Source organism: Thamnophis sirtalis, unplaced genomic scaffold (assembly GCF_051295495.1).
Source record: "Thamnophis sirtalis isolate CommonGarterSnake01/CBP01778 unplaced genomic scaffold, rThaSir2_p1.2 scaffold_6, whole genome shotgun sequence".
Lineage (NCBI taxonomy): Eukaryota > Metazoa > Chordata > Lepidosauria > Squamata > Natricidae > Thamnophis > Thamnophis sirtalis.
The window spans coordinates 63,127,334-63,271,512 of NW_028261386.1; the positions used below are offsets into that span (position 1 = coordinate 63,127,334).

Here is a 144,179-nt window from a genome sequence, read left to right on the forward strand (position 1 = left end):
ACCAGAAGGAAAAACACCTTAAACATTGTAGCTTTTCTTGTGCTCTTTCTGAAGCAGGGTTAGAAATAGCACTGTTGGTAAGGGAGAGGAAATAAGATCAAATCTCCCTGAACAAATGAAAGTCCATTCATTTCATTTTCAATTTCATCCTTTATATTATTATTGTATTTGTTTTACCAATTGGCCATATCAGAAGCGGCAGTAATTTCCCCCAAATCTCAAATAGTTATCACTGCATTCCACTATGAAGCCATAAGAGGAGAGAGAGAAAACTGAGTTCAAGGCAGAGGGATCAAGTACAACATAACGAAGAATTGTTCCTTTGGGATCCAGGAATTTTCATCTTCCTTGGGAGATTAAGGAGGTTTCCTTGTTCATACAAGCTTTTGTTGCAGAACTTTATCTTTAAATTATTTCTCATGATGTGCTTATAATGAAGTCTTCAAAAAGAGGAAAGAATTGGAATATGTTGCTTGTGTGGAATATTGCACAATTTGCAGGAGTGATGCTGCCACTGGAACATATCTTGATCATGAAACTCTAGAGGAATGAAATTCTTCTCAAAGAGATCAGAAATTTAGATGTGGAATATTTCAAATCCAAATTCTTCCTTGTCTAAGCAAGCCAGTTCTATTATCAGGAATAGATACAATAGAAACAGCCACATACATGGATCATAGGCTGCAGTTGAAAGTTAATAACAAACTGATATTGCAGATATAAAAATGAAAGGCTCTGTTGCATATATACTTTCTTGACAGAAATCAGCACAACTGATCAATTCAGCGACATGAACTGACTTGATAGTTATATTGAAAAATAGTGGGGGGAAACTCTGAAGTAAATCAGCATTCATTAAGATATCATCATGGATGAAAACCTGCAGACATATTGGGCTTCTACCAATGAGAAAGATAATATTGACTTTACTGAAAGCCAAAGCAGAACACTTCAAACAGTGATGTTCTTTGTATATCTCATTCCAATGAATTTTAAAAAAAATATTTGGAGGATTTTCATTCTCTGTTTACAATATATTTATGGATAGCAATAGCACTTATATACCGCTTTACAGTGCTTTGCAGCCCTCTCTAAGCAGTTTACAGAGTCAGCATATTGCCCCCAACAGTCTGGCGCCTCATTTTACTGACCTCGGAAGGATGGAAGGCTGTTGACCTTGAGCCGATGAGACTCGAACTGCCAAACTGCTGGCAGCCAGCAGTCAGCAGAAGTAGCTGGCAGTATTGCATTCTAACCACTGTGTTACCATGGCTCCCTGTTTCATGGAATAACTCATGGAACTTCAGTGTTAGAAAAGACCACCGGAATCCAGATTAACAGAGTTAGAAGGGACCTTGTAGATCATCTAGTCCAAATCCCCACCAAAGCATTTCTGACAAATGGCAGTCCAATCTCTTCTTGGTGATGAGGTTCCCAAAACCTCCAAAAGCAAGCTATTCCATTGATTGATTGTTCTCACTGTCAAAAAGTTCTCCTTATTTTCATCCATTATTCCTTGTCTGGCCTTCAGGTGACTTGGAAAATAGCTTGACTCCCTCCTCTCTGTGACAGTCTCCCAAATATTGGAACACTGCTATCATGTCTCCCCTGGTCCTTCTCTTCACTAGACTAGCCATGCCCAGTTCCTGCAACTGTTCTTTCTAAGTTGTAGTCTCCAGTCCCCTAATGATCCTGGTTGCTCTTCTCTGCACTTTTTCTAGAGTCTCAACATCTTTTTTTAAAGTATGGTGACCAAAACTGGATGTAGTACTCTAGATGTAGTCTTACTAGGGCTTTATAGAATGCTATTAGTACTTCCCTTGATCTTGATTGTATCCCTCTATTAATGCAATTTAGGATTGTAGTGTTTTTGGCTGCTGCCACACACTACTGGCTCATATTTAACTGGTTGCCACTAAGACTCCAAGATCCCTCTCACATTTACTGCTATTAACCCTGGTTTCACCCAGTCTATATGTGTACTTTTGGTTTTTCTTGCCCAAGTGTAAGACTTTACTTTTCTCTACATTGAAATTCATTTTGTTAGATCCAGTCCAAGCCTGTTTATGTGTGGTAAAACATGAGGGAGGATTGTAAGATATGTGAGTGTTTTTTAAGGCATAAGAGATGCTCTATGTTGCTCTATGATGGAAATGCCCATAGGTTTCAAAAAATTGCTATATCTTTGCCAGCTAATGCTATTATCCATTTCTTTGAAGTAATTTAGGCCTTGAATATGGTCTAAGAACTTTGGACAAAGCAACCTTCCTGGAACCGTTTGCATCTAATGGGAATCTGTATGGAAGGCTTTTGGAATGCTACTCTTACCCACAGTTGTTCTACCATGTGTATTATGACAAAAGAAGAGGAAAGAAAAAACAAAGTTAATCAATGACCATGGTCAGTTAGCCAAAAAGTTTCTCACTGTCTCATTGACGATTACAATGTCCCATGAAAGCCTGCAATGATATACAAAATAAAGCATCTCCCACTGAAAATGCCAACTAGTTTAATTTGAACAGCTCTGCCCAATATATTCAATGAACCTGCAGCCAAATGATTAAACATTAGTGTTCATTTTCCAAAGCTGTCTAGTTAACAGTTTTAATTCATGTTAACTTGTAACAAGTAAACAGAAATTACCCTGGGGCATAAACAACACTTTGCAGAGTAAATTGGTATGAATAGGTATCCCTTTGAGTAAATTCAAGATTCACAAATAATATTTCAGCACTCTTCCCTCTTGACTATCGAAACATATTTGAGAAGTGTGAAATCTCACTTCTGCCATCTGTAATTGCTCTTTTCCCAAATAGCTGGCACTCTTTGCATTTTGAATTATTTACATTTCAGTATGATGCATACAGTATTTGTAAGGTGCACTAACCTCTTGTTTGTTGCTACTGGAATGGATTCACGGCTGAAGCTTCAGAGTCATGAATGCAGATACTTTCTGATCTATCCTAAAATTTGAAAAACATTTAAAAGATGCGACTATGATTTCAATTCATCTGTTAGAGTAATGTAAATAAATCCAATTGAACAAAATATATGTATTGTCCAGCAAAATGTTTTTCATGCCCTCTAAAAATAGTGAAATGACATTTTCTCCTTTTCAGAAAAGCAGAAATAGCTTTTCCAAGAATATGCTTGCCATAAGATCAAAACTCCATTATTATTTCTCAGTTGTGTTACTTCTATTAATGTCTGCAAAACTAATGAACTCTCGTGATTAAATAGCATAGTGGTAGTAAGTCCCTTTGAATAAAATAGAGTTTGCTTCCAGATAACTATGGACAGGAACAGAACCTTAGATTTCCAGAAACCCATTTTCAAATATTTTTTAACAAAAGGTATATAGTGATATCATTCTTCTATCGCTGAGAGATCACAAATTGCTTATTTGTTATTAAGTAATCAGTTCTCCTTGAAGCCCCTCATTTGCTATCAGAGAACTGAGCCTCAATATATTACAAATACTCTAGAGGAGGAAATAAGCTATTTGTGATCCTAATCCACACAGAATTGTGGGTTTAATTTTATGTGCCAATTTCAAGTTCATCTTCCAAAAGTGACCATTTAGATTTCTGAAAAAAGAAGTAACTTTTCTTTTGCCAGAAACCCACTAGATGGAGAAAAAGGGAGCAAGACGGAGTGATGAGGATGAGAGAAAGGGAATAAGAACAAAAATGGAACACAAAAAAAACCAATTGGCCTTCTCTTTGTATATCAAGGCTACCTTCCAAACATGAAGGAGAAAAAAATAGCACTAACAAATTTGATACTGGATTATGGCACTGATGATTGTCACAAACAATACACATATTGTGTTATAGAGTTAGGAGTCCTGAGGGAAGCTGAAGCATTAAACAGAGAAGTGCCTATGTGTGTATATGTATATGTATATATTAGTTATTATTTGACATTGTTATTGTTTTTGGAGTTTTTAAAATAAAATTTCATCTTATTGCTATTTTAATATCTGTGAATCATCTAGAGGACCGAGGTGGTTGGTAAATTGCACAAATAAAAGAAAAAAACTTTATGGGGGAAATAAAAAGGACCTGGAGTCACTGCAAAATAATGAGGGGCAGGCATACTTGCCTTCCCTCCAAATTTGTTTTAAATTATTTCATTATCTCACTTTTGTCTATGTGTTAGATAGGAGGCCACACTGTTCCTCTGATAGGGTGCTGTGACTGCAGGATCATCATTTAAGTTTATATAGTGCAATAGAATAATATTCTCTTCCTTGGGAGAAGGAAGATATGAAGAAAGAATCTGCAATCCATAGCAATTGACAGAGGATGTTTGCTTAAAGCGAAACACTGAGTGGACATTATTGTCACAAATAAATCAACTCATATACTTTCTGCCACTATCTTCAATAATAATATTTTGTTCAAACTTCACACCACCATCTCTTTGATGAAATGTGATGGTGCTTGAGTTTGAAGGATTAGTAATGCTGGAGGAAATAGACACAGCAGAATATTGGAAGCATAAATGCCAATCTCATTGCAACACATATATTCATCTGCTCTGAAGAAAACTGCAATTACTGTATTACTTCTTACTAAGTCAGAGCAAAAATCTTTTTGGAACAAAGAAATTGCTATTCAAGGGTGAGAGAATAAGACCGCAACTTTGGTTGAGCTTATTGGAATTATGTCCAGGAAGCATAATGGAACTTAGTCTTGAGTAGAATGAAATTAGCCCTTGTTAGATAACGCAGGCATTAGACATTAAATGGAGGATCTCAGGTGAGAAATAAAAGATAAGAATAAATAGAAAATAAAGGATACTCTTCTTCAATGCCGCTTTCTTTCAGCTTTCAGAGCCTTATATTATAAAACTAATTACTTAAGCAGTCAAAGGTATGGAATGACTAACTGAATATTTATAATTTTTATTCAGGTATAGAACTATTCTATAAGATTCAAGACAAACATTTATTCAGAAGTGATTGTGCCCAGTTATCATTTTCACATTTTTACATTGTTATTTCTATTCCTCTTTTAAGAGGAATAGTTCAGACCACCTCGGTCACTGAAGATATAGAATAATAGAGTTGGAAGGAACCTTGGAGGTCTTCTAGCCCAACCCCCTGCCTACACCACTTTAGACAAATGGATATCCAACATCTTCTTAAAAACGTTCAGTGTTGGAGCATTCACAACTTCTGGAGGCAAGTTGTTCCATTGATTAATTGTTCTGTCAGGAAATTTCTCCTTGGTTAAGTTGCTTCTCTCCTTGATTAGTTTTCATTCATTGCTTCTTGTTCTACCCTCAGGTGCTTTGGAGAATAGCTTCACTCCCTCTTCTTTGTGGCAGCCCATGAGATATTGGAACACTGCTATCATGTCTCCCCTAGTCCTTTTCATTAAACTAGGCATATCCAGTTCCTGCAACCGTTCTTCATTTGTTGGAACTGGGAACAGAAAAATAATTTTCTTTGCAGGCCTAAGCAAAATTCCCTTAAGCCAAAATTGCAAACAATTTTATCATTTCTGTGCCCGAAGGATCACATGTTAGTGAAAGGGTGAACCCCATGTTTCCAGTTCCCTCTGCAAATTCTGTGTCTACCCTTCTTCTACATTTCTCCAATTACATGAGTTGCTGTATCTTAAAATTGTTCACACATCATCCAATTTCCAATATTTAGATATGATTTCGGTTTATTAATATAATAATATAACAATAATAATAGCAATAACAGTAGACTTATATACCGCTTCATAGGGCTTTCAGCCCTCTCTAAGCGGTTTACAGAGTCAGCATATTGCCCCCAACAACAATCCGGGTCCTCATTTTACCCACCTCGGAAGGATGGAAGACTGAGTCAACCCTGAGCCGGTGAGATTTGAACCGCTGAACTGCTGATCTAGCAGTCAGCCTGCAGTGCTGCATTTAACCACTGCGCCACCTTGGCTCATATGATGTTTTTGTTTCCATTGTTCAAGAACTCATCCTTGGGAGTGGGGAGGGGAAATCATATTTAAACAGTTGGCAGACTCAGTTCCATATAGGTTTATGACAACAACATCTCAGAGAAATTCTCCGGATATGACAAGTGCCTCAAGTTTAATGACCAAACTAAATTCAAGCAAATTAAAGAACAATCATATAAGTCAATAAGATGACTTTATGTACACAAGTTCCTTACTGCAGATAACAGCTATGAAGTGTTCCATTAATCCCCTCATTGAATCAGAGCAGTCAATAGAAACCTTAAATACATTTTGCAGGAACAATAACAATTTTGTTACAGAGAATAAATTCTAATTGCTACTTTTCTAGCTGGAGGAAAGACCAATCCCTCTTGCTTTGCTTCCTGCAGAGAGAGAAAATCACGGGATATAGCTATATATTACGTAATGGTTGGGATTAGGCTGATAATATAATTTGGTTAGAGAAAGAAGTCTCAATATATACTTTTGAAGTTACTTTTAAATTTCTGTTCATCTCAAACTCTCTTATTTTCTCTTCTTTCCTGCCCATATTTGTGCTTTTTTTTGCCTCTTTCCTATTCTCTTCCTTACATTTAGATAGAAGCTGTGGGTGACAGCGTGCCAAGAAATTGTGAACCTTAGAATAATCCCTGTCCCCTATGACTCAAGCAGGCTTCTGATTTGGGATTTAAATTCAAGCTTTGAGATGAATCAGGAGACTCGGATCGCTTAAGGCAATTTGAGCCATTCTTGAATTAATGTATTCTGGTCTGACCCTAATCATGTGCTTAGTGCACAAACCCATATTGTTTTCCTAGATAAATATTTGACTTTAGGCTGAATTATCCCTGTTTAACTGTGAGGTATCTCTGGAACAATGATTTCATACTTCAGAGCCTTATTCAATTTCATTTTTATTTTACAGAGTTCAAGCATAGGCAACCACTTGTATTTATTCACCTATAACACTGGACTTTTTGCAAGAAAGCAAACTCCTTTTCCAAATTATCATGCCAATGACCCCTAAGGGAGGCATCAGATTGTGTGATCCATGTTTCATAATGCATCAAACACAATGTGTGCAAAGTTCTCAAATGATACGATAAATCATTTATTTATTTTTCCTCTCCAAGGACACTCCACCTCCTCCCCTTTTCTTTATTTTTTTTTCTGAAGAAGGTATACAAATAATATGCCACTGTCTTTTTTGTTCTTGAGACTAAGCAAATGTGATGGGATGAAGCAAACTATCATGACAAAATGATGCAAATTGCAAGGTACCTTCCATCAGGTTAATAGACAGATAACACAGTAAACTGCAAAACTATTCACTTAATACTTTTGGAGATTGTCAAGCACATGGCATCTTAAGCAGAACAACTTGACTGCTACTCCAATTAGAGATGTGACAAGCTTCAGCACTTTACAAGGTATGCAATTGTTCCTTGCAGGTTTAGCAACCTTTTCAATGTGTTGTTCTTTTTTTCAACGAAAAAAAAGTTTAATGGATCCAAAACAGGACTTGTTAATATGACACCACCACCACCCCCCCAAAAAAAAACCCAGAGAAGTCTTTGGACTACAATTATCAGAATTTCAAGTGGGCTTGGTCAATAGTTATGTGCAATGTTCACAGAATGTGGTCACATGCAATATACAGGGCACACATAACACACTCCAGTGTGGACTTGTTATTGGTGCATTTCTGGATACATTTCAAGGTACTGGTGGTTACCTTTAATGCCCTACATGACCTGGGATAATATACCTTAGGGATCTCCTTTCTTCAAGCGTTTCTAACCATCCAACTAAGTCAGGCAAAATGCAGGTCCCATCAGCCAAAGAATGTCGGCTATCAGGGACCTGAAGGTGAGCTTTTTCTACAATGGCCCCTGCTTTATGAAACATCCTTCCTTCAGAGACCAAAATGGCTCCAATCCTGTTAGACTTCATAAGGCTCTAAAAACCTGACTATGTTCCTGAGCTTGGGGGACTGAATGTGTCAAAATGATGAACGACATTGAAGAATATGATGAAGCGTTCTTCATATGAAGAACAGTTGCAAGAACCAGGCATGGCTAGCCTAGTGTAGAGAAAGACCAGGGGTCCAATATTTGAGGGGCTGCCACAGAGAAGAGGGGGACAATCTATTTTCCAAAGCACTCAAAGGCCAGACAAAGAACAATGGATGGAAACTGATCAAGAAAAAATTCAGCCTAGAAATAGGGAGAAGTTTTCTGACAGTGAGAAAAATCAACCAAAGGAACAGCTTGCTTTCAGAAGTTGTGGATGCTTCATCACTGGAAGCTTGTCACTTGTCAGAAATGGTATAGGGTCTCCTGCTTGAACTGGGCGGTTGGACTAGATGACCTACAATGTATCTTACAACTCTGTTATTCTGTTATTGTTAACTGGTCAATTATCTTGCTCCTATGTAAATTTAATTAGGTGTTTTAAGTGTTATTGGTTTTACTGTTTTAAAATGTTTTTAATATTTTAAATTTTTTATACCATTTGAATTGTGAACTGTCCAGAATTATTGACTGAGATGGGTAGCCGTAGAAATTGATTGAATTAATTAATTAATTAATTAATTAATTAATATCTTACCTTGTGCCATCTTTAAGGACATTCAGTTTAATTTGTGGTGACAGTTTTCTGATGTTATACTGAAATGTGGAGTATAGGTGTAGTGTTTTGAACTTTTCAAAACCTGCCAAAATTTCACAAACTGGAACAGCTAGTGCATTATATTTTCAGAAATGCAGACAGAATTTAATCTTGTCTTCTTGGCAACCCTGACTTATCTACTAACTTATTTCTCCTCCATTAATTTTTTTCCCAGGAAGTATTTTTCAACTTTCTTAAACAGCAGAGAATTAAAAGGCTTTGCTTGTTCAATTTCTTTAAAGGGGCTTTGAGAAAGAAGTTGTACAAAATAGATATTAGAATTAATGTTAATATGCAAAGGTTCATCTCTTTAATATGCTCCCTTCCAAACCTGCATGTCAAAAGGTTTTGTAGAAATTTGAAACTTACGTAGCAACGCCAAAGTTCTATCAAGGGGACAACAGAGCAGGGAATAAATATTGTATTTCTCTCACTATAAGACACACTTCCCCCCCCCAAAAAAAAAATGTCTGCGCATCTTATAGAGAGAATATTGTTGTGGGGGGGAAGTGTTGGTGCGGTACCAATGTTTGCCGCCGCCATCTGTCATTGCTGTTTGCCACCACCTGGGAATGCTGGAGCCTTCACTGCTGAGCAGCTGATTGGCAGTTGGATCAGCCTTCTGGAATAACGCTGATCAGCTGTTCTAGGTGGCAGCAATCGGTAATAGGCGGCTGTAGCAATAGACAGCAGTGGCAATTCCCGATGCCTAGAACAGCTTATCAGTGGTATTCTGGGAGGCCAATCGAACTGTCAATCAGCTGCTTGGCAGCAAGGTTCCAGCATTGAGCAGTGGTTCAGCAGCTCAGTTCAGTTGACTGGTAGTGGGCACAACAGAACGGAGCCCTGACGAGCTATGTGCTGGGGCTGCGATAACATGTTGAAGCTGAGCAGGCTGTTTGCTGTTTGCTGCAAGGATGCAAGCCAGATAAATACAGGATAGATGCTGGGAGACACAGGCAGATTTTTTTTTCTTGTTTTCCTCCTCTAAAGCTAATGTGCATCTTATGGAAATAGCAGTAGGATAAGAAGAATATAAGAAGAGCTGCGTCAGTTTAGCTCAAAGTCTTATTTGAGCTCATAGGATTCTTATGTCATTGCTATATTGTTGCTATGTACCACTGCTTCCCAATGTATCCTCAATATACTTGTTTTTTTTTCATGTTAGAAGAGTTTTAATTGTGATACTTTCATATAAACATTTTAAAAAAGGAAAAAAGCGGGGACCAGGAAAATCCCAGAAATTCCAGGAAATAAAGAAATCCAAAATAACAGCGCCAGCATCTATTTTTAAGACAACAGAAAAAATTGGAGAGGCTACAGATATTTATAAGTGGACAATGAATGAGATAAGATTGTTTACACCATGGGTGTCAAACTCGTGGCATCACGTTGCCGTCATGTAACATTTCATGGTGTTTTCCCTTTTGCAGAGCTGGGTTGGGTGTGGCCTGCACTTGACGCATCCAGCCCACAGTTTGATGCCCTGGTTTATAGCTTCCAAGTCCAGAATGATTGGAGATGGTTTTTAGGAGGAGATATTTTATACCACATAATAGCATACTTTTAAAAAAAGAAGGGAAAACAGTCTAAAAGAAGCCCTTTTAGACTGAATCCATTATTTGGCAAGAACTGGGATGTCCAAATCTTGATTCATAGCTCCTTGTCTATTTGCTATAGACATTTTAAATACATCCTTTAGCTTTGACAGAAAAAATAGGTTTAGATTCTGAGATTGAATACTTTACTATTAATAAGATATCAGGTATTTTGGAAGCTGTTAAGACATTAGGTCCATACTGAGATGTGAAAGCATATTTTACCTGGATTTTCTTCCATTTCTCATTGATGATGATTAAAATTTATGTTTGAACTTATTGAAAAGATTTAAAGCATCATTAAATAGTAATTTACCTAGTTTCATTATACTTTAGTTTTATTTTAGTGATTTTAAGAGTAAAGTTATGCCAGATAGTTAGATGTTAATGAGAGTCTGTATCAAAACTAAATCTACTTGTTAGGTAAGCTCCCTGTTGGGAGAGTGAGTACGTTCAGAGAAGGGTTGTTAGAGTTGTGTTGGAGGACACACAAACCAGCACACAGAGATACTGCAGTTTAAATAGGCTTTTACTTTCTTGGAAATAGAGGTATCAGAGTCCATCAAACAGTCCAAATCATACACTGATAAGACAGTCAGTCGTCAATGTCTTTCAGTTAAGGGATAATCCAAATAACATAGTCCAGTATCATATAATCAGTTCAGTACTCAAAGTTTGCTAACAGTTGCAAAATGTACAATAGCTCATGGCACTCAGATCAGCCCAGCATCTAACAAACAGAGAGCTAACAGTCATTCTGGCTCCCTCTTATGGCTGATTGAGGAAAACAGCAGCCAATCACATTTTACAGTATGATTTAAAGAAACAGGTATAGTATTGTTACATGATTTATATATTGCCAACCCAACCGTTAGAATTATATTCCTAACATTCTCCCCTTTGGGTAGGACAATATATAAATCTTACAATCTTAATCCGAATTCCTCACAACAACGTTTATGCTTTATATTACCTTGGACCTTGGTAAAGTGGTCTGCAATGTTATCTTCAGACATACAATACTCCAGTGAAACTAATTTACTATTCACACTTTGCCATACATTCAGATATTTTATATTTGACCTAGTTTTTACAGCAAGATTGGATGCCATCTGAACTGCTGCTTGAGTGTCCTCATAAACAACAATAGGCTCTCGTATGTCAATTCCCATACCAAGTAGGAGTTTTTATAGCAAACCAAATCCGTACATAATAATGACAGACATGAGAATTCAGCCTCCATAGTCGATAGACTTAAATATTTTTGTCTAATAGACCACCATCCAATTAGTGCCTTTCCCAGGAATACAACAAACCCAGATGTTGATTTCCGTGTAGACACATCTGTACCAAACTTGCATCAGCATATGCAGTTAAGCTCAGATCATTCTTAGGTTCTAAATACAATGCATAATGCATTGCTTGCTTAAGATATCTTAATATCCTCTTAGCAGCTTGCCAATGCCTTTCAGTAGGTTCAGCATTAAACCTGGCTAATTGATTTACACCATATGCTATGTTGGGCCTTGACCAATTACTCAAATACGATAAACTACCAATTAATGATTGATAAATATCTTTATCAAACATAGGGCTTTTTACATCATCATGGCTAAATTCCTGACCCATTAGAGTTTTAGCTGGTTTACATAGTTCCATCCTGAACGTTCTGAGTAGCTGGTTAATCTTCTCAGTTTGTGAAATTTTGTATCCTCCCCTAGTATTATCTATTTGTAAACCAAGATATTGCCTAATCTCACCGAGATATTTTATACAGAACTTCATCCTTAACAGTGTTATAATACTCATAGTTTCTTGCTCAATTTTAGTGATTAATGGTATGTCATCAGTGAACAATAGCAACAATGAAATCACACCATTACTTTCTTTCTTAAACAAACATGGATCTGCCATGCCAGCTTTAAAACCTATCTTAGTGCCTTTCACTATACATTGATTCCATCCATAGCCTGATTGCTTTTAGCTATGAAGACTCTTTTGTAACTTCCAGCAATCAGTGTTACCAGTGTTTAACCCTAAAGGCTTCTTTAAATATATAGTATGTTGCAACGGTGCATGGAGATATACCATCTCAACATCTAAATGATTCACTACATATCCATGCCTAGCTGCCCAAACTAATGATGCACATAATGTTGTAGCCTTTAGACTAGCTGCAAATACCTCATCATAGTCATTGGCTAACTGATCAAACCCTTGTGCTACCAATCTGGCTTTATGGGTAACAGTCTCATCTACACTTGTTTTAATCTTGTAGATTCCTTTACATCCTATGGCATGTTTACTTAGGGGTAACCTTACGTTTTCATACACCTCTAAGTTTTGTAAGGATTTCAGTTCCTTTTCCATTGCTGTTTTCCAAATAGCACCTAACAGGGCTCAATTACAGCTTATGGCTAGCATAGTTGGAAATACTAAATTAATCTTAATAAAATTTGTGCCAAAGTGCTGCCAAGATTTAAATGGGTGAGTGCAATACATTTCCAATTTAGCACATACTGACATTTTTTTTCAAAAAAAAAGTACCTTCCAATAAAATGTTGGTATTAACAATCTAAGCCCAATGATATTTCTGAAACTCTGGAAGGTTAAAACTGCCATCTGTCACAGACAAACATAATTTAGAAAGAGGGATTCTAGATGTTTTACTTTTCCAAATACACTGTCTCATATGCCTAGCAATTTGAGTAAAATGTTTTTTTTAAAATAAAAGATAGTATTGGTCTTAAAACATCTACAAGCTTGGAATTATATTCATTTTAATTAATTTTATTGCATCAAATCAAGGCTATCCCATTCCATCTATTAAAATTAAGTGTTCTAGCATAGTAGACATAATAACATGGACAAATTCTGAAATTGGTGGAAAAAGTTCTACAAGTCACTAGTGGACCAAAAGTAGACTAAGGGCCTTTGAACTGGTAAGGCAATGCTTCTGCCATCATGTTGATGCCTCACTACTCTGAACTCAAAGTATTAACCATGTTGTGTTTGTTTTTGCTCCACTATCCTCACTGGCACTCCACTATTTTTCAGAAAGAGGGGGATAGAGAAAATGTACTAATTTCAGCTCTAATGAATGATGACAATTCAGATAACTAAGGGCCATTATTCCACAAGCAACCTGGAATGTTAGTGAATAATCTTGAACTTCTTCCCAAGACCATACCAAGCTTCACACAGTGCTGAAAAGTGCTCACTTCTGAGCAAGTGTTTGTTTAGCAATTCTATTCCTCCTTTTGCTTAGACATAAACCACTTTGGTTTATACTACTTAGAGTGAAGACTGGCTCAGCAACAGTAAATGGAGAATTTTTCACATTGTGAAGGAGTAGACACCATATCCTCTAACACAGAGGCCACCTTTCCTTTTGTTGGAGAGAAGACATCCACTTTTACCGCAGATGGTAGGTCAGCCACAGCTACATTCTGGCAGCCCAAAGGACCCACACAGTAGTATCTCAAAATGCCCACTTTTTTATGCTACACATAGGGATCTCCAAGGAAGACATTGGCTGCATGCTTTGGAGATGTGTTCTTATCCTTAATAGTGAGTATGCAATAATCCTCTTGGCCTAAATTAGGCTGATAGAGCAATGTTCTCCTCACTGAGAATGGTATTGCCATTCTCTAGTGAGAATCATTTAAAACAGAGGTTAAAAAGCACCCATATCTAGGTATGAGATATCAATATCTTTACAATGTACAATGGAGGAAAAATAGTGAGACTAATGTGAATTCCACTCTGGAAATCTCTCCTCAAAATCCCTGATGTAGCCAACACTGTGGTCTTACAGGTCTTTTGCCCATCTGCATAGGACCTCAAGATAATAAGCTTGAATATCTTACATCTTTTTTCACTATTCAGTGCTTTAGCATGTGAAAACTGACAAACAGTTCTGTGGGCCATTCAAAGAAACCATATTAAAATATGCCGATATAATGATTCAATTAATGGATTTTTGTAAGAAATATTCTAGAAACTAATGTCCCCTGCTGACAAAAAATATTAAAACTGAAAACAGGTTGAGTATTTCAGTAAGACAACATGCTTAACCAGACTAGAGCTGGAAGAGACCTTTGAAGTCTTCTAGTCCAACCCCCTGCTGAAGCAGGAGACCCTACACCATTTCAGACAATTGACTGTCCAGTTTCTTCTTAAAAACTTCCAGTGATGAAGCATTCCCAACTTCTGATGGCAAGTTGTTCCACGTAACAATTAACTTAATAAGTTGTTAATTGTTCTCGCTGCTAGGAAGCTTCTCCTTAATTCCAGGTTGCTTCTCTCCTTGACTAGTTTCCATCCATTGTTTCTTGTCCTGCCCACTGGTGCTTTGAAAAATGAATTGACCCACTCCTCTTTGTGGCAGCCTCTCAATATACTAGAATACTGCTATAATGTGTGTGTCCCCCAATCCTTTTTTTCACTAAACTAGTCAAACCCAAATCCTGCAACCATTCTTCATATGTTTTTGTCTCCAGGCAAATCATCGTAGTTGCTCTTCTTTGCACTTTTTCCAAAGTCTCAACATCTTTTTTACTATATTGACCAAAACTAGATGCGGCCAGGTGTGACCTTAATAAGGCATTATAAAGCGGTACTAATACTTCACATGATTTTGATTCTATGTCTCCATTTATACAACCAAGGAATTGGCTTTTGGCTTTTGTGGCTGTCGCCGGACCCTGCTGACTCATGTTTAAGTGATTGTCCAATGCCTGAAGAGCTCTATAATTCCTACACCTGAGTATTATTTGTAACTATTATCTCAAACTTGTAGTGCATACAAGAAGACCAAAGAATATTCTGAGTTAGGAGAGTTCTGCAAGGAAGAATGGGGAAAACATTTAAAATTATAGTTGATGCTATCTGGCTATAGGAAGTATTTGAAAGCTATTAATTCTGTCAAGGGAGATGTTACAAAGTTAACTAGAAGATTCTCTTTCTTTTTTTTTAATCTGTAAACAATTATAGAAAGAATATGCAATAATTTGAAGAATGAACATGTTTAACTTCATACAAGAAGTAGAGAAAGTGTCAGACATTCACTGAAACCTTCAACATGATGGCCAGCTTTTGTATATAATTGCCAGTGCTTCCTCAAGCCAATTCCTCTTTCTTGATAGTTTCATGAGAGTGAAACTACTGCTTCCATGAGTAATTTTCAACTTTCCAGTCTAGCTTACTGATGATCTCCCAAGCCAGTGCTAAATACTCAGCCTAATTTTTTCCAAGCTCAACTAAGGTTTGCTAGGTGCTGCCACCTGCTGTGACCCTATAAATGTGAACATGCCTGATGATGGCACTTAAAATCATATACATCTTTTTGTAATCTTATTTATCCAGTTTTCATTCATTCGCAGCAGTAGAAAGCAGGCTCTTCTTCAATGCACTAATTGACTTGAGAGATTGTGGGCCACCCTACAAATGGCTGACTTACAAATTAGCTGTACAAAATAAAGTTCAGTAACAATTCCAGACTTGTCATGGTAATAAAAAAATAGTATTCTGATTAACATTGTGAGTTAATGTTCAGGCTGGAATAAGGCCCTGGAGATGTCCAGTAATTATGAAAGTTCAGCCTATTGTTACTGAGAGCATGAAAAGTGCAGTAGTCAGTCATCCAAAGGGTAGGATAAAGAGAAACAACTGAACATCTGATACACAAAGGACAGGCAGAAAGTTAATGAGGTTTCGCTAGTGTCATCCATTATGTAAAGTTCATACGATAATGAGAGAAGTCAAACTAGGAGGGTCATTAAAAAAAAAGACGAAGGGATGTTGATGTTGTTTAGCTGCCAAGAATTTGGGGTTAGCTGATGCTATAGCTGTGGGGAAAAAGAGTTTACACCTCTTCCCAAATTACAGATCTGCATGGCATTAGAAGAAAGGAAAAAAGCACTGACAGTTCATTTTAAGCTGCACAACAATTGCAATAAGCATCCCGCACACCTGTCCAAAAGTCATAAGAATGTGTTCCTTTTCCATGACTCATCAGCAGTGGGTAAAAAAAAGATTCTTGTAAACATCATAAAGCAGAGTTTTATTTTGCTCCAAACTACTCACCGGGGAGCTGAGTGGACGGCTGCTAAACTTCTTCAACCAGCAGTCTGGAAAACAATGCTAACAAACAGCCTGTCTTTGTTTCCTGATGTGTCTGTGGTATTCAACCATAAGTTACAGCAGGCTGAGCATCCGTGGCTTATCAGAGGTGCTTGTAATGCACGACAAGGGCCAACGCAAGCAGCCAAGTACCTTCATCCATCCAGAAAAAACACCTGCGCTTACTAAAGCACTAAACCAATTGCTATAATTGCATGGCTCATAAACTCAAATTTCTGAAGTGATTTTTAAAAAGAAAAAAAAAACCTCTAAAGAGAGAAGGCAAGTTATACTACGGTAGGAATTGTTCTAGAGAAATAGGTGGAAAAAGTGATAATAAATCCATTGAGCATGCCACTTTCAGCATTAAAAAAAGGTTTTCAGCACCACAATAAGTATGCAATCTGTCTCCTGCAGAGTCTCCTGCAAAGTTTTCAACTTTTATCAGCTCCAACTCCACAAGCGTGGGCAGGGGCAAGGAACTGTGCCCTCAAATTTCAGAATATCAGAAGAGGATCAGATTGCCTGTATGAGATAGAAAGGATCTTCCAATTCATCTTCAATTAACAGGGTGGGTTTTTTTTTCAATTTTTCTACCATTTACATAGGTAGGATCTACAGAAAACTTAAAATTTATGTTTCCTTTTTCTTAGAAGAGGATCACTTTAGTTGTCCACAGATATCTAATAAAATGAAATCAATGGTGAAAAGAGTAAGGTTCTACATTTAGACAAGAAAAATGAAATGCACAGGTACAGTATAGGTGGTACCTTGCTCAACAGTAGTAACTGTGAGAGGGATCTTGGAGTCCTAGTGGACAACCATTTAAATATGAGCCAGCAGTGTGCAGCAGCTGCCAAAAAAGCCAACACAGTTCTAGGCTGCATAAATAGAGGGATAGAATCAAGATCACGTGAAGTGTTAATATCACTTTATAATGCCTTGGTAAGGCCACACTTGGAATACTGCATTCAGTTTTGGTCGCCACGATGTAGAAAAGATGTGGAGACTCTAGAAAGAGTGCAGAGAAGAACAACAAAGATGATTAGGGAACTGGAGACTAAAACATATGAAGAACGGTTGCAGGAACAGGGTATGGTTAGTTTAATGAAAAGAAGGACTAGGGGAGACATGATAGCGGTGTTCCAATATCTCAGGGGTTGCCACAAAGAAGAGGGAGTCAAACTATTCTCCAAGGCACCTGAGTGTAGAACAAGAAGCAATGGGTGGAAACTAATCAAGGAGAAAAGCAACTTAGAACTGAGGAGAAATTTCCTGACAGTTAGAACAATTAATCAATGGAACAGCTTGCCTCCAGAAGTTGTGAATGCCCCAACACTGGAAGTCTTCAAGAAGATATTAGATAGCCATTTGTCTGAAACGGTATAAGGTTTCTTGCCTAGGTAGGGGGTTGGACTAGAAGACCTCCAAAGTCCCCTCCAACTCTGCTATTGTACTGTATTGTATTATATTGTATATTATGTGGGGAGGAAAATGTAATAAATTCAGGGTTTTTTTTTCCTATTTTGTCACAATTAGCTTATTTCTATCTTTGACTTGGAGGGATGCAATGGCTCAGTGGCTCAGTGGCTAAGACCCTGAGCTTGTTGATCAGAAAGGTCGGCAGTTCAGCGGTTCGAATCCCTATTAACAGAGTGAGCTCCCATTACTTGTCCCAGCTTCCACCAACCTAGCAGTTCAAAAGCACATAAAAATGCAAGTATAAAAATAGAAACCACCTTTTGTGGGAAGGTAACAGCGTTCTGTGCGCCTTCAGTGTTTAGTCATGCCAGCCACATGACCACAGAGACATTTTCAGACAGTGCTGTCTCTTCGGCTTTGAAACAGAGATGAGCACCACCCACTAGAGTTGTGAATGACTAGCACATATATGCGAGGGGAACCTTTACCTTATCTTTGATTTACAATATGCAAATAAGAATGCGGTTAGATTAGCTTGCACAGAAATAGATGGAAGGAAAGAAAATATAGAAAAGGGGGGGAAATACATGAACTCACCCACTAAATCCAGGATAACAAAGCAACCTTCTTTATCTTTATAAATTCAGCACAAAGATTTAAATGTGGTTCAAGGTCTCACCTTAATGAGGATTTCCAAATGTTAGTGGTCCAAACATTCTTGAGATTCTCCATCTTTTCCTTTCCAGGGGAGAGAAGGTAATGGAACAACTGCTATGACAAGATTGCAGCGGGGGGGGGGGGGCAACTTTGAAACATTAAGTTAAGCCAGGATGGTAATGAAATAAAAATCTCATTGGGAAGTTTCTTGGAAACCTGTTAAACCTGAATTCTCTTGAAAATCCTCATCTTCATCATCTAATTAATTAATTAAATTTGTAAGCCACTAAATCATTCTGACCTTTGGCCATCAGATAATCACAAGAATTGGACACGGACACAAGTTCAAGAATGGAACTATCGTCAGCCACCTCCTCTACTTGGATGATGTGAAGCTGTATTCTGAGAGTGAACATGACATTGACTTGCTGATCCACTTGACACAGATCTACAGTGAAGATATTATGGTATCCTTCATATAGAAGAAATGTGGCCAGATGATGATCCAAAGAGGGAAGGTAATTAAGACTGAAGATAATTAGTACTACCAGTGGGCAAAGTATCAGACACACAGACCAGCTACAAGTACCTTAGTATCCCACAGCCATACCAGAACAACAATGAGGAGGCAAGGAAAACAGCCACATTCAAGTGCCACCAAAGGATAATACAGCCACTTGAAAAGTCAATAAATAGGAAGGATAAGATCCATGCCTTCAATATGTACACCCTGCAAGTTACACTGCCAGTATAATATGCTGAGCAAAGAAGGCCCTCACAATTATTATCTTTGCTTTGAGGAAATGAACCACGGATTGGGAAGCAGGGTCAGTCTTTTCTTTCAAAGCAAGTGTTAGGATTCCAGGTAAGAGACCATAGCAAGCAAAACTCCGAGGCAGATGGATTCCTCAAAGAATAGCTTTATTGGATATTCATATTGGCACAGATCTGGTGAAAACTGACTCTGAAGTTTCCCATGGTTTTCACCTAATCAAAAGTAAAAGTTTCCCCCAACCCAAAACAATCAGTCACATGTCCAATCAAGACTCTGTCTGGTTGCCTGGTGACCTCACTCCTCCTTCCTTGGACCAGGTGTGGAAATGTCCTTGGTTCCCAAAAGAAAGTATATTATTTTGGCTACAAAACCCCAGTTATCTCTAATCCCCCCCCCTCCCTATCGCTCAGCTCCAGTGTGGCAACACTGAAGCTCCAAGATGGCTTCAGTCAAGTCAGCTTCAGGATTGACGGAAAGAAAGAAATGAGGATCACCCACTCCTTCTGTTGCTGGAACCATTGAGATTTATGGAGTCCTATACAAAGATGATGAAAATATAGCAGGATAGTGTGCTTGTGCTACCCTTCCTCCAGTAATTTCAATGTCATGGGAGGTCACCCTAAGAAATTAACAGGTACTGAAGGGTCTCCACAATACTAAGATTTAACGGTGGGGTGACAAACCAGTAGCCAAAGGCAAAACAGTGGAGCTAAAGAACAGTTTGTTCATATTCATCAAGTAAGAAAAGTACAGTGACAAGAAATAATAAAAGCACAATCAGCTAATATTGATCACATCAGAAGCCATGAAATGACTTCCTTCCAAGTATAAACCTGAGTATGGTGTATCTAGCATATTTAATAGGGCCCATATTAAAAAAAGATTCATTTTGTCAGTTGAGTCGTAAACCTGGCTAATTATCCTGCATCTGATTTATGAGTAACTAGCTGTACCCGGCCACACGTTTCTGTGACCCGGTCTGGTTAAATGGAAAAGAAAGAAAAGAGAAAGCGCAAGTTTGTAATATGTTTAATTTCACAATGCTTGTGGTTATACAATATTTTTGTTGTTCCATTGTCTGTGCAGATATAGAGATTGTCTGGTTAGCCGACTCTAGAACACGCAACATATAATTGTCCATGTGAGAAACAATTTTCAATTGCTGGAAAGACGTTGGACCAGGTACATTTACCAACAGCATGCGAAGAAAGAAACATTCCCAGGGTGGTTCCCTCCGGGCAGGGTCATGCCGTTGCCAGCAGTGGCAAGGTTTGTGAGGGTCTTGCACACCTGGCGAGCCTGCCACTCACTGGACTTGCCACGGCTCCCCCGGCAGAGGCGGCCCCCCATGGAAGTGAGCCATGGTGGTCCCTGCAAGAGCCGCCACGGAGGACACTCCTGCAGGCCCCAGCCTGGGGCCCTCCAAGCTCCCCGCGACGGGCAGCCTCTGGAACAACAGGCTGGATGGGGCCCTTACAGACATGGGTGGGGGGACCCCAGCATGGGAGGGAGGCTGGGGGTGTCCCCCATGGGTGTAGTGGGGCAGCAGGTGGGCACTGCCATTGGTCAGGCCTCGGGGCTGCTGGGCTGGGCAAGGCTGGTTGGGGGAGATGGCGCCGGGGCTTTTCGCCCCGTGGAAGTTGTTGAGCGTCTCCTCAGAGGAGTTGTGCTCGGGCTCCCCCAAGTCAGTGGCCCGGGAGAGTCCAGGATCTTGGAGGAGGAGAAGTCCTCAGTGTGCAACTCATCCAGGTCATCGTAGCTCTCTGTGTCTTTGGTGATGCTGTTGTTGGAGCTGAGGCTGGCCAAGATCTGCACCGGGAGAATGCTGGTGATCTGGAAGCTGGTCTTCTTCTTCAACTGAGTGCCCGCCGGATCCCCGATGCCTCCTGCTCCCTGCGAGAGCAGTGCGGGCTGTGCCATCTTCTTCCTCTCCTACGTCTCTGCCTCTGAGTCAGGCTGCTGGTGCTGTGGCTGCAGCTGCATTGGGGCTGGCAGAAGGAAGGCCTGACGATGTCATTGACGATGACGCTCCCTCAGATGCTGGCCAGGCCAGGCTGAGGAGGAGAGGAGGAGGAGGAGGCCAGCGTCCCCTTAGGAGCAGGAGGAGGAGGAGGAGAAGGAGGAAGGAGCCGTACCTGGCGACGCGGACACAAGGCAGTCCCTGCTGGCTGCAACCCCATCCAGAGACACTACCGCCACTGCAGCTGCTGCCTCACGGGGCACCCAGCGGCCGCCCCAGGCCTGCTGCACCTCAGGCTGACACTGCCGCCGCTGCCCCATCGGAGCCGCCTTGGCGAGGCTGTAACTGGCTCGCTCTGAGGGGGGGTGGAGAGCAAGCGTGGCCAGCAGGGCTGAGGAGACGCTCCGCCTCTGCCTCATCTGGAACTCCGCTGCCCTGGGTGGGTGGAGGCTGGCTTAAGGGCAGGGTGAGGCTGCCGAGGGATGGCACAGGCCTCTTTATCCTCTTTAGCATTGGTACATCTCTCACCAAAATAGAAGAAATATATTTGTTGCACTTATACATACATCCTAGTCTTATAAACCTTATCAACAGGCTCACTCCTAAATTTGTCGCTTTGAAGATAATAATGCTTAGCATTTCAAAAGCTTAAAAGCACTTTACAAACAATAGTGTTGGTAAAGTGCTTGAATCACTTAAAATGTGCAGTTATCCATTTGTTGAAGTAATCTTTACAAAGACCCTGTAAAGAAGACTAGTATTATTCTTCCTCTAGGGCATTGATAATAATGTTTACCTAGTGAGTTGTACACTACAGTGGCTTTTCATATCTCCCCCTCTTGCTTTCATCATTCCTGACATGCTGTAGACATGTTGGCTACAGCATCCAAGATTTGGATATTTCCTTAAGACACTTGCCAAAGTTTATTTCTATTTTTAAGAGGGGCATTGGAGACAAACCATGAGTGTTGTGCAGCCATTCAATAGAGTTCCTAAAACACCATGGTTATATTCACTCAAGTCCTTTTGCCATAATTTTATGTTAGTATAATGCAATTTTATATAACAAATCATACATTTTATGTCAGTGTCTAGGCAATAATATTACCGTATTTCCCCGGAAAAAAAGACTTAACCAGAAAATAAGCCCTAGCATGCTTTTTAGAATGTGATATAAGCCCTACCCCAAAAGTAAGCCCCAATGCATCATTTGGAGCAAAAATTATTATAAGACCAGGTCTTATTTTGGGGAAAGCATGGGTAACAGCTATTAATATGTGTGAAGCCATTGGCAAATAGATATAATTTACATTTTGTTTGGGGAAAGTGGTTTAGTGATAGAATTATTCACAGTACTAATCAGTATCAATGTATTGCATTTTATTTAAAATAAGGCAATCTGTTTATGCCTACAAAGCCACCATCAAAATTAAATTAGTCAGGAAAAGGTCTATAGATTCAGACCGCTAGAAATTGCACCAAACTGAATAGACCTTGGTTCCCTATATTTGAGATAAATAATGAGTTGCTATATTTCCATTAGTAATTGCAATTCATTCAAAGGTGTACCCATATTCATTTCCTGTCAGGTGAAAGAAACCAACATGAAATTGACTTAGAATGAAGGAATTGGTCAATAGATCTGCAACATGAGACATATCAACATACTATATTTCAAACATGAGATAGATATTTGGTGTTATTTTATTAGGAATCCCCACAAAGTATATCAAAGAGGGAAACAGTACAAAATTTGAGGTTTTGGATGTAAAAGTAACTTCAAATTAACATAGTCTCTGGCAAAAGTTTAGAGGAGATGCCACATCTCATGGCATAACTCATTGACCCTGTCAATTATCCAGTTGTGTGATCAAGTTATCATCCAACTCTTTACATAGTCAAGAGGTATGGACCATGATCCTTCTATGTGATTTCCTTATTTTATTTATGCTCCTTTAATGCTGATGTTCTGATGCTCTGCTATGGGCTATTAAGGACAATTAAAATTGACTGCAAAATACATTAATGTAATATAACAGATTCATAACGGTGAAGTCCTCCCAGATAATTGGATTTGGGATGTATCCTGTGGCTTATTTAGCATACTGGCTAATTTGGTTCTAGAGAGGATACTGACAATGTTCTTATAAGAGACGCGCATGAGTTTGGATAATGAAATAGAAACAGAGCCCGAGGACAACCTAGATTGAAAAAAGCTCTGTTGCTTGTGAGTTTGAGAGCCTAGCTGTTTTCTATTTTAAAAAAATACTAAAATGCTTCTCTGTGTGCTTTACTGACATTTAGTTTTAGCTTCTGCTCTTATCCCATTGTCGCTCAGGGCCATGAGTCACATTGTGAGGTACAGAAAAGTTGCTATCCTTAAACTTCCTAAATGATCCAAACAACTAGAAATAATAGGTTAAATTTTAAAATGTTATGGGGGATGGAATAAGAGAGTATTAACACTGGAATAAGGATAAAGTTAAAAAACTGAACATTGAAGGGAAGTAAAAGCATAAGAAAAAAGAGAGAGATTTTGGTGTAGTGGTTAAGGCATTACAATAGGGGTCGATGGTAACTCACCAGAGCCAACTCGCCATGGCCCACTCACCACAGCCAATTTATCACAGCTAATTTTTTGTGGCCAACTCACCTCAGGCCAACATGACATGTGACAAAGATTACATTAATGTCAAAGAAATAGTGGAATAGAATTTTGAAGGAAAGGGTGCCAAAGTAGGGACAAAATGAAAAGGTAACAACAAAAATTAAAATATTTTTAAATTATTTTACATAATTAAACTGAATTCTTGAATTGTCCTGCAGCAAGTTGTCCCATGGCAAGTTAGCCATGATGAGTCCCACAGGGAGTTGGCTATGGAAAGTTGGCTGTGACAAATTGGCTGTGGTGAGTTGTTCTATTTCATTAGGATAGAAACCAGGAAACTGTGAGTTTTAGTTCCCTCTTAAGCACAAAGCCATCTAAGTGATCTTGGACCTATCACTTTGAACCACTTCTGAAAAATCTTGCCATGAAAACAGCAGGGAAAACAGCAGGCAGTCTCTAAGAATCAGAGATGATTGACCAGAAGGGAAAAAATGAAACAAAACATAAGAACATCAGTAGTGGATTATCAAAGTCTGATATAATCCAGCATTATCTCCCTATAGTTGCCAACCAAGTGTTTCTAAGCAGCAAAGTAGTAGGACTAAAGTAGTCGTTCTTTTCTGACACTGTATCTCCCCAGACATAAAGTTTCTGAATCTGAATCTTCTATATTACCATCATGATTAAAAGACCATGGCAGCCCATCTCCATCATAGAACAGCAGTGATCAGGGAGCAATGTGCTCCCCGATGAAAACCAAGTCAGAAGCTAGAAAAATAGAGCTAAAGACAGTGGTCCTGATCTGTTATCATTTCACCAGTCCATGAGGAGCATGATTTGTTTTGTTGTGATATATAGCCATTGAGCATCTGTTTCTCTATCCACAGCAAAGCAAAGCCATTCAGAAATTTTTCTCTGTCATGTCTAAAGTAACACCAAGTTTCATAATTCTAGAAAAAGCCTCTTGGACCACAATTGCATCCCTCAGGCACCTGGTAGTAGCACTCTTTTTCACATGTAGAGATGCCATTTTAGTAGGAAAGCAAGAATATTTCCATTAGTGGAAGCTGTTAAGAAAGTCTAAATATTCAAATGTGGTAATGGGGTAATGGGTAATGGGATAAATTAAGAGTTAGGGCTAGAGGAAGGGCCATCTGCTTGCCGGAGGCTGCATCAGGAGTTATGACTCATTGCTATACAATGATTCATTGTTAAGGTGGCTTCGTGAAGATAGAGGCTAAAGACTTCTGTTGAGTTTATATTAAAATAAGCAGGGTAATTGTTATCCAGGAATTGTTTTTCAAGGAAGCCACAGGACATCCTGAGTTCTATTATATGGATGGGCTGCTTATGATGTAGCATCACAGTACTAGCTATCTGTCTTTTGATTTCAACAAGTCCTCTGCAAGTGATCAGTTCAGACATTGGGGAGGGGGAGGGGGAGGGAGGGAGAGAGAGAGAGAGACTTGTCCTTCAACTCTAACCGTATTCATTCATTCCTTTTATATAGCTGCCCATTTTATAATGAAGTCTGGCTGGTTCTCAATCAACATATCCCATGCTGTGTATGTAACTCCACAACACCACACTATATTCTGAAAGAATATGATACAGAAAAATGATAACCCACCTAGGCTGTCTTACAAAACTGAGTTGTTTGTTGTTGCTATCGCTCTTGTTATTCTTGATCCCATGCCTATTAGATCCCTAGATTGCAACTTCTCAATATGGTAGGGAATGCATACAGGGCATATTTTCAAGAAATGTTTGTTTGTTTGCCTGCCTGCCTGCCTGCCTGCCTGCCTGCCTGCCTGCCTGCCTGCCTGCCTGCCTGCCTGCCTGCCTGCCTGCCTGCTTTTAATAGCAGCTTCATTTTGGGACACATAATGGGAAGGAAGATGGACGGGGATGTGGTTCAAGGAATCAGCAGGATTTTAAGTCCTGCCTGACTACTTAAGAATACATTGCATTGGGGGGAGAGGGGCCTTTTGGAATTTTTTTTTAAATACATAATTCCTCATTTACAGTAGTCCTCAATTTACAACCATCACTGAGCCCAAAATCTCTGTTGCTAAGTGAGACTTGCCCTATTTTATGACCTTTTTTGCCACAGTTGTAAAGTGAATCACTGCAGTTGAAGTTAGTAATACAGTTATTAAGCAGGTTACTATATACAGTTCTTAAGTTGATCTGGTTTTCCTATTCACTTTGCTTGTCAGGAGGTAGCAAAAGATGATCATATGAACTTGGCACGCTGCAACTTTCATAAGTATGAGTCAATTGCCAAGTGTCTGAATTTTGATCATGTGACCATGGGGATACCGCAACAGTCATAAAGTGTGAAAAATGATTATAAGTCACTTTTTTCTGTGCCGTTGCAACTTTGAACAGTCACTAAATGAAGTAAGTCAAGGGATACCTGTATTTTCAAACTCAATTTTTCCATTTTCTGGCTTCTCTCTCCATACCAAATTTGGTCCTGTGCTGTTCAATTTTCAGAGAGCTATCCTGTTGGAAGACAGATGGTCAGCCAGACAAGAGTATTGAAACCTTTTACATAATTTATTTCCAACACGTCTTTGAGCCAGAAAGAATGAAAAATAAACTGATTGCCTCAGCCAGTAATGGCACATACCACCTGTAAGTCTGGATCACTGAAATGGAGCCGATGGATTTCTTAAATCAAAAGCTACAGGGATCATATATACTGAAATATTGTTTGCCATCCTGCACTTAAGAGCATGATTGCGAAGTGTACATTTATTAATTTTATTTGTTTAGGATATTTATGTGACCACTCAACTTAAACAGCATGAGTCTGGATGATATACAGAATGATTAAACAAAAATACAAAAGAAAAACAACACATTAACTCTAAAGCAAAGCAAACCAATTAAATGACAATCAAGATGAAAAATATATAACCTACCAACTGGAAACTATTACTCTGATCAAAGTACGCAGGGAAAATTCTCAGTCTTAACTGCCTTTCCCAAAGCCTGCCAGGTTGAAGCTAAGCAAGTTTCAGGAGAAGGGAGAAAAAAATTGTTCTAAAAAGCAGGGACTGCCACTAAGAGACATCTCAGAGGTCCCAGAAGATGACTTTGTTTCAAAGAAGAACCTGGAGTGTGCCCATGTTTGAGGACAAGGGAGAGCAGACCAGTATGGTTGGAACGGGCCCGTCGGTGTCCACATAGACGTGTGCAGCGCGCACATGCTTCTTACCACTTCCATGAACCTCCGCAATGCTCCAGCTGCTCAGCGGAGCGTCACGCAGGCACTGTATGTACCATGCACGTGCGCAGAAGCGCCAAGTACTTAAAAGACCAGTAAGGAGCTCGGGCAGGTGGGTGGGCCCTCCAGGGCACCATACCGGAACAGAATCCAGTGCTCTGGGCAGGCTCCAGTACGCCCGTCCCCGGGCATAATGCTTGCAACCCACCACTGGAGCAGACACTCCTAGAAGAAGACACTCATGCAAATAACCCAGCCCTACATGTCCTATGGTATTTAGGGTTTTATGCAGTGGTGGGTTCTTACTAGTTCAGCCCAGTTCAGCTGAACCAGTAGGGGTATGCCGGCCTGGGTCGCAAAACGGGCAGCGACCCAGGCTGGCCACACCTCTGAATTGGTTCTCCAGTTGCTGAAGTCACCACTGCAAACTTTGTTTGGGAGTTCTGCACATGCAGAGCTCATGTTGGGAAAAGAGCCTACATATAAAGAGTGATTGATGATGAGTCTTCAAGTCAGCATCACTTCAAATTGATCTTTAACTTATTCTAATCTAGGCACTGATTCTTTTCTTGGGGAAGCTTGCTCCATTTTCCTAAGCTCAATTGTAAAAGAAATTAAAGGAATCTACCATATCCAGTTTAACTTTATTTTTATTTTCTTTATGTCATTGGTGTTTTTTTTTAAAGACAGAGAAAATTTTGAAGGGAAAAATCTCTTCTAAGTCACTGTAATGTTCTGCAATATTAATTCCCATTATACTAAAAGTACTATTCTGAATAATTCTACTGGTACTGATGTTGGTGTGCTTTGCTTCCTAGAAAACCAAACAGCAAGTTCATTCATTCCTGTCAGTGACCAATTACAACAAAGTTTTGCTAATGCAGTTTAAGCTTTTGTGCCCTCTTAAAGTTTTCATGCTGAGAATATCATATGTTTGGGAAAGTTTGCAATATGTAATTTTGCACTGCTGGAAACGCCAAGGCTATGATTTTCCCACAAAGAACCACACAGGAGACCTTGCTTCAGAAATTCACCTGCTGAGATTTGGATAACAGTGCTCTGATAAAGGACAATCTCTAATGCTATCATGCCAGAAGTTTCTTCTGTATGTTTGTTCTAATGGAACCAAAATGGGACTCTTCAGTTTATCTTTGCTGGATGGCACTTCAGTATTGGTCCTCATTTTGATTTCCCCTATTAGAACAACATCATCCAGGTTTTTATGGGCCCTATTCAGTATGCCGTCGTTCAACTGATCGGCCTGAATTCAAAGCACAATACACAAGCATTGTACATTTGTGTTAAAGCCAGATAGATTTATGTAAGGAGACTTTTGTGCATTTGCTTTTTGCCTTGCCTTTTAAAAGTATTTCCCACTTGGCTTTCTGAAAAAGAAATTCAACAAAGTTCCATTAATAAAATGCATCTTCCACTAATCCAAATCACTGACATGTTCTAAGGCAGGGGTGTCAAACTCAAGGCCCGCTGGCCAAATCCTCCCCGCAGGATGCTTAGATCTGGCCTGCAGGGCTGCCCTGGAAACAGCGAAGGGCCTCTGCCAGAAAAAACAGAGTTTAGGAGGGCCACGCATATCTCTCCCAAGCTCCATTTTCAGCCACAACAGCCTCCTGCAGCCCTTTGCCAGTGAAAATGGAGCTTTAGCCACCCTGGCCATGCCCCCGACCCACCCAATCCCAAGGTAAAACACAACTCTGATGCGGCTCTCAGTGAATTGAGTTTGACAGCCCTGTTCTAAGGTATCCTCAGACAAGACCTTAATAAAATGAGGGAGGGAGGAAATAGAAGATACCAATGAGATAAGATGCACCACAATTCTGGTAAGAATTCCAGTTAGAAAAAATGATGTAGAAGAGGCAGCAATTGCATACTTGTCCATTTGTTTCTTTGTTTGGCCATATAAAACATTGCAAGCACACCATGATATAGAAGTTATGAGGGCAAGCAAAACATCAAGAGTACTGCTAATTCATATCCTGATCTATAACCCTTACCAAGAATTGTCTTTGTCTTCATATGTAAACAAATTGAAATGTTCAACAAATTGAACATGAAAAGCATTGACCATTCCTATCCTGATCTACAACCCCTTACCCAGAGGTAATTCCTTGTCTGCAGATGTAAACAAATTAAGCAACATACTATTGTGCCATCTTTTTTTGATACAAAGTAGGGCTGACAGAACTCCAATACATCTCCCCCTTAATGCTATTTTGTAATGCAATGTGACCTCCTGGCTTCCAAAAGCAAAACAAAGTTCAGTTTACAGTGCCTCCCAATTTTCTCCTATAGTGTTCACACCTTGGAGAAAGCTAATAAGAGCTTTGTTCCTCCAATGCTGACAAAAGTGCTGCCAGGACAGATGGCTTTAGCAAATGCTGCAGAATTATCTGCAATCACCTGAATGTTTTGAACAGGACAGAGGTAGCCAAGCTGGAATACCATCAGAATGCGCTAAAGACCTTCTATACTGACTAGATTGGCAGTATTTCCTTTTCCTTCTTACAGTGAAATATGCCACCATTGTCTTGACCTTCCAAAAGGGTCTCAAAACCTGAGTGTGCCAATTGGCTTGGGTGGTTAAAAGACTAAGAAGAAGATCCACTTCCACCCAGTTTGTGTATTGCTCCTCATTTACCATTTTTTAATATCTTAGTGTTTTCAATACTTAAATCTTTTTATATTCTTGTTTTGTGAAGTTGTAAGCTATTCACAGTTACTCAGCAGTGAGATAGGTGGCATATACATTTAATTACTAAATAACTAAATGAGGACATAACAACAACTACCTACCACAAATGTTTTATAGAAATGAAGGGAGCAACGTGTTATTTTTCCTTCTCCTATACAATGATTTCACAAGTCTGCGACTAAAAAGCTGTTTGATTATTTTCATCTAATTTTCATGTATTTTGGAGTGCTGAACACAAATAAAATATTGAAAAAATTCCTAGACATCATGATTTGCCACAACATGCAAAATTGTCTTCAAATTTATCAATTTTTTTAAATTTTTGGTATTTTTTATATTATGGGTTTTTAACCAAATTTAAAGTCCAAATTACTATTAATTAATTCACCTAAGTGCATTTAAGATATAAAATGCCAAAAAAACCTTAAAGGGTTTGTCCGAGCTATGTAAAAAAAAAAATAGCACTGTAAATCTGATGGTCAGCAATATATACATAAGCTAAGCAAGTTTCAAGTCTGTGCTTCTAATGGTAGAAGGGGTTAATCTTTCCTGAAGAATCCAGTGGGAGCAAGACACAGGGCAGATAGCAGCATTTCCAGTCAGTGCAGGGGGCATGGCCAGCACTGTGACATCTCGTGTTCAGACACAGAGCTGCTCTCTCCTGCATGCCACACTTGTGCATGAACCATCATCAGGTTCTTGGTTCTAGGCTGTTCACACTTTTTCATCGCAATTCATGGTAGTTCGTCATTCTTCAACCGTTATGTTATGGCTCCGCAAAAGTGTATTAATTCGCCAGACAGTTTCTGTTTCATCTGTGTTGAAGCAACAGCAGAATATTACAGACTTTGTGAAAAAAGTATACTTTGCATATTTTGGACTAAAAATTGGAGAGCAAGATAAAGTTTGGACACCTCATAAAGTGTGCAAGCGGTGTGTTGAGGACCTCCAAAACTGGTTCAAGGTTAAGAAAAAATCTTTCCATTATGGGATTCCTATGGTATGGTGAGAGCAAAAGAACCATAGTGATGACTGTTACTTTTGTTCCTGCGATCTGAAAGGGTTTAATTCCAAATGGAAGCATTCCGTGTCATACCCCAATCTTCACTCAGCAATTAGTCCCATCCCCCTTGGCACAGATATACCAGTACCAAAGCCCCCTGCTACCTTGGAAGAGATACCTAGCTCCGATGAAGGTGAAATCATACCTAAACCAGATGACGAATCAAGTTCTGACTTTGAAGATGGTACAAGACCAAAATTGTTTTCTCAGGAGGAGATGAATGATTTGGTAAGAGACTTGAATCTTCCCAAAGATGCCGCTGAGTTACTCGGATCAAGGCTGAAAAGCAGGAATTTATTGTTGCCAGGAGTGTCATCTTCATGGTTCAGACATCGTGAAAAGGAGTTCATTCCTTACTTCGCCCATGAAGACAAGTTTGTTTATTGCATCGATGTCGAAGGTCTGATGGGTCAATTTAAAATTCAATATGATTCAGAGCAATGCCGTCTTTTTATAGTTTCTTCAAAAAGAAGTCTCAAAGCAGTTTTACTCCACAACGGTTTTTACGCTTCCATACCTGTAGATCATTCCGTACACTTGAAGGAAACCTATGAGAACTTGGAATTGGTTCTTCGTAAACTTAAATATGAAGACCATGGTTGGCAAGTGTGTGGGGACCTGAAGGTCTTGTGCATGCTGCTCGGGCAACAAGCTGGGTATACCAAATACCCTTGTTTTCTGTCTCTATGGGACAGTCAAGACTGACAAAATCACTGGACCAAGAGTTGGCAGCCAAGGGTGCTAACAGTCGGTGAAAAAAATGTCCTCCGAGAAACTTTGGTACCTTCCCATAAAGTTCTTCTTCCACCTCTCCACATAAAATTGGGATTGATGAAGCAATTTGTAAAATCACTTCCAAGAGATGGAGAATGCTTCAAATACTTGGTCACCAAGTTTCCATGCCTATTGGAGGCAAAATTGAAGGAAGGTGTGTTCGTCGGACCAGACATTAGAAGGCTTACAGTTGATCAAGAGTTTGTCAGTACCATGACAGATCCTCAAAAAGAAGGGTGGATTGCATTTAAAGACGTCATACAGAAATTTTTAGGCAATAACAAAGTTTCTCACTACAAAAAGATCATCGGAAGAATGCTGAAAGCATTTCAAGCTTTAGGTTGCCTGATGAGTTTGAAAGTGCTTTTCCTCCAGTCCCACCTTGACTACTTTCCTGAAAATTTGGGAGCTGTTAGTGAGGAACAAGGTGAACGATTTCACCAAGACATTAAAGAGATGGAGGGAAAATGGAGCATTACAATGATGGCAGACTACTGTTGGATGCTTCAGAGAGACATTCCAGATGCTACTCACAAATGTAAATGCACCAAGAGGAGCCTCACAAGGAAGAAGAATCTTGTTTAGTGTGTGTAGGTAAGCTCATTTCAGTTCAAAAAATGAATTTCATGAAAATATTGTAATAAAACTTTAATTTTATAAGTCTATTTCCATTTATTTTGAGGTATTGTCTTATTTAACATAGTTACCTAAATTGTCAGGAAACGTGATGTCCTATGACAAAATGGATTTTTTGGATTCAGTGCACCAAAAAACATAAAGATTACATGGAATAACCAAAACAGCTCTCAAAAAAAAATTTTTTTGCAGACCTATGAAATTTTCAGCAGATTTTCTCCTTGTGTTGAAAGTTCTATCATAGTTCATATCTCAGAAGCAGCGCAGAATTACAACACACATTCTGTGAGTTATTTGTAATATATATATATATATATATATATATATATATATATATATATATATATATATATATATATATATATATATATATATATATATAATGAAGTTAGATATTCTTTTTTTTTAATTGGATACTTTGCAATATTGACTCTGAAGATGAGTATAGTTCCTTAAAATGAAACTACCATTTATTGTGGCTTTTAAAATCAATATACTGGTAGTCACTTGAATTTGTGGAGTAGTCAGTGCTGCCTTAAAGGAAGATCATTTACTAAGAGTATTGAATGAAGCTGGCGCAATTGCTTGAACAACCCTTTGATCCTTCAGTTGTATATATCTGTCAATCATTTTCAAATATACTTTTCCTAGACAAAGAGTTTGAAGAAGTGATGGCCACTTCAGGAGCTTTTGGATTAAACATTATCTACCTCCAGAGTATACAACATTATATCCTTGATATGTTTTGAATGAATAAAAGAATTATTAACAAAAAGTAACCATGCATTTAATACCTTGCATATTCATCAGTTTTTGAGGAAGAAAAAGGGATATCTCTCTCTTCAGTGATAGTTCTCCTTTGGGTATATCAAAAGCTGGATGAACAATGCAACCATTCATCAAAATGACTATGTCTACAATATGTCCAGAGCACCAACCTTCAATATTTATCAGAAGACCTTCTAGCTAAAACTGAATATTAGAAGACGTGTCAGCTCCGACCAGCCCAGAGGCCTGGAGCTGCCATTCAGGTGAGAAACCTGGGCCCACTGCCAAGACTTACCAGGCTTCACTCGTACACAAACAGCTGAGTAAATCTACAAAGCTAGTGATAACTGACCGACAACAATCCACGATTAATTGCCACCTCACCATATCGTGGGTCCGACAAACTGTCAGGTTCCAAAGGGTTAATGAAAACAGCCAAACACAGAAAAGGTTTGAAATGCAGTTTGTATTCTTCCTTTGGCACAAACTGACCAACAAAGCACTAAGGTAATGAATAAATTGTCAGAGCTTCCACCTGGTGCTCCCCACCACCTTTTATAGTTACTTAGTAATTAGGATAACCTGCACCCAGTGCGTGCACACACCCATCCCCTCGTAACCCAAAAAAACAACCTTATATTTTTGCCTTATCTGATTCTTTCCAAGGAAACTTCCTATTTTAGATCAATGCTTTAAACATGGACAAATATAAAGGACTATGGGATTTGGCCTTGAGGGCTTTATCTCCAAATATTATGACATCCTAATAATCGAGTTTCGTTGAAATAAGTACTTTTGTATATTATATGGCCAACTAATTGGTCACTTTGGGACTGGCTTTCCTTCCATAATGTTTTGTATTCCATGTAGCTCAGTAATGGATATAGGAAAGTAAAGAAATTATCTGAACGTTACATCACAGACTCAGTTTTATCTTGGTGCATTAATTTTAAATAGAATTGGAAAGGAATTAAAATTAGATAATTGAACCCTTTACTTGAGTGTGGCAATTCCCATTTTCCCCATCCACAATTCTTGAGTTAGAAAAAAAGAAAATCCTCATATTTAATTATACATTACTAACCTACAGAAGCATTATGAGAGCAATCCATTGTGTCGAAGACCTACAGTGGCGCAGTGGTTAGAGTGCAGTACTGCAGGCTACCTCTGCTGACTGTCGGCTGCCTGCAATTTGGCAGTTCGAATCTCACCAGGCTGAAGGTTGACTCAGCCTTCCATCCTTCCGATCTGGGTAAAATGAGGACCCAGATTCTTGCATGGAATATGTTGACTCTGGAAACCGCTTAGAGAGGGCTGTAAAGGTAACCATCTATATAATATTTCTTCGTGTGTGTGTGTGTGTGTGTGTGTGTGTGTGTGTGTAGTTGAAAGTTTTGAAGCTTTGTTTTGACAATGCTTTACATGAAGCATTCCTTTAAAAATTACTTTACAAAGCAAGACAATCTTCCTCTTCCTTGTTAAATGAAGCTGCCACATTGATTACTGTGTGGCATTCTGATCATCTCCTTCATCATTTCACATTACAGATTAACAGAGTTGGAAGGGACCTTTTAGGTCATCTAGTCCAACCCCTCCCCCCACCCAAGCAGGAGACCCTACACCATTCTGACAAGTGGCAGGCCAAACTCTTCATGAAAGCCTCCAGTGATGAAGCTCCCACAACTTCTGAAGGCAACTTCTGTTCCATTGGTTGATTGTTCTCACTGTGGGAAAATATCTCCTTATTTCTAGGTTGAATATCTCCTTGATAGGTTTCCATCCATTATTCCTGTGCCATAAAGAAACTTCTTTGGATATCATGCCAAGAAGAATTTTCCAACTAGTGGAAATGCCAAAGAAGACATCAGAGTGACACAAAATGCCCTAGTGTCATAAATCACATAATTGCTGTGCCCCTATAAGACTAATAAGATAGCCTTGGTTTCACAAGGAACCTGAACACAGGCAGTCCTCATGTAACAACAGTAGTCAGGACTGGAATTTCTGTTGCTATGTGACACAGTTGTAAAGCACAATGCTGTGTAACTGTGCTGCTTAATGAAGGCAGTCCCAACAGTGCCCAATTACTATTGTTAAGCGAGGAGCTCACATGATTGTGACTTCCAACTTCCTACTGTTAGGAAAGGTGAAAAATAGTCATCATGTGACTGCACGATGTTACAATGATCAGAAATCTGGGGCAGTTGCCCAGCATCTTAATCATGATCATGTGACCAAGGGAGCACTGCAACACCCAGAACTCTAAAAACCACTCATTCAGTGCAGTCAGAAAGCCTCAGAATTTATTCAAGCTCACTTTGCTTTTTACTACTCAGATTCCCAAATTTCAACCTTAATTGATTCAGTCTTGTACTATAACTAACATTTATGCATGTGGATTCTGAGCCATTTCTGATTCTCACCTGCCAGCTTCCTTATTCATTTTCATAAAACTGTTTAATTCAGCCTTTGTATAAATCCATGGTCCACCTTTTTTCCATCAAAAAATAATTATGCAGGTTTTGTGCAATTATGGAATAGAATATTGGTCCTTTAAAACAAGAATTTTATAATGGAAATAAAACAGAAGAGAACAAATGTAATGTTTAGCAAATGGCTCAAAACTGAGCATATGGGGTACAGACAAGGATATATATCTTTTAGATTACTTGGTGTATCTACAGATAAATGTATAAGATTCACTTGTGATAAAGAAGGGTGTTGGTTGGGGACAATGAATAAGTATGTAATTTTGCATAGTGTAAGAACAGTACTCTGTTCTTAACTGAGAACTCAAATGATTTGCATTAAATGTTAGTTTATTTGATGACACAAGGAATATGGACTTGAATGTTAATGTACTAAAGAACAAGATAATTGTGTTTGACAGGGAAAGGACAATTACAAGTTACATAAAATGGTGAAAATTAGAGCAAGATCAATTTGTGCATATAGTGGAAAGTATATTAATGATAAGGAAATGATGGGATGAATATTAAAATAAAGCATATGCTGGCAGGCAGTGGTGGGATTCAAAATTTTTTACTGCCGGTTCTATGGGTGTGGCTTTGTGAGTGTGACTTTGTGGATGTGGCAGGGGAAGGATACTGAAAAATCCCCATTCCCTCCCTACCCCACTAACCTGCTTTCCAGCTCCGTTATCCTGTTCAGGGCAATAAAAGAAGATCGGCTGGGAGGCAGCGGGGAGCAGGGCCAGCCTATTTGCCGGTTCTCTGGACTACTCAAACTTTCCACTACCGATTCTCCAGAACCTATCAGAACTGGCTGAATACCACCTCTGCTGGTAGGAAATTTCAGGACAGTTTGTAGTCTATTTTGAGGGGTGAATGTTTGCTAAAAGAAGCAATAATAGCTAAATAAGGTTCTGCCCATTTTGTTATACAGAAATGAGACACAGGCATGTCATGAGAAACAAATGCTAAATTGGATTCAGTGGGGAATGGTTACTTAAAAAGTAACACAAAGAAATGAAGGAATGGGTACTGAAGGAATGTGGAATGAACACAAAAGTGAGTAACCAATACAAAAGAAGTATATTGAGATGCTTTGGTTGAATAGGGAAAAAAGAATGGGATGTAATTGCAAAACAAATACAGTGCATTCAGAAAATATTCAGACTTCCATCAAAGATAGGTATTGTGGGTGGTGTTGGTATAAGCTATATTTAGTTATATATCTCCTTTTCTTTCTTTCTTTTTTCTCTGACACCTTTAATTTCTTTGTTTTACTATTTCTTACTCATTTTCAGCTTATTCCTTCTTGCTTTCTCTGGAAGGAAGCAGTGTAGTTATAAGTATGTGTGGTACATTTTGTTAAAAATTCTCTGGAAGCTTAGTACATTATTCTGAGGAAGGAATTTTCTGTCTTGTGTTACTTCCATTCTGCATGAGATTTCTATAAAGAAAAAAAATGTCTGTTAACCATTCCTTGATAGGTTTGGGCATAAGTCAATTAAAGAAGGGCCTTGAAGCAAGAAATAAATGGATAACAGTCATGGTACATTGATACCTAATTCTTTGAGGTTGGAAAATCACAAGTCTTTGTGTCTTAAAACCACTAATCCAGAATTCTAAATTTCAAAAATGCCTACTTTAAACATAGAAAATGAATGTGAGAACTTCTGCTGAAATCAGAATTAGTTATATATGTTGCTCAAATACAAAGAGGTGTATGCATAATTTAGATATGAATTTACTTGTTAATTACATTTTGAAAATTAATGTCATACTTTGGATGAGTTTTGCAGTTAAAACTACAATAAATTGGTTCCAAAGATTCTTTCTCAGATTTCTCTCTGTAAGTTTGGATGGTAAATATTCTCTGTAATGTATTTGCCCATTCCAAAATTCATCACATATTTTATTATTTTTATAATTAAGTACAATGTGTCATCCAATGATTTTGCAACAATGTTCAACAATTTGCAACAATGTTCAACAATTGGTGTGTAACAGCAATCAATATCAAAATCAGTTATTTTATTTTTAATATCTGAAACTACACTAATCAATATTTAACATCATCTGATAAAACGTGTGACACACAAAAACAGTTAATACCTACCATCCTCTGAATATGTAGCAACAAATAATGTTTGGTAGCAGCATTCAGCATCAGAAATAGCTGTCAGCTGCTAATCAAAAACTGGTGGAATTTACCATTTAGTCAATATTACAATTGTATCCATTCACCAAAGTAAAGAATTAATGTGTAAGTGTTAAATTCCAAAGTTAGCAAAGTTAGTTAGCAAAATCTAGATTTCAAGGTTTTTGAACATTTCTCTTTAACAAAGAATTTTACCGTTCCACATAGAACCTGGAGATATATCCTAGGCCTCCTAAAGACCCCTGAATATAGTGTGGTGCTTCTATGGTCTCAGGGTTTTGAAATTATTTTTGTTTTTTTCCATAGGTACTATTAAAGGAATGTGCTATGTGCTTCATATTTTCAGTAGCGCTCATGAAGCAACATTTCCCCTATTTTCCTCATTGCAACCTCTTTCACTATCACTATGGCAAATGTTATTTTGGCTAGACTCCAAACTTCCAGAGCAGGTTTTGAGGAGGGGAGAATTAATATTTGGAATTACAAATGGGAATTGGAATTACTAATTGGATCCAACCAAGTGTTCTCAGCTATGGTCAGTCATTTTAGAATAGAAGAACCATTCTTCTATAAATTTAATGCTTAAAGAGATCCATCAAAAAGGGGGGTTGTTGGAAAGATATACAGATAGCAGTGCTTGTCTACAAGGCCTTTTTACTGATTTCATACCTCATTGAATGAATTACATCTGAACTATCTTTAAGCAGAGAAATGCAGTACATCTGGAATGCAGAGTAGGAAAAAAAAGAGTAATGTAGCCTACAGAACGTAAGACAGGAGACTTATTTGGGGATATTGGCAGTGACATGCAAAAAGCCAATGTTCAATCCTGCTTTTCAGCTGATTTACACAACCTGATCTCCCAAGGTTTTGTGTAGTTCCTAAAAGAATGACTCTGCTTCCCAGAGCTCATCAGACTTTGTTCACCAAATTGTTCAGTTCAGTGTAGCAAAAAGAAATTTAAAAAGACAAGGGAAGTATCATCATATTCATTTAGTTAATCAGATTTATTGATTTATTGACTTTGATGCCACCTGATCCTAAATGACTCTGAGCAGCTACAGTACACCAGAACAATATAAAAACATTATATCAGAGGCAAAAATAACTCCAAAACATTCCATCAATGATTTCCAACAGAGAAAGCATTAACAACCTATACGGAGGTCTGGAAGAACAGCCAGTTCTCTACCACTCTTTGGAACCCAACAAAATGAAAGCTATTCACATCTCAGGGGAAACCCCTGGGTAATGGCAAGAAGGAATAACCTTGAGGAGTAGGAGGAAAAGCTACTGCCAAGGCAATGATCAAATAAAACTGAGACTGGATCAGAACTATAACTAGAGAAAATATCTCAGACAACATTGGTTTCCTAGTCTGTTCTATCTTTTGTACATAGATTTGATGGGCTGACAATGTGCCAATCCTATGACATTTAGGGTTTTATAGCTCATAACTAGCACCTTTAATTGCACCCAGGAACAAACTGGCAATCTCTGCAGTTCACAGACATGAGATGGCACATGGGCATATTGAGACATGCCCATAATTGTCTACACCACTGCATTATGGACCAAGTGAATCAGATGTATTTATAGATCTAGCCCCACATATTTTTTAATTGCAATCATTTATACTTTCTCTCATGATCAGATGCCATTAACCCCAATTGAAGCCTTGTATTTCCTGAATGCAAATCCTTACGTATTATACTGTAGAATTACAATCCTACCCCTCTCTACAAAAACCTGCCAGTTATATTGAAAGCAGAAAGCTTGCTGTGAGAAAATAAGCTTAGCCAAAGCCTAAGATGGAGCTGTTAGTCAGGTGCAAAATTCATCTGATTTATTCACTCAGTTGTTTGGTATATGCCCATGAGGACTTTGTCTGCAGAACTCAGTCCATCATAGTGAGGTTTATTTTTTGGATTCTAGCTTCTGGAATCAATCATATTTGGCAATTTGCTTTGAATATTTTGTGTAGCTGTGTATAGAAAAATCCCTATATAATTGAAGTCCTATCCTCCATTTGAATCTCCAACAATTGTAACTGATCCGAAGTCTATAGCCCTAAATTCACTTTTTTATTATTGTACTTATGGCTTGTAATCTTATTACTGTAGCTGATGATATTCTTTCTTCTTTTCACATACAAAAGTCAAATAGTTTCTGACAAAGAGAGCTATAAAAAGGAATTCTAACTGACATACTAACATCCAAGCAGCACAGAATATTGTACATATATTGCCAACTTGAGCTTTCCTTCCACTACAGTCACTTAATGCTGGGAGTTCATAGGTTAACAAATAATATTAATTGTGGCTTTCAGTAATGAAGGGATGAATAATTATATGCCATGCATTCTCTAGTAGTCTCATCATTTCATAGAGTGCCTTTCTAGGTGTATAATATTCAACTGAATATAGGTGCATGACAATGAGGAATAGCTTTGCAGTTATAGAGAAATGTAAGTTATTATTTAAGAAATGTGTTAAATAATACATTATGGTTAAATTGAATAATACAGCAGCAGAATCATTAACAGATAAGCTTCATAAGCATCTCTACTATGCAATTCATTTCTACAGTTCTTTGAAAAGTTTGTATTTCTCCTATTTGGTCTCCTAAATAGTTTCTTTAGCCAGATAGCCCAGGCTAAAGCAACTTCTCTTTTCATGTTCAATGAGATTGTACTATAGCCACATTGAATATTTCTTACAACTTTTCAAATGTAGTTTAGTTTCTGTAGTTTTATTAGAATTTGTAGGCCGCCCTTTTCCCTGAGGGGACTCAGGGCGGCTCACATAAAACTGGGAAGGGGGGAATACAAACATCAAGATAGAAACATATAATAAAATGGTAGGCAACATACATTCATCATTCGGGAGGGGTAACTATCCTTATCCCCAGGCCTGACGGGCGAGCCAGTTCTTCAAGGCTATGCGGAAGGCTTGGACGGTGGAGAGGGTACGAATCTCCACGGGGAGCTCGTTCCAAAGGGCCGGGGCTACTGCTGAGAAGGCCCTCCTCCTTGTGGTTGCCAGCCGACACTGGCTGGCCGATGGTATACGGAGGAGGCCTACTCTATGGGATCTTATTGGTCGCAGGGATGTAATTGGCAGAAGGCGGTCTCTCAAGTATCCAGATCCACTGCCATGTAGGGCTTTATGGGTGGTTAATAGCACCTTGAAGCGCATCCGGAGATCGACAGGCAGCCAGCGCAGCTCGCGGAGGATAGGTGTTATGCGGGTGAATCGAGGTGCACCCGCAATCACTCGCGCGGCTGCGTTCTGCACTAGCTGTAGTCGCCGGATGCTCTTCAAGGGCAGCCCCATGTAGAGCACATTGCAGTATTCCAGCCTAGAGATCACAAGGGCCCGAGTGACTGTTGTGAGAGCCTCCCGATTCAGGTAGGGTCGCAACTGGCGCACCAGGCGAACCTGGGCGAATGCCCCCCTGGTCACAGCCGTTAGGTGGTGGTCAAATGACAGCTGTGGATCCAGGAGGACTCCCAAGTTGCGAACCCTCTCTGAGGGGTGTAGAATTTGACCCCCCAGCCTGAGTGATGGAATATTAGTCAAATCTTTGGGAGGAAAACACAACAGCCACTCGGTCTTTTCTGGGTTGAGCACAAGCTTGTTAACCCTCATCCAGTCCATAACGGCCTCAAGACCCCGGCTCATCACATCTACCGCTTCATTGAGTTGGCACGGGGCGGACAGATACAATTGAGTATCGTCCGCATATTGATGGTATCTAATCCCGTGCCTGCGGATGATCTCTCCCAGCGGTTTCATGTAGATGTTGAATAGCAGGGGGGATAAGACCGAACCCTGAGGCACCCCATAATTTAGGGGCCTAGGGAACGATCTCTGCCCCCCCACTAACACCGACTGCGACCTGTCCGAGAGGTAGGAGGAGAACCACCGTAGCACGGTGCCTCCCACTCCCACCCCCCGCAGTCGTCGCAGAAGGATACCATGGTCGATGGTATCGAAAGCCGCTGAGAGGTCAAGGAGGACCAGGATGGAGGAATGTCCTTCATCTCTGGCTCTCCAGAGATCATCAATCAATGCGACCAAAGCGGTTTCTGTGCTGTAACCGGGTCTGAAGCCTGACTGGAAGGGGTCTAGGTAGTTTGCTTCCTCCAAGGACCGTTGGAGCTGGAAGGCCACCACCTTCTCAACAACCTTCCCCAAGAAGGGAAGGTTGGAGACAGGGCGATAGCTATTAAGAGCAGCTGGATCCAAGGATGGTTTCTTCAGGAGGGGTCTCACCACCGCCGCTTTCAGTGCGGCGGGGAAGTTCCCCTCCCGAAGGGAGGCGGTCACGACCGCCTGGATCCAGCCTCGTGTCACCTCACTGCAGTTCGCAACCAGCCATGAGGGACACGGATCCAGAACACAGGTGGAGGTACTTACAGCTCTCATGGCCTTGTCCACATCCCCGGGGGTAACGTCCTGAAACTCAACCCAGAGCTGTTCTACTTGGTCCCCTTGTGCCTCGGCTGGAACTGCGGGGGTGGAGTCCAAGTCCGACCGAAACCGAGCAATTTTGTCCGCTAAGAATTGGGCATACTCTTCAGCTCTGCCCTGCAAGGGTTCCCCCGCCTCCCTTTTGTTCAATAGGGAGCGGGTTATCCTAAACAGGGCGGCTGGACGGGACTCAGCGGATGCAACCAGGGTGGCTATGTGGGATCTTTTTGCTGCCCTAAGTGCTCTGGTGTATTCCCTGGTGCAGGTGGTTACCATTGCTCGGTTCGATTCGGACTTATCGGACCTCCAACGGTGCTCTAGGCATCTCCTCCGGCGCTTCATCTCCCGGAGTTCCTCGGTAAACCAAGGGGGTCTCCGGGATCCGCTGCCTCGGAGGAGCCGCAGTGGCGCAATCCGGTCGAGGGCCTCCGACGCTGCCGAGTGCCACGCAGCAGCCAGAGTCTCCACCGGACTGTGGGCGAGAGTGTCAGGAATAACCCCAAGCTCTGTCTGGAACCTTGACGGCTCCATAAGGCGCCTGGGGCGGAACCACCTGGTCGGTTCCTCCTCCCTACAGTGGGGGTTTGGCCTCCGGAAGTCGAGCCTCAGTAGGCAGTGGTCTGACCACGACAGGGGTATGATGTCGCTCCCCCTCAGACCAAGGTCACAAATCCACTGCTCCGAGAGAAATACAAGGTCAAGCATGTGTCCCGCTGAATGGGTTGGGCCTCGAATTACTTGGGTCAAGCCCATGGCTGTCATGGAGGCCATGAACTCCTGCGCCCCATCAGAGTTTTCACCGAGCGACGGCAAATTGAAGTCCCCCAGGACCATCAACCTAGGGAACTCAATTGCCAGCTCGGCTACCGACTCGAGGAGCGAGGGGAGGGCTGCTGCAACGCTGTTGGGAGGCAGGTACGTTAGCAGCAGACCCACTTGACCCTTGAGGTCCAACTTTAACAGCAAAGACTCACACCCGACAATCTCCGGAGCAGGGACCCTACGAGGAACTAACGACTCCCGGATAACAGCGGCCACACCCCCACCCCTTCTCTGGGCTCTCGGCTGATGCAGCACCTGAAATCCTTCTGGGCACAGCTCTACAAGGGGGACTCCTCCCTCTGGGCCCAGCCAGGTTTCAGTAATACATGCCAAATGTAATTCCCAGTATTCTCTGTCTCTAAAACTTGGTCTCCTCTTCCCAGATGTTTAGGCACTGAGCTTTGGCCATGCCTTCTTCACTCCAGCCAATTGGATGGTTCCAGAACTGTTGTTCTGACAGGTCATGCAGAGAGGGATGGAGCCCAAGTTATAAAAAGAAAGTATCAGAAACAGCAACATTGCAGCACAAAAGCTTTCCACTTCTTGGGGATGCACAAATCTGTCACCAGGACCAGAGGGGAGGTAAAGAGGGAAGGGGAACGGAAATGGGAGTAACAGTCACCAGGACCACTGGGGAGGCAGACAGGTGAGAGTGTTGGGCATTGCTTCTGAGCATTGCTTCTGCCCACCACCCAATTGGCTGCTGGCTATTTGTCTGATGCAGCCAAATGCCTGGGTCAAACCCTGCCTCAGGGAATGGGCAGGGACAAAGAGTTCGGGATAAAGGGCCAGGGGCCATTGGCTGTGGACAATTGCTGGCAGTGGACCATCAGAGGAGGAATGCTAGCTGTGCTTCAGCAGCAATGGTTGGCTAGGAGTAAAGAGGGCACAGCAAATTGTTGACACCTAAATGTCCTAGATCCACTAAGACCACTCTCTAGTAAAACTGACGGGGCAAACCACTAGTATATTAAAAAGATGGCAAACTCCTCTCCATTGTAGCATTGATGGTGTTATCTACTTTGGTAATGAAACTTCTGCAAAAAAAAAACAACCAAGCTCAGAAAGCACCAATGCCCCATTTTAGGAGCAGATTTCCTGCTCTGCAAAGATGGGCTATAACCAGCATGGTAAGGTTGGCAGGGGAAATATACTCCAAAAAGTCAGGGTATCTCATTTATTTTCAGCGCTGTTTTCTTCAGTTGTGAAGTTTCACCTTTGCTCATATTTGCTGTTCCTCTATTTCTTTGCCTGTCCGTGTACTGATGAATTACTGTTGTTAGCTTATATGTATGTGGCTCTAACCTTCTAAACTTCCATTTTTTATCAATGTTAAAATAAAACTCATTTATTTTTGTTACTCTAGAATTGTAGTGGAACAAGAAATCCACATGTGTTTCAAAATCATTTGGGCCTAGTTGCCATGATAAAAAGGGGAAAGTTGGACCATTTATTTAAAAGCTTTATTTTTTTGGAAAGAGAGTTTTCTGGTTCAAATTCATCCAGATTCCAGATAATGGGGCATACTCATATTGAAGAATAAGTGGTGGCTGTTTGACTACCTGTCCTGGAGGAAACTGTTTTAACTGGGGAATGGTCTCAAAATTAGAGGGATTGAGAAAGTAGAGATACCAAGGAACAAGTTTGTGTTTGTATTAAATATTCTACCTGGGCAAAATGTGTATATTGACAAAAAGCTCCCCAATATTAGATAGGCAACACTGAATGTCCTCTGAATGTACGTAAAAAGTATAATTCTTAAGTCTAACCTGTATTACTAGGATAATTCTTATCATAAGATAAGAATTCATTCAGACATTAACTACACAGGATAAAGTGAATTTAAGAATAAAGAATAAAATGTGTGACATTCCTCCACTGTGCCTCCTACCAAAATTCCCACCACTATTGTCAACTTCTTTCTCTATTTTTGTTTAAGGAGACACCATATTAATGCAATGGCTAATACCCTGTGACAGTGGTATCTCTCCTGTAAGACAGCTTACTATGTGGTGAATTAATCTACAGCATCCATTTGACACAGAGAAAATAAACAGACATCAAAGGACAAGTGTTCTCTGAAACAGACTGTGATTTCAGTAGCTGCACTCCCACAGAACATTAAGCAAACAGAATTCTGCTTAGACAAGAGGTACTCTGTCCAGCTGAATTGTCACTTACTGGAAATGAAGATCAAACTGGCTAGAACAACAGGACAAAACAAGGTGATTCATGTGACCAAACTATGAGCAGAGATTTCCACTTGAACACTCTGTGAAAAGCTCTCTATCCAAGGTGAAGAATGATATTGCAGATAGGCTAAGTGGGCCAGGTCCCACTGCCAAGGAAAGTGCTATAGATAAAGTATTTTAAAAAGGAGGCTAATAATATTCCATAATTTGTGAGTATTTCTCCAAAAATCTGCAATGGATCAAGGTATAATATATGCTTACAATCTGTTGGATTTACTGACTTCAAAAAATAAAAGATCAACTTCAAAAGATTTCTGAAGTTATATACTATGTCCAGTGGTTCTTGGTAAAGTCTAATCTCCTTTACATCACACAAAATGGTGAGATATGTTTTATTCCAAAATTTAGAAGCATTCTAACGAGACAGACAGAGACAGAGACAGAGGCAGAGAGGCAGAGAGGCAGAGGCAGAGATGAAATTTAGTAGGTAGAAATTCAACTGGAAAAAGAAAGGAGGAAGTATTTATTTGCAATACATGTTGACCTTGTCGTAAAAACATAGCTCACAGCAAAACAATGACTCTACATCAAGAACCTGAGGATTGCCCTGTTTAGTTACTATGGCAAAAAGAGTTCTCAGTTAAACTAATCCCTGATGTTTTCTTGGCAAGATTTTGGAAGTGGTTCACCATTGCTTGTTTCCGAGGGCTGTGAGAGAATGACTAGCCCAAGGCCACCCTGCTGTCTAAGGTGGGACTAGAATTCATGATCTTCTGAGTTCTATCTTGATGCTTAACTAATCATTCTTGCATCTTCACCGTAACATAATTTATCTGAGAGAGTTAAGAAAACAACCTTTGCTGATGCAATCCTTTGAATGTCTAAACATAAGTCATATGAGATATGGAAATATCCCATATTTCTATGGGATTTACATTATGAAGTGTGTATATATATATATATATATATATATATATATATATATATATATATATATATATATATATATATATATATATATATATATATATATATATATATATATATATATATATGTTTTATTTGTGCTGATATACACAAATATAACAAAGGCAACAGTAAAAAATATTGGGTTTCTGTCGTGATGGACTCTTGTGACGAGCCGATTGACAGATGATGGAAGCAATTAGCTTCCTCCCATAATTGGGGCTTACCAGGGGTTGTGACTCTAATATATATATATATATATATATATATATATATATATATATATATATATATGTGTGTGTGTGTGTGTGTGTGTGTGTGTGTGTGTGTGTGTGTGTGTGTGTGTGTGTGTGTGTGTATATATATATATGTGTGTGTGTGTGTGTGTGTATATATATATATATATACGTGTATATATATATATATACGTGTGTGTGTGTGTTTGTGTGTGTGTGTGTGTGTTACTAATTCCACCTGTGATACAATATCATATTGGGACTGAATATAGCATATGGCTAGCAGAAATTTAATAAATCCTGCCACCATTTGAAAAACCTGATAAATTATCTCAGAAAGAATGTATACATTGCATTTAATACAGGGACATCCATTGGGTGTGTAGAGTGTCAAAAAAGTCCAGGTATATTGTATTTATTTATTTACAAGATTTAAATGGCTGCCGAATCTAAGTAACTCAGTCAGCTCACAATAACAATAAAACCAATAAATATAACAATTTTAAAAACAATAAAAACAGTGAAACAATAAAACTAAGATCAGGACTTTTTTATTCCCCTGCTTTCCTGTGTTCTTGCTCAGTGATAAAATCTGTATTAGAAATCTCACAGAAATATATGTGGTTTCATTGCTGAATGACAGTGCTGGATTATTTGCGACATAGTGTCAAATGGATGCTATGTCATAACAGGTTGACTTGTTCCTTTGTTATCTGGCATGTAGGTGGCATATAAATTAGTGTAAATAAATAAAAATGTAATAATTATGATTTAGTCACACTATATTTCTCCTGTTACAAACTTCAAAGTTAAATTCCCAGTTTCTTAAGGCTGTGATGTTTCATTTTCAATGTGCAAAAATATCATATGTGCAAAAATATCTGGGCTACTCAGGTGCACTGAGTGATTTTTCAGACTTTTATATTGTTACATCCCTTTCTACAAAAGTAGCTTTATTGAGAGAAAGTAGAAAAGAAAACATTGGAGCAGATAAAAGGTGAATGTTTGGGGGGGAGTGTTCCCAGAAACATTTGAAGGTAAGAGACAATGTCTGCCATTGTATTTATTTATAAGAATGCTTTTGGGCTCTGTAGAAGCTCAAAAGATTTTTTCTTTTTTTGGTGGGGAGATAAAAAATAAAATAAAAGTAGAAAGCAGATGCAATCCAGTGATATTGTTTGGAAATGTTCCCACCTAGCTAAGAAAAAGGAAAACAAAGGAGGGATAGTCAGGGCTGGTGGAGTTGCTAGCAAGAATTGAAATGCTTTTGCACTCTTGTAAATAGGTGATCATTATCATCAATGACTGAACGCCATCAATAGCAGCCATTTTGGCAAAGCACCCATGACATTTTCACACTGTGCCCAGTAGCTGAAATGTGCCCAGAAGCTAAAAAGCAATTGGCTTGAAGCTACTCCAGGAAAAGATTTAAGACAACTGATTAAGCAGTCAGTCCGAGTATCTAGAGAATAAGGCTTTGATAAGCTTGGTTCCCAGGCACAGACCTATGAAAGCTTATTAAGTAGAATGTGCTTACAAAGCCGTTTAAAGATGTTTGCCAAACCAAAAATGTTCTAAAAAGAAATCAAGTGTAAAAGGTACTTTGGGTATGAGACTGTAGACATTTAACTTTCCCCTTAACTTTTCTCATATGCAGAGAAATGCCTACCAAACTTAATTATTGTAATGGGATGGGAGAACACATTGATAAGGATAGGATGTGTTTTGCTAGAATCAATACAGCAAGGATATAAGATATTTCAACTGCACTTGTTTGAATTACCTGATATATGTCACCCAACAAAAGGCCACATACTATCATTCTTAAACAAGAGGAGAATGCGTGATTTGGACTTAATTCAACGGCAACTGGTGATGAAAGGTAGACTATCATGATGGGTTTGAATACTCCATCATGTTGAAACCACTCCACCTTCACTAACTTGTGGCAGCTGTGCATGCTTTAAAAATGTTTGGAAAGAAGTGTGTTGGACTTGCATGGAAATAACTCCTGGTCCCTCTATTCCTCACTAAAGTGGGCTGTCTTTTTTTTAAGCTTCTTCACAAACCTAAAAAAAATGATCACGCTACTTAATGGAATCTCCCTACAGAGATTAGCGCACTCTCAGAGATTAGGCCCTGGAAACTGAAAAAAAGGGGGGGAGTGGCTTTGAGATTTTACGCAAATTCCAAAGCATTTCTTCCTAATCATTTTCAAAGCGCAGTCAATCCTATAATCCAGCAATTCCAAACCATAGCTAATTTAAGATGTGTGGGCTTCAATTCCTAGAATTCCCCAGCAGCACACATGTCTGGGGAATTCTGGGAGTTGAAGTCCATATATTTTAAAGTTGCCAAGATTGAGAAACTCTGGTTCTCATTAGGAACGTATATCTCTTGAGTCAAACAAAATATTAGATAAGAATCTTCTCTCATCACCTCAGGGATGTCCACTAAGAATCAAAGAAGTGAAAAGAGCAATCTTGACTTCTTTTAATCTTTCCTCTGTAATCCCCCCATTCAGCTTCTATTTGTCAAAATGCACAGCAGGTAAGATAATTAAGAGTTAATTTTAAAGAAATAATATAGGGCAACTATTCTGTGAGTGGGAATAAGTTCATTATCCATATTTAGAAATACTATTATGCTTTTATAATTATTGTAATTAGAAGTTTGTAAAGAACTATTCATTGAATAGACTGAAGTCAAATGGATAAATAATATATTTCCTAAAAGAAGATGCAAAGAGATTATTTCAAACTATTTGCAAAACAATTACCAATGTTTCAGGAGCATCCAATGATATTCATTTAATATGCTAATTGGAACTTATTTGCCAAAAGAACAGAACCCTTAAACCATGAGCTATTCTTTTATCTGCCTCTTATATGTGTATCTCCAAGGAGCATTTACATATTTAGGCTGTAATATTAAAACAAAAGGCTGCAAATGCAGCCAGTTAACCAAGCTTTTCAATGCTGAAAATACTCATCGGCCCAGATCAGTCATACCACAGGAATTATAATTGAGTGTAAAACTCTTGCATTGCACAATGCTTCTGGGGTGACTAATACTTCAACAAAGCACATTATACAAGTGCCAGGAGTACAACTTTAAAAATAAAGAGGCTATAATCAAATAAATTTCCTCTCCCTTTTTAAAAGCTGTCTATAAGAATATGTTAAGCAGCATTCAAATCAGCACTGAGAGCAGTTACAGCACCTTTAAATCAAATGATGGTTCTTCATACGTGTACCAACCCAAATTTAAGAAATCTAGCCTGCATATTGGACTCCGGTATATAGAAAGTCCCAAATCATCTTCATGAGGTTTCTGAAAAGCCTTGGTTTACAAGCTCTCAGATCATTTACCAACTGGGATGTATAACATCAAGGGGACGCATTGGCTCAGTGGCTAAGATCCTGAGCTTGTCGATCAGAAAATTTGGCAGTTAGGTGGTTCAAATCCCTAGCGCTGCATAATGGAGTGAGCTCCCATTACTTGTCCCAGATCCTGCCAACCTAGCAGTTTGAAAGCACATAAAAATGCAAATAGAAAAATAGGAACCACCTTTGGTGGGAAGGTAACAGCGTTCAATGTGCCTTCGGCGTTTAGTCATGCTGGGCACATGACAACGGAGATGTCTTCGGACAACGCTGTCTCTTCAGCTTTGAAACGGAAATGAGCGCCGCCCCTTAGAGTCAGGAACAACTAGCACATATGTGTGAGAGGAACCTGTATAACATCAAGGCTAGCAGATTTAGGGTGTAACAATTCAGACAATCATTAAACTGCAGGAGGGGGGAAATACAGAAAACTTTGCCATTTAAGCTAGATTTTTGCAGCCAAGGTTTAAAAGATCTAGAGATAGAGGGATCAAAGTGTAACTCACAAGCTTTCCTACCTTGCTATTGCCATATGCTATTGACATCTTCTACAGCAGCAATGGCAAACCTTTTTTGGCTCACGTGCCATAAGGGGGGAGTGCAGGGAGGTCGTGTGCACCCATAATGCAACATGCAACCCCTCCTAGTGCATATGCGTACATGAGAGGTGCTCCTCCCCCCCCATTTTTTGCATGCTTTTTTCGCTCTCCCCAGGCTCCAGAGTCATTATAGGAGCCTGGGGAGGGTGAAAACAGCCTTTGCCACCCCCCTGGAGGCCCTCTGGAGGATTCAGGGATCATCAAGACCCTGAAGCTTCCAGAGGGCTTAAACCATCCCTACGACCAAACCGGATGTAACTTCCGGTTTGCTCATAGGGTTGTTTTTTGTCCTCTGGAGGCTTCATGGAAGCCTCCTGAAGGTCCCTAAAGCTCCAGAGGGCTTAACCCGACAGTACAAGCAAACCGGAAGTCCATTCCCGAACTTTCGGTTTGCCCATAGGACCGGGGAGTTTTTGCACCGGGGGGGCAGGAGAGGCTCTTTTTGTCCTCCCCGGGCTCCTATAAAGCCTCTGGAGCCTGGGAAAGGCGAAAAATGGCTTTAAAAAAGGCTGAGCTCAGCTGGCCAGCGTGCACATGCGTGTACATGCGTGCTGGCCAGATGACAGGGCAATGCCTCGCATGCCCTGACAAATGGCTCCTGGTGCCACCTGTGGCACACGTACCATAGGTTCGCCATCCCGGTTCTAGAATCATCCAACCATTATTATGTAAAATGACAGTAATGAGAGCCTTCAATGATTATTGTGTGATAGTATGAAGATAGTTTAAATCAATATTGAAAAAAGTGACCACAGACTAGATTGGCACACTACTATTATAAAAAAAAGCTTAAATTAAAAGATATGAGTATACCAGTAGTAAATTAGAAATTAGCCTCCACTAGTACATTATTTTTTACTACTGTTGGAAGAAATGTACATCTGGGTTCAGTTCCAAGTGGGGAAAAAGACACCGGATTCATGGAAGTTGATTGGAAAGAAGGTTTATTGCTGATGGACAGGACCACATGGTTTGAGATCCTGGGGGGAAAGGGAAGAGATGCTGAGAGTGCCCTGGTTATATGCCCTCTTTGGGCTTTTGAATTTGAGCTTGTATTCTGATTGGTTGTCAGACTCCCACGGTGCCATGCAGGGGCAACTCTGTAGGCTGTAAGCTCTGAGTCCCAGGCTTGGTTGAGCCTTTTCTGGGTGATGATGTAATGAAAGGGCTTTGGAATTCCTATTATGGCTCTGCCTGAAGGAGGTAGACCTTTGTTGTATAGAATAGACTGGTTCAGGCCTTAGTGGCCCATTGACAGGGGTGGGGACTGAGTTTCTGCCTTCCTTTTAGGGAAAATATTCTGTCTTTTTAATATTTCCTAAAATATTTTAATCCTAAAAATGAAAATATTTCATTTTTCTAGGAGAGGGGTGGGTGCTAACTTCCTACACTAGAAATTGTATTGGAAATTTTAAATTGGGAGAATTTTGATCCTATCAACAGGAAGCATTAGAAGTCATATTGTACTTTCAGATTTCCCATGTAGTCCTTTGGCTCCAGGGTTATATCATCAGAGATGGTGGTCAATGTGTTTCTGATTTCATATTTGAACATGCATTGGTCAGCACTTCTGCCTACCATACCAAAGACTTCGTACCGTAGCAAATCAATACTTTGTACATTGGAAGAAGAATGGCCCTGGATCCGGCAGATGGTGATAAATATTTTCTGGCTTTAAAGGTCATCAGGTCACATACACTCTAAAGTAATTAATAGGGCACTGTGAACAATCATAAACCTGAAAGATTAAGAGGCTGGTAGGACATGTCCTCTTCGCTCCATACATATCCTCTACACCAGTGGTTCTCAACCTTTCCAATGCCGCGACCCTTCAATACAGTTCCTCATGTTGTGGTGACCCCCAACCATAAAATTGGTGTCTCAGTTCCTAAAACCATCGAAAATATGTGTTTTCTGATGGTCTTAGGTGACCCCTATGAAAGGGTCATTCCATCCCCAAAGGAGTCCCGACCCACAGGCTGAGAACCACTGTTCTACACTATATTGTACCATTTTTTATGGTCGCTTCCCTCTTTAGAAGCAACAGCATAATTCAGGAGAGCTTTGTAGCAAAAACTAAGACATTTTTATTTTGCTCAGTTTCAAGACATTATTCCCTTGGTCTGAATAAAATAACATGCTTGGAGTCTTTCTTATATTTTTGTAATATTTTCTTTAAAACCACATACACTTTATTATCTGTCATAAAATTACTAGTTTCCTACAGTAAACTTTCCACTGTTCCATTGAGTTGATTGTTACCACAGCAAATCCTGACTGAAAACTTTCTGCATTATGGGTAAATCACCGAATTTAGAGAGGAAAAAAGGAAAGTTTTCTGGTTTTGTATAGTAGAAAGTTTCCAAATAGACCTGAATTCAAGTTGAAGTTGGTGGAGGGAGACTGGAGAAGACAACTAACTTAGTAACTAAGAAGCACAATTCTCAAGGAAACCGGCAGATGCATATTTCCTATGTAAAATGTAATATTATAACAACTTCATTTGGTTCAGAGTTTATGAGGCAATAAAGTGTTTGTAAGTTGCATCCACGTTCTCCTGGGCTCCAGCCTGGCATTTATTTGCAAGAACAGTTTATGGATTCATAAACCTAGCGGCAAGAGAACAACTACAATAAAAATATTTCTTGCAATGTATAAAAGTTGTGAAATTACATGCAGTTATTTACTGGACTGTGCTGCCATTTTTTAAATTTATTTGAGCTATTTCTCATTGCTTTTAGTAAACAGTGTGGAACAAGTGAAAACGAGAAGTGCCTTCTTCCATCAATAAGATATGGGATCTGAATTCTTCGAAATTTCTATAATTGCTTTCCCTAATCTTCCTTATGTAATTGCTCTGGATGTAAGTGAGACAAGTATTAACAAAAAGTGCCCAAGTTCTCAATATTTCAGGACAATATTGTCTATTAGAATCTGGTTAACAGGAATGGTAGGAGCTCTGAGAGACAACTGACTGTTTTGTAGTGAAAATAATCTAATGTCTCAGCCCTGTACTGTAGCACAAGAATTGTGGTTTCACCTTTTCCCAAACTGAATCTTTTCCTAAGAAGGCAGAGGACAGACGACAGATATATGATCTCAAAAATGTTAATGAGGCCTCAACCATCTCTATGAGACTTTCCTGAAAGCTTTATAAGGCCAAGTCTAAACTATGACCTGTTAAAAATGCAGATGCTGGTTTTACCTTTTCTTTAATATGGTACAGAAAAATTCTTCTGAGTTTATCCCTATCAGTTCTTATTAAGACAAAATGCAATTTGCTTTTTAAAAGAATTTATGTGAAGTTGTCATGGATACAGCTTTTGACTCCTACCTTTATTCAGTATGAAGTAGCCAAAGGGTGGGTTTTTGTCTTCTATTAGTAGTGATTCTGGCTTCAATTAAATCTCAAGAGATGACATCCTAAGGAAGCCTCTCCTGTTGTGTTAGTTGTTGTTTTCTGATTACTTACTCTGGACAGAAACATAGGGAAAAGTAGAAGAGAAAATCAGCAACCCCAATAATCAAGTAAATTGAAAACCATCATCTCCCTCCAAAATATTGCAAGCTTCCTGAAAATATGCAAAAAAATGAAGGCGTCCTTCACATTGGAAGCAACATTTTGAGACATAGCCAAGTACATTTCCACTTATTGCCATGAAAACAAAGGAAAAATGTCAAAGTAACCAACAAGAACTACATTTTAATTTTATACTACATAGCATTTCTGCTACCTGTGTGTTCTAGACTATCATTTAAAAATGAAGTTGACACTCATTCTTCATAGAATATCCATTGCAAAATGTTAAGATGCACTTTGTTGAGCTCATGTTACGAGGACTTCCATTGCTCTCTTTTTTTTTAATGCTATTCTTTTGAGCTGTGTCTTGATTCTATGCTGTTGCCCTGACCTTTCCCAATGTCTAGGACATATAGCTTGGCTTTTCCCCTGATAAATGCATTGAAATTGAAGCCATCATCCAGAACAGTAGGATTTAATAATATATCATTATTTCCACCATGATTCAACAAGGTGGTTAAACAAAACTGCTTAGATTCACTTAGAGCAAGCAAAAATTCCGGATTTTCTGGTTGACTTGTGGTTCAGGATGTTAAAAAGAGACACAATTCCATTCTCAAAAGGAATAAATTACATCATCTGTTCCCAAGGCACAAATTCTTTCCCACATCACTTCTGCTTTGCCCAAAGGTCAATGGGAAAGCTTCCCAAGAACCTTTCTAGTAATCTCCATTGAGAGTTGATTGATTGAAAGCATTCGTTTAAGAACATTTCCCAATCTGAAAAGATGACATAGGTTACCTAATTGGAATTTTATCTATTTTTGTCTCCTCTATTTCTGGAAAAAGTCAAAACTAACAGTTATATCATTGCAAGGATAGTTGCCTGCTAATAGAAATAAAGCCATAGGCTGGGAATATATTCTGAATACTCTTTTTCATTGTTCACCCTTTTATTTTGAGGACAGAATAGTCTATTCATTAGTGTACTCGAACAGGATACCAGACTCTGTTACAAGACAAAGGCAAATGCTTTTCTCCAGAGGACAAACTGTGAATGTTTTTCCACATTCCGCTCTCTCTACTTCAGGAAGTTACCCTTTCCTTGTGATTCTTCCCTTCCCTACATTCTTCCTTCACCAATCACATGTTGTCAAGCATGACAATACAATAAGCTTGAATTTTGTTTGCTTTTCCTGAAGTGATGCTTGAAGAATCACTTATCCTGCTTACCTTTTAGCACAGACACTTTTTAACTGTGTGCTATCTAGAATATCTTTGGATATTGCCTGAGAAGCAATTACGCAAATCGTTCACAAATCTGCCTCTACTCATCTTATGTCTGCAAGCTATTAGTATCTGGATGAGAAAAACAATGGCTTAGACTTAATTCAAGCAGGATGGATTGGATAGTAATACTGAAAATATTACTGATTCTGGAACTATAATACTTCGGTACTCAACAGATTGTGCTCTGAAGAGAAATTTGAAATTTGGATGTCCTCTTGAACTCATGCCTTCTTATAGAAATCTATGGCCAGAATGGACTTTATCCAGCTTCTGCAATTTGTATGCCACTAGGAGCATTAAGTATGGTCGCTCATGTACCTGTTATCTACTGTATGAATTACTGTAATTTGTTTTACACAAGGCTGCCTTGAAGACCATCCAAAACTTCAGTTATAGAAACATGCAACAACCCATACATTTATGGGACAATCTCATTATTGTTATGTATCAGCTTTAGTAGAAGCTACTTTCATTACCAGATTATTTCTATGTGCAATTTAAAGAGATGATTGTTTCCTATAAAGTCTTTTAGCGCTGGCTACCTGTTGATCTCCGGGTGCGCTTCAAGGTGCTACTAGTCACCCATAAAGCCCTCCATGGTAGTGGATCTGCGTACTTGAGAGACCGCCTTCTGCCAATTACCTCCCTGCGGCCAATTAGATCTCATAGATTGGGCCTCCTCCGAGTCCCATCTGCCAGCCAGTGCCGGCTGGCAACTACAAGGAGGAGAGCCTTCTCAGTAGTAGCTCCGACCCTTTGGAACGATCTCCCCGTGGAGATTCGTACTCTCACCACCGTCCAGGCCTTCCGCATAGCCCTTAAGACCTGGCTAGCCCGTCAGGCCTGGGGACAAAGATAATTGCCCCTCCCGAATGATGAATGAATGTTGCTCATTATTTTATTCTATGTTTGTCTACGTTATTGTTTGTATATCCCTCCCTTGATTTTATGTAAGCCGCCCTGAGTCCCCTCAGGGAAAAGGGCGGCCTATAAATGTTAATAAATCTAATCTAATCTAATTTTACTGCATGAATCAGGCCCCAAGTAGCTATCCCAGAAGATTTTGTGTGCTCAGATTAAGTGAACTGAGAACCTCATTGAGTGTCCCCATCTACCAAGAAATCCAAGAGGAGAATAGAAGCTGTCCAATCTCTTCTTAAAAACCTCCAGTATTGGGATACCCACAGCTTCTGGATGAAAGTCATTTTTGATTAATTTTTATGTCAAGAAATTTCTCATTAGTTCTAAGTTGATTCTCTCCTTGATTAGTTTCCATCCATTGCTTCTTCTTCAGGCTTCAGGTGCTTTGCAGAATAGCTTGACACACCCAGCCCTTGTTACACACAGCAAAGGTGTGACCATTCTATTTACACCTCACTGGCACCAACTGTACTGAGGTTTAATTCTCAATCCAATATTTAATTGAATTTTGGTATTATTATATTTCTTTACATTTATTGCATTGGCTGATTATTGTTGCTCCTTGAGTACCACCTGGAGCTTTTTAAAGCTTGTTGAAAATGTATAAATAAATATTTCTGGATTCACATGGGATTAATAGAAGCATTGAGTCAGATGTTCAGTCTATGCAGGGCAATGTTGTCAAAATGGGCTACTAACAATCTCTGAAATTTCATTCATCAGTTTGATATGAGCTGCAAGAAACTAAGATTGAACCTGAAATCATCTGCATGTACTGAAGATACTTTACTATGGAAGTAGAGGCAACCATCAAATGTTATTATTACAATGTTCTATCTTCAACAATATCGCTGTCTCTCTTCATATTTCTAGGTTTTCTGCTACCTTCCCAATTATTACATTAAATTGTGACAAGCATATATCAAAAGACTCCAGATATTTTCTGCTTTGAAATAACATCTAGGCCAGGGGTGGGTTGCAGGTGGTATGCCCTAGTACGGGTGTACCAGTGCCTGCCCGGAGCAATGGGTACCGTTCCGGTAAGGTGCTCTGGAGGGTCCACCTGCCTGCCTGAGCTCCTTACCTATATTTAAGCTTTTTGGCGCTTCCATGCACGTGCATGGAGAGCACAGCGCCTGGGCAATGCTCCGTCAAGCAGCTGGAGTGTCACGGAGGCTCAAAGAGGTGTAGCAAGAGGTAAGGACGCATGCGTGCACTGGTTGCAACAGTATCCGGAACCCATCACTGATCTAGGCCCCTGTCAGATGGGTTCATTCCATTGTAGGTATATTCTATTCCCACTATTGAATTCTCTGAAAGGGAAGATAGCTCCAATTCAATTACCAAATCTCTAAGTCTTTCTGCCAGTACAGATAAAGAGCAATCTGTACTATACAGTTGTGCAAAATTACAATTATATACCAGATTGGGCAATCATGCTTTACTTGACATTCTTAATAATTTTTGAGGAGTCTTTGGTGCTCTCTGACCTCGGTTGTATTTTTGAAAATGTTTTATTATCCAAACCAGGTAATATCATCAGTGCTCTTTCTGCCCCAATCAGTGTACACTTGAGTACTTCATGGCAGCACGACAGAACACAAATAAAGTTGCTAGTTTCTGTGCAAGATCTGTTTAATTTGTACATAATTTAATCATGTATTTTATATTTTAAATGTTATGTCACAAAGTATGCCTTAAGTTAATTGTGATGCTTATGACAAACAAGCATCAGTGCTGATAATTATCTAGTTTGGGTAATGAAATATTTGCAAGAAAACAACCAAGTTCAGAGAGTGCCAAAGATCTCTCATTTCAACCTGACCTCAGGTTATTGATAAGATTTTTTCCCCAGAGAAATAAAAGTTCAAAAGCATGTATGGGGCAACATTTTTAAACACATTTTACACATAAACATTTCCAGAGTCCTTAGTAGTAATATTTATATCTCTCATTTGACATCTCTCAGTGCTAATAGAATGTAAAACAATGCAGATGGCATAATTATCAAGAAATTTGTGAAATGCAAGTCTTCTAAGACCCGAGTTTCTTAACTGTATGAAAAAAGAGTTATTTAAATGTGCATGTCAATTAAAAAAAGCCTTAGGCAAAAAGCTAAAAACAGTTCTCTGACTTGAAAGTCACATTGTATGTAGACTCAGACATCAGTAAGATCAGCTTCAGCCAGCATTTTACTCTGTACAGTACCTATGGTAATGAAAATATAATATTTCTATAAGTTGTTCAGCTGCCAGGGTATGCACGGATAAGCACAGGCTGTCTGCCATTTGGGGTTGCTAGATGGGCAAGAGCTTCAAGATCCATCATGCCTTCAAATATTACTTTGTAATGGAGGCATGGATTATTTATTTTTGTTTGCTTATATTGCAAATTTCTAAACCATCCATTCCCTCAAAGAGACACTCTGAATAGTATACAATAAAACATAAAAATAAAAAGTATATATAAAAATTGAAATGTTAAAGTTAAAATTTGGACTTAAAATTTAAAAAGAATTATCAGAATAATAAACCCTGTTAAAAAAAAATGGTTGGCAAAGGCAACGGGAGGGTGATACTTACCAACCCCACAACTGTGTGCTGCTTTGGGCTCTCCACAGAAAGCCAAAGAAACATGTTTTAGCACCTTTTCAGAAACTCATGAGCCTGCCTTACTTCCAGAGGAAGAATATTCCATAGGGTGGGGGCAACAGCAGAGAAGGCTCTCATACTAGACCCCCTCCACACACACACAGTTAATGTACAAATCTCATCTCTAAGGTTTTTTAAAAAAAACATTCCCCAAGCACAAGAGCCAAACAAATTAAGACCTTATTTAAGAAAGGTTCTGAATCAAAGTTAATCTCCTTCTCTAGGGAATAATCAAGAGTGGCAACTCTACTGGGAGGAGACAAATTAAGCAAGATGATGTACAAAGCTACCCCGTTCCTTTAAACATGTGAGGTTAACACATGTACAAAAGAGGCAGGGCTTGCATTATGGTGCTTTATTTGCCATTTTGCCAAATTTGACACACATGTGCCCCTCTGGTTGCCGATAGCATTGGAACCCTGGAATGGAGGAAGATACAAGATATACAGGGGGTAAAGCAAAAGTACAGGATTTTAGGAAGAATAGATCCTCTAAGAGATTTGTGAACAAATAAATATTTGGATCAATGCAAAATTTAAAAGGTACAATTCTTATTAAAAGAATCAGGATTGTACCTTTTTAATTTTGCATTGATCCAAATGTAGCAAAATATTCATTTGTTCTTGAGGAGATCAACACTGAGTGCTCTTTAGAAGATCAGATCCTGAACATGAAACTCAAATACTTGGCCACCTAATGAGAAGGAATGACTCACTAGAAAAGAGCCTAATGCTGGGGAAGATTGAGGGCCAAAGAAGGGGACAAGAGCAGTAGTGGGTTTCAATTTATTTTACTACTGATTCGCTCATGTGTGCGTGTGCACTTGTGCACACACAAAACACTTTTGCACATGCATCGCACCACCGCCACTACCAGTTCACCCGATCCAGGGTGAACTGGCAGAAACCCACCTCTAGACGACAGAGAATGAGGTGGCTGGATAGAGTCACTGAAGCAGTAGGCATGAGCTTAAATGGACTCAAGGGAATGGTAGAGGACAGAAAGGCCTGGAGGAACGTTGCCCATTTGGTCATGATGGGTCTGACATGACTTTGCAACTAACAACAACAGTTGAACTATTGATTAATAAACAGAGTTTTGCTACAGGAACCACAACATAAATACAGGAAAACATATCAAGTATCTCTTCCAAAATTTGATTTAATTTCTTCCAATACTTTCTTTTCCAATTTGCTTTCTTGTAAAAATAGAGGAGTATTACCATGGGATTAGGGATATTTATGGGATATTTCTATCCAGCCCAGAGGAATACATCGTTAATTATAATTAATATTATTACAATTGCTCTTTCTTACATCACGTCAGTCACTAGCAGTTTTCTTATAATTCTGAGATGTGGGGAGTTGAATCGCAAACATCCCAACTACAGTATCTGCAGAATAGGCAATTATGGAAAGCCACAATTTATGTAAATATGAAAGACAAAATATTAATTTATTTTGTATGTACAATATAAAATATTGCAGTTGTATTAAAAATAATCCAGGGACATTCTTTAAGCAAACACCATTCAATTTAAGATAATAGTTTTACACTTATTCTCACTTTCTCTTGTGTTTCTAAAGCCAGCATACTGCAAATTAAGCACTTAATCATTATGCAAGAGAAATTGTAAAAACTCTGCCAAGATTTGGGTGCTGTTCTGAATTGCAAAATTATGCACTCTCTCCAGGCATAATTTTTTCTAGTATTTCAGGTCAAGCTTTGACTGAGAAAGAATATGTGATTGAAGATGGGACACTTCCCCAATCACTTTACAGAGATGCTCCTGTTCGAATTATACTTAATGATTAGGTCATGCATTCATTCATTGTCCTTCTTCTCTGCTCTCCATTTTATAAAAGGCAATTGACTGAAGAATTTTCCTGAGACCTTTACGATTTAAAAATCTTAGCTTTTGCTATGAAGTTTACACTTTCCCGTTTTGCTTCACATTGCTTCTTTCACTCACATCAGCCATATTTCCATCTTGCTACGTCTCCATTACTTCATTCTATTTCCCATGTTTTCAGTTTTTGTAATTTTTTGAAATTACTATTGTTTTCCCAACTGGATAATTTTTAACTCTGAAAAGAAGATAACAAATTTTTACGAATACATAAAGAAATCAAGTCTCTTTCCATATCCTTCCTAGAAGTGTTCCAATATTTGAGGGGCTGCCACAGAGAGGAGAGAGTCAAGCTATTCTCCAAAGCACCTGAAGGCCATTCAAGGAATAATGGATGGAAACTAAACAAGGAGAGATTCAACCTGCAAATAAGGAGAGATTTTCTGACAGTGAGAACAATCAACCAATGGAACAGTTTGCCTTCCGAAGTTGTGGGAGCTTCATCACTGGAGGCTTTCAATAAGAGACTAGACTGTCATCTGTCAGAAATAGTGCAGGGTCTGCTTGGGCAGGGGGTTGGACTAGATGACCTAAAAGGTCCCTTCCAACTCTGTTAATCTGCAATCCTTCCTTCCTTCTTTCCTTTCTATTTCTCATTCTTTCTCTTTCATCTCTTTCTTCTACGCTTTTTCCGCTTGTGCAGGCCAGTCAAATGACTCAGATTTGGGCTACATAGTTGTTCTTGTCACTAATGGATAGTGGTCAATCCGAGAAACATGCAGCATCACTCCAATCCCCACTATGGCTGAAAATGAGGGGGATGGCAAAGGAGTTGCTGTTATCTTAGATGTTATCTAAGTTTTTAGGTAGAGGAATTCATTTTTTTTTCTAAGCTGAACATGATAACACACATAATCTCTGAATCTCATCTTGGAACCCTATGTCCAAAAGCACTGAGTGCAGGCAAAAGTAAAATTTGATACCATTCCATTTGTATTTCTTTCAATGTAGGATCTGCTAAATTAAAGACATGATTCAATAACGATTATGTTACCAACATTAAATTCAATGTTCAGCAACATAATCACTATTGAATTATGTTTTAATTTAGCAGATCCTGCACTGATCTAGAAGTTAACTTGATTGACTTTTGGATTCTTTAAACTTTAAGAATCTACTATTCCATTAATGTCCTCCCTATGTCAAGATTTTTGTGAAGTCCATCCACCTGCAGTCTAGGGTTGTAGGCCTCAGGATGAAGACAATCTTCTTTAAAATTTATACTGTATTATTAATCCTGGAATGATTCTCAAACAACAAACAGTATAATCCTACAGAACTGAATCAGGAGACGATGGGTTACTATGCATCCTTCTCTTTATGCTATACCTTTTTGTTCAGAATGAATGAACAGTTACTGATTCTTTTCATAGGTATTATTTATACTTACAATGCTGAATTTAACTGCCACCTAATTCTTAATTGTTGTGCAGGAATAGTTATGATGTTCTCCATTGTCCAACCTCCAAAAGCATTAAGCTAGGAGAATACATTTGAAAAAGGAATAATCAGATAGTGTAAAATGAACCTGACTGGTTATTTTACTGTTCAATAACCACAAAGTCAATTAGTAGATTGTAATTTTTTTCCTGTCAACTGATAATATCTATTGAAGTCTGGAGCATTCTTGGCAAAGTTGAAACAAAGGGAGAAACCATGGCACAATCCCTCTGTTTGGCATATTCATCTAGGATTTATAAATGCAGTAATGCAAGTAATTTTCTTTGAATCTTGCAGAAAACTCTCTGAAAAGTGTTTCTGTTAGTTGCGAGCAAGAAGCTGTCAAAATAAAACTGGCCGGTCACTGAAGGGAAAGGTAGATATAGAAATGCAGCAATAAGAAGCACATTAGTCTTAATTACTTTTACAAATGTCTAAGAACCAAAGTGTTTTTCAAAGTCCCAAAACAATAACAAAATGGCCTTTCCAGAGCCTGTGCCTTTGTTATTCACATTAAATACAAATTCAATTATGAAATCATTCAAAAAAGAAACAGAACAAAAGTGTCTCAGGGTATCCATTGGCTGTGAAATTATTTCAGTACTTTTCCTGATCAAATGCAAAAATAAACAGCTTGATAATTTAATTCACTATTGTGTTGAACCGTAGGTTCCTGGACCCGTCAACCATAAATTGATTGCTTGAGTTCATTGTCACATTTTCCTGCTTTCTTCTTTGTAGATCCTGTTAAGAGAGAATCCTTAGATCAGCCATGGACTTTATTAATACAAGTAACTCATAAAAAAGCTATGAAAAGAAGAGGTTATACTCAATCTTCTCTACTCACGACCACTCATGTACGTAGGTGAAAACAAAAAAGCAAGTGAGTAAATAGAATATGACTTGCTATATCAATATGACCACATAATGAGAAAACACATCAATCCTCCACCAACCAACCTATCTTGGTGCACAGTTTGGGAAAGTAAATGCACAGCAATAAGGCGTAAATTGTTATTTAGTGTCTGAAGATTGTACTTGTTTCCTTCTTACATACGCAGCACAAGACTATTAAGGTAACACTTAACACAGTTTAACTTATCTTTACTATTTCCTTTAGTAATAACAAATCTTAACATTGGAGCACAAAAATTGTACATTACTCACTGATCCAGCTACCCAGACTAAAATCTCTGAATGGATAAGAGGATGAGGGTGGTACATGCAAAAAACTATCAGAGATCTTTATGCACTTAGTACAAAATTTTGGAAAAGTCTGAAAAGTATATCCAGCTAAACAAAGAATGTTCTTTGCAGTTGATAATACTAATAAGGTTTCTCCAATCTCTTGAAGGGCACTATACAAATGGTGATTGTTGTTGACTTTATTTATTTTAAACACTTATATGGCAGCCCATCTCAAATAAGGTAAGTTTGATTTTGTAGACCAGACTAAGTGGTTTACAAAAAAGAAAAACCAACAAAAATAACCCACTGAATATAAAATTGCAATACATCTACCAGCAAATAATACAGATGGTCCTTGCTCAGATCACAGTTTGGACTGACAATGCAGTTGTTAAGTGAAACAGTAAGTAAACAAAACCTGAGCTGTGCTTATGATTTTACTTCAGCTTTTCTTTGCTTTATAAACCTGCAAAGATCATAAATATGAGGATTGCTCGCAAATTTACTCTTTCATCACCCTTGTAATTGTGAGTGATCACTGTATGAAAAGGTTGCTAAATGAGGACTATCTATAGTAAAATAAGCATAGCTACATCCATACTTCCATGTACATTCAAGCAAGTACATGTGTGGTGCTTTTTTTTCCTTAAACTGAATTATGCATGAGGTTGAAAACAGGATTATTTGTGCCTTCCCTGATATAAATCTCCTTCCATTGCAGGTAAATGATGCATAAAATTAAGGAGTCTCTTTAGAGCCCTGAATTTATCAGAAAGAGAAAGACAGAATATGTCGTTCAAGAAAGAATAGGCATAGCTATCGTCTTTCGTCTGATAGTTTTTATGTTCAAGCATTGTTGTTGTTGTTTTTTAACTACAGATGGGGAAAAAGGTTCTCCGTAGCGGCTTAGTAATGGGGATTTTAAGCATTAAAAAGAAACCTGATTCTTTTACTGGCTTCCTCCTTCTTATAGCCTTCTGAGTTTAATTTTGATTTTAGGAAACTTTGGAAGAAGAAGAAAAAAGAATTTTGTGTGAGGTAAAGTTTGAGCCAAACTGAGGATAAATTCAATTTCAGTCTGTCAAGGTTTGAAACAATCTCTGTACTAAAGATGCTGAAGGTAGATTCTGTTCCTCAAAGCAGTGAAAGTAATAAATCAATGAAGGGCTGAGAAGTGGACCTAGATGAATCAGGAAGAATTCAAAGTGTTCCAATAAAAATATAAGAAACCTATCTGTCAAGAATTGAAAAGTTTTGGCATATCTAGCCGGGGGGGGGGGGGGGATTGAGCAAAGACCTCCCAAAGACCAAGAATGAAAAAGAGAAAAACTAGTTATAGTTACTCTACATTTGGCATAGTCCAGCTGAAGCATTTCAGGCATATTTCTGCTTTGTCAGTGAGGAAAGTGAAGTATTACTAAAATGGTGGTTCTTGCATTTGCAAACAGTCTTGCTGGAGCACTGTGAAGATAGCTGTACTTTAGCTAATCCCACTTTTCCCCATCAGGCAAAATAGTCAAACAAGTGGTGGTCTTATGGCTTCTTGGAGAATAATCTAGATGCGCATTACAGAAGCCACTGTAAGCTTTGTTGAAGATTCCTCTAATTCAGTGTTATCTCAGCAACTTTAAGGTGTATCTACTTCAACTCCAGGAATTTCCCAGCCAGCATGAGAACACTGTTCAGACATTGTTCTAATTCAGTTGTCAGGCTTCCAAATAGTATCCAAAATTAAATCAGAGTCTGAAGCAAAGCATTCCTCAAAGTTCCAATTTATTAAGAGAGCCATGTTGACACATCTGGGAAAACCCGAATTTGAAAGCTTCCTGGTTTTCCCCACCCAGTTAGAAGTTCAAGATCTTGCCCCCACACCCAAAGTCCATCACATGGTCCAATCTTCCACGGCCATGCTGGCAGTTCCACCCATCCAGTTCCAGTCAGGTGCAAAGGTGCAAAGACCTTGGCTTTCTAGAAAGAATTTTGTTATGGCTACATATCATCTAACTCTGTACAATTCCCCCTCCCATTTTCCCACAATAGAAAATACATAGTAGAATAACAGAAAGTGTGGCAGGCCAAAGATCCAAAGGAAAAGATGGCTGCAGGCCTGACATCAGCTAACACTGAGCCATCCCTATATTTATTGGGACCCACTGAGAAATCATTCTTTGAGAACACAAGCTTTATTCATTCTTTTAGAAAGATATATAAATTATGTTTTCAGGTCACTATTCAGAGACCCCAGCATCTTCTACTGTTAGGTTTGCTGGCTGAAGATGATGAAAGATGAAGACTGACCACCACTGTTCCCTCTAAGGTGCGCGCCTGCGCGGCCGCGCACGTTGCAAAAAAACCCCGCGCAGAAGTTTTTATCTGCCGCGCAGAGATTTCTTAAGGAAACGTGTGGAAGTCCTTTGCAGGCAGCTACAACTGAATCCGGCAGTGCTGTTGCCTGTTGGAGGAGGAGGAGGCGAACTAGCCTGCCACCACCGCCCACCGCCAGCCCCGCTGCTCTTCCCGCCCCCTTCTCAGCCCCACAGTCCAGCGGTCGCAGCAAAAGCAGCCCCGGGTCTCCGCTGCCGCTCCCCGCATTTTCTGGACGGGGTCTCGGAGGAAGGAATCCCCTCTCCAAGGGATCCCCATCCAGAAAATGCGGGGAGCGGCAGCGGAGCCCCGGGGCTGCTTCTGCTGCGACCGCTGGACTGTGGGGCTGGGAAGGGGGCAGGAAGAATGGCGGGGCTGGCGGTGGCAGGCTGGTTCACCTCCTCCTCCTCCAACAGCACTGCCGGATTTCCGCCTAACACTGTGGGGGCGCCAGCGGGAGCTTTGGCGGCTTCACCTCAGCCACAGCGCTGGGCAGCAAATGTGTTGGTGCTGTTTGAGGAGGAGGAGGCAGCAATAGCACCTGAGGACAGGACAAGAACCAATGGAAACTTGTCAGGAGACTCAAGCTGGAAATAAAGAGAAATCTGACAGTAAGAACAATTAAAATCAATGGAATCTTAATTCATTTGCTACAGGTTTTCAAAAGACTGGAGGGCCATTTGTCTCAGATGATATAAAGACTCCTGCCTTGGACAAGGGGCTGGACTAGAAGACCTCCAGTATCCCTTCTGATTCTATGATTTTAAAAACCACAAGCTTTTTACAGCTCGCTTGCAACTTTACCAAATTTAATTCAGCCATTTCCTTTTGTTATTAAATGGGTATTGCTAGTTCAATGCACATGCACTCCACTTTTAAGATGCTGAAAAAATCCCCATGACCTGCAACAAAATTCATTCTTCTACTCTTATCTTGCCCTAACTTCTGATAGGTTCCTGAAATATAGATCTATAAAATTTAGTGAAAATATCTATTTTAATACAGACTTGTAAAACAGATTGGGACAAATGACATTAGTGCTCTGGGATAATAGCAGGTTTACTCTATTTGGATTTTCAGATAAAAGGTATCTTTTGTGCTAAGTTCTAACAATGTAGTTCTCTAATGTAACTATGAAACAGTCCAAATATATAATTCCCCTCAGGGAGGAATTCTGGGAGTTGAAGTCCACAAGTCTTAAAGCTGTCATGTTTGAAGACCCCTGGGGTTTTTTTTCCCCTAAAGGATTAGGGGTGCAAGGGTCTTGTAACAACAGCTTTAAGACTTGCGTGCTTCAAATGCCAGACTTTCTGAGCCAACATTTTGGTTGCTAAGCAGGAGCGTTGTTAAGTGATACTGATATTACATAACACTTTTAATTAAGCGGGTACCTTGAACAAACATAACTTTGAGTTTCAAATAATACTGATTTTGTTGTTGTCTTAGGTGACATATGTGAAAAAAATTCAGGTGCTCAGGCATGAAAATATGCCGCTCAAACACTATACTTTTCCGCTCACACTGAAAAAAAATTAGAAGGAACATTGCTGACCACAATTGGATGTCTATAGAAATTCTCTATCATTCAGGTCATTATTGTACCAAAGGTGCTTGCTTCCAAAAGGCAACAGAACTTTCTTGGCTTTAAAAACACTTCGCTTCTGATCCAAGAACTAAAGACGCTTCCTGGATGAGAAGTAAAACATTTTCAAAGGAAAAAAACAGGAAAGTCTAGTTGCCGTTTGGAAAAAGTAGCTTTGGGATAACCACAATTGGAGGGTCACAATTTCCTTTTGCTTTCAAAGAAAAGAAAATGCAGAGTCTAGTTCTAGAATTGGAAGGGAGAAGATGTAATGAGTAGTGAAACTTATTTTCTTTGGGAAGAAGAACGGGTATTGTGATTCTGTCATCACAAGTGATCATTGTGATAAATAAAAGGAATAATTTAAATGTCAATGCTTGGCCTTATAAATGGGCAGCTGTAAAGTATTATTTATCATTGAAATTAAGGTTGTAGCCATCTTTATTTTGATAAATACTTTCAGGAAGTGGAAATCTATTGCATTTAACACAAAGCAAATTAAAATGCTGACATTTTTACAGTGTGCTAATTAATGAGAAGCTTCTCCAGAATTCTCATGCAAATACTGTACATATTGTGCTACTGCAAGATTAATATCAGAGAATTTCATTGTGATTAGATTGTTATGCTCAGCATTAAATAAATTAGCAATAATGAGACACATTTTCATGAATAGTCTGCTTAAATGTAACTATCATTGGACTGATGCAAAAAAATGAAAGAAACTAATTTTAGATAGATAGATAGATAGATAGATAGATAGATAGATAGATAGATAGATAGATAGATAGATGATAGAAGAATGAAACAAAGAAGTCAGATGATAAAGAGATGACAGATGACAGATGATAGATGACAGATAGATAGATAGATAGATAGATAGAGAGAGAGAGAGAGAGAGAGAGAGAGAGAGAGAGAGAGAGAGAGATGATAGATAGATGAGAGACACAGAGAGAGAGGCCTGTGAGTTTTTCAAAGCCCCAGTGAGTTGTCCGATGAATTAGGCAAGAAACTAAATAAAATTATCTACAATCTGGCATGCAATGTCCTAAAATACAAACCAAGGGAGGCAAGCATTAACCAAAACTGGTTTTCTTTAGGTTACATTTTAAAAAGATTTTTCAATAGGAAGGGGAAGATGATGAAAATTTGATTTAATTTATTTTTATGCCAATTAGGAATGCATTTTATGTCTGAGGGGAAGGGGGAACGGCAAAGAGAGAAGAGGAAAGGGAAAATGGGGAATGGAATGGAGAGGGGAGGGAAGGGAAGGGAAGGGAAGGGAAGGGAAGGGAAGGGAAGGGAAGGAAAGGAAAGGAAAGGAAAGATAAAGGCTTATGGAAATTATGGAAAATACTGTGACTAATAAATTGGATGCAGAAAGAGCTCCTTCCATTCATGGATGGAGCAGGTCACTGTGTAGTTTTTTTTACTAAAACAAGGGATGAAGTAGAAGTTTTAAGTAAGCATTCTGTATTTTGATCATCCAACAGCTCCTTAATCTGAGAATTTGTGCATTTCTTAATAACTGTCTCTTTATGAATGTAAATATTTTTCAGCCATTGTCAGCCAGTGAAGCATGGCAGTTAAATATTGGATTAGGACTAATGAAATCTACATTCTAATTTTTTGACAACCATGGAAACTCTCTGGTTTACTTATGGCCGAACACATAGTCATAGCTCAACAGAGTAAGTCTGTTTCAATGGGGGATATTACTCTAACAGATAATCCTAACTATAATTTTTAAAAACAACCATGTTAAGATGTCTTTTTGTGTCTTACTTAATGTAATCGTGCATTATTCCCTTACAGATTGAATTCTTGAGTAAAAGGAATTTCATACACATAATAATGAGAGAATGTGGAGAAGAAAAGAAGGAAAAATGACAGTTGATGAAATAATGATTACTTTGGGGAAATGAATCTTCAGTTCTCATGATCTCCATCTCTATGTATTTTGGAATACTTATATCATTCAAAGCACTTTGAATCATTTTTTTTTCAAATCTCTCTGAAGTTATTTTTTGGTATAATAATGTGATTACAAATATTATATCACAAAGACGAGGGCTTTGCATAGAGTTTGTATGCCTTCTCTATTACCAGGCCTATAATTTGGTTGGGTTAGGAAATATGTGCATCATAAACTTTGATTGTGAAAGCTTACAATAATACCATGGCTATATATATTATTGGCTTACTTACCTCTGAGCAAGTATAGGAAAAATATACAACAATGGAAGCTTGGGAGAACATTTGTGGCTACAGAAGGACAGACTTCATTATCAATGAACTCTTTGAAGCTCCATAGTTTAATTTGTATTTCAAAGTAGTATTCACATATCTGAGAAAGAGTGTAGATTTTTCTGAACTAAATGGACAGATGGCTTGATGGATAGGAAGGAAGCAAGAAGAAGCTATATCAGTGGAAGGATGAATGTAATACTGTACATCCTTCCCTTTACCTAGAAAGAGTGTCAACCTGTAAAGTCTGCCCTATCCCTAAGAACTTTCTCTGTGCTTTTAGAGACCTAAAAAACAGGTTTGTAAAATCCTAACTTGGGCATCCTTGAAGGAAAGAAGCATTCCTTTGACTCCTACATGTAAAAGTTGATGAGAATGGCAAGGAAAGTAGAAGAGGGCTATCATTTCTTTTTCCTCTTCGTCATAAATAGAGCTTGTTTACAACCAGAACATTAAACTAAGTCTAGAACAAGGATCAACAAACAATCCATGTAAGTTAAATGTACATTTCAACCTCAGAAAGGTTTCCCACACTTGAGGAAATAGAAAATAAGGTAGAGGAAAAAGTATTCGCTTCCTTGTTGCAGTATTTTTTTTTCTGTATTCCCTCTTTGCAAATGTTTTCTCCCTTTGTTCTTTTTCTTCCCCTACACATTATCATTCAATGGGATTTTGCTGAAATTTAGCAGACATCTAAGCTCTGAGAGCTTAGTAATTCTACTAGCTGGAATTCAGGAGTCAGCAGAAACTATTCTGAGCAAAAAGTTAACCAATTTTCATTCAAAGAAGCCCAAAATGAATGATTCAGCAGATTTCTGCTAGTCCTGTTCCACAGTTTCAGCCCTTTTAGTCACACATGCCAGATACTCACTTAAACTCCTACTAAGCTTCTCCCATGCAGCAAGATCTTTTACATGCACCATTGATACGAGACACAACATGTCTTCAGTTGCTTTCATCTATATTTAAAGTACATTGGGGTTTATCAAAACACATTTTATGCTATGATGGTGATGATTTGAGCCATGAAAAATATACTTTTAATGCTGTCATTTTCAATTCAGCATCAGAGAATGAACATTTGTCACTAATATCTTTTTGTCCTTGCATTAAGATGCTTAGTACCTTCAGCATTTGTTGAGTGATACACAGCAGCATGGCAGAGAGATTTATTTACTCTACAATAAATTTCATACTCCAATTTTATGTTATCATAAATGAGGATACCAGTTAATATTATAACATAAGTGAATGATTAAGCTGTTGGCATTTCTTTCCTTTTCTTTTTTTCTTTTAGTTCCAATGGGTCATGTTAAATATTTAATATTTTATAGAGGTTAATGCTATTTTACTTGAACAATTCGGCATCAAAAGTTACAGAAAAGGTAGGACCATAAACAATTTGTGTTCCTTGTATCATAGTTATGGATGCTGATCCAGACAGCTCCATCCCATCAGTGTTTTGTTCATGTATCTGATTGTTATTACCATCTGCCTGAATCTCATAGACATAAACATGCACTTCCATATATGCAAATAATCTGCATGGAAATGTCAGCATCTTGGACATTGAAGAAATTAATTTAAGAATATTGACAAAGCATAAGAAAGAAACATACATGCTTTTCTTTTGAACTGATCTCTATAAACTAAATTCTATTTCTAGAATTTTGATTTCTAATAACTGCAACAGAGCAAGCAAAAAGAGAGAGAAGGAATTATAAAGAGTGAAGAAGGCAATAGTAATTTGTGCTTAGGCACATCTGTAAAAATTGAAATTTCACTGGTAAAGCTGAATAAGAATAGAAAATGTGAAAGAAATAAATGTGTAGTAGTAACCCATGGTTTCCTTAATAGCTCTTTGACTCATATACCGTTTCACAGTGCTTTACAGCACCTCTCTAAACAGTTTGCAGAGTCAGCATATTGCCCCCAACAATCTGGGTCCTCATTTTATCGATCTTGGAAGGATGGAATGCTGAATCAACCTTGAGCCAGTGAGAATCAAACTGCTGAATGACAGGCAGTAGAAGTAGCCTGCAATACTGCATTCTAACCACTGCGCTATTGTGTTCATAATAAGTAATTTAAAATTAAGTAAAACACCATAGGGTTTAATACTATCTATTTTTTTAAAAAACCTGCAAAGTCCCAGAAGATATAGATATCTACAGTACATCAGATAAGGTGAGAAGAGAAACCATGTCCTAAAGTATTGGACATCCCAGGAATAATAAACTCTCATGGAAGCGTAAAGCCTGCTTTTTGCTCTTTTTTTCTATTGACTGGACATATAAGCTACTAAGCTGAAGACAAGTATTTTTAATAATCAAGTCACCCTCAGTAAAAATTCACACCTCTACATACAAATGACTTTTCAGGGGGCCTCCATAGGAAGCAAGTACTGTATCATGGCCAGCTCATGACATTATTGTGCAAATAATGCAGTTTTGATACTTGCATTATTTTCCATCACATAATGATGCAGCTATATAATAGAAGCTTATAAAATAGGTTCACTGGTTGTGCTAATTTCCAGTAAATATTATTATTGGGGGGGGAGATGTTATTTTCTAAAACATGGATATCTTTTATATTTTGTCTGTGTCTGAAATTCAATCAGCATTCATCACAAATTAAAAATACAATTTAATTTGCCTCTCTCATATGCATAATAGTGCCCCATGAAATCCCATATTTTGAGAACAAATTCTTGTTACTTAACCAATTCAAAATGCATGCATGCCATTGTTCAACATTTAAATGACAAATGCAATTGTATTTTATTTCAGCTTCTGGTTCTCACAGATGATAACTTTCCCTAAAGTATTAGAATATTTAAATTATTTCAAACACCTCTTTAATCTCCTTTCTATCGTATCATATCTTATGAATATCCCTTAGTAATTTAAGTTTAAAAAGATATTTTCTGCTCACCATAAAAATATTACAGAGATATTTCATACCACTGGTAAGGATTCAGAGTTTTTCTTTCTTCTATAAATAAAAGTACATTTCATTCCAGTAAGCTTGGGATTTAATTGGAGTACACAATGGAGGGCATTGTGTAAGGGAGAGGACAGCAATAAAATCACTTTGCTTTCAATACTTTTTTCAAATCGCTGAAATTAAACCAAAGTTCTCTTTTTTCTACTTGATTATATATTTGGAGGAAGTGCTATTACTATTTCAATAAGATTGTCACTTAATAACCATAATTCGACTATATTTAGAAAGGAAATGTGTTTTAGAATAAGGGGAAGCAAATTACTTTGTTCCTTGAATTGATGTTTAATGAGTTACTGTACATTAATTCACCTTGGTTAACCTGAATGTTTTTTCCTTGAGGATTACTATTATCTTCATTCAACCCATAAAGAATGCAGAAACTCCATGATCTGAAATAGGTTCTGGAAGGATTTGGCACAATGCTAGAAGTGTAGGTGAATTTCACTGAGTAACATCTGTTCAGGATGGAACTTTGGTAGTCAGAATTTCAATGATTTTTCTGATCATAAAAACTTAGCATGACAGAGAACTAAAACAGCAAGTAGAGAATGTTTTAATGGTAGCATCCTAATTGTGGAGAATTCTTCCTAATGACTGTACAATAGAGTCCCTATGGAGACAAATATCCAAAAAGTCAAAATGGCCATTGCAAATGTGTAATCAAAACCACAAATCTATATGAAGGCTGAGATTGCAATTACATGGTAATTTTGTTTATCCCCCTTTCTCCAGAACTGCTCAGCATTGCACAGTGAGTCTGTACCATACCAGTAGATGGTATCTGATGAGGGGAACACACACACACACACACAGAGAGAAAGAGAGAGAGAGAGAGAGAGAGAGAGGGAGGGAGGGAGGGAGGGAGGGAGGGAGGGAGAGAGAGAAGGTGGAGAGAGAGAAAGAGAGATGAAATTTCACCGTTAATCAAATCTCATAAGGTCCATCACTGTGATTTCATACGTTGGATATTTCTAATTTTAAAATATAAACTCATTTGATTTTTCATTTGATACACAGTTTGAAAGAAAGGTCAAAGGGGCCATCTATGTCAAAATTGAACAGCCCTCTCTCAACAGAGGGGGGTTATGACATCATCAGTGATGGGTTCTGGATTCTGTTGCAACCGTATCGGTTGCAAAAGGGCCCAGCGTCCTCCACATGAACACACACAGTGCACGCACGCATTCGTCTTACCCTCCAGCAATGCCTCCACGAGCTTTCGTGAGGCTCCAGCTGCTCAGTGGGGCATTGCACAGGTGCTGTACACGCCGTGCGCATGTGTGGAGGCACCAAAGATTTTAAAGACAGGTAAGGATGAAGGGCTGGTACGTGGGCCCTCCAGACCACCGTACCAGAACGGTATTTGGTGCTCCGGGCAGACACTGGTACACCCATACCGGGGCATACCGCCTGCAACTAATCACTGGACATCATCTATCTCCAGTCTATAACACAGTTCTTTCAGCAGTTCCAAGAAGGCTCCACACCTATTTGCACAACTCAGGTGATCTTGAGGACAGATAAACCTCTAAGTGACCTCAACAACTCTGTAAAAGAATGCAAATAGCCAGCTGTCTGCAAGGAATATAAATCCTACCATTCCCCACCATCCAGTCAGAATTAAAGGAGCTTCTTGGATGAGAAGCGAAACATCTTCAAAGAAAAACAAGAAAATCCAGTTGAGATACCATCAGTTTGCTATCTAATAAATAGATTTCTTGCAAGTGGCATGTGCGCTAAGAATCTTCCCTTGATTTTTACAATCATTAATATACTTTTCATATCTAAATAAGTTTTCATTCAATCTCCAAGACCTTCTTGCCTGCACTACCCTTCCCAACTCCATCCAAACTGGGTTATGGTCCGAAAGGATCCTAGCTGCAATCTTTGTTTTCTTGACCCTAGAAAGCAAATCATTAGTGGTTAGAATAAAATCAATCCTTGAGAGAGATTGATGCCTGTCCGAGAAGAAAGTGAAGTCACATTCCTCTGCATTTCTTTCTCGCCAAATATCTCTCAATTCAAAATCATCCATAATGTCAAAGAAAGATTTGGGTAACTTTGCTCGCATCTTGGTATTTAGGCGGGAGATCTTCTTATCTTTCTTAGTGTCTATCACTCCATTCCAGTCACCCAATAGTATACAGGAACTATAGTCCCATTGTACTAATTTAGCATGAAGATTTCTATAGAATCTATCTTGCTGTTGATTGGGAGCATAAATTCCCAAAAGTAATGTCTTTTTCCCTTCTAAGATTAAGTCTAAAGCAATATATCTTCCGAAGGGATCTGCTTCTATTAATTCAGCTTTCATGTCTTTTCTTAAGTATACAACTATACCATTCTTCTTTTCCATAGCAGAAGCTACAAAATGTTGACCAAGTTTTGAGTTGATCAAATATTTTTGATCAGTTGATTTGATATGAGTTTCTTGCAAACAAATTACATCGTTCTTAAACTGTTTGAGATAATGAAATATTTTCTTCCTCTTCTGTGGAGAGTTCAGTCCGTTGACATTCCATGTTAAAATCTTAGTTGTCATCTTTGGTTGGTTGAAGCATTTTTAGAGCTTCCTGCACGGCCTGTTTAACCTTAGGTCTAGCTCCTCCCATTGCTTCCAGATTTGTTGTTGTAGATCCTTGATCGATGGCCGATGATTGTTGATGCTGTTGCTTTTTAGCTTGTTTCTCCATACGTCTAGTAGTCATGCGGCTAGGTCTTGGTTCCATAGCACCTTGCACTTCTAGAGAAGAGAGATGCTCCATCTTGTCTGGTGGTTGTGTAGTTTGCTGTCTATCCTGTCCTTCTTGTGGTCTTTCTCTAGGTCCAGATGGTGCAGGGTGTCCGGCCTTCAATATATTATAATAAAAATCTCGGGCTTTCCATACAGAGTTGAGGCGGTATCTTTGCTTATCAAATGTAAATATGATGCCAAATGGTGCATCCCATCTATACTGTATCTGACGATTTCTGAGTTCTTCGACCAAAAAAGCGTAGTCTCTCCTGGCTCTTAACATTTGAGGTGGTATCTCTTTCAAAACAGCCAGGTCTTGACCGCCAATTTGAAGCTTAGTATTATAAGATGCTTGCAGTACCAAAAATTACTATCTGAATATTTTGTTTTGAATATGAATAAGGGTACATCTATGGAATTTGTATGGGACGCAAGCAAAGCGTATATGAGAGGAGTTTTGATGAATATAAATAAAACACATAGAAATAAGCAAGGGTTAAAACGAACAGAACTGGAAGAGGAAATTAAGAGAAAAGAGCTGGAGTTAACAATGAACCCAGACGATACAAAGGTTAAGGAAGCTATTAACATATTAAAATCTCAATTTGACATGTTGATCTCTGACCAGGTGGCTACTAATCTATTATATGCAAAACACAATACTTTTTGTAATGCAAACAAACCTGGCAGATGGTTAGCTTATCAGATTAGGAAAAAAAGGAAAACTCGAAATATATCTAAACTGATTTATAGAGGGAAGGAGGTGTTTCAACAGGAAGAGATTCAAAAGGCTTTCTGGGAATTTTTTACAGAACTGTATAAAGGGGATAAAATTAATGGTTTAGACATAGACAAATATTTAGACAAAGAGAAAATACCTTCAGTTAGAGAAGAACACAGGCAGAAATTGAATCAACCAATAACCTCGAGGGAAATCCTGCAGGTAATTAAGCAATTAAAGTCAGGGAAAGCACCAGGTACAGATGGCTTGACAGCGGTTTACTATAAAAACTTACAGTTAGAAATGGTAGAACCTCTTAGAGAATTATTTAATATGATTCAAACGGAAGGTAAAGTCCCTCCATCTTGGAAGACAGCGTTTATATCTTTGATACCCAAAGAAGATCAGGATACTACTCAACCCAAAAATTATAGACCTATTTCATTACTGAATGTAGATTATAAAATTTTTACTAAAATATTAGCAAATAGGTTAATGTTGGTCACTCAACAATTGATACATACGGACCAAACAGGTTTTATACAAGGGAGACAGATGAAAAGTAATGTTAGATTAATTATTAATGCATTAGAATATTTGGGAAAGAACAACCAGATCCCTGCTGGATGATTTGGTCATAATATTGGAACAACCGCAGGAATCCAGTATGGTTTTAATGAATATGATTAATCAATATGGTCAAGTGTCGGGCTTTAAAATAAACTTAGGAAAAACCAAAATATTAGCTATAAATATGAATATTAAACAAAAGGAAGAATTAGGAGTGATGCTAGGATGTGAGGTAGTTAAAAAAGTCAAATATCTTGGAGTTAACATTTTAACTTCAAATGGGAAATTATATAAGCATAATTATGAACCACTTTGGCATAGCATACAGACAGAGATGAAAAAATGGGAGAAATTGCACCTATCTTTGCTGGGTAGGATAGCGGCAGTGAAAATGAACATTCTACCAAAATTTTTATTTCTCTTCCAAATGTTACCTATACTAAAAAAAGATGCGAACCTTTTAGAATGGCAGAAGGGTATTAACAAATTTGTGTGGGCAGGAAAGAAGCCGAGGGTAAAGATGAAAATAATGCAAGATGTACGTGAGAGAGGAGGATTGAAACTACCTAATTTAAAACTATATTATGATGCAGTGGCATTATCTGTAATTAGTGATTGGATTCACTTAACCAATGATAGAATATTGAACATTGAGGGACACGATCTGCTATTTGGTTGGCATGCTTACCTGTTATTCAACAAAAAATTGGATAAGAACTTTAAAAGTCATATTTTAAGAAATGCTTTATTGCGGGTCTGGAAGAAATACCAATATAAATTAAATGACAAGATACCCATGTGGGCAATTCCTAGACACGCAATTGAAAATATGAATACAGCACAAAAACAGGACAGAATTACTTACAGACAGCTTCTTACCTCGGAAAGGGGGGTATTACAATTAAAATCTTTAGAGGTATTAAAAGAGGAGAAGGTAGTTCAAACATGGTTCCAGTATGGGCAATTACAGGCTAGGTGGAAAATAGATCAAAAAATTGGTTTTATTCAAGTTGAGGATAATCTGTTTAAACAAATAAGAGATCAAAGCTTAATGCATATAAAGAGGATATATAATGTATTAATACAGATGGATTCGGAAACAGAATTAGTTAAAGATTGTATGATAAAATGGGCTCAAAATATTGAGGAACCAATAATGTTGGATACATGGGAAAGAATCTGGGTAAGAAATGTGAAATTTACACAAGCTCAAAATCTGAGAGAAAATTTTTACAAGATGTTCTATAGATGGCATTTAGATCCCAAAAAGTTGGCTTCTATGTATCCGAATGTACAGCCTAAATGTTGGAGGTGTGGTTCTCTCGATGCTACATATTATCATATATGGTGGACCTGCCAAAAGGTTAAGGCATTTTGGATAAAAATATGGTGGGTCATGCAAAATGTTTTTAAAAGAAGGATAAAGTTTAGTCCTCAGTTATTTTTACTAGGTATATGTACTGACTTTACAGTGGTAGAGACCAATTTGACTTTGCACCTGATAACTGCAGCAAGACTGTTGGTGGCGCAATATTGGAAGAAGGAAGACTTGCCTACAATCCAAGAATGGACATTGAAAGTAACAAACTTAGCTGAAATGGCTAAAATATCGGCATATCTCAAAGATCATTCAAATGAGAGATATAAACGAGACTGGAAAAAATGGATTGACTATATACAAAATAAATACGGGACTAAGAAATTCCAGTTAGCCTATGCTTAAGATCAGAAATGATTTAAACTGTTAAAAGTTAGTTCAGTAAGAAGAAGCTAAGGTCAATCTAGAATGTCATTAATTTCTTTATTTCTTTTTTCTCAATAGATTTTAGACTGTGTTAGTTAAAAATCCATACCGGGTACGGGTTCTGGGAAGTCGGGGGGGGGAATGAGGAGGGGGGGTGGGGGGGTGGAGGGAGGGAGGGGTACACACAACAAAAAAAAATTGTACTTCAATGTCTTAATGATTGACAAATGACATATTTGTGTTTTTTTTAAAGAAAAATAAAAAAGTTCTGTTTAAAAAAGAATCTTCCCTTGATATACTCTCTAAATTTAAAAATGCCAATGACCCAAAACTTCAAGACATCAAAAAGAGCTAGTGTCTCATCAAAGATTGTTTATTATTGTTATTGTTGTTATTATTATATATTTTATTCATCAAACATGAAACTCAGCCAACTGAACATTCAAAAATGCATTACAAATACCAGTGACTGGTGCTAATGGCTGATATGGTTTGCTGCCAGCATTCTAGGTATTAACCAAGTACCTTCTTAAAATATAAGATGTTCCGAGTAGCGCAGTTTTTTGCAGTTCTGCTGGTGTTATTGCAGGAAGCTGCAATTTTTTGATGTATCTTGTAAAGTTCTTGGACATGGTGCCAAGTGCCCCAATGACAATGGATATCACTGTTACATGCTTCATCCATAGCAATGTAGTTTCAAAGGCCACGTCGCAATATTTCATTATTTTTTCCAGTTCTTTTTCTTCGACTCTGGCATCTCCGGGAACAGCAATATCAATAAACTGTAGACTTCGGCCCTCTACATCCGTGCCTGTCAGTCTGAATTCTGAAGTCCCATAAGATCTTGACTTTCTCATTCTCTAAAACCTTCTCAACCTGATAGTCCCAGTGGTTTTTGCTGTATTCAAATCCAAACTTTTGGCACAATTTCTAGTGAATGATCTTAGCAACACTGTCTTGACGTTGTAGGTAGTCAAGTTTGTGAAATTTTGCTGCACCCACTGATCAAGTGGTCAACTGTCTCATCGTTCTCATTACAGAGGTGACATTTGCAGTTGGTGGTAACATATTGAATTTTTGCCTTCATGCAGTTTGTGGCTAAGGCTTGTTCTTGAGCTGCCAAAATAAAGCCTTCTGTTTCTTTTTTCAGTACTTAACCAGTTCCAAGTTAGTTTTTGGTCAGCTTTGCCTTCAATACTTTTCAAGTATTGGCCATGCATAGCTTTGCTTTTCCGATTTTCAGCTCGCTTCTCAATTACTTCTTTCTTATATTCAGCTTTTGACTTCGTTGTCTTCAAAAGGTCTCCTTTATTTACTTCCTTAATCATTGGTTCTTCACTTTTCTGGATGTAATCATTCAAGCTATGTCTTTCTTCTTACACAGTCTGCCTTACTTGTAGGAGTCCTCAACGACCCTCTGCTCTTGGTAGATATAATAGGTCAATATCACTTTTAGGGTGCAAAGCATGATTCAAGCTTCCTGTCCCAATTATCCAACTCCATCTGGGTCTAGTCAATTATTCCTGCAGAATATCGAATCACAGGTATAGCCCAGGTATTTATGGCTTTTATGATGTTTCCTCCATTCAATTTGGATTTTAATATCTTTGTCTGATTTGTAACGTTAACTTAATATGTATTTATCGTGTTCATTTTTATACTGCTAATCTCAAGATCCTCAATGATTTATAATAAAAGGACAATAAAAACATAACAAATAATGTCCGGCTGTAATAATCTTCCATATAATCATGATCTAAAGACAACCTCCACTCAAAACATAAACAAGCCAATACTGCCATTCACATTCAAAAGCCCACCTAAATAATATTATTTCATTGGACTTGCAAAACGGGGTCTAGGCCAACAGCAAAGCAGAACCTAGTTCAAGGTCCCAGACTAATTATTTTTGTAGCAAAGCTACAATAGATGCCATAAATTCTCTTTTAAAGGAATGTCATTTATACAAACATATATGCGTATATACAATTGCTACATATTTATAGGATCAAAGTAAGAATTTCAGTCTCAAGATAAGGGCCTGATCAGCTGGCTAATACTTGAGAAATTCAAATCAAATGAATATTACCCTTTTGACATATTGACTTCTTATATCTGACAACTTGAGGCTAATAATGTTGCTTTTGAGGGTCAAATGACATTTGTCAGTTTGTTCTGTTCTTTAGTTTTTGAAGCTGAAAGCTTTAGAGTCTCAGTATTAAAACATCTGAAGAGGTTGCCATTGACAACAGCATTTTCCCAGTCAGTACCAACAGTGATAATAAGGTACCATGACTGTGATATTAACAATACTTACCACAAAAGATAATGTCAGAAGTTTCAAACCTCACAATATGCTTAAGTACTATATTATTCATAATTCTCAGTGTAATCTATCTGGTATTTTTATTCACCCAGATTTCCATGCTGACAAAAGCCATATCCTATATCAATATTTTTCCAAGGCTTGTTAGAGTATTAAGTTTAGCTACCCTGCTCATAGACCTCTGCATAGGTGGCAAGTTATGACATCACAAGACCAATGCACATCTGTATCCAATATTGGGAAGCAACCATAAAAGGTCAATGGTAAATCCAACACGGTTCCATGTGTTTTCATCAACATTGGTTGTATTTGATTCCCAGCCAATGTTCCTCAATAACTTGGAATTAGACATTTGGTCTCAAACTCCAGAGGCTTCTATTTTGATTTTACTTGAAAGTTGAGTTTTAATTTTCAGGCATTTCTTTCTTCACTTGCTGTTACTGGCATTTCCCATTCAGTCCCATTATTTGCTCAGGGCCTACAAGCTAGGAGTGAAATTCAGCCGATTCTGACAGGTTCTGGAGAACCGGTAGCGGAAATTTTGAGTAGTTCGGAGAGCCGAGGTGGCGCAGTGGTTAAATGCAGCACTGCAGGCTACTTCAGCTGTTCAAATCTCACCGGCTCAGGGTTGACTCAGCCTTCCATCCTTCCGAGGTGGACCAGATTGTTGCTGGGGGCAATATGCTGACTCTGTAAACCGCTTAGAGAGGGCTGAAAGCCCTATGAAGCGTTATATAAGTTTAACTGCTATTGCTATTGCTAATTGGCAAATACCACTTCTGGATGGACCCAGAGTGGGGTGGGAATGGGGATTTTGCAGTATCCTTCCCCTGCCACACCCACCATGCCATGCCCACAGAACCTGTAGTAAAACGAATTGCATTTCACCACTGCTACAAGTGATTGTCATTAGTAATCTTCCCAAGATAAAAAAGGAAGAGCTAAAATAATTAAAGAGTTTAAATTTAGGGCTGCTCACCAATTGCTGTCTTTGTTCCCCAAACTGCATGTAAAGTACTAAACCACAGATCATTCTAACCACTTTTACAGAAGTCATAATGGGTGGATTTGTTGAATGCTAAGTCATAAGCTGTTTAATTAAAATTAAATAAATTATATGGCAGTTTCATATGATGTGTCACAATGGTTTCTTTGACTATAGAATATATAAGATCAAACTTGCTGTTGATCTTCCTCAACTATACGAAGCTTTAATACATATGATAACATACATTTATGATGAACATACATTTGCCTATTTTTAGGAGTCATGTTAGCAAATTTTCTTTATATATTTCCTAAAGGAGTGATGTCACACAAGTGATAACATGGATGATGCAGTGCTTCTAATTTGAAGGTAATGCCTGAGAGCAAGTAGGTGTGTTCATAAAGTCCTTGACTGCAGCTCTTAAAGCAGCTGCACTTTTCCTCAGCAATTCATAATTGTCTTCCATAGATGTTATCCAACCCCAGGAATAGAGCCACTTGGATGTAAACGGGAGCAGCATGAGTTTCAAAGTGCCTTTTTGCTTTCCAGTATGAAGCAATGCATAGTCTAAATATCTATTTAGTATATGTGGTACCTTACTCAATAGTAGTAACTGTGAGAGGGATATTGGAGGCCTAGTGGACAACCATTGAAATATGAGCTCGCAGTGTGCTGCAGCTGCCAAAAAAGCCAACACAGTCCTAGGCTACATAAACAGAGGGATAGAATCAAGATCATCTGAAATGTTAATACCACTTTATAATACCTTGGTAAGACCATACCTGGAATACTGCATCTAGTTTTGATTTGAAGGCAGGACAAGAAACAATGGGTATAAACTAATCAAGGAGAGAAGCAACTTAGAACTAAGGAGAAATTTCCTAACAATTAGAACAATTAATCAATGGAACAACTTGCATCCAGAAGCTGTGAATGCTCAAACACTGGAAGTCTTTAAGAAGATGTTGGATACTCATTTGTCTGAAGTGATATAGGGTTTCCTACCTAAGCAGGGAGTTGGACTAGAATAACTCTGTTATTCTATTTTATTCTAATTTATCCCATAAAGATACAACATCAGATAACAGTCTTTGTAGACTAGCCATAGAGAATCTGGCTGGGTCCTCTTTAGGGCTCCCCAGAATGAAGAAAAAAACCAATGTTTTGCTCAAGTTGTTTATAAATGGTGGACCAAGCCAATGGGCCATTGTATAGATTAATTAGTAATTAATTAATTAATTAATTAACTAATTAATCTGTACAATGGCCCATTGGCTTGCAGTACTGTTCTGTATCACTAATTAATTAATTAATTAGTGATACAGAACCATACTGCAAAATTCTGGGCTACCACTTGACAGCAACAAGAAGATGAGTAAAGTCCAGATTTCTTGTTGTCATTTAGCAATTGCCATGATTTAACCTCCAGGTCTAATTGGTTTCCGAGTCCAAATAAATGATGATGAAAAACTCATAGTTGAATTTCTGCAAGAAAGCCTATTGACGGTTCAGCTCATCAGATAAGCTTCCTTTCCCTGCGGAAGTCTATAATCCTCTGAAGGAGACATGGCTCCTATGGGTATGATAAGCCCATTGAATTTTGATCCTTTCTGTAGATTTCACTCGTGGTCACTTGAAGAATTCTATGTTTGTTCCAAATGTCAAGCGACATACTAAGTTCTTTGTATGAAGTTAAAGGGTGGTAAGGTTGCATTTCTATTACTTTTTAACCTTTCAATTTTGGTGTTCTTTAAAGCCTTTCTTTTCACTAAACCTTTGCTGATTTTCTAGAAGCTGAGATGATATAAAAGACACTGTAGGATCCCTGAAGTATTGTTCTGATCTTTCAAAGCTGGTTTCAGAAATCCAGTGTCATGTTTATATGTATTTATATAGAATTACATCAGGGGACCATACTGGTTGATGATCAGGTAAAGTTCTGAGCTTTTTCTTATCCTTTGATTTTCCTCTGCAAATATTTATTTATTAATTAAATTTGTCTAGCTGCCCATCTCACGAGAAGTGACTCGGGGCAGCATGCAATAATTGAACAAAGAGTAATACATATAACAGAATACCAATAAAGGAAAATATTGGTAGCTTGGGGTTGAAATGAGGGGTCCTTGGTGCTCTCTGAGCACTCTGCTAGCACTGATAATATTACCTAGTTTGGGTAGCAAAACATCTTCAAGAAATTAACCAAGTTCAGAGAGTACCAAGGTTCCCTCATATAAGAGAATAATAAAGTTGGGAGGGACCTTGGCGGTCTTCTGGCCCAACCTCCCCCTCCACTCAACCCCCCTTACCATTTCAGACAAGTGATTACCTAATCTCTTTTTAAAATCCTATAGTAATGGAGCACTCATGACTTCTGAAGGTAAGCTGTTCACTGATTAATTGTTCTCACTGTCAGGAAATTTCTCCTTATTTCTAGGCTGGTCCTCTCCTTGATTAGTTTCCACCCATTGTTTCTTGTCCTGCCTTCAGGTTCTTTGAAAATAGGTTGACCCCTGCCCCTCTTCTTTGTGACAGCCCCTTAGATATTGGAACACTATCATGTCACCCCTAGTCCTTTTTTTTTCCATTAAACTAGACATAACCATTCATCATATATAAAAACAAGCATTTAAAAATATAAAATGTCAATAATTAATAATTAAAATGTCAAACATTAATTAAACATAAAATAAGCAGAGAGAGAATGAGTATATCTGCCCTTCCTATTTTTCCAAACTTTTTTTTCTATCCAGTCAGTGGTGGGATTAAAAAAAAATTACTACTGATTCTGTGGGCGTGGTGTGGCTTGGTGGAATTGCTGGTGAGCATGGCAGCGGAAGGATATTGTAAAATCTCCACTCCCTCCCCACTCCAGAGGAAGGTTTCCTACAAAATCCCCATTTCCTCCCGATCAGCTGGGGAGGCAGAGCATAGATAGGGGCAGGGGCAGTCAGAAGTGATATTTACCAGTTCTGTAAACTACTCAAAATTTTTGCTAGAGACTCCTCAGTTGCAGCTTTCTTGGTCTTTACTCGTGGATCATCAGTTGTGTGATGGTGCACTCTGAGCAGCTTTTTCATTGCAAGAATTGGGTCCCATCTCTCAACAGGTATGCCAACAACACTTATCACCATCAGATTACTTACGTTTGGAACAATTAGGCGGGTTCTTTGCTCTGAACATATGAGGTTCATTTTTGAGAACCCCCTGTCCACCTCTGCTGAACTAACAGCAATTGTCCTGACAATATCTCTAGCTTTTCTGATACCTTCAGGAATTTTGTACTTCTTTGGATTTTTGAGCACATTTTCCAAAAAATCTCTGTAGTCGTTCAAATTAATTTCATAATTAAAAATTTCACCAAATTCAATCCATGCTGCCTCTGCTTCTGTCCATGGAATGACTACATCTTCAATGTTCCAGTAATCTGGGTCCAAATATGTGATAAAGTGTAACTTGTTTGTGGCTGGCAATTGGCTACCTATTTTTAGATGGTCACAATCCATTAGCCTTTTCTTCAAATTGGTGGTGATGCTTGACAGAAGCTTTTCACAAGGAAGGGGAACAAATCGTTGATTTGGAGCTAAATTTATGTTTTTGAAGGCTTGTGTTTTTAGCATTGCATCAATGTTGTTTTCATATGTGTCCTTTCTCTGTCTAAGCACTTCAAAAGCTTTAATTGTTCGCAATATTAACTTTTCGGCCTTGATGATATTTGTGTCTCTCCCCTGCAGGGCATTTCACAGAAGAGAAATCTCATTTAGAATCTCTGTCATGAGAGCCAAATCCTTCAAAGAATTTAGATTTTCAAAACGGGAAGCCATGCCTGGGAATCTTTCATTGCCCAGAAAAAACTGATGTAGCGCTGGATAAGCACGCCACACAGCCATGGTTGCCCTTAAACTATAGGCAGCCCATCTTGGTCCCAAAGCTCTGCCAATCTTCACAATTTCAATGCCCAATTGTTCAGATATTTGGAAAATGTCATTCTGGCTCTTGCAGGATTTGTAGAAGGTGGTGTGTACTTTATCAAGGAAGATCTTGAAGTGGTTGAGTTGCTTTATAACTTTATTGCATCATCAAGCACAAGTTGGAGGTGGTGGTTCAAGCAGTGCCAGATTACAATGTTTGGGAAGTCTTGAGCTATTCTGGTGCTGACTCCAGATTTTCTCCCAAGCATAACGTTGGTACCATTGGAGCAGAAAGCTATTAAATTCTTCTGCAGATATTCAGTGGAAAACCCAACTTTACAGAAGCTTCCCATCTCTGCAGAATATATGTTCTTCGCATCTCCGTTTCTCTAATTCCAACAGCTCAATGAAAATTGTTGCTGGGCATTCTGGATCCTCAACTCTAACAAAACTATCAGAACTGCTTTCATTGAAAATGTTGAGGCTTTGTCGATTATTAGGCACACCTTTGGATTCTTTGCAATAATCCTGGAAAACACTGTGGTTTTGATTTGTTCACAATGAATTCAACTATTTTCACTTTGGATCTCTGTGAATGCAAGCTAACTCCCACATCTACTCCAACCATAGTTAACAAATTTACCTGCGCTTCGATGTCTGAGAATGGATTGCATCTTTGTGCCAGATCATAAACAGTAGAAAATATTTTGCAAGTCCTGGATAAATGTTTCTCAGTTGACGTATCTACGGCTTTGGTTAAAGCATCCTGCTCTCGTTGTTTACTGCTCTCTAAACAAATAAGGTGTGCTTTTGATTGAAAATGTTTTTTCTGAGCGATGCTTGTTAATTCTCCTTAGTTGTCCCTGCTGGCACAACCTGGAAATGTTTCCACTCTCTAGAAACATGAATACCTCTCTCTAATGAGAACATGGGTTTTGCATAGTACTCACAACCTAACTTTTTGTCATACTTTTCCTGGAAGTTTCTGTATTGCTGCAAAGTCCAGCAGTCAGGAAGTTGTGGAACTTCAGTGGAGGAGATGGACTTGCTGCTTTCTCTGACCTCAAGTGGTAGAAGTGGTTTCTGACCTCAAGTGGTGGAAGTGCTGGTGGTGCTGGTGGTGCTGGTGTTGGTTCTGGTGACTGTTGTGGATCAGCTGATTCCCCATCTCTTGGTTTTTTGGAGAAGAAAGCAGTCATACTCTGTTGTCTGTTCTTCAGCCTGTTAAATAATGCTAATTGCAAAAGAAATAAAACAATATTGTACTCAATTATGGTTGTAAACTGAGGACTACAGGTAACAGAAAGGACCTCTGCTTTCAACCAACAATGTACAGTCTTTTCAGGAAGGATGTCCCCCAACAAACAGGAAAGGTATAGTCTTTCATTTTAGAAGTTAGATCAAGAATGAATGTCATAGGTAGATTCACAGAGCAATACAAATTTCTTTTTCTGCAATTTATTTCTCAGTTCAAAAAACAGGAATATATGGATTAGGTTCAGTACTTAGGTCAGTCCAAGTAGCTATTCAAGAGTTAGTGGTTAGAAGCAATGGTAAAGCAAGATATGGATTTAAAACCAGAAATATTTTGTTGGGTATTTCAAAGGGAATACAATACATATTTAATTTTACACATGTTAGCAGCTGCTGGACTTGTGTTTGCACAACAGTGGAAAAACAAAGATATGAAAATGAATAAATATTAGAATGTGCAGGAATGAATAAATTGACAATTAAAATCAAGGTGGCTTCGAATATTTTTTCACATGGTGTTTGTTTTATCAATGGCTAACTAACAGAAACAGAAATTAGAAATCTAAAAGTATGAAAGAAAACACCAATTATGTAAGGAAAGGTCACTAAAATGTATAAGGAAATATTATTAGTATTTGATCATCATGTAGATAACTGCAGGACATTACACACAAACACACATACACACTCTATGATAGCACCAGGAAAACACCAAAAGAATAACAGTTTTCCCCCAAAAGACTGCATATGAAACCAGTTTTCCCCCTGACCCTAAAGACAGGAAAGACAAAGCCACTGGAATAAAAGCCATCAAGGCATTGTGGGAAGTTATAAAGAACAGTACCAGGAAGCTCACAGAACCAGAAACCACAAGACAAAACACTATCTGAAAGATAAATTTTAAATACACCCATTAAGACAAATAGCTCGCATGGCTCCCTTTTTCCTGTTTCCTGGCAGAACTAATCTCCGGGATAGGAAAGACAAAAGAACTGGGACCAAGAGTAACGAGTAAATATTCTATCCACAATATATTAAAATAAAACCATTTAAAAATATTCTATACACAATACTTTTAAAACGCAGGCTGTCGCCGCCACCCACACCTCCCTTTCAGCCACAAAGTGTACACAAGGCTGCGGCTTTCACGAAGGAAGGCCGCATGGCCTTTCTTCATGAAAGCCATGGCCTCATGTAACGCAGGATGCCGCCACCGCCACCACCCACCCCCCTTTCGGCCACAAAGCGTATGCAGGGCCACGGCTTATGCGAAAGTTGCGGCCTCGTGTAACGCGGGCTGCTGCCATCACTGCCCACCCCCTTTCGACCACGCAGTGTACACCAGCCTGCAGCTTTCGTGAAGGAAGGCCTTCCTTCGTGAAGGCCCCGGTCTCATGTACCATAGGTTCCCGCTCCTGTCCCCGCCCCAGCACTTAGTTGCTTACCTGAGGGAAGCAGCAATCTGCTGGAAAGCGAAGCGAAGCAAAGACGTGACAGCCAAACAGGTAAAGACTCTTTTCAAAAGACTCTTTTGAAAAGAGGTAAGTGGGCCATTGTGCCACACTTTTGAATGGGCTGTTAGAGGCGGGCAGGGAGGCTGCAGCCAATCAGTGGGCAGTGGGCAGGACTAGTATAATGTGAACAGTCGGGGGGGTGAGCGACAAGCAGCCTCCGGATGGGCAGGGGTGACTGAGTGAGGAGGCGGGGCCGGTTCCACCAGTGGAACCGGTTCTAAATGGCACAGAAGGTTTGTGGAACCTCTTCTATATAACCATTTAGTACCAGCAGGAACCCACCCCTGGTCTGCCTAGAACCTTTAAGAAACAATCAGGAAATGTTTCACAAAACATCAATCACTTGCAAGTCTTTCAGATCTCTTTAAAAAGAGCTACCTGGCTGGTTCATAGTGAAGCAGTTAACAAGAGACTGAAAAAGTCTCCACTCTAATAAATTGCAGGATGAATTAGCCTTAAAGTAAAAGTAATCCAGTTGCTATAATTTCTGTAACGGTATCTGTCAATGTTTTCAGAAATCTTGTTAAAGGATCGATGTAAATCTTGCTTTGAGTTGAATCCTGGTATCTCCTAATCGATAGTTCTAGGACCTATATTAAAAGAAGATCCATTATTTAAAATTGGTATGTTACATTTGTAAATAGTTTAAATTAAATTAACCCTTTCTTCCAGAGCAACAAATAAATTAGGAAGGGTACATAAAGGAAAATTTAACAATGAATATACAGGGCCACCTCATCTTGATTTTGCAGACTGATACCATCCTTAGACTCAGATCAGGGAATCATTTCATCTCACTTTTCAAAACCTTAAATGCCTATAGCATGAAATGGAGCTTCCTTGGGCAAAACTAAATGAATTGTACAAGGGTGATTTGCATTTCTGGGGGCTGTGAATGTAAGAGGAATATATGACATAAACCATAATTTTTTTGCTTTTTTGGTTTAGCGTAACTAAAGTTTAAAGACTACGGGCTTTGTGTGGCATTCTGGATACTATACTTCAGAAAAGCTGGGGCCAGGGCACCATTTTTGGTTAGGATTCAGGAGCTTTAAGCCATGACATAGATACCTTAAGCAACTGCACAAATTAAATTATCCCAAATGTTGTGAAATAGAAAAGAGCCCCTAGGTTTTAGCTGTTTCCATAAGGGGAGGGAGGAGGGATTCTGGGACATGAAATGATGCTATTGGACTAAGACTTTCAAATTGCACTTTTTGCACCTCTAACTTAGTGTATCATCCAAACTCAACAATTTGGACTGCTGTTGATCAATAAACTGTTGGTTAGTACAAGTGAAACTACTCAGTGAGAGAGTTATTGGACCATTCTAGGCAAACCCAGTACTAGAATGGCTCTCCACTTTAATTTATGTATTTATTATAAAATTTATTGGCCACCTATCTTACTGTAGGGTAACTCTAGGTGACTTAGAGTTACATCTATGTTAAAACATAAAAATCAGACATTAAAATCAAGGCACATGGGGAGGGCAGGGACAGAGTGGGATCTGTTATTACTCAATCAACCATCTCCATTGTGCTGTTCCCCACTGGGACCCCAAGCCAACTGGCAAAGCCATGTCTTTAGGCCCTTACAAAAAGATAGGAGGGTTGGGGCTGTCGCATCAGGTGGCAAGATATTCTAGAAGGCAGGAGCAACGGCAGAAAAGGCCTTCCTCCTGGATCCCACCGGCTGGAATAATCAGGCTGGCTGATGGGACCTGCAGCATGCCTCCTCTGCTGGCACAAATGGTACAGGCCAAATCCCAGTGGGGTGAGACAACAAACTGTATTCACTTAATTCACTTCATATGACAAGGTGGTATTGTCCATCATGGAGATATCTAATATGCATGCAAGTGGATGTCTGGAGAAAGATTGTATCTATGTTTTGTCCATGTTTGTTAAAACATTGTGTTGCAGACCTATCTGCCAACCAATCAACCAATATGTAAAACTTTTCCTACTTGTAAAGTCATCACAGCCCAAGCTGTCCATCAATGCCAGGAGGTGGTTTAGGATATTGAGAGAAACTGAACTGTGTTTTTTGTCTAAGAGCATTTGCTCTTTAGAGGAAATAATGTCCCTGTGAGAAGTGGCTTCTCTCCTCTGTTCCTGAAGGCAGCAGCTGTGCCTCATCCAAATTGAATAGATAGCAACTATGGTAAACAACATTGAAAAGCAAAGGGCAGGGCCATTTGCCTTTGTGAGTGGGAAATGTACTTTGCTCTTGCGAACAAATCCCATCATTTTCACATGAGCAGGCAGCTAAATGGCTCTTTGGATCCAAACATCTAAATGTTGCCTTTCTGTACATGTTTTTCTCTTACTTGCTGGAGAACATGCAAGGTCATAGCACAAACCAAATGTCATATCTATCACAGTTTCAAGACACTTCTGCGCTCCTGGACATGTGGGGATCCTTGGCCCATTGCCACTCTATAGATGAGCTCGAGATACATACTTAAGCACGCAACACTTTCAAAACAATGAGTTTATAAAGGATCTGAATGCAAAGTAAGCACCTAACTTCAAAGCACATGTGACACTTAGAACACATGTGACATTCAAAAAACATGTGCAGCTATTTCAATGACTCTGTCTCTAGAACTTTTGCTTCTTTCATGGTTCCACCTAAAGTGTCATCTGTGCACATACGTGAAAGATACCTTTTGAGTCAGCTATGCCAGTCTTCCAAAGACCTTTCTCTTTCAATGCTTCATGAGGAGGAACCACACACATGCTAGCATGTTTTGAACATTCTGCAAAACTTGGTGTCTACATCAGTATGTATATACAGTCAATTTACACATGTGCCAGCCCAGTGTCCAAAGCACATACTGAGTGAATGGGGCACAGGTATTAAGTACTTTAGTAGGAAGGCAACTGGATAAATTCATGTGAGTACCACTCAGATCCACTTCCTAATCTGAAGAAATTTAACCACACCTCTTCAACTGCTGCTATGAAATCAAATATGTTGGACCAAGCCAGCATAAGGAATTTTGGAAGTATAATGAGTTTGACAGGTACCAAGTCGGGATGTTTCTTTAGATGGAATCCAATTCCTAACAGAAAAAAAATCTTATTCAGATAAGGTCTTATTGAGATATATCAAGGATCCTTGATATATTCATTTTTAATTTTAAAAAAACCCACAAAGCATTGCTTTTGTGTCTCATCAGCTGTCAAATATTCCTTCCATTTAGCCTTCAAATATAAGGTTCTTCACCCATCCACCCATCTGAATTAATTTATAATAATATCATTTTATCCCTTCCTGTCACAGAGAGGACAGAGAAGTTGGAATGTATCTGATGCCTTGATTTATCTTTACAAACAGCCTGACAAGTAGACAGTGGAGACAAGGCTCCTGAGAACTTCACAACTGATCATACCCATTTTCTTGAACCATGACTGGCTCCTGGAAATAATATACTATGAGAGCAGAGTTTTTCTGCAGTAACCAGCTGCATTTTCTCTGCCTCTGTACAGAGCGCTGACTCTGTAAACCACTTAGAGAGGGCTGAAAGCCCTATGAAGCGGTATATAAGTCTAACTGCTATTGCTATTGCTATTGCTCTTCTTTTTTTCCCCATGTATTTCTAAGGCTAAAAAAATCTGTATGCAGTGGTGTATTGATATTGGCAGACAGAATGTGATTTTTGTTGGGGGGGGTGGAGTTGGGGGAGGTATTGTTTCCTGGAAAGTAAAACCTCAAATTAGTGTATTGTCATACCTATTTTGCTCCTTATTTGGAGAGGGATATAAAAATCATGCCAGACATCTCTCAGCAGAATTTTGGCAATACAGCTTTGGAACAATTTGCATTGTCGCAGTCTGCATTTGTAAATGGTGTTTTAAAAACAGAACCTTCCAGCAGCCCTTTCAACAAAATACAGTAAAACATTTTCCTCATTTTCTAAACACAGCCAGGATAGTCAGAGTGTTCTATTTCAGCACAGCAGCCATGACGTTTGAATCTTGCAGTAGGAAAAATGGATGAACGGAATTGATGGATGGCAAATGCTTGATAGATATTTCCTATCTTTCCTACTCCAAAATGGTATGCAATGTATTTATTTTTTCCTTCCAGTGGTCATTGTTTCCTCTTCATACTCACAGCCTTCAATTTCTTGACCTACCGCAATTTCCTTTCATACCCAACAGGTACTATTGATCAAATAGTGACATTTCTCACATTTTTCTGAAAAGTAGCTGTAATGTGTAAGTGCAGAGTCTAAAGCAAATTTCTGTTTTGGCAGGAACCAACTTCTTTTTTTCAATAAAACCTTCTACATATCAGTAAACCTTCTTTTGGCTTTTGTTTGTAAATTTTATTTCTCACATTTCTACCCCAAACTTCCTATCAGAAATTCAATCAAGTTTGTATAAAATCTCATGTTCCCTCCATCATGGTTTCTGTGATATTTAAGCTGGATGTGATGTGCCAATGGGTATCAGGGATGGGCTGCTATGGGTTCGCCCAGGTTCAAGACAACCCATAGCTAATGTTATGGCCAGTTCGGAGAACCTCCAAATCCCACCCCTAGCTGGCCTCACCCAGTCCCTCCCACCCCACCCTGCCTCACCCCTCCCAGGAGTCTCCACATGGCCTGTTTTGGATGTAAGGTACATACACAGAGAGGCTTGGGGAGGGGGAAAACGAGCCTCCTGGAAGTTCCAGAAGACCTTCAGAGCCCGGGGGAGGAAGTTTTCACCCTCCCAGAGGTTCCAGAGGCCTCCAGAGCCTGGGAAAGGCAAAAATGGAGCCCATGCCATGGTGCAGGAGGCCGACTAGGCCATGCCTACTATGGCCACACTCACACAGCAACCGCACAGCAGAGAACCTATTGCTGAAATGTTTGCAGCCCACCTGATGGATATGTACATCTGCAGGTTTCCTTGGGGTACACAGATCAGCCCTGATTCCAGTTGATCAGGACATCAATCCAGTTGAATGATTCAAAGATTTGGAACTGTCAAATTGTATCCATGTGATTCAATTTTCCAGGCTTAAGACTTCTTTTTGGTTCAGTTAATTCATCTAAGTCATCGAGCTAACTTGAAAATTCTATTCAAATTCAGAGATTTGATCAAACTGAATCCCTGAATGTTCTTTAAATAATTCATTTTTAAAATGAGATAATTGAATGAATAATTTTCTTTGGAAAATGATTACAACCTAAAGGAGCATTTTTAAACATTGGTGTTAAATTGCCTAGGGTATTAATTGTTCCTCCTAGTCTGAAGTACATTTAAATAGTATTCATTAAAGGATTATTTCATCCTAAGCAAATATTCCTGATTTCCAATGAATATCTACCACTCTCTCCTGCCCTACAAAATAATAAAATTCCCAAACCATTGGTTGTCACTGAGTGAATCCCACTAAAAGCAAAGTGAGGAGATATACTTATATCTCTGTTCTTAGTGGGAAAATTGGCTAATCCATCATTCCTGATAAAGACAGAATCTTATCCATTGTTTGTTATCGTTGTTAGATATCAATTATGAAAAGCATAGATTTGAACACCATAAACATAGCATGTTTTATATTCAGGGTTTTTTGACTTTGTTCTTTATATTTTGTAATTCATTTGCTTCACTTTAAATACATCTTCATTATATACACCACCACTTTGGAATATTATTGGATGGATGGATGGATGGATGGATGGATGGATGGATGGATGGATGGATGGATGGATGATAGGTAGGTAGGTAGGTAGGTAGGTAGGTAGGTAGGTAGGTAGGTAGGTCGGTAGGTAGGTAGGTGGGTGGTTGGGTGGGTAGGCAGGCAGGCAGGTAGGCAGAAGAGGGGGAGAGAGAGACAGAGACAGAGAGGGGGAGGGAGGGAGGAGGGGAGAAGTATTGGATTAGGGAACAATGGAAGACCCATGTTCAAGTCCACTCTTTGAGCTATGGCTGAAATGTATTCATCATTCCAAAAGACAATATATTTTAATACTCAAAACTGTGATTTAAAGCAAATTGGCCCTGCTTAAGACCAATTAAAATCAATTGGACTTAAGTAGAATGAACTTTCTCTTAATTAAGTGTAAACTTTTTCTATTCGTTATATTGATTTTGTTTCAGGATTGGTGTTTTTTAAAGAATGCAGTAAGGCAACAATAAACTATTTTAATAAGAATTCTTCATTGATTTCTGTTATGATGAAATTGCTGAGTTGATCAACATGTTGTTGGCAATTTTTTATTTTACAGATGATTTTTTTAAAAGCTACAGTATTAAGTTTTAATGTTACTTTTCTATATTTGTTTATCAAAAGCTACCTCGGGCATTTAGAAAAGCAGTATCTACATGGTATATAATTAGGAGGATAATCCCCAAAGAACCCATTCAGCTGCTATCTAAGAAAAATATAACAAAATCTTTGATTCATTTATTCAAGTTATTGATTAAATGAAATTACTGGAATCATATTGTTATAATCATGCCTTTACATGAATTGGATTCCTAATGTTGTTCCTTGGGTTTGTCTTGGTTTATTGTATAAATATTCCTTCCAGCTAATTCCCCCATGAAGTTCTTCTGTACAAACTCTATTGATTCAAAAGGGAAGCAGCAATGGGAGCTACACAGAAGAGCTACGTGATGTATTGTGTCCCTTTATCTTTTCATTGATCTCATATTCTTTCAAGATACCAGACCAAGGTTTTAAAAGGAGTAAGAACTTCTGACTTTCTTTGAAGGGAGGGATGCTAAGAGCAACATAAGCATCTGAAGGTAAGAAAGTAGACAAGATTCGTCCCAGCCTTCTTCTTTCTGGATGTAAGTGGTTCCAGTTCTTAGGATTCATTGCCTTAAACCTTTCGGCTCAAAAGATGGATCAATGTTGTGTCAGCAGCTAAGCTGATTTTTGGTATGTTTGTTTTACAGGTAGAAGAAATGCATTAGAGACTTACATCATGTAGGACTCACAGCAGGACCCGCACTGAACAAGAACAAAGTAGTGCACTCATAAGACATAGCTTTCAGATGCTTAAAAATATGTGAGTGGCAATTATTAATAGCCTAATACCTCCTATTTTGATTCCGTGCTTGTACATCCTAGTCATTTGTATTAATTATAAGGGTCCACCATGATATCTAAATAGAAAATACTGACAATCTACAGGAAAATATACAAAGGGGCAATAGAGAAAATTGCCATTTTTAGTTAATAATACTACTTATTTTTATTTATATCAGTTATATGGCCCAACCATGTGATTGAGGAGGAGGGAGGAAAAGAGAGACCCCATAATTAATACAAAAGTAGCATATTTCTTCAAAATATACTAAAACAATAAATTAGTCATTATAGCTAAATCCCGAGTAGAATCCTACATACATCATTCACCCACTTTTATTTTCTTCTCCCATTTATATAATGGGATCAGCTGTTGTAAATCACCTCAGGATTGTTAAAACATGTTTTAAGTCAAATAAAATCAAAATATCAAGGTAGGTTTCCCTATAGTCATTCACAGAATTTCACAGATGGTTAGACTGCTATTTGTCTGGTGTGAAGAATTGAGACCACACATTAAGTTCAGATTAATTCATTGATCATGTCTATTTGCAAGAATCTAGTCAACTAACAGTCAGCACTAAATTGGCACTAGATAAGTCAACGGAATTCAAGAGTTTGACTTAGACCATTTGTGGGAATGTAGCAACTCTAGACCGATTACTTGTTTGACTCTGCCCCAGGATCTACCTGTTTTTCTTCTACAGTACCTTCCCTAGGTATGGCTGCATGCTTTATGCTTCATGATTCCTAAAGTCCTTTCTTCACAAACTAGTTCTAACCTCAGTGAAGGTAGGATTGCCCTATTACTAAGTAATGTATTTGTAAATATTTTATATAATAATAAAACCAAACATCCATAATGTATATCCAGTTTAATGGAAAGAAGGACTAAGGTGACATGATAGCAGGGTTTCAATATCTAAGGTGCTGCCATAAAGAAGAGGGGTTTGACCTATTCTCCAAAGCATCTGAAGGTAGAACAAGAAGCAATAGGTGGAAATTAATCAAGGAGAGAAGCAACCTAGAACAAAGGAGAAATTTCCTGACAGGGAGAAAAATTAATCAGTGGAACAACTTGCCTCTATACGTTGTGAGTACTCTGACATTGGAGGTTTTAAGAAGAGATTGGACAGCCATTTGTCTGAAATGTTATACAATTTTCTTCTTGGGCGGGGGTTAGACTAGAAAACATCCAAGGTCACTTCAAACTCAACTATTCTTTTATTCTATTATAATAATATACAATACAATAGCAGAGTTGGAAGGGACCTTGGAGGTCTTCTAGTCCAACCCCCTGCCAAGGCAGGAAACCCTATACCATTTCAGATAAATGGCTATCCAACATCTTCTTAAAGACTTCCAGTGTTGGGGCATTCACAACTTCTGGAGGCAAGCTGTTCCATTGATTAATTGTTCTAACTGTCAGGAAATTTCTCCTCAGTTCTAAGTTGTTTCTCTCCTTGATTAGTTTTCACCCATTGCTTCTTGTTCTATCTTCAGGTGCCTTGGAGAATAGTTTGACTCCCTCTTCTTTGTGGCAACCCCTGAGATACTGGAACACTGCTATCACTTCTCCCCTAGTCCTTCTTTTATTAAACTAGACATACCCAGTTCCTGCAACCGTTCTTCATATGTTTTAGCCTCCAGTCCCCTAATCATCTTTGCTGCTCTTCTCTGCACTCTTTCTAGAGTCTCCACATCTTTTCTACATCGTGGCAACCAAAACTGAATGCAGTATTCCAAGTGTGGCCTTATCAAGGCATTAGAAAGTGGTATTAACACTTCATGTGATCTTGATTCTATCCCTGTTTATGTAGCCTAGAACTGTGTTGGCATTTTTGGCAGCTGCTGTACACTGGTGGCTCATATTTAAATGATTGTCCACTAGGATTCCAAGATCCCTCTCACAGTTACTACTATTAGGCACCTATACTGTACCTGTGTCAACGTCTAAAGCGTTTCCATGACTACTATCAACTTGAGGAGGGGGAGGAATGCCATACATACTTTTGGCCAGAGTAAAAGTCTCATATTTCTGTACTGGGATGTGAATGTGCGTGTCCCGAATTCTGCCATAACGTCCTGTTGGAGAATGTGATTAATGACCTCAACCAGAGGGGAGGGGACACAGGGGTAAAGTTCAGACGCCATTAAGTGGGATTTAGTTTCTGCTCCACAGAAGTCCGTGCCGAGATGTTAGTCCTAATAAATGAATGGGGTTTTTTTTAATCTTGTCTCAAGGCTCGTAAATTAATTAGACCAACTCTTGGAAACTTCACACCTGTGTATTTCGTTTCTCTTGCCTAAATGTAGAACCTTATTCTTTTCACCATCGAATTTCATTTTATTAGATAGTGCCCAATGTTCAAGTTTGTCAAGATCCTTCTGTATCGTAATCTTAATATGATGCCAAATCTCTTGTGTGGTTTTGGTGTGAATAGATTCCCTTTTTCCTGCAACCTCTTTTGACAATTCTTTCTCATTTAAAGTTGAAAGTACCAATATTATTGGCAGAATATCCCAAAGTTGCTATAACTAACTATAATGTCAACTCCTCTACAGGACAGGGGACAGCCACTGCTGTCTAGATTCATTTTAGTCTTCTGGTTATTACACTTCTATTAGCTCCCTCCAAAAGTTCCTTCCTCCAAAATTTCCATTTACCACAATCTGTAGTACAGGTTACCAGCTTGGCTGCTTTCACCAAAGGTTTCGACTAATTCATGGAAGTCATAGGGATTAATGGCTATCAGTCATGATGGCATTGGGCTGCCTCTAAAAGCCATCTGTTGGAAAATTAATAGGTTTCATTGTGCAATTGGTTGGCTATTATGAGAACAGAGTGCTCTCTGTTCTGATGAGCCAGGGATCTAATCCAACACAAGGTTGCTTATGTTCTCATGTCCTAAGTCTCTGCTTTTGTAAGTCAGCTGCTGACTTCTATGGGAAAATACTGCCCAATAAAAAGTTACAGAGAAAACTATTCTCTCTCTCTCTCTCTCTCTCACACACACACACACACACACACTCAGACACATATGATTTTTATTAGTTAAAAGTTGCATTTGCTATTTTTTGCAAATCATTGATAGTATATTTATTCTTTTTGATAAATATTCTAGCCAGACCAACATGTATTCTTCAGTCTATAGTTACACATTTGATTTCTTTGCTGAAGTGCTACCAGTCAAATAGTTAAGTGACTGCAGTCTTGCAATAATGACACTGTTCCAAATCTCCCATCATCTGACTTGCACTAAAGATCAACTCTAAGAGCTCGTTATTTAAAAGAAACATGAACCACTACCATGTTGTAAATCAAAGGAGTATTAATAATGAAGACTTCTCAGTAAAGAGAAATGAGCAGGAAAGCTGTGTTGCTATAGAGAATAGTTCAACATGCATCAAGATTTAGATGAAATATCTCTCATTAACTTGATGTAGACTTTGAGTAGTGCATTCTCAGTTCATCTTCAGAAACTGAAACTAATTAAGAACTTCCATTTTAGTATCAAATAAAACTGGCATCTCTTGAAATACCTGAATAGTGCATTTTGGCTTCAATGCAAAATTAAATGGCTATACTTAATCACAGACATCAATACTATATGTCAGAACTCAATATATTCCTACAGTTAGTATAATCAGCTTTTAAAAGGAGATTTATTTACCGTATATAAAGAGTTAACATTATACAACAATATTACAGACACAAACAATGGGTGCTTTGGCTAATTTTGAGAACATCTGGAATAAAAACATTAGTGGATGCATAATGAAGCATATGACATATTTCTGTGAACTGGTATTGGCTAAAAGAATGCCAGAAGAAACAATTAAGTATTGAAACTAGCCATTAATCAGCAATCAATACGATATAAATAAAAATATTCTAGCCAACACTCCAGAAGATAGGCTTAAGATATTTGACAAACTTGAACGTTGGGTCCTGTCTAACAAAATGAAATTCAATGGTGAAAAAAATAAGGTTCTACATTTAGGCAAAAAAAACCCCAAAATGCACGTATAATATGGATGATATCTAGCTCAATAGTAATAACTTCAAGAGGGATCTTGGACAATCTAGTGGACAATCACTTAAAAATGAGCCAGTAATGTGCTGCAGCTGCCAAAAAAAGCCAATGCAGATCTATGCTGCATTAACAGAGAGAGAGAGAGAATCAAGATCACTTGAAGTATTAATACCACTTTATAATGCCTTGGTAAGATTACACTTGATTACTGCATTTTGGTCACAGTAAAAAATGTTAAGACTCTGGAAAGAGTACAAAGAAGAACAACAAAGATGATTAGGGGAGTGGACCTAAAATATATAAAGAACTATTGCAGGAATTGGGTATGTCTGGTTTAATGAAAAGGAGGACATCATGGGGGGACATGATAACATGAATTATGTTGGTTTTGACTTGAATTTTATTAATTTTGTCATATTTTAAACTATATATTTTAAGTGTCATAAACTGGCTTGAGTGTGGGACTAAAGAGAAAGACAGAGTAGGGAGATGATAAGTTAAGATATATAAAATATAAATCAATAAATGTATGTCTTTGAAAATTGAGGACTCCTCAGAGATTTGGAATTTTCGGGGATTTGAATGGTGTTTTGAAAAACTACAAAATATTCCCCACATATAAGACAGGTATAGTTCCTTTTTCAATAATTCCAGGCAGTTGAATGCTTTCAAGATAGTTTTGCATAGCCAAAGGAGCTGAAGTGAGATTATCAGAATAACCTACATTCTTTTGTAAAATGAAATTTAAAGCATCTTAATTATTATTAGAATGGTCATTTTGAATGAAAATGTTTTCACAATGACAACCCCATTTAGCTGTTAAACTAATCCAATGTTATATCGATCCCTCTACATCTGCTGATATCTTTAACCATTAATTCCACATTTCCAAATTAAAAAAAATATATGGAAAATGGTATATAAGATTTTAAAAGTAATATATAAGGTTATGATTGGAAAAGAGGTTTCGACCTGTGCCAACAGAAGGAAAAGGTTTAAGTCTAGCTTCTGACCAAACATAGGATGCAATTGTGAAAATATATGTTATCCTGCTAATGCCAAAACATTTTACTTTTATTATATATATTAGTTGATAATCTAGAGAAATTGTGAGGTGGCTCCAAAATCAAGAGAAATTATTTGGTGCAATATTGAGTTTTAATATTTATATTTAAACTGCTGGTTCAGTCTATAAAAGAAAATAAACACATCAATCCCAATAATCCAAAACTTACACTTATTATCAAACTTTCCGCCTTAGAAATTACAGCTATTTATTAAAGCCATTCAACATTCAGTTTTGGCTGAACTAAAATATAATTTTTCTCAAATCTTTCTGTAGAATTAGGAACATTTGTAAGGGCTGGGGCTCTTAGTAATTTTTCTTAGTATTTATGGATATAGCAATTTTACCACTAATAAAAGTTTATTTCCTTTTTCTTCATTATGATCGCATCTTCATCTGTAATTTTATAGACTTCAGTTTATGAAGGTAGCAGCTGGATATTTGCAAGGCATTATTTGTGGATACATTCTCATCATTTTATGTAACATTTTTTATAATGTGAATGAATGTTAAAATTGATTTCAAATCAATTTTACACAAATTCACACAAACCTTAATAATATCTTGAGATAATTAGAAGTCCATTAATTCTATTCAGCACCACATGACTATTTTCATCTTATTTGGGACTTGTTAGACATAGCTAGATGTTATTTTATGGGATTCAAATCCTCCCAAAGGAATTCAACGCTTAGACTTTTGACCTTTAGATGACCATACACAGTGCAGTAGCTTTAAGAGACAGTTGGGTACAGCTATACAGCGTTTCTAGGGTGGGATATATTGAAGCTATTTGAATAGTGTATACAAAACAACTTATGTGGACCTTTTGCTGAAAGAAGAAAATAATGAATGGATGATTTATAGATTTGAAGATTAAGGAAGCTGCAGACTACAGGAGAGGATAAAGGGATTTGTAATTATTTAAAAGGGATGATAGACAATAAGATTGTAATTATCTGATGAAAAGAGGTTTGGAAATTATTTATATATTGCCTAACTCTAGTTTTCTTTTTCATTTCTTGCACTTTCTTTTCTTGTTTTCTTTTGTGATATAATTTTTATATAAATACATTTTTAAAAGACAGAATACTATATAAAATCCACCTTCCTGTAAGAGAGAAGTACAGATGTTACTTTATGTCAGGCCCTGATGTATGGGGTTTTACATGACTTTTATCCTCATTTTGGGAAATGAACATATTTATTTATTTTATACTGTAATATATATATAGGAGGAAGCCCATATTTGGGCATACCAGGGGTTGTGACACTAAATACATACCTATTTTCCCAGCTCAGCTGATAAAGGAGGAGAACCTTGTGACTTAGTGGTTAACACATCTGCCTAATATGTAATACTGCCCAGGTTCGAATCCCAGTAAGGGTATGGCTAGCTGATGAGAGCTAAATAGCTTGAAATAGATCTATACTAGTCTCCCTTTATTTATTTATCAGCACAAATACAACACAAATGTAACAAAGGCAACAGTAAAAATATTGGGTTTCTGTCTGGATGGTCTCTTGTGACAAGCCGATAGACAGAGAAAGGAAACTGTAGGCTTCCTCCCATATTTGGGCATACCAGGGGTTGTGACACTAAATACATACATACATTGTGTGTGTGTGTGTGTGTGTGTGTGTGTGTGTATGTGTGTGTGTGTGTGCTGATAAATAAATAAAGGGAGACTAGTATAGATCTATTTCAAGCTATTTAGCTCTCATCAGCTAGCCATATCCTTACTGGGATTCGAACCTAGATTGAAATAGATCTATACTAGTCTCGCTTTATTTATTTATCAGCACAAATAGACAAATGTAACAAAGGCAACAGTAAAAATATTGGGTTTCTGTCTGGATGGTCTCTTGTGATGAGCCGATGGACAGAGAATGGAAGTAGTGATCTTCCTCCCATATTTGGGCATACCGGGGGTTGTAAATATATATATATATTTACACATACACACATACATATTATATAGTATATATTACATGGTGCTTCCTACTGATCATTTATAGCTGAAAAAACATCATACAGGATATACATAGCTCTATTTATCTCCTTCATCAAAACTGGAGAGAGATGGAAATCATGGAAAATGTGACATAATTTAACATCTATATATCTCTTCTGTGATAGTTTAAGTGAAGAAAGACTATGTGTACCATTTCAAGAGTTCTCTAGAATTCATATTGAATGTGTGAAGGCTTAAATGCATAAAGAATGGGCTCATGCCTGCTAACCTGAACTTCCCATAAGCTTTACTTCTCCATGCTTAGTTCAGAAAACTTAAATGGTAGGCATCTTGTATTTGCTTAGAACAAAGTGCAGCTGTCTGCCCAGTCTGGGATTAAGCAGTTCTAGTTCATTCATTTTACACAACGTCAAATAAAACACAGGGGAGCCCCATCTGTACATCCTGGAGGTCAGGGGTAGGTTCCAGCTGGTGCTATTGCCAGTTTGCTTGTGCATGTGCAGAACTAAAAAACAAGATGGGTGCGCCAATGGTACCAACCGGGGAACCAGTTTGTGGGTGTGGCAGGCCTGGGTCGCTGCCAGTTCCAGTGACCCAGGCTGCCATACCATTACTGGTTCAGCCGAACCAATCCGAATCAGTAGGAACTCACCACTGCTGGAGGTCAATGTTTTTCAATCTCAGCAACTTTAATATATTGGACTTCAACTCTCCAAATCCATTTTAAAGTTCCTGGGGTTGGGAAGCACAGCTGCAGGTTAAGATATTTCCTTTAAGAACATTTGAACTGAAAAATCATTATCAGAGGATACTAGAGGCCCAGAACATTCTTAAAACAGTGGATTATAGTAGTTAGAAAAGATCAGTTTTATTCCAGTTTAAGACATTCTGGTACATTCTGAAAAACAAGCATTTTCTCATATAACAATGTTGATCAAGACAATGCTGTCTTTTAGAATTCATTCCCCCATACCCATCCATCTCTTCTCTTTTTCTCTCTCTCTTTGTATTTCAAAGCATCTGTATTTCTCCAGATGCTTTTTTCTACTTATTCTGCCTGATATCTTTCATTCATTGTTTATCAGTTGCTTGAATTTGTGTTCCCCATTGTGCTGAATTTTTTATACTTCAGCACTGTGAGGATCTTAGCCTCAACAGATTGGCATTACATAGCTGTATTTGAGGTTATTGGGGCCTATTTTGATTTCATAAGCTACTGCTGTCTCCTTAATATAGGTTTGTCCCATCTTCCTTCTGCATAGAAATGGCAAAGAATTTTTTTTTTAAAAGCCCCTGTAGATAGTTGTGCTTTTTTTCTTTTAAATGTATTTTTCTTGCAGGTGCAGTTTAAGGATGTTAAGTTTCACTATATAGTCTGATTAATTATGGCAATACATTATATCATAAAGAGCAGCATCCACAGAATCTCACAGTGCTGCAGGAGCACAGTGCAAGTTCCATCCCTTAGGGATGTATGTGTAGTACTGCAACACACATTAAAAAAGGATCAGCGGTTCACTGCAACATGATGACATACACAGCTTTTGTCAGTCTGATCCCCCTGAAGACATTGCTAAGTCTAAGCCTAGATTTAACAAAGAAAGGGGAAGGAACAATGAAAAGCCAAAACTTCACATTATATGACCCTCAGAGTCAGTATATATACAATCCCTAAAGTCTTATGTTAACGAGTTTGGAATAGTGGTTTAGTCATCAAACGAGAAACCTTGAGATGGTGACTTTTAGTCCTTTTAGAGGAGAAGAGGGGAGAGGAGGAGGGAAGAATGGAGGGAAAGGAAGGAAGGAGAGAGAGATAGCAGATCCTGACTTCAACTAGACAAACCAAAAAGCCAAATCATAACCAAAAATGGAGGGTAGTGGGGGACGGAAGTTAGTGTTGGTTAGTTAGTTGCCAATTATCTAGGAAATACTTGAAAACAAACTTGGAGGTCTTCTAGTCCAACCCCCTGCTTAGGCAGGAAACCCTATATCATTTCAGACAAATGGTTATTTAATCTCTTCTTTAAAACTTCCAGTGTTTGGAGCATTTACAACTTCTAGAGTCAAATTGTTCCATTGATTAATTGTTCTAACTGTCAGGAAATTTCTCCATAGTTCCAACTTGCTTCTCTCCTTGATTAGTTTCCACCCATGGCTTCTTGTCCTGCCTTCAGGTACTTTGGAGAATAGCTTGACTCCCTCTTCTTTGTGGCGGCCCCCGAGATATTGGAAAACTGCTATCATGTCACCTCTAGTTCCTCTTTTCATAAGACTAGACATATCCAATTCCAGTAACTGTTCTTTAAATGTATAACTGGGCCAGAGAGAACAATGATTTTACATGAAATTAATTCAATTGACTTGATTTTAACTACAGTTACACTTCATTTGAATCAAGTCCTAGACAAGTCTTGTTTTCTAAAATTCAGTGCTTAACTCTAAAACAATGTTTCTGAAGGTTACCAATTTAGATGTGTGGACTTCAGCTCTCGAAATTTTCCAGTCAGCATGCATTGATGTCCACACAACTTAAAGTTGCTGAAGTTGAGAAATGCTACTGTAAAAAATGGTGTATCTTTGACTTCAACTCAAGACATCCTTGAGCAGTCAAATGATGGCTGTCACCATGTGGTCAAAGTCCTCCTATTTTCTTGCAAGTGTCATCTATAAATGTGTCGCATATCTCATAGATAATCCTGGAAACTTTGGGCATCTTCTATTTATAAGCAGATCTTCATATCTGAATATGGGAATGTATCCCATACTTTATTTTAAAAAACTATATTATATATATACCAAACCTTATATTGAAGCTGCTAGTTTTTCTTCTCAGTACAATAGCCATTAATAAATCATTGCAAAAATAGACAAGAAAGGTCTGGTGTTACTTATTTTCCCATGCCATCTTTCTTCATCCCTCCCTCTATTTCCCACAGATATATAATCCACATTATAATATATGTGACTCAGTGTGTATATACTAAGAACTTGAAAAAATGTGAACACACATTCAAAAATAATAATAAAAAGCTAAGGAGGAAATAAAAGACCAGAACACATGTCCTCCAACAACACCCAGGTAAACAAGGATTCATACTAGACAATCAAGCAGAAAAAAATACCCTAATCAAGGAACTACCAAGTAGAAAATCACATCCCAACCAAAACTGGCAGAGCAAGCTATTGTATATAAACAGGGAGCAAATCCAACACGCACTAGAACTATCAATGTTACTAGTTGGGAAATGAAATATTTGCAAGTAAACGAGCAAGCTCAGAGAGCAACATGGTTTCCACAAAAAATAACATGTCTGCATTTAAATAGAAAAGAAATTGAACCATATTGGCAGAGATGCAGTGAGAATAATGCTTATTAAAATACACATCTTTGCAATATCCTAAGGCTGTTATAGTCTGGGAGAAAGTAATTACATATACTTTGAGACAGAGTTAATATTTTTAGAAGATATATGGATTATAGAAGTAATTGAGTCTCAGAGGCAGACAACATTCTAGACTGGGATTTTTCAAACTGTGATATTGTGACATACATATACACACAAGTGAAAATATAAATTTGTGCAACCCCCCCCCCTCAACTAATATAATAGTACTGTTTTCATTGGGGCTGGGGCTGAAGAAATAAATAAGAAATAAATAAGACTCTTACCTCTAATAAGTAAAATTTAAGGAATATATTAAAGCAATAATAGGACCCTGAATATTTTTCCATTTTCAGGAGAGGAAAAAAATGGAAAATTGGGTTTTTCTTGCCTCAGATTAGCTTGTTTAAATGTCGCAGTAAAACACTGGAGCACCATATATGGGTTGTGGCACTTTTTCTGCTAGCACAGCCATGGTGGGGTAACAATAGGACTTGATGATTTTGTCTGCTGCGTAGCTATGACACAGTGGCTGGAAATGGCTAGAACTAGGAAAAACCTTGCTCTTAGAAAATTCTAGTCAACTATAAATAATTCTAATGGAAGCATTGTAAGAGAAATATCAGGAGCCTAAGAGAAAAGTGGTGAGACAAGAGAAATGATGGCTAAAGCCATTTTTTGTAGCTTGGTGCATACATTCTCTTATATGCCAAATGTTTTAGTAAATGTCCACCAATATTTTCAGATAATTTCTTTCCTGACTGAGCCAAATAGATCTAGCAACTACTATCCATGGCTTGGCTACATCTCTTCTTGACTGCTGTAATATGCTCTCTGTGGGTCTATCCTCTTGGGCTTCCACAAGAGCTTGCAGAGAATCTAGAAAGAGATGGAGCTGGTGTCGCAACACCAAAATTATTCCACTCTTCTGTTCCCCCACCACCATCAATGGATACCAGTTCTATTCTTGAACAATAGCTGCAGTTAATACAAATAATGTAGCAACAAATGAATACAAAATGCAGAGATCTGTACTGAGATATTGTCAGGCACAATTAAGAATATTGCCACTGACTTTTAAGGCCCAAAATAGCTTAGGGTGTGGTTAAGGAAGATACACATTCTCCCATTATTAATCTGTCAAATTACACCCCTATTGTTGGGGACCAAAAATTCTGGCATGTGGGAGAGGACCTTCCTCCAAAGTTGTGTTTAGGTAATCTGTAAAAATTAGGTAATCTCTTTTACTGGGCTTTCAACTGTTACATGCTTTTATTATTTGCTTTCTCATCCTTTTTATTTTGCACCTTGAACTTTTTCTATTCTATTTTTCTTTTTAAATGGCATTAGCCACACTGAGTGCTCCCCAGAGCAAAGTGCCACTGGAAGAAATTAATAACATTACAATATAATGGCACAAGACACTGTAGTGCAAACAGAGTAGTTTAAAACATCCATATCCGTGGGTAATACATTATGTATGGCAGTACAAGAGTTAATAAAGGATTGTTTAATTGCTTTTGTGTTTGAAAGGGGAAAAAAGTGGCTGTATCATTCAAGTCTTGTGATTTTAACAGTCCTTTTATTGCTTTCATGAGTCAGCTTCATAAAAATGACTTATGCTGTTATTTACCCAGCTTTACTCTGGTCCAGGCATCTTTTAGCCCTATATATAACTCTAGATGATTTTCTGACTATACTGCATCATCTCTATGCTACCTTTCTGCTTTTCCTGCACTCTGTTTGGGATTGGTTTTGAAAATCTGTGTAGGTTTTTATTATCTATTTGGGGTCCTTTCAAAGGACTTATTTATTGAAACGGAAGTCCAGGGATTTTTTATTTTCTGTGATGGATTTTTGCAATATTTCATGACCTGATGCCAAGGTAATGCTTAAATAACTGTAACCATCATTTTACCATGTCCTGTTGCATGACACTTCAGCCAGACTTTAATGAAGAACTGCAATAAGATCACTATCATAACCTGTAATGGAAAGATAAAGTTTTGGCAGGTAAAATGGTAACGTAGTGCTGTGATCAGTTTTCCATGTGCAAATGACAGAAGCGCCAGTCAAGCTCATAATTTACTTGTAGTTACAGGCTTGTCTAGTTAATATTATTATATGCATTAGGATGGGTTGCCTTTAAGAAGGCTAGCAATCTTTTAGTAAATTGTACTGAATACAGGAAGTTTGAGAGCCAAGTCAAAATGGCTCTCTTAAAGCTGCCTACATAGTCTCCATCTGTTACTTAGATGAAAGGAACATGTTTTAACTTTGATTCAATCTATATCCACATCACCCATTTATCCATTATCCAGAGAGAGAGAGAGTAACCTCTACATATTCATTACTCTGTAATTATACCATTAAAGATGGTGGAGAATGATCTTGATTTATCACCATTTATCAAGAAAGATCTAATTAGCAGCCTGCCCCCCATTTGTCTATGCTGCCATGCCTCCCTCATTTTCCATCATAATTCAGAGTTCATTAATGTCACCATGATCCCTGACTGGTTAAATGGCAATCATGTGATATGACTAGTAGAAGAATCTGCATTCCGGTAGAATCATCTTTTCAATGAAGAAAATATTACACTTAATGTGGACGACTCCTGGCAGGCCCTCTGCAAAAGCATGACTGAATTCACATGTGCCACGTTTTCTTAGACTTACTTCAACATTCTTTTCCTATTTTTTAATTGAGTATTCTCTTTGTTGCCTATTATTATATTGGCAGCTCTTTTTAAAAAGTAGTTTCTCTCTAATGCCTATGTGAATGATCAGAAGTTTGGAATAATTATTTGGTGATTTGTTGTCATTTATCCCAGATACATTTTCTATCTAAGAAATGCCCAATGAATTTTTAAACTGTTTTTTTCACGCTTGCTTTGCCCTTAAAATCAATTAGCCTTACATGATGTCATTTGTAAAAAATTAAAATTAACTGAAGCCGTCTACCTTAAACCAAAGCTGGGTGACAATATGAAATTTGACATTAACTCTACATTTTCTAATTATCATCATTTAGTTGTTTATGTAATGAACAAAGTAATGAATATATTAGCTAATAACTGCTGACAACTTTTTAATCAAATAATAACTCTTAAAAGCGATGACACATTCAAGTAACCTCAGCTATTTGTATGATCATACCCAGAGGTGGGCTGCACTGACCTTAACAATGGTTCACTGGTTGTGAGAGTGGTCACACACTCTCTTTTCACTCACATGTGCCTCTTCAGGCCAGAAACAGAGCTTCAAACATGCAGCTAATCAACTCAGGCAGCTCCAGTGAGTACAGCAGGTATGGCGCAGAACTCAGCTGGGCAGGGGGAATGAGCCAGAAAGTTAGTTATAAATGGATACAATAACACATGGACAAGTGGGTGGGCCCAGCCAGTGATCACAACTACCAGTTCACCTGAACCAGTGCAAGCAGGCAGCATCCCAACACTTCTGAAGAAATGCCTTTACACCAAAGAGACTTCAGAAATGGAAGTTCAAAATGTAGGATTGGCTTTTTATGGTTTGAACCCAATGATAAATTCCCTGAAGGAATGAAGCAGGAGGCTCCAGAAGTAAGTCAACAGCAGTCTTTATTAACAGAACTGCACAACAAGCAAGTTAGTGGTAGACAGGAACCTCCCCCCTGCCTGACAGTTATTTATATGGAGCTGTCAAGCAGGGAGGCCAATAGCTGTGCAACTGACAGCCCATGCTCAGCCATGCCGCGCCACAGCCAATCAGGCACGGCCTGGCTGTTGCTAGCTGTCATTCGTAACTGCGAGGACTAAACACCCAAAATTTGATTAAAGGAATGCTCTATACCATGTTGTCCATAGAGGCTCTTGAAACTGATCTAAATGTTGGGTGACCTACCAAATGGCAAAATCACACTATAACATTAGTGTGGGAATAACAATTCACACTTCTTGAAAGCAAAATTTCTGGGTGAGTATCCAGTCATCATCATCTATTTATTTATTTACTATCTACTATTTATTTACTATTTACTATCTACTACCACTAATCTTAAAAACAAAATTCTGGGTAGCTCACAATAGCAATAAACCATAAAACACAATAAAAACAATAAAACCAAAATTTGATACATACTCCTCTGATGACTCCAACACAACTATCCCCAAACTACAACATCATCCAGTCAAGCACCTAAAGGAAGACCAACTCTTTATGGCCTTCCAGAAGGCTAAGAGATTGGGGGCCTATCAAATCCCAGGAATAAGTGCCTCGATTTAATTCCAACAATGACTCTTGATTTGAGGGTATGTATTCTAATCTCTACCTGAACAGAACACCTTGAGAGTCAAGGGGTTTCCAACAAGCTCACAGCCACAATGAAAAATGGACAAAACATTCTGTCAAACTTCATTTCTTAATTTGCTTTTACAAATTACTTTTTAAATGCTTTACAAGTATTAAGAATGGTCCAATCAACAAGTCTGATAATAAACACCAGGTGAGTCTGCTTTAATACTTTGCACACAAAAATGTTTTAAAGATAAGCTTAAAACATTTTTAAAAAATCTTTTGGGGTGAATAAACAGCAAAGGGGTGATTAGAATGTTGATTTTGGTAAGTCATAAATGGATTAAGAGTTCATATGGATTTGAAACAAGATTTTGAAATTAATTATAATAATCCTTCCTGTGGGAAAATGCTTTTGTCTTGAATTTTTTTGTTTGCTGTCAGATGCAGATTGGCACACAGAAATTGAAGTATTCCTACAATTGCTGTGCCATATGAAAGGATGATGTCTGTTGAATTGGATGGCACTATAGAAAGTAAATAAATAGCAAAAGTAAATCATTGTATTAGCCAAATATTGAGGTTATAACATTTCCACATATTGCACATAATTTACACCAAGTAAATCACTTTCAATATATAACAGGCTAATAGACACATTCAAAATGTATTAGATAGTAGAAAACAAATGTTTTGCCTGGATTTGTTCTTTCCATTTTTGTTGTTGAACTGTGCTATTTTATTTGGCCACTTCTTTTTATTAAACATTTCATCCTTTTGTTTTGTGTTGCATTTTGGTTTCAGAACTGTTCCTTTGGATATAAGAGGAATTTAACCCTTAAAAAAAATTCAAAAGCAAATATCACAGGACACACACGCACACACCAAACATAGTCCTGAGATCTTCTAAACCTATCATAGTTCAGCATGCTTGCATATTGAAATTGTTTCAAAAATTCATTGTGTGCAATTAAATTGCAGTGCAGTGCAAGGCTGGACCATATTCATTCAAAAATAAGCTATCTATCCATTTGTCCATCCACTTTAAGATGAGATTAGCATTACCAGTTGAAAACATTGTCCAACTCTCCAATCTTTCATTGTATAGAGAAGAGGTAGGTGGATAAAGTCCTGAAGAAAAGGAGGAGGAATTTTTAAAAGAACAACATTTATAGGTGGAAAAGGACCGCCTTTCAATTTCAGTAATTAAGGCAGAATGACTGATAAACAAAAGTTTTGTCTGTAAACATCCTTACAGATCATAGGTTTGCAGCTATATGATGTCCAAATCAGATATGATTTAAATAACACTTTGGGGCATTTTTTTTCTCTGTCTCATGAACATTAGGAAACTGGGGGGGGGGGGTGTCCTAATCTGTGATATTGTCCAGCATGATGGTTCTGAATTCTAAAAGGATGGGTAGGCAAGATATTGGAGACAATTTTAGTCTCAGAATCTATTCTAGCCAAACAAGCTCCTTTAATGTCAACTAAGATGATTTGGACTACTTATTTTACAATCTTCCTTTGAATAGTCAATTATCACAGAAGAAAACCAATTTGATAGGGGATGGAGGGATAGAGGGAGAAGTAGGAGCCATAGAAGGAAATAGAAATGGGATGGCTCTTTTCCATATTTGGTCAATCTATATATTTTGAGATAGCCACATACATTATAAAATACTAGACATTTCCCATGAGCATTGTTAAAAAAAACATGAAGCAGAAGTTATATTCCTGAGCATTTTGGAAAAAAAGAGGTGCAAAACATTTTTTTTAATTAAATTAGGATCACAGATCCATTTTATTTTTTAAAAAAATTGGATCCAGACCTGGATAAAACCTTATCTGACATTCTTTTAAGAGGTTTATCTATTTGTGCAGTGATGTTATAATTTTGTAGTTAAAATTCATTCTGGATACAAAAATCAAATTGATAATCCCTGCTGAAAACTGGCTGTCACTTTCCAAGACTCAGGAGGATATTCCAAAAATTCATTAAGCAAACCAAGATTTGTCATAATTAAAGCTTCTTATATTTATAATAAAGATACAAAATTCCAAATGTGATCTGGCACAAAAATGTTTATGCCTTCAACTGATCCACATATTAAACTTTGAAAAAACAACAACTTTTCAAAGCAATTACACAGCTGTATTATTTCCTTTTAATTGCAATCTCTCTTCTCATGTTTAATTGCATTGTTATCTCCAACAATATCTAGAAAAAGTTATTTTCTCCTTAATGAGGTTTTATTTCAAATATCCATCTTCCTTGTCTGTGCTCAGCAGCAAATGTTACAAAGCATCACATCGAAGCACAGTGAAAATGTTGGCTTCACAATTCACATCTCATTCATCCAATGCATCATGGAAGCCCCTGCTTTCTCATTTATTCTTCCTTTTTAAAAAAAAGAATGATTTTATATATCTGCAGTATCCCTTGATATCTCAACCCAAATTTCCACACCATTACACTTCTGCTTTTTGTCCTCTTCCTCTCTGTTTAGCATCACTTCAGTATTATCTTCCTGGTCAGGGTTTTGGAGAACTTCCAGACTGGTCCAGACTGGTCCAGACTGGTCCAGACTGGTCCAGACTGGTCCAACTGCTGAGATATGAAAACTCTCAAAATCTTTTTTTATATGCTACACCTACTACAATAACTTCTTGTATATCATTCAACACTCATTTTTACTTAGCATCTTTGGCTGAATTTGATATTGAGTCAACTGCTTTTCTGAAAAATGCTCCTTGATTGTTATGTTTTACCATTTCCCAGCCAAATTATTTCCAATTATAGCATTTATATTATCCAATTACGAACAACAATATTTGGCATCAAAAATAAAGAAAAGTACAAGATGTTGTGACAGCTTATATTTACCCTAAGCCAATAGTCAGACTTCTCTTTCACACCCTATTAAGGACAAAATAAGGAGGGAGACAAAATGTTTAATATCAACATTAATATTTACTTACTATTTATAAATATTAAAATATATAAAATTGTTACTTATCTTCAGGATAAGATATAGTTATAGAATCTGGTAAACTAAACAAACTAACCTTGAAGCTGTTGATCCTTATCTAGTTCCTATCAGGTGTTAAAGCTAAGTCTGAGAAGATTCTTGTGCATAGGCTTTTAGCAATAAATCGATTAATTTGAACCTTCACATGTGACCAATTTTTTTTATACCTGACACAGAGGTGGGTTCCTACCAGTTTGCACCAGATCGGTAAAACCGGTTTGTCAAATATATCGAACCGGTTAGAAGAGGTTCCACCAGTGGACCCGGAAAGCAGGTCACACCTACAGAAGAGGTTCCAAAAATTTTTGAAACCCGCCACTGACCTGACAGCATTTTCTTAGTTAGGCTGAAGTACCTGCTTCTACCAGCTGATCTAGGGCACCATGAAAGGCTGACAAATAGCTAAATATTAATAATTTATTCCTGTACTTTTGCTGGAAGGATGGTCAGGTAATCTTCTGCCTTATGAACCAAAATAATCTGTAGGAGGCATTTTGACAGAGAGGCTGGATTTCTCAGTACCAAGCAGCATACAATTTAAGCCAACATTAATCTTCCAGATTTCTAATTTGAAAAAAGTTACCCCTCAACATGTTGAACCATAATGATGGAACTAAAGACATACTGTAACTCCAATGTCAGAGTTTGAGCAGCGTGACTAGTATTATGTGATAAACCCAGGAGCACTAACACAGCACACAGAGCCTTAAGACAATTAACAGTGGTTTATATACAACTATATACAGACATATACATGCAGGAGATAAATTCCCTTACCATACACTACCGACACAAGGAAAGAACTGAATACACGCTGAGAGAGAGAAACACCCTCTAATAACCACTTATATATCAACTCCTCTTAAAACAGTAAAAGACTTGTGTGGACCCCACTAGAATTTTAAAGAGCTGCAATGAATCAGCTTCATTGCATCAGTCTTGCTGATTACAGCTTACAACCTTTCATCAGCTGGCAGCTATTAAATCCTCAGTACCTTGACATCCAAGTTTTGCTCTACTTGTGCAGGTCTTATAGTGGCTGTAAAAACTGAGTAAGGAATAAGGATCCAATAAATGCTATTGCCATTTATTCTCTGACACCTCTTTCATATGAAGATGAACGGCAAGTACTTTGTACTTTATACACAGGCTCTGGAATCTCCACTTTAAAAAGTTAAATAGCAGACCCAGGAAATATTTTTACTGAAGTTCTCAGAATGAACCTTCTAGACAGAACAGATGATGCTGGTTTAATAGTTGTTGCTGTTGTTGTTTAGGATCTTATCTATCATCTGACATTTCATCATATTAAAACTTTACATCTCTCTTTTTCCCTTCAGCAAGTCATGAACCAATAACATAAAGAATGCAGCTGTTATAAAATATAACTACTCTATTGCATGTAATTTTCTTTCCAAAGGGGGGAAAAATCTACTTTTTGAGCAGCAGATGTGCCTGTAGCTATATTTCATTTGAGTCACTGCTTTTCTTCAGTCGCTTTCAAAAACTCCTTGAAAGACATCAAAGGAAGAACCTAAGGGAAGAACCTAAGAAACATTTGACTTCTCCAAAGTATTAAAAAAAGTTCGGCCAAATACATTTGCCCAATAGGATAAGTCTTGATTTATTTATTTCTTTAACAGATTCTGTAGGTTGACAATAAATGGATACATAATTAAAACTCTCCATATAGTCTGCCACAGAAGACCCAAATGTCCATTGCTAATAAAGACATTCCTTTTCTCTAACTGAAGGTATAAGGTGAATATATATAGAAGCTAACTTTTTCAAAGGTTTGTTATTCATAGTGGTAAAGTGTACAGTCTAAATTGCAAAGATAGTCTAATTACAATGTTGTCCAGACCAAGAGCTGATGTGGTGCAGTGGTTAGAGTATAGTACTGCAGGATGCTTCAGCTGACTGCTAGCTGAAGTTCAGCAGTTTAAATCTCATCAGGCTCAAGGTTGATTCAGCTTTCCAAAGTGGGTAAAATGAAGACCCGGATTTCTGGGGGCAATATGCTGACTCTCTAACCACTTAGAGAGGGCTGTAAAAAGCACTATGAAGCAGTATATAAGTCTAAATGCTATTGCTATTAGTGAACTCTATAGTCAACTATATGTGTGTCTCTTTGGAAGATATTCCTGGTGTTTCCAATAGAGTTAAGGCTCAGGTTAAGTATATGTAGGATTTCAGCCTACATCAAAATCAATTTCCTATAGAGCCCACATAATCATCTTACCCATAAGTAAGAGTACAGGGATATGTTTGTACTATCTACTTCTGTATACTTTTCCTGTTAAATTATGCAACTTTTTAGTGTATAGGACATGAAATGATGGTCTTAAATTACAGGAAGGCAGACTCCAGTTGAATGTAAAGAAAACATCCTAGTGGTAGGATGGACAAACTAAGCAATCAATTAATTAGAATGATGGTAGATTCCTCTTCCATTGGATGTGTTCAAACAGAGTCTAGATCTGTGGTTCCCAACCTTTTTTTGCCCATGCCCCACCTAAGCACCTCTAAAATCCTGATGCCCCCTCTGTGACATATAATTCTTACTTTACTTAACCCGGAGGAAGCCTAAAAGGCAATTAACCTGGTTTAAACAAGGTTCAAATTGCCCCCATTAAAAATCAAATTGCCTCCCTGCGGGGCGTGGGCTCCACATTGGGAGCCACTGGTCTAGATAATAATCTGTTAGGGATCATTTGGTTTATTTCTTCATTGAGCAGAAGATTGAAGCTGGTAGCTTAAATGGCCCTTTCCAACTCAAAGATTCAATATTGTGTGATTTTCCAGGATTCCACACCACCTAATTACCTAGGTAGAAAACACTCGGTAATAGATTTCAAACAGTGGAAGGTTCCTGGAATGGTAACAGAGCCATGGGAATGGGGGAGTATCATGAATTCTCCTTTTGCATGACAGAAATGGGAGCAGAGGGAAACAAAAGCAGCTTTAAGGTTTTGAAGTGTAACACTTTAAAAAATAGTATTACACTATTTCTGCTCGATATGGAGCAGAAATATCTTTTTCTTTTAGAAAATGAATTTTAAAAATTAAGGTGGGGGCATGTAATACAACTAATTTGCTCATACTGAACAGTTGAACCAATGGATAGAAGCTTGACAGTGAGTGATGCAAACTTGAACTAAGAGTGGTTTCCCGAGTGTAAAATCTATTAGATAATGGAATGGCCTCCTTCTGAAGAAGTGGGTGCTCCATCACTGGAGGTGTTCAAAGAAAATATTGGACAGCCTTTGGCCAGAGTGGTGTGAGGATTCACTGGTCAGAGGTTGAACTGGAAGATCACCAAGCTCCTTTTCAACCCTATGATTCTATGTTCAAAACAACACGACCCTGATGATTGGAAAGACCCCACAGAGACTTCATTTCCTTAAGGTCCTGCGAAAAAAATCAGGTGGAACAATGGCTAATGACCTTTTTCTATCAGTCCACCATGGAAAATATCCTCATATATTGTATTATAGTATGGTATGCTGGTTTAACAGCTGCAGATAGGAAGGCACTACAGAGAGTGATCAATTCGGCACAAGAAACCATTGGTTGCCCTCTAACACCACTGGATGACATCGCCAGGTCTCGCTGTTTTAGCAGAGTAAGGAAGATACTCAGAGATGATTCACACCCAGGTCAGTGCCTTTTTCCACTTCTACAATCGGCCAGAAGACATCAAAGCATAGCCAGCCAAACAAATAGGTTTAAAAATAGTTTCTATCCTCGGGCTGTCAGACTTTTAAATACAACCACAATCACTCCATGCACACCTGGAAACCTATGACTAGTTTTTTCTTTTTCTTTCCTTTTTCGTTTCCGCTATAATTTTGCACTAGTGATGCTAAAACCAATTTCATTGTATTTATTTCGTACAGTGACAATGAAGACTAGACTATACTATACTAGCATCATTGAGTAAATGACTGAATGGGAGGATTCACATTTGTTATAAGAAAAGCAGGATATAGATGTAATAAACACATCATGACAATATATGGAAAGTCCACTATGGGAGACAAACCAGTTTTTATGGCACATAAACATCATTTACTTGAATATGTTGTGCTTTATTAGCAGCAGCTGATTGCATTGAGCTAGTTTTGTGGGATAGCGTGGCATTTCCAGTAACTTGAATATTCTGTTTCTGGCACATGCAGATCATTGCTTGTATGGTTTCAACAGACCTTAGCTGGTGGGCTTCTATAAATGTGAGCCAGCCAGATCATAATGTTTATCTCAAAAGGGACTGTGTGACACACTGGGTAGTCAATAACATCATATTCAGCTTCAGAGTAATACAGAGAAGAAAAAGACTTTTGGCCCCAATCTTGTGGTAAGACAATTATACCCATCTGGAAACTCTTGCAGTTTCCCCCTCCCCAGCTCCCTTTTTCTAAACTCTTAAATATTTCACTATAGTAAAGCCATTCTCATGATGACTTTTCTGAAATTGCTTATTTTTCAGATCAGTGGAGAGGGATACAGAAGCGTCTCAGATCATTACAGAACATGAAGATCCTTGCACTTCTCACTATATTACAAGTGACAGCCATGCCCAGTTGAGCCCTGAACATTCTAGTCAGCAAAGAGAGCCACTATAAAAGAGCTCCACTACAACTTTCAAACTTAAAAATGCCTTCTGACTTAGACATAATTTTAAAAAATCAATCCCATCTGTTTCAATCCCAGGGCATATGGCCATGATGGCGAACCTATGGCATGTGTGCCAGAGGTGGCACACAGAGCCCTCTCTGCTGGCATGTGCACCGTTGCCCCTGGTCAGATCTTCGTGGCGTTTCTTTTGTGAGCTTCTGTTTCCCTTCAAACAATGAAATATAAGCTTGCCAAAGAAAAGATCTTACCTCTTGCCACACTGCTGGTATTGGGATGCCCTGCCTCCTGCCAGCCAGGTGGTCTTCAGGTCTCTGCTGTGCATGCGTGCATATACATGCATGTGCACATTTGTGCATGTCTACTAATGCATCCATTCATACATACATGTGCATGTCTGCACATATGGGCATTCACACACATGCACCTTTCAGTTTGGGCATGCGCACATGCAGTTTGGGCACTCGGTGTCTAAAAGGTTCGCCATCACTGACATATGGTAATGCCACAGATATATATTTTGTGTCATTATATCTAATAGCAAACAAGGCCATAGATACATAATTCTTGCTATGGCAGTACAAAACAGGTAAGCCATGTTCTCAAATGTTAGCAATAACATTCTGAGAAGAAGGAGTCTCCAAGTTTGCAATTTCTTTGACAGTAGTGTCACCAATGATCACAACCCCAAGCACCTTGGCTTGAAGAGCAGATAAATTGTCATAAAGGCTTCATGGGTTCTTGAAGCTTGACTCATATCAGAAGATATGACAATCTCCTTTCAGTTTTATAGAACAGAATTCTTTATGGGCCAAGTGTGATTGGACACAGAAGGGTTTTTTCTTTGGTGGATAAGCACTCAAGTGTACATAAAAGAGATAAGTGATAAATATGATAATAGTCATCATAAATACATTCATCATGATACAACACTTGGTGATAGTCATAGGATACTAAATAAGCAATCAAAATCATACTAGGAAACTAAAACAATATAAATCATAAAGATACACGCAACTAGGCAATAGTCATAAGTAGAAAAGGAGATAGCTAATAGGAAATTTTACTTTATGTCAACGTTATTGCATTTTATAAATAAAATAAGGCAAGTCCCAAGCTTTGCTTTCACATATGTAATATCTTTCAGGCAATATTTAATTACTGCATGATTACTTGAATTGATAATTCTCCTGAAATTTTCTTTATTATTACAAACTGTATTGTAACAAGAGAAATAAATAAATGCATAAAAACTTCCCCCGCTATCCTGTCTTTCTTTTGAATGATCAGTAGCAAAGCTGCAACAAAGCCATAAAACACTGCTTTATTTGTGAGCATCTGACCATGCATTTTAAAGTTAATTATCTTTCAACTGAATATATGTGGACTCCCTACAGTGTTGACTAAATATACGCTATGCAGTTTCTATATTCCTTTCTCACTTCCTACTTAAAGTTAAATAAGAGATTAATTATACTGATGTGCAATTTCTCTTGGATTGGCAGTATCTGTCTCTTCAGTTATCTCCCTCTTCAGCTTCCCTGGAAGCTATTTGTACCAGTAAATCCTATACTTAAATGTCCCTCTTCTTTCTTCAGTAGCATTTAGATCTCCAACCAGCTGCCCTTCAGGAATCCTGACCCAGCCTCTCTAGGAACTGTCCAATATCCATTTTGACTTGTCAGTCAATTTTCCCCATTTCTCTTTTAAGTCTCCATCATTCTCATCTCCTTTTCCAATAAGCAAGTTACTGTTTACTTCTATTTCTGTGAGAAAGTGCCCTATTTCTCTGATCTTTGCTATCAATTTAAAAAGGGGGCAATGTCTATGTTTGGATGAGCACAGGATAAGATGACAAATAATCTCAGGATGTGGCATGCTTTCATATGAACATTACAATATGTCAACAGAACAATGAAACAATTATATTGAACAGAAATTCATATGGAAGCAAAAATTATCTTCAAGCAAAATCTAGGTCATCTAGAGGTCAGCTAATTGGATATAAGCAGAAATCTGATTTAACTAATTAGACTAAAACTCAAAAACTTTGAAATAATGCCCTGAATGGGAAATTAACAAATTAATTTCAATGGAACGTTAATACAATAAGGACATAATAATGTTCGTTTGCAGATTCTCTGTGACATCATTCATCCTTATTTGGAGAGGGGCATGACTGTTTGTTTTAATTATCTACATAAGCAAACTATTTAGGTAAAAGGAAAGCATTGCTTTCATTATTAATCAAAAGTATTCAAGTTTGCACTTTTCATTATTTTAAAAGTTGATATCTGCTTTTCCTTCCTTTATACATATTTTCTCAGTAAGGTAAAATGAAGTAAACATTGATAAATCACATCAATTTCACCAGATTTTGCCTTGGAATAGTGTCAAACTTGATTTCATTGAGACCCACATCAGGGCTATGTTTGACTTTGATGTGGGGAGGGTGGCCAGCTCAACATCACTTATTGAGCCTCTGTTTTCAGCCACGATGGGCCACCTGGGCTCCGTTTTCAGCAGCGATGGCCTCCTGTAGCCCTCTGCCAGCAAAAATGAAGCTTGAGGAGGGTATGTGCATCTTGGCTGGGCTTCATTTTCACTGGCAGAGAGTTGCAGAATGCCATCACCGCCAAAAACAAAGTGGCCCTACCAAGCTCTGTTTTTGCTGTCAAAGACACAGCTAGCCAGTTCTTCACTGTTTCCAGGAGGACCTGCAGACCAGATCTAAGCACCTCATGGGTTGTATCTGGCCCACAGGCCTTGGGTTTGACACCCCTGCCATAGACTGGGGGGGGAGTTTTATAATTAAAAGAAATAAGCAAAACACCACCAATAGTGTTGTCAGAAACCTTTGAATTCAGGTTGACACAGTTTGGAGCTGAAGGGGGAGAGCAGAGGTGGATGGAGTCTTCAGCCAAAACAACATAGTTAGCTGATGAGCCAGATACATTCCAATGGCCGGCTGACCAGAGGAGGATGAGAGAAGTCACCAAGCAACCAGCACTTATCCCAATTGGACAGTGTGACATATTGTTTTGGAAAAATGAGAAACCTTTACTTTAAGTTGGGTAGAAAGCACGGGAACCTTTAGTACTGGATTAATGTCAGGTTCCAATTAATGTACCCTTCACAAATTGAACTCCGGGGCATTCCATTTCCTCAAAGAACAAATTTATTTAGATACATCATCTTGGCACAGACTGATGGAAAGCCAGTTCTAAGGGTTCCGGCACTTTCCACCCCAGTTAAAGAAAAGGTTTCTCATTTTTCCAAAACAATATGTCACACTGCCCAATCAGAATACATGCTGGTTGCTTGGCAACTTCTCTCTCCTCCTCTGGTCAACCGGCTGTTGGAATATATCTGACTCATCGGCTAACTGTGTTGTTTTGGCTGAAGACTCCATCCACCTCTGCTCTCCCCCTTCAGCTCCAAACTGTGTCAACCTGAATTCATGTGAAAATAACCCATGATAGAAACAAGTCCCCCCACCGGAAAGGAACCTGGCCACCATCCAGTCAGATTTAGGCTTGACAAGTGTTTAGAACAGGACAAAAATGAGTAATGTTCAACTGAGCAGAGTAAAGTATTACAAAATGTATCAGAACTTTATAAATAGAATGGCTTGGAGCAAATCAAGCAACAGTTGTGGAAGAAAGAAGAAGAGGATAATTACTTAGGCTTAGCAACTTGTAGAGCAAACAATCTGGTTTCTAATAGAGATTCCTACAATTAGAATTTTGTAACTTTCTTAGTTGTTTCAGTGTAGTGATCTTGCGGCAACTAATTTACAATTGCTGTTTGTAATTGATAGTTGGGAATTTTGCTAATTAGTGGATCAATGACATAACAATGTAAGGTATGATATAAATGACAATCTAGAAACCTGTGTGCCAATCTTGAGTGTGGTACCTATAATGGCACTGAGGGTAGAACATCAAATTGTGCCAATGTGAATGCCTTCTAGATGGGTCATGGCAGATATGCTAAAATTTCTATGTAAAAAGGAGCACATGTTAGCTTGTAGCAGCCAGATATTTGTGGAGGCCAAGAAAATGAAGTGACATATCCATACATACCTGTTCTGACCCCCACCTTGTCCGTTCAGAAACGAAAGCCAAACAAAACGTTCAAAGGAATGTTTTTTTTATCAGTCCCGGCTCTTGCTGGCTGCGAGCCCAAAATAAACACAGATAAATGCTCTGGCAAAAGTCCTATAACTCATAAACTACTGCAAAAACAGGACTATATAAATCAAGTCACTTATCCAAGTTGGCTTTACTCGATGTTTGCGAACGGGGAACGTTGACTTCTGCAACCAGGGTGTGGCACCATCAGTCTCTTTTATCAGCAGGAGGAGATCCTAACGAGCAACAGCTGCTCATTTTCATCTCCTGTAAGTCCACAAATGTTCCTTACGTTGGTCAGCCCTTCTCCTGCATGCATCCCGAAACAACTCACAGGAGGTTTCTGTGTTAGCCTCTTTGTCTCCTCCCCACTGATCCAAGGCTCAGTCGTTACCTGGGGACCAACTAGTCTCTCTGCGTCCTGCTCGGAATCAGAACCCTGTCCAAGGTCCTCCGCCTCCTCCAGGCCTGACTCATAGGGCCCCTCGCTGTCAGAGTCTGATAGCAGCTCCAAAGGCTCCTGCCAAGCCACAACACATACCATTACCAGGTACATCATCAGCCATATCCCCAAAGTGAAGGCAACAATAACACCAAGACACTTTATACCAAATAGAATTGTGATACAATTTCATTAGACATTACAAAATTCCAATACATATGGGTACCATCCAATACTCTCCATGGATAGTAATCAAAACTATTTGATTCTCTGCAAATATTGCATTTTTGTCCCCAAAAAATGTAAGCAAAGGATTAGGGTTTTTTTTCTCAATAATAATTGTGATTTGTTGTGATTACCAACACCAACATACATTATCAAATTTTGATTTAACAAACTAGAGGCCATAGTTCATGTGCATACATGATATAAAACTTCAGGGAAAAACTCATTTTTTCTTGTTAAAAAACATTTATACTATCTTACAAATTCATGTTACATATGTTAAAGCTGAGATATACATATGGAAATGGTTATGATAACAAGACTTGAGTAGATGGTTTTGATTCATTCAAATGCTTCAGCTGTCATTTCCCTGCTGGACCTGTATGATATTATTATATCCAACATATGATTATTGTGTGTCTCGATGCTTGTAAGAACAAAATAGAATCTAGTCTTTTAAGTGGTTTATTGCCATACAAAGTATTTACTGTGCACTATGAAAACATCAGGCCATTGCATATAACGGTGAGCCAAAGGGAGGGAAAGAGCAATAGGTGTGGAAAGTAATGGTTCAATAGAAATTACTACCAAGAAACTTAAGCTGACAAAAAGGTCTAATCTTGTTAACTTCACAGCAGCAGGTCCATTGATCGGGGGAGGGGGCGAGCATTTAATTCTGAATGTTCTCATAGCTTTTACTGATGTAGAAAATGCTGTAAAGTATGAGTTATTCTATGCAGCAAAGGCTGCATAGTAAAGAACAGAAATGTTTGGATAGACGTGATTTTTACTTCCGCTCTGCTTCTTATTTTCATTTCCCTTCTTTTCTTTCTCCTTCCCTTTATTGAAGCAACAGCCCTGCTTAAAGAATTACAACATTTTCACATGAACAAACATGTTTATATTACAGTTCAGACAGTACCAATATTCACAAGGAGATAGGAAAAAGCACATTATTTTGGGCAATCATACTGTGTGAGAAAAAAGAACAATAAAAAGGGGCAGAGAAGAGGGAAATTAAAGGAATCTTCCAGAACTTTATCAACCAACTAATTTATACATATTAACAAAGTACTGCATTATTAATATGCTAAATTAACCTTTCTTTGTGTGTCTAGAGTGGCTTAGGCTAATAGAAAAATCCTCTTCTTATTTGTATCCCCTACTTGGAAAGATTGCATCTATGTTTAGTAAAGGTGTGTCAAACTACTAAAAATACTTTATTGCTATTTTGCCATCATAGTAATTCTCCTATAAGGGAAATAGGGGTAATTTTAATCTACCTACCTACTCATTTCTCTTTCTCTTTCTTTCTTTCTTTCTTTCTTTCTTTATTCCTTCCTTCTTTCTTTCTTTTTTCTTTCTTTCATCTTATCTATGTACCTGATACTCTAGGCATCTAACAGACATGTCAACAGCTATGTACTATTCTATATATGTCAACATATATAGAATGGTAGGGCCTTGTATTACAATATTCCATCTTCCATCTTGCTGGCTTTGATTTTCTCTTTCCCACTCAGATGCCACTGTGGTTCACCTGCAAAACTTGTATAAGGCAATGGATGCAAAGATGTAGGAAGGTGGTATAAATTACTTAGGCTTTAGCCATAAAATAACAATTGCATTTGACATGAAATAAGTTCTAAGCTAATTTTTATATTATGTTTTGGATTGTATCTATTTCTCATGCATTGATTACTATAAAGCATTTGATCATGCTTTCTCTCTATGGTCTCTATGGTCTATTCACAAATCAGCTATCATCTTTAGCTCTATCTGTAATAAATGACTATTTATGTTCTATGCATACCCTACATCAAACAAAAGTGCTAGTTAAGAATGTTTTTCAATAGAAGAGTTGGGGATTAGCCTATTTATTTGGGACTTGTAATCTCTTTGAGTAGACTTTGACACACACATGCTTTAGTCCTGTATTTGACTAATATTTCTTGCAAAAAGAAATAAACTTTAAAATGTTATTGCAATTTTGAGTTGTATGCTAAAACTTGGAATTTATAAAGAAATTTAGATTTAGTCAGGAGTGAAGACAAGAAGAGGATTTTATTTAGTTGGAAAGAAATAATTGCTCTGGCCTTAAAATCCTGGATTGAATATATTATAGGTGTTCAGTTTTTTGTGTAATTTATTATTCTATTTAAGTGTATTTATTTTGTATCATTTTCTTATTAGCTTTTGGGGGGTTTTATTCATTGTTAAATATTTTGTGGATTTCCCACCTTTATTCTAGTAATGTACCAAATTTTAAACATTAAAAAGAATGTCTATTAATATTTCTGATACGGGATTAGGGACAAGTGGATATCCCACCCGATTCATTATTACATTTTCTATTTGCACTTCCCTTTATGATCCAAGTGATCAGTACATGTAAATTCACAATAGGTAACAGAATTAAAGTTCTGCTTGATACTGTTAGGTGTTTTTTAATGCTACCAGTATTATCACTTGCAAACATCAATGAACCAGTTCTGAGTCACTGATCTGTTTTCACCAACCTTCTGGCAGTGAACATGGGAAAGTAGAGACCATGGGTATAAGCCGGCTGCAGGCCACTGACTGGTGTAGCTCAAGACAATCTTTTGATAGACCTCCAAGGAATACTGTACACCATGGTCTCCAATTTGAGTGCCCTATGCATATTTTAGACTTTAAACACTCTACCAGGCATTAGCTTAAAGATGGGTAAATAATGTGGGCTACATAAGTCATTCTTACTATGCTGCCCCAGCAGTATATAGCTAGTGTAGAAATTAAGAACTGTCTCCTTTAAGAAACTACCTCATGGGAAATACAGGCAGAGACTGCCTTATGGGAAAAGTAGTTCCACAACATGTGATCACATCTATGTTTCTGATTGGCCACTGGGACATTTTGCCCACGTGCAAAGTTTATAGCAGGTCAGTTTGAATGCCTTTGTGAACTGGAATAGTAATGTGTATCTCCGCTCAGCATGGGAGTAAAATCATCATCTTTTTACACCACCTGATGGGACAGATCATGGAAAGTCAGAAGTATCATAACACTGAACTATAAGTTTTGCTATTAAGAATGCCTGATAATAAACTTGATCTGAAAGAGATTCCTAATTGTGGAGTTAACTGCATGCCCCGAGCAAGCCTACAATGCCCAAGGCAGAACACTTACTGACTCTGGCTTTATTTTATTTTTGTTTTGTTTTTTTCCTAATTGTTAGATATGTTAATGAAAAATGTTCACTTTTAACTCTTAAGAGTAGAAAGGCAGGTCTAAGGGAAAATTGACTGTTAGCAAAACCTAGATCTGTCAAAGTGTGTGTGCGTGGCAGGTTTATAAATATATTAGACAACCCATGAGTCATTGGGTCATCCTTTCAGAGATATTTCCTTATCAGAGGAAATAAACAGAGAAATAAAATGAGCATGGGTGTGCAAAAAATCATGGGGAGCAGGGACAACTTCAAACTTCCTGCTGGTTTCCACATTGATTTTCCTTGTAGCAAATTGGCAGGGAGCGTTGGAACACAGAACTGCAGCACTGAAACAGTCATAACTTTGCTAAATTTCAGTCCTAAAAATCATGGCTCCTGGATTTTGGATGCATTCTGAAAGTTAGCCCATTTGAGTTACACTGATTCAAAAATTGTTGCTCTGAAATGCACCATTTCATCCAATTGAAAGTTACAAACAAGAGTTTATAATACAGTGGAACCTTGGGTCATGAACGGTTCAGACCACAACCAAATTGGGTGCTGACCAAAGAATCCGCTAAATGTTTCACTCAGGTCATGAACACATCCTCGGATGCCGATCAAACACAGCCGTAGTGATTTTCCCTGCCACTTTGATTTTCTCTGCCATGCCATTTTGTGTGTGAGTGCACACGTGCAGTCAGTCTTGCTTCTGGTCATGACCAAATTGGGTACTGACCAAAGTCCTGGAATGGATTACGGTCGGCACCCGAGTCCCACTGTAGATAGATGATAGATAGATGATAGATAGATAGATAGATGATGGATAGATGGATGGATGGATGGATGGATGGATGGATGGATGGATGGATGATAGATGTTATAGAACTAAGGAAAGCAATGAATGACAATTGAGCAATGCTGAAGTATTAAGAAAACCTGCTTTCAACCCATTTAAAGTTATTTCATAAATATTAATCACATGTGTTTAAATGTTAACAAAATTATTGTACTCTTCAGTAGAGAGATACAGACCGACAGGCAGGCAGATAAAGGTATATGAGAGAGAAAAAGATTCAGATTGGGTAAGGGCTTTGTGGTGGCAATAAAACCAATGTATCTTTTAGAGATATTCCTGGTTAATGGGATTTTTGCGGAACAAAAGAAAAATAAGAAAAGGACATACACACCAACAATAAAGATTTGACAGGCGACCTTGTTAGAGTGAAGCAAATTTGGCAAAGAGGCAGGGAGGTATGTCTTTATAAAGTGTATCCTTGTGTGGAATAAATGTCTTCTCACCTCTGACTCTGAACAGGATCGAATATTGTCAATATCTCAATATTCCACCTCACTGCACTTTGTGGAGCTGTCTTCTGTAGGAGCAAATGAAGCAAAGGCCCTCATGGGTAGTTGGTGGTATGGATCACACCTTGTCTCCAACATGTGACAGTAGTGACCCCAGAGTCCATTTAGCTTGCTTTGATTTTCTTTAAGAGTGTTCCATGCTTGCATTTTGTCCTCTTGGATAGATTTTTTAGAGCAATGATTAGTGGAGACGGTAGAAATGAAGCCCTTGTTGATTGGTGACATTGTTTCTACCAAGCCGTTGTCCTCATCTATAATATGTGACATTTATTTTAAAAAACCTGTGATGTTGAATTTATCAGTTTACCGCTGGGGAAAAAATGTAATGAGAGATCTTTTTTTTCTCCAGCATTTCTGTTATTATAATCTCATCATCACAAAGGAGAATGAATGCTTCTAGAAATATTTCATGTTTTTCCGTATAGGGATGGTCAACCTTTTTCCTGTGCTAATGTTAAGAATGCTTAGTTATTTTTAACAGCTCCTCTTTCTTGTGCTTAACCAAATCAGCATTCATTGTTTCATTTAGTTTAAGAGTGCCTAAGAATGTTGGAAAAATAAAATACAATTATGCAATCTCTTCTGCTATTCTGTTATTTTGTTGAAACAGAGCCCACCAACATAAATTGTATTCCCCAGTACATGGATTAACAGTGTTGGAGACATGCATGCTCTTCTAAACTACAGTAGTCCCAAATAATTAAATGATGATTTCCAAAAATATAGAAGCTTTATATATCTTAGAAATTAGATTCATAGAACAGGTCCACAAATCTCTACCATTTCTCATTATTGAAGGGTCATCTGAATTCACCCTATGCCTTCTCCCTTGGTTAAGCAGAAATGGTAAAGACATACATTCAGATGACGTGAAACTAGTGCACCAACCTATGATCATAAGATTATTTGTGAGATCACCACACAGCTTAGCTAAGACCTCAAAAAAGAAAAATTCTACTGCTAGTCCTAGCATGCAGCAAAGAGGTTCACAGAAATCAGAAAATGAAAATATCTGATTCATCCAAATGTTCTCCTTTGCTGCTCTCTATGCCCATATGAGAAATCCTGTTGATAGTCAAATACAGTTAGTCCTCGACTTACAACCAAGCCCAAAATTTATGTTGCTAAGTGAGACATTTGTTAAATGAGACTTGCCTCATTTTATGACCTTTCCCTTCTGTAAGCCGCCCGGAGTCCTTCGGGATTGGGCGGCCTATAAATAAAATTAAACTTACAAACTTACTTACTTCTTGCCACAGTTGTTAAGTAAATCATTGAAGTTGTTATGTTAATAACCTGGTTGTTAAGTGAATCTGGCTTCCCCATTGACATTGTTTGTCAGAAGGTCACAAAAGGGATTCACATGATCTGGGGACACTGCAACTGTCATAAATACGAACCACTTGTCAAGCATCCAAGTCATTGTCACGTGATCATGAGGATGCTGCAATGGTCATAAGTGTGAAAAATGTTCATAAGTCACTTTTTTCAGTGAGGTAATTTTGAACGATCACTAAATGAGCTTTAATAATTAATATTAGTGCCCTAACTTGTTCCTGAGAAATGCTGTAACTCTCAACCAGTATATAAGATGCTGAGCTTGTTGATCCAAATGTCGGCAGTTCATCGGTTTGAATCCCTAGTGCCGCGTAATGGGGTGAGCTCCCGTTACTTGTCCCAGCTTCTCCCAACCTAGCAGTTCGAAAGCACATAAAAATACAAGTAGAAAAATAGGGACCACTATGTGGGAAGGTAAAAGCGCTCTTCATGCTGGCCACATGACCACGGAGGAGTCTTCGGATAGCTCTGGCTCTTCAGCTTAGAAATGGAGATGCGCACCGCCCCTAGAGCCCGAAATGACTAGCACGCATGTGCAGGGGAACCTTTACCTTTACCTTACAAGAATTATGCAATCAGGTTCTATGTTCCATGAAGAACAGCAACTCTACTAATCTAAAATTCTTCTCCCGGATCTGCATAATTGGAAGGGCAATCTATGTTCCATATAACCGGGCTAATAGAAGTAGGACATAATATTACACATGCTGTCTCTAGCTTTTCATTATTAGATTATATTTCTTGATATTGACAAGATAGTATTTGTCTCACTTTTCATCTCATTTTTCAACTTTTCATCTTGTGTGTTTCATCTGAACCACTGCATATTATTCACATTCTGATTTAGATGAAACCTTCATCGGGCTGCTTCAGACAAATGTGTTTTCCCCTGATGGTTTCTTCCAGCTAGAAGGTTAATATGAGAAGTTAGACTTTATTTGTAATATAAAAAGTTGGACTTTGGGAGGAGTGGATTGTTCCTGAATTGCTGTCATTAGATGGTTCACACCCTCTTATCGTGATTTAAGGTCCTCCAGGCTTCCTGCTAAAGTGCCTAGCACCTGCTGCTCTGCCTGCAATGGAGCACAGATGTGAATTGCTATGATAACCTGCCAATATCGGGCTTGCAATGCATGAGTCCCTGGATGACAGTATTTACTAGATCCAAGTGTAATTTTAGAAGATGATAAACTGAATATTTGGCTGACACTGCAATAAATGTCTCCTAGAATGACATTTTAGCACCAACCTGGATGAACAGATTAAAAAAATAGGCAGTTGTTTGAACCATCTGCCCATTGCTTGGGAAGATACATATTTCAGTATTAAGGACACCCATTGTCTGTAAAAGGCAACCGCTTCAACCCCATTCTTAAGACCTTGAATAGCAGGTGAAATAGCATCATCTAGAGATTTTATGGACCTCTGCCACAATGTTGTAGATGATCATCTCTGACAGATGATGTAGAAAGTCCTGAAATCAAAACCAGACACCGTAATTCATAGAAATGTATTCCTATCACCTTTTTCCTAATGTGATAGGAAAAGATCAACATGATAAGTTCAGGATCCTACACAAATTTTGTCCAATCTTGTTTTTCATATCAGACTAAGCTCAAGCATAAGTATGTGTCAAAATGATTACAGTTTCTCTTATTCCTTCTTCCTCTGCCATTTTTTCTGTGCTGGATTTTATATGCAAATATCCTCAGGGCTGGACTTTAGCCTTTTATAATCTTCAGTGGAGTTCACTGGAGAAATTTCCACAATTCATGCATTTTCACCCAAAAGAAAAATACATTTTCTATATTAAGTTTACTTTGCAAAAGCTGGATAATCAAGCTGGCACAGCATTTAATGTATTGGTCTCACACCAGAAACACCCAGGTCTATTCTTAGCCAAGGATTCACTTTCTCTCATCCAAATTTATTTCCCAAGGTTGCTGATATCTCCGTGTAAACTACTTTAAGCAATTGGAGAAAAGCAGGGTATAAATTTAACAAATAAATAATAAAAATTAAGTTGGGGATCGAAACCAAACATAGAGAAAGACCTTGGTCTTTTGCAAGTTAAATTAAAAATATTGAGATGTTAGCTTTAAACAGAGTTTACTGCAAAATCTAGAGCAACTTGTTATGTTTTTCCTGTTGTTATATCTGCCAGATAGAGCTAGAGTTTATATGGTAAAGCATCACAGATTAGTTCTGGTATAAATGTTAGTATTTATAAAATGTTTTATATTTTCTTTAAAATTTTCTTGCCCATCTTGGCTATTTACTGAGTAGAAAAATAGGGTATTCATCAGATAAATAATTATCTACTTCAGTTCAATATGATTTATGATCATGCTAGATATTTCTTTTGAGTTTATATAATCTTTATAATGTTGTCTGATTATCTTTCTGAGTCTAATTAACAGAAGGCACGCTGACAGCTCTGAGCCAATTCAAAATGTTTATTCTTTATAATTTGAGGATTCAGAATATTTGATTGATTTAATTCAGTCCTCTAAGCATATTACCTTCCAAATGGAGGCATACCATTTAATTTGATAATTGTATCCAAATTATTCATTCAGTATCGAGTCAACTTTATTTATTTCAATCAAATTGTCTTGGATTCAAATCTCCAGAATAAATTTTTGCACAGCTGTTGCCTATTACCTTCCAAGTCTATTTACCAAAGTTGGTTCTTCACAATGAGTAATTCTGCTCTTGACTCAAAGAAGCTTATTACTGGGGAACTGGGAAATATCTCGGAAACAATATTATCAGTAATATTGAGTCATTTCCATTTTTTGTAATTTCTTAGTCAAAGTATTGCTATTGACTGTCCATACAGAACATTGAGACAAATAAATTGAGGATATATATTTTGTTTATCATTTCATCTATCACTAATAGTTGAAGCATCTTTGTAGCAATAAAAACATTACCTGTATTCTAGTTTTAATTAAGATTGCCTCACTTTTTCCAAATTGGAAGTCGTGGCATATTTCTTACACTCTAAAATTCATGATGATTTGGATTCTGCCACAGATAAAAATATTTTATACTAAAGAATCACAGCTGCAAATTTGGTAATCTCTTACTTCCATCGGTCTAAGAAAAAGGGTTTGAAACCAAAATATGCATAATCCAACTACTTTACAATACTTGTCCTTACTCAGACTTTGGTTCAAATCTTAGATACTTAATTAAAAGCATGCAAACATTTAAACATTTACAGCAAATTCAGACTATACCTAATGAAATACATGCTAATCATGTATTTATAAAAGTTTTGACAGCATGGTGTGATCATGAATTAATTATTCAATATTTCTCAATTCAAACAATAAATGTGGCATTGATGGCGTGTAGTTGGTTCACAAGAAAACAATTAGTAAAAAAAGAGCCTTTTATCCTCTATACTTAGGCAAAATATCAGCTGGCGGTTGTCTAGCTAGCATGTTTATTATTATGTACACATATGATTTACAATTGTCCAACAACAAAATACATTGTGCTTTTATAAAATCCTGGAACAAAACCTTGGTCAAAGTGATGTAACTAACTTATCACTTTTATTTTCTGAATATTGAAAGGGTGGGGAAAGGGAGGGAGGGAAAAGGGAAATGGAAAGGGGAAAAGGAAGAGGGAAGGGGAAAGGGGAGGAAACAAAAGGATCAGGAAACAAAAGGATCAGGAAAGGGAAAGATTTACTTTTATCATTGATATGTTAATACATCAGACTCTAAATCTGGCAATATATAGCTGATCAGGAAACATGTTCCATTTCCTCAGAGCTTTTAGAAGTATACTAATTATTCCACAGCCTATGAATAAAAATGTGTTGTACTACAGAAAAGATCATTCTGCCAGAGAAATAACAAAACATATTGTGTATGTTGTGTTTGTGTGTGTGTGCAGCAGACATTCTGTAATGCTTAAACAATGCAGTATTCATTCATTTATTCATTTATTAAATTTATAGGCTGCCCAATCCCAGAGGACTCCGGGCGGCTATATTCTTGAACTTTTCTTAAACATTTCTTAATGTTTGATTTCATAATGCAGGTAGCTTGTTCCTGGACAGATGTGGACTAATTTGAGTGAAAGTGCCCCATTGGGATCCCCAGGCAGTGCAGTGTTCAAAGAACCATTATAGCTAATGGGTTGTTTCTAATTGTACTAATTTCCTCAGTAACATCTTGATAATAGACCCCAGCAAGGTAAAGCCTGCATCTTGGTCATTCATAGACCTCTTGGATTCTTGGCACTAAGAGGTTGCTGTGAGGCTGAAGCACATAAATATATAATGTTGTGGCCATGCAAATCAAGAGTATCTTCTTCCAGCAAGTGCATCTACAAAGTTTGCCTTCAAGGATGTATCTCACTCTCTAGAATTGTAGCTGTGTTTTATTTAAACAGCAGTCTTTTTCTCATTTTTCTATGCCATACTTGAAAGGAATGGACTCACTTCTCTGTCAGAGCATAAAAAGCTATGCATTTGGGGTGATAATCTATCAGCTATAATATCTAGTCAAGGAAGAATGGCACATTTAGAACTTGACCTCAGCCTGATATAATTTCCTTTTCTATAATAAAAGCCATGACTACAAGCAGAGGAAAACTCAGCATTATGGAAAAAGCGACAAACCTCTGAAGGTAAATGCTGGGAGCAGGGAAGGAGGGTGAAGCACTGAAGGGTGCAGCCAGGTATGTCATTTGGTCATCATCCATTCCACCATCTGAACTGTTTTCCCCTTTCAAAGCTAATCTGTTCTCTTCAGGTACAGGATGGATGCATTTCAGCCAGCCGTGACACAATATTCAATTGCTATGTACGTAAATGGAATGGGAAAAACTACCATTTTCTTGCTCACTTCTTGTAATAAAATATATTTAGATAGGTGCAAAAATGCACCACCAAAGACTTCAAAGATGCTCTCTGTTCATTGTTCAATGTGAATATGATTAGGTTTTGATAGAATGTGAATACTGAGTGATACTTGAGTCTAGTTGTGGGTGATAGGAAGCTGGGCCTCTTTGTAGATCAAGCCATTTCTTCTTTGCATTTTATCTCTCTATGTTTTGAAAACTAAACTAAACATCTAAATTCATTTAATAACCATGAGAAGTGTAAGGTGTAGGCTTTGTTTTTTTTAAAATAGAACAATTATAAAACTACTTAGCTTTGCTTCATTGATCCCACTCCTAACAAAAAATCATTTTAATTCAAATTGCTTTAAATAAAAAAGCTGTCAGATTTTTAGAAACCATAGATTATCCTCCCTCAATTTTGTTCACATGTATTTGAATTACAATTCTCATCAATCACGGCTACATAATTGTGGATCTATTGGATGCATATATTGGGAGATACTGGTAATAGTAAAATACATTTAGAGCACACTAGTTAGAGTTGAGGCAAGTTGGTCCCATATATTTAATGGGCACTAGGTTGGGGGAGAAATGAAAGAAAAAATAATCTAATTTTAATTATCCTTTTTTTTCTTTTTTAAGAATATATAATAATTAGGCTTTGTCAGTCAGTGGAAAAAGATACATGATGGTAAAGTTTATGGTAAATTTTAAGTCTCGGGTATTTTTTTAAGTGTCAGAAGCAATATAATTTCATATCCTAGCTGTGCTAAATACTCTTATCCACAATTTAGCAGCTAGGCCTATTTTTCTGCCCATCTTTGACTGAAGGGAAATTTTTGAAATGATTAGAGAGAAGAGACTCATCTGTTTCCAGGATGCCTTCTTTGTAGAATTAAAAAGTCAGGTGGAGGGAGGAATTCTCCATTTCTTTAAAATAGCTCTACTTGCCTCCAGCTAACTGCTGATGAAAGCAACTCTGAAATTTATACCTAAAGGCAAAATAGATACTAAATTGTGATATCTTACAGATCAGCCCTTGCCAGGGGCTTGTCCATCTCTCATGATCAAAAAGTGCTACTTCATCCTTACTCAACGGACAGCCAGGAATGAACAGATATGAACAGATATGAGGAACAGCAGGATAATAAGGATAATAACCATTCTTTTTCCTGAGGCTCATTCCTACTCATGTCAAAAACAGACTCAGCACCCTGCTCCAGAGATTCCTTCATTAAAAGCAAGGAGGTATTCCTGACATATCATCATAATGTAAGGGACGTTTTGTCTTAAAAAAGAAAGAAAAAAGATAGAAAAGGGAAAGTGAAGTGGATGTAATTTTGATGAGTATAGTTTATTGACAAATTGATATGAAACAACTTGGTGCAAAGATTATAGCTCATTCCAACCCATAATTTTACCCCAACCTAAGTAAAGACAAAGCAGATAGATGATAAGAAAAATATAAGGCCAAGATATGTAACAAATATTGCTGTCAAATAATGTTTCTACAGTAGTGCAATGGGGGAAAATAGAATGGTTCTTTTCCATTTTTGATTGCAAACACATGCAAGTAAACAAAGCAAAAATAGCATTCAAATTTGCTTTCACTAGAATCCATGGCAAAATTCTTTTAGAAGCAGTCCTTGTTTAATGACAATAATTGAGATCGGCAGCTCTATTACTAAGTAACATAGTAAAAAAGAATGTCACATGACTGTACTGTCTTATGATAGCAATTGCAGCAGTTCTAGTTGCTACTGTTAGACAAATCTGTCATGGTCCCCTTATGATTCAGTAATGTGATTACCATCTGTGAACTATCCCCAGATCCCTCAGTGACTTCATTCATTGGAAACTCGCACTGAATGTCACAAATGGCAATCAGGTTACCGTGAAAACTACAATAGTCACATATACAAGGAACAGATGTAATGTTCAGTACCATTGTAACTTCAAATAACCACTGAACAAGTGGTCACTGGATGATCTATATCCCTTCTTTAATTTACATATACAATCCAATACACAAGGTCATGACATAATTCAACATTTGTACCTCTCTACTTTGAGACTATAGGGGAAGATGGACTGCATCGCCATAGCACACAAACCAAGAAAAGCCTTCCAAAACAACCTAAGTAAACTAAAAGACTGAGCAGCCCCAGAATAAAAAAAACAGGGATGATCTACAACAGGGGTAGTCAACCTTTTTATACCTACCACCCACTTTTGTATCTCTGTTAGTAGTAAAATTTTCTAACCGCCCACCGGTTCCACAGTAATGGTGATTTTATAAAAACCTAATAATTTTTTTTAAATAATGCTATGAATTTTTTTTAAAGTCAATTAAATTTTTAAAAAAGGAAAGTGCTTCAGTATCGGACAAAACCCCTACCGCCCACCATGAAAGCTGGAACGCCCACTAGTGGGCAGTAGGGACCACTTTGGCTACCACTGATATACAACATACAGTATCTGTAACATCCACTATGTAGGACAAACAGGTAGAAAACTAGCACAATGCATCCATGAACACCAACTTGAAATCAGAAGACATGATGAAAATTCCTTAATTTTGCAACACATGAATAGACTTGACCATAGTTTCAGCTAGGAAACTAAGCATTCTGGATCAAGCCAAGTCCAAAAATGCTAGAGAATTCTTGGAAGCCTGGCACTCCGACAAATTGCCATCAACAGGCACATCAAAATAAATAACATCTACATATTACTCAAAAGAGGCAATTTAAAAGCCAAAAATAAACAAAAAGTTCCAAACAGTTTGTCATAAACAATTAACTCCCAGATGGGTACAGAGTAACACCAAGATTAACAGTAGACCAAAAATCAAAGTAAACAATACGCCAATCAAGAAACTAACAATGCAAATGAACAAACTAATAGATGATAATAAACTAATCAAGGGACCACCCCCATTAACACTGGCTGGGCAAGACATTAGTATACAAAATGAGAGCAAACCCACTTCCTTCTAGCACTGATGGTGTTACCTAGTTTGGTAATGAAACATCTACAAGAAAACAATCAAGCATTAATAGCAACAAGGACCCCCATGTAAGACGGACTGTTTCACCACCAGCTTCCTACCTGCAACAACTGAGCAGGCCTTAGATAGCTCCCAAATCTAAAGAACTGTATGTAAAAGTTTCTGAATTTAAATGTAAAAGTTTCTGAATTGTAAAAGTTTCTGAATTTAATTCCTGGTAGACAGTTTGACCTCTATAGGGTAACATCTGACTGCTCAGGTCTGATGAATCCACAAAAGAATGAATCCTGGTGCCTGTTTTCTGGTGGTCAACATTCAATTGCTGATTGTTATGCGGGGGACTAGGGGAGAGAGAGAGACAAAATATTATTGAAATATTATTTATTGCATAAATAATTCTTTAAACATTACTCAACATACCTGCACATAATGTGACAGTGTTTTCCTCCTAGAAATGACCCATTTCTTGATGGAAAGCAAATAGGAAAAGAGATATACTGCATCCTCTGATTCTAAATATAAGTAAGCTAAAATTACCCAGTTTTTCAAGAGTACTTACAACCTATTATGGTAACTTTTCTAATAAAACTCTTACGTGACCCTTTTATTTTCCTCAATGGCTTTGGGAATCAGTAAAGTAATATTACTTTACGAATTTGATTTATTGAACATTTGGCCCAGTTATACATCATGTAATGCCTTCTAGATAGTCTTAGATGTTGTAAACAAAACACCTTTCAACTATTTTGGGAAGCTAATAGATTCTGTGTAATAGACACTGTATAATAGACAGGTATATACTGTAGAGAATGGGTCCATCAATAATTCTGTTGAACAGAACTTTCTGATAATGTACTTTTGAGTTTGATGCTGAAGACCAAACCTCTACATCTTCTCTGTGAGCTTCCAAAACATGCAACAGCATAGGCTTTGAAAGAAGATGCTGGGTCAATAGACTTTTGGTCTCACTGTGTGTGGTTTCTATCTTTCTTTCTTTTTTGCAGTTTTAATAGCAACCTGGAAGTAAATCAAATATGAAATGAACCTTTGAAAAAGGCTAAACTATGAGGCTGACAACTTTTATAGTCAATTTTATTTGGGTGACATTTTAAATGGTTCTGAAAGTAAATCTCAGTCCCAGCCAATAACGCAGCTTGTGAAACTATTATTACTGGTTGTTTGGCATTTCAAGAAAACAGGGAAAGGCCTTATATGGTCACTATGGTTTATGTGGCATATTAAATAAAGTATTATCTTAGTCAGCATAAAGAGATGGTATTAATTACAGGTAGAGACGAAGCAGAACAAACAGTCCATGTAGCATCATCTTGCCTTGATAATGAAAGCACTGTGATAAAACACTTTAGAAGAATGGTAAACAGCAAATCTTTTTTTAAACCCCTTGACCTGAATTACGTAGATACTGTGTACGATTTATTCAAGTGTTTTCTTCTCATATAAAGCTCCATCCTTGCAGTCTAACCTTATCATTTCTCCATGTAAAGGAAAGAACACAATCGGGAAAATAACACAAAAGAAGCCAAATTTCATGAGTGTATTTAAAAAATGCCTTAATCTTGATGATTGAATATAGTTTCTGTAGAGATGAAGCAGAAATCAGGACCTAAATCCAGCCCAACCAGAAAGTTGCACACAGAACATGATACTAATTTGGAAGGGACAATTTGTAGACAATATTTATTTCATCCAATAAGTTATTCTTCTCTAAGTGAAAGTGGCAGTGCTTACCAAATAAAAAGGACCATCTTTATTTATGCCAATAATATAATTGTATCACATAATTGTCCTTCAATTCCATGGAACACTAAACCTGAGCATGCTTTAATGTCCTCCCTATAGCAATTCTTGAGAGAAGATTCAAAAATTCCCCTCAGATAGGGTCCGCAACTTGGGAGTCCTCCTGGATCCACAGCTGAGTTTTGACCACCATCTGTCGGCTGTGACCAGGGGGGCATTTGCCCAGGTTCGCCTGGTGCGCCAGTTGCGGCCCTACCTGAACCGGGAGGCTCTCACAACAGTCACTCGAGCCCTTGTGATCTCTAGGCTGGAATACTGCAATGTGCTCTACATGGGGCTGCCCTTGAAGAGCATCCGGCGACTTCAGCTAGTCCAGAACGCGGCCGCGCGAGTGATCATGGGCGCACCACGGTTCGCCCATATAACACCAATCCTCCGTGAGCTGCGCTGGCTACCTGTTGATCATCGGGTGCACTTCAAGGTCTTACTTACCACCTATAAAGCGCTCCATGGTAGTGGATCTGACTATTTGAGAGACCGCCTCCTGCCAATTACCTCCCTGCGTCCCATCAGATCGCACAGAGTAGGCCTCCTCCGAATTCCATCCGCCAGTCAGTGCCGACTGGCGACTACGCGGAGGAGAGCCTTCTCAGTTGCAGCTCCGACATTATGGAACAACCTCCCCGTGGAGATCCGTACCCTCACCACAGTCCAGGCCTTCCGCACAGCCCTCAAGAACTGGCTATCCCGTCAGGCCTGGGGATAGGATTACTCTCACCCCGCCCGAATGTTGAGTGAATGTTGTGTTTTTATGACCAATTTCCTTTAATCACGATTTTTTTTTTTTTCTTTTTAAGTTTTGTCTTGCACCCCCTTCCCTTTATTGCTGTAAGCCGCCCTGAGTCCCCTCAGGGAAAAGGGCGGCATATAAATTTGCAATAAAATACTAAAAAAAAAAATACTAAAATACTAAAAAATATCCAATTGATATACTGTTAACCTTCAATTGGGCAAAACAGTCCATCATAGGACAACAATTTTTAAATCAAGGGATCTCTTATAGAATGTGTTCTAACTAACTTATAGAATGTGTTCAAATTTAGGGACCCATTACTACCATAGAATTGAAACTAGGAAAATAACAGAATAACAGAATTGGAAGGGACCTTGGAGATCTTTTTAGTACACACCCTGATCAGACAGGAAATGCTATACCAGTGATGGGGAACCTTTTTTGGCTCCCGGGCCAAAAGCAGGGGGAGCACAGAGGGGTTGTGCACTGGCATGCCACACATGTGCATGCTTCCCCCCACTGCGACCAGTGCTCCCCCCACCCCGCTTTTGGCACTCTTTTTTCGCCCTCCCCAGGCTCTAGAGGCTTTCTAGGAGCCTGGGGAGAGCAAAAACAGCCTCCCTGTTCCCACCTAAAGGCCCACCCTGAAGCTTCCCTGAAGCCTCCAGAGCATGAAAAACCATCCCTTTGGGCAAACGGTGTGCTCATAGGGCCCTTTTTAATTCCTTTGACGGCTCTGGAGGGCGAAAAGAGCACTATGAGCAAATAGAAAGTGACTTTCTGTTTGCTCATAGGGCTATTTTTTGCCTTCTGGAGCCATCAGGGAAGCCTCCCTAAGACTCCTGAAAGCTCCGGAGGACAAAAAATGGCACTACGGCCAAACCAGATGTCCATTCCTGAATTTCTGGTTTGCCCATAGGGCTGGTTTTTCGCACTCCAGAGGTGAAAAATGGCCTCCAAAGAAGGCCGAAGTCAGCTGGCCATTATAGGGCCATGCCCTATAATGGTATAGGGCACGGCCCTATATCATTTCAGAGTGTTGGAGCACCCACAACTTCAGGAGGCAAGTCATTACACTGATTAATTATTCTGTCAGGAAATTTCTCCTTAGTTCTAGGTTGCTTCTCTCCTTAATTAGTTTCCAACTACTGCTTCTTGTCCTGCCTTCAGGTGCTTTAGAAAATAGGTTTACCCCCTCTTCTTTGTAGCAACCCCTGAGATATTGGAACTCTTTGATCGTGTCACCTCCTAATTCTTCCTTTCATTAAACTACACATAAATATCAGAGCAGATGTTTTACATATTGCATATTTGACATGTTTCATATTTTATATATTTACATAGATGTTTTAGACAGTGATCAGACTGATGATGTAATTATCAACTGTAACGCATGTTGTATTTGTTTGATTTGTTGATCACTGTATTTAATGATAGCAATAGCACTTAGACTTATAAACTACTTCACAGTGTAGTAAAGAGGACAGTGGTCCTTGCTAAGCGGTTCTCAGAGTCAGCATATTGCCCTCAACAATTTGGGTCTTCATTTTACTGACCTCAGAAGGACGGAAGGCTGCGTCAACCTTGAGCCGCTCAGGATCGAACTCCTGGCTATGAGCAGTTAGCTTGCAATAGTGCAATCTAACCATTCTCACCACAGTACCACCACCATCTCAGTTTTGCTGGATCAAGCAACATGATTTGCATGTCATGACAGTATTCCACCTCAAAGATTCAAAAGCCACACTTTTGTATTATTTAATAAGTAGCAATACATCAAAATAAAATAAAATATATACAGTCCACTTCAAATTTTCATGTCCTATATTTTATTAACTGCTTGCTGCCTTAGAATGCAATAAATCAAGGACACGTGAAGCTTCCTTGACAATAGTTGAATATTGGATTGCATTAATACTAGAGACATCATGGCAGCTTAATGGGTAGCATAGTGTTTTTTTCATTCTCATCTGTGCACAGCTTCAGAATCTGTTTCGAAAAGGAGATTCAAGATATTTTTGCATTGCAGCTTTAAGCTGCTTGTCTCCTGTACTAATGCTGATTAGAAAGGAACACAATTTAAGAAATCTCCAGATTTCAAGCTTTAGCAACTATGTTGGCCAATTGTTCTGTCCTGGATAATGTGGCCCCTAATTATTGGACTCTTCTACTTTTTACTCTCCCACCTGAGCTGGAAAAGCAAATGCTGGTCACCTTCATACCCTTGAGTAGACCTTTAAGGCAATCTGATCTCTATTGGAAGAGGAAACAACATTTAGAGGTCTTTGACTCATATAGTGTGAAAGAGCCGTGTAATCCAAGCCCCATTTCAGTTGGAGAGGTTGCCTGCTTGTGTTCAGAATATTAGTAGACCACTAGTGGAGAAAATAACAATACCGTTTTCACCATTCTTGCTATTGAGCTGATAAAGAAATCCAATAAATTTATGTCAGTTCCACCCCAGGACTGTATTCAGTCCAAAGAAATGATAAAGGGGAAGACATTATTAGATTCTACTCTGGAGAAGTGTATCTGTGCTGGGAGCGAGAAAAAGGGGGCAGATACAGAATTGTTCTCTCTCTTCTTTATGATTGTTAGGAAGAAGTTTGGAGTCTGCTTGTATCTTTATTGGACCTACCTTCATGAGTGCACAGACAAAGAGGAACCTTCCCTCCAAACCTTTTGTCTTTGCTACAGCCTTCCCTTCACCCTTATTAGGCACTCCAATTTTCTGTTCCTTTACCTAGATAATTTCTGCTAAACCAACTTAAAAAGAAAATTAAAAAGGGAATTGTCCACAACCAAATGACATGTAACAGCTAGAATTTGGAAAATGCTTCTTTGAAGTGGAACTAGAAAATACCAGTAGAGGTTGTCATCACCATGGGCTGGGAATAAGCTGAGATGTGTTGATGTCCTCCAGAACTGGTACTTAGGTCACCCTCACAGCAGGATAAATAAAATGGGCAAATGAGCTCCCAGAACATATTTGCATACAAACAAAGCATCTGTCTGCAGAAATGTAAATGTACAACCCTTCAATGAAGCACTACCCAAACTAAATTGACCTTACAGTTTACACTCAGAAGAAATTGACTTATTCAGTAATTCATACTTTTCTAGGCTCTTCCCAAGGACATTAGTCAACTTGCAATGGATCTTGAGAAATGCCCAAGAAAAGAGTTGTTCAATAGCAAGGTGTTAATCTTCCTTTAAGGCTGCTTCTAGACAAAGGAGATTGTTTTGTTGTGAACCATTCAGCTTTTTACATTGTGTTGGCAAATGCTGCTTTTTCTTCTCCATATTATAGACAGTAGTGAGACAGATAACAATTCTCTCATTTGTGGCACCACACTCTCTTTTATTGTGATACATAGAAAGAAATAGAGCTAGTTTGGTATAGTGGTGAAGGCATCAGGCTAGAAACTGGTAGATTGGGAGATCATGAGTTCTAATCCTGCCTTAGGCAAAAAGCCAGCTAGGAGACCTTGGGCCAGCATCATAAATGTGCACCAAGCTTTGCTTATATTCATTCATTCATTTTCTTTCCATTGCTACAGAAGTTCAAGTCAGCACTGAGCTTTCTGTTCATTGAGAACAGAGAGAACAATGAGAAATAACAATTGGCCTGAAGCCATCCAGTGTGTTTTAATAATAGAGGGTATTTTTGAAGCTGAATCTTATGAGTCACAATCTAGTACCAGACTATTTCTTTGCAATAAGTATGATGAGCCTCTTCCCATAGGCATACATGTTCAAATCTAAAATGGGGATCAATTGAGAGAAATAGTACATAGGAGAATCGAAGAATACTAGCTTTCTAACAAACTGATTGCTGTTTCAAATATCTTTAATTTTGATTTGGTTTATTATAATAACACTGCTAGCTGGACAACCTCAGGTATACAGAATCTGGAAACTGTAAAATAGGCAGTTCTGAGGGCATACCGCCTGCAACCCACCACTGTTGCATTTCAAAATGAATAAACATGATATCACTTGTTCCAGAACTGGCATTCAATATTAATCAATATTCTTTTTTCATCTTCTATGAAGTTAAGTGCTATAATAACATGGAAGATCTGCATTTAAGCTGGCTATGATCCTCCTCAATGTCACCAGTGACTATCTACCCATCCTCTATATAGACACTGAGTTGAGTAAATAAAATTTTGAAGTGAGTTATTTTGATAGAATTACCTTGCTATAACTCATTTTATCTTTCTGTAATTTAGGGAGGAGAGGAGGAGGAGAAGAGGAGGAGGAGGAGGAGGAGGAGGATTCCAGTGTTCTCATATCTCCTCTTAAGATTTTTAATAGCACTAATAGGAGTATGCCACATAAAAATCCCTTTTAAAGGAATAAATGATAACATATAAGATAAATGAGAAATGAGAAAAGGAGGCTACAAAAAAAAAGTCAGATAGCTGATCATGTTTTCATCATGAGAAAAAATATCCTAGTAAATATAGCAACTCACTACCAACTAAAGTCTTATCACATCTATGTCACGACCGCTTAACTGTAGATGTGAATAATCATGTTTGTATCAATCTATATCTACTTGGGCTGTGAAACACAAGCTACGATTTTTTCCCATATATCATCAGCACCACCAAGAGACCAAGACAGGAAATATTTCTATCGCTGTTTCTTTCTTTCTATCTTGATCACCATCTCTATCTATAGGCACACAGACACGCACGCACTCACATGAATTTTTTTTTTAGACTAATAAATTATGCAACAGAACAAAGCCACCTGGAGTTCTATTGCTTTTCAAGGAAAGACAAGAGAATAATGTACCTGGTCTTGTTATTCACATGGTAAGATGGCAAGAACACTGCTAAGGAAATATGAATGAGGTACCAGAAGATTATTATTTTGAAAACATGGCTTCTGATGAAAGAAAGTCATGTACCTAATCATAAAGAAAAGAAACAGGTTTTGTTCCACTTATCTGTGAAAGATAGATGGCTCAATCCTCCATTTTAATCTGAGCTCAGTGAAATCAATAGCCATTTGAAATGCCCTAGGGAAGCAGGGTCAAACCAAGTCCAAGACCACAGAGAAAATGAATCTGCTACCAAAAGTTCAAATACTATGTGCTCTGCAAACTAAAAAGCATTCCCGTTTCCTCACATATGTAACAGCTATCATGGCTTCAAAGCACAACTTGGAATATTCATTAAGTACATAACGAGAAAAGATCAATAGTGGCAGAGGAGATGTTCTCTTTTAAAACAAAAATGCCAAGTTGGGGACAGACGGGTAATTTTGGCCATCTCGTACAGTGTTTGAGTTCCTATTGTGCAGCACTCTTGACACACAGTTCAACTTGAGAATGTTCAGTCTTTGGGGACAACAGATGGAAAAAGGTGCCTTCTCAACTTTACTTTTCCCAATGGATTGGGAGGCAGCAAAGAATTGCATTTTTTAAAAACAAATAGTTATTAAATGTGCAGAAATGTCCAGAAATGTAGG

At 38.2% G+C, this 144,179-nt stretch overlaps 1 pseudogene; it reads right to left on the reverse strand.

Moving 5' to 3' along the window:
* Positions 1 to 18,687: 18,687 nt before the first annotated feature.
* On the reverse strand, positions 18,688 to 85,716 carry LOC148044990 (E3 SUMO-protein ligase KIAA1586 pseudogene; annotated as a pseudogene).
* Between the last annotated feature and the right edge of the window lie 58,463 nt (positions 85,717 to 144,179).